The sequence below is a fragment of the Sebastes fasciatus genome, chromosome 9, assembly GCF_043250625.1.
Source record: "Sebastes fasciatus isolate fSebFas1 chromosome 9, fSebFas1.pri, whole genome shotgun sequence".
In the NCBI taxonomy this organism is placed as follows: domain Eukaryota; kingdom Metazoa; phylum Chordata; class Actinopteri; order Perciformes; family Sebastidae; genus Sebastes; species Sebastes fasciatus.
In genome coordinates, this window is record NC_133803.1 from 8,895,633 (window position 1) to 9,039,811 (window position 144,179).

At 41.3% G+C, this 144,179-nt stretch overlaps 3 protein-coding genes across 5 annotated transcripts; 2 read left to right on the plus strand and 1 right to left on the minus strand.

Annotated features, from left to right (window-relative positions):
* Window positions 1-11,469: 11,469 nt before the first annotated feature.
* Window positions 11,470-72,337, plus strand: LOC141773786 (zinc finger matrin-type protein 4). Of its 2 annotated transcripts, XM_074645837.1 has the most exons (7): window positions 11,470-12,114; window positions 29,603-29,719; window positions 33,606-33,698; window positions 43,025-43,202; window positions 46,539-46,796; window positions 56,192-56,288; window positions 69,738-72,337. In XM_074645837.1, exons 1-7 carry the CDS (start codon window positions 12,079-12,081, stop codon window positions 69,757-69,759), a joined length of 801 nt encoding a protein of 266 aa, XP_074501938.1. In that variant the 5' UTR covers window positions 11,470-12,078; the 3' UTR covers window positions 69,760-72,337. The 2 variants fall into 2 exon arrangements, with proteins under 2 accessions (XP_074501938.1, XP_074501939.1); XM_074645838.1 differs by lacking the exon at window positions 29,603-29,719 and having other exon boundaries at window positions 11,945-12,114.
* A 55,239-nt stretch (window positions 72,338-127,576) lies between these two features.
* On the minus strand, window positions 127,577-132,457 carry LOC141773792 (arginine vasopressin-induced protein 1-like). The gene is made up of 3 exons (XM_074645847.1): window positions 132,285-132,457; window positions 130,474-130,838; window positions 127,577-129,842 (listed from the first exon to the last, which is right to left on the minus strand). Exons 2-3 carry the CDS (start codon window positions 130,821-130,823, stop codon window positions 129,584-129,586), a joined length of 609 nt encoding a protein of 202 aa, XP_074501948.1. The 5' UTR covers window positions 130,824-130,838; window positions 132,285-132,457; the 3' UTR covers window positions 127,577-129,583.
* A 90-nt stretch (window positions 132,458-132,547) lies between these two features.
* marveld1 (MARVEL domain containing 1) lies at window positions 132,548-137,001 on the plus strand. Of its 2 annotated transcripts, XR_012595187.1 has the most exons (3): window positions 132,548-132,682; window positions 134,027-135,153; window positions 136,849-137,001. XR_012595187.1 is itself a non-coding variant. In XM_074645849.1 (2 exons), exon 2 carries the CDS (start codon window positions 134,532-134,534, stop codon window positions 135,039-135,041), a length of 510 nt encoding a protein of 169 aa, XP_074501950.1. In that variant the 5' UTR covers window positions 132,548-132,682; window positions 134,027-134,531; the 3' UTR covers window positions 135,042-137,001. The 2 variants fall into 2 exon arrangements, 1 of the variants encoding a protein (XP_074501950.1); XM_074645849.1 differs by having other exon boundaries at window positions 134,027-137,001.
* The last annotated feature ends 7,178 nt before the right edge of the window (window positions 137,002-144,179 follow it).

The window sequence follows — 144,179 nt, forward strand, 5'->3', positions numbered from 1 at the left end:
GGCCTTTCCCCTGGACGCCTTAAATCCACACTTAACTGAAAGACATCATTGAAGCATAACCAGATCTCTGCATCATCTGACATTTTTTCCCCAGGATGCTTAAATGTGTATCCACCTGAGAGACATAAATCACTGACACAAGACTTATTGAGCAAGGGCCAAACACAAAACACACATCAGAGAGAACCCACCTTGGCACAGCTGTCAATCACGTCTTGGCAAAAACACACCAGAACTGGAGGAGAAAACTGTAGGAAATGATGGATATTGAATTTGCGGAATAACAAACAGACATAGTAACAGACATAACACAAAGTAAATAAACACTACAGTTAGGTTAGCGTGGCCCTCGCAGGTAGTTCTGATTGATGGCTTTAACAAGTCACCACTTCCATTTCTCTCAGACTGTCTGTTTAAACACTTGTAGTGTTATCAGTGGGCAATTCCGGGGTCTGAAAAGTGATGTCAAAGCGTTAACTGGCCTTCTTTCTAAAAGCCAACAGGGGGCGACTCCTCTGGTTGCAAAAATAAGTCTGATTGTATAGAAGTCTATGAGAAAATGAGCCTACTTCTCACTTGATTTATTACCTCAGTAAACATTGTAAACATGAGTTTATGGTCTCAATTGCTAGTTTCAAGTCTTCAATGCAGCATGATGTTTATTTAGTAAATTATGGTCCCATTTAGTGAAAAATAAACCATAAATCAGGGTATGATTTAGGGCGTGGCTACCTTGTGCTACTTTGTGTACCTGTGTTTTCGTCTTACAACTTTCACAGTGTGTTTTCAGTTCATGAAAGTTAATTATAACCTTTTTGGTTGCCTGAAAATGTCTGATTCCGCATTTGGTTGTACTTAGCTCCAGCCTCTAGTGTCACTTCTGGATTCAAAGCACCAAGATGGAGACGGCCAAAAACCAAGATAGCAACAGTCAAAATGCAGAACTTGAGGCTTCAAAACGTCAGTCCACAAACCAATGGGTGACGTCACGGTGACTACATCCACTTCTTATATACATGTACAGTCTATGAGTATATATAACTTTCCAAATTGGCCATTTGGCTTAACTATAGGATCAAGGTAAGAAGTATCCACCGCATATCCCAATGTGCACAGCAGCAGGGTGGAGTACTCCTCTGAAGTGATATTGTCACATTTACAGTATGACTTTTTGAGGAGTGATGGGCGAAGAAAGACTGAGTGTTTGTAATTAAAATAGATTCTGAATTTCCCTGAATGGAACACATTTTTGTGTTAACACAGCAGTTCTTTTAGCACCTTCAATCGAGAGTTCATTTCAGTCTGCCTGTGTGTCTAACACATTTCTACATATTAAATCCCTTCAATTTTTCCTGATTTGACCCAGGCATCAGCGTAGGGGAAATAAGCATATGAAATGCTTTTACTTGGCCTACCCACAGACATATGTTCAGATGTGCAGCCAAATAATTTGTCCGTCACAAGCAAAGGGATTGGCAGCAAATTTGCTATTTCTTTGTGATGCTTTTCCTGGTAATGATCAATATTGGAGCACAGAGATTGATTTGTAGCCAATAGCACTTCATCTTCATCTTCAGAGTCTAAATGGACAAGGAGATGAGGCAAATAAATACATGTACTGTAAAGTCAGTCTTTCTATGCCTCCGCGCCCGCAACAACGTGGCCAGAGGTATTGTGTTTTCAGGTTTTCTGTCTGTCAGTCTGTCAGTCCTTCTCTCCCATTCTGGTGAACGCGGTTTCTCAGGAACACCTTGAGGGAATTTCTTCACATTTGGCACAAATGTCCACTCGGACTCATGGATGAACTGATTACATTTTGATGGTCAAAGGTCACTGTGACCTCACAACTTAAGAATTCATATGCTAATTGTGACAATTTCCCACAAATGTCTAATAAGATGAACTGATGAAGTGATGACATTACGGACAGACATGGATGCAAACTGCAACTTGACTAGTTGGCGGAAGCTTAAAACCACGAGGCGCTAATTCTAGTTTTCTTTTGAAGTTTGCTATAACTGATCTGAAAAGCCCCTGATCCAGATGAGCTGGCAGATGCACAAAATTCACCAAAATCAATAATTGTTCACAATTAACCCTTTGCTAAGTCCCACCCCCTAGAACGCTGGCCAATCATAGCGTAGCATCTGCCTGCTCCGAACAGGGTACAACAACTATATGGCTTTGCCCCATAGACTCTCATGCAATCGTTTCAGATTTTCTTCATTTTCAGGCAGAATACGAGCTGGTCATGGTTAAACGTTGTGCCTGGGGCATGTGTAATAGTGATACTCGTTTTCTGTCATGGTTTTAACGTTGTGTAATGGTGATAATCGTTACCTAGTGAGGTTGGAAGGAGATATACGTTTCTAAAACGTTACGTTTCTATATAAAAACCTGTGGAGCTAGCATTAGCAGAGTATGTTAGTACATCATTAACTAGCGTCAGCACTTCTTTGCTACACAAGCTACTGAAGGTATGCTTTTTTATTGACTTTTTCTACTGTATTGTTGTAATTTAGATTACAAAAGTTTCCCCCCTGATACACACACACACTCGGTCCCTGGGAGCCCTGGTGAGGGCCCCAGGTAGACCCTCAAACCACTGCTATAATCTCATCATCTACTGGACTAAGAGACTGCCGGAGAGGGGATGTTGAGCAAAGGTCAAAACCTCAACAAACACTCAGAAACTAAGAAACACACACACACACACCACACACGCACGCACGCACACATGAACACGTACACGGTTGTGACTACGCAGAGACCCTTCAGTCCCTGTAAATGTTTTTGTTCAGCTCCGACCACAAGACCATGAGTTCAGTCTCGTTAGCTGGAAAGCTGAGTCTCTTTTGTTTAGAAGAAAGAGAATAATGGCTTGTTGGAAAGGGTTACCCTGCTTCACTTTCATGCCGGTGGTTGTTACGGATTTCTGGGGATTTAGAATAAAGCCTTGTGAGGATCATGTCATTGTTCGGAGCGGCATGGATACACGGGGAATGGAAATTCACAGAACTTAGGTAGAGCTTGCAGTTCAACATGTTTGGAAATTATGATGGAGAGATTAATGTGTAAAGTCAACTGAAGGCATGCCTATTGTACCATGCAAAGACATTCAATGTGTGTGTGTGTGCGTGCATGCATATGGACATTTTTATAATCTGATGCTTGTGGGAAAATGTATAGCCTCAATGCTGCACTGCTTAAATATACCAAAGAGATCTAAATAAGATCCTCTGGAGCGAAGGGAAAATGTGGGAGTGAGAGTGGAAGGCTGGGATGTATGGAGGTAGAAAGAGGGGTTTATGGGATTAGGATGACCCCACCTCCCAATAAGAGCCTGAGAGGAGCTCAATCATATAAATTGTTGGCCAGGGAGCAAAGTACTATACGTGGCTGAGAATATTAGTTCATTCATTCAAAGCCTTTCGCTCCTTTGTGGAGCATAGGCCGTTGACCACAGTCCGCCAGAGTCTTTTGTCCTGGGCTTTCCTCTCCAGTTGTTTCCATGTCAGCCCGCTCTGTGTGATGTCCGTGTCAAGGTCCCTGCGCCAGGTGTTCTTGGGCCGGCCTCTGCTTCTTTTTTTTTTAAAAAAAAAAAAGAGAATATTAGTGACACACTGCAAAAGCATGCTCAGCAAGCAGCACGTAGAAGAACACAAACCACACAGAATGTAAATGCATGCATGTACTTCTGTAACGTGATTAGATTCCTCCAGACACACACACACACAAGCACAGGCAGATGCACAGTGAGTCAACACAAGTGTTTAAATTCCAGGGAGACATCTGTAATGAGGACTGAGTCATTTGGATCTAATTATGGGTAACCAAGTGGAAAAGTTGGGAGTAAATCAACTCAAAGTGATTTCAGTAAAGAAAACTCAATTCCAGAGTGTAAACTCAATTCGCCATAAATGTAATTAATGTCGGTTTAAATGGAGGCACTCAGCTGATTGTGCGTCATAAAACATTGCTGAGGTTTCGGCTTCACTCTCCCTGTCTCTCTCTCGCGCTCTCTCATTTGTCTTTCCTCTTCTCACAACCCAACGAGTATGGAGGGAAGGAGCAGTGCTCTAGTGCCATCTTGTGTCTTCTTCTGCATCCCACAACAGGCGAGAAAGACCTCAATTCTGTATATTGCTATATTGAACCATGCTGAATAACCTATTCAAAAATGTACAGAATTTTTTGGATAATGATGATAATTAGGTTAATCCAATATTAATATGCTGTAAGAACCCATCTATGCATAACACATATCTTACTTTGTGTTTCTGTGTTACTGAAATCCAAAGCTGTTTCCAACTTGGGGCAGTTACCTGCTGAAGTAAACACCATTATATGGAGGTCAGGACCCCTCCAAGGGGTTGTCATGAGATACATTTAAGGGGTTGCAAGATGATTCAAAGATTGTAAATAGGAAAAGACTTCTTTTTGCTACACAAAAATATGTTTCTTTTATCTTTTAGGGCATTTCACAGGCCATAGTCCATTTGGCAAGTCAGAATCAGAATTAAATTGATACTTTTGGAACGTTTTCTATTTTGTCTGGTTTGGTTTCACAGTGTAAAAGTTAAAGCGGACCAAATAAAAACAATTAATTTGCTGAGGAGCATGTATGAAGAAGCAAATTTATCTTTTTTGTCTCAAGAGCTGCCACTTCTACGCAGGGAATCGTGGACTTTGATATATTGCTGTCGAAGTTCTTTCACTCATCAACTGTGCGCACAAAATCCTTCTCCTACAGCTTACCTCGAATGACTTACGTCACTATTTTTGCGGACTTTATTTAGCATATTCGGCCCAGATGTCAAGCAAACATCGGACTTCCTCTCCCACTCATGTTAATCTGTCATTTACCTGCATCCATCTCAACAAATGCTTGCTCAGGCAGCCTACGTTTTGGTTCGCTTGGAAACGGTCCGAGACCACCTCTCACGAGCGGTCTTGGACCAGTTGTTTTGGTCCGCACCAGAGTACAAATACTACATTAACAACTGCCCAAACGAACCGCACCAGAATTTGATTAAAATGGACTAAATGTTGGCTTGTTAAAGTAAGTACCCTTAATCTTTTTTTCTTGTAAATTACTGGTTAGTTTCCCCTCTTCTGGCCTCTAAAAATATTCAAATAGAACAATCTGAGAGGAAGGTGTGACATATAACACAACTTGTAGAAATATGTAACCTGTAACAAGAGATTGCAAATAAACATAGCTTTCTTTAAGGGGGTCACAAGCTAATAGAGTTTGGGAACCACTGGTAAAAGGCCCACTGGTGGAAATTGCACTGTGCTCATTTCTCCTCTAGATGGCCATAGCTACCAACTGCAGACCAGAGGGTCGGAGAAAGGAGGACATTATCTGCAGCGCAGCGGGAGACATTATGTTCATGGTGGTCAACAACAGTCATCACTCTCCAAAAGCAGCATCCTATTGATTTTATCCTCATGAGGAAACAACAGCATTCAAATGGTTGCAACTGCAGATTTGTGCATGCTATTGTGTGAAGGGAAAGAAAAATGATTTAGAAAAAAAAGTAAAGAACATATACTTCATGTATCTGTGATAAATGTTGCCATGAAACGTGCAAAGTTTGAATTATAATCAAGTTATCAAGACATCAATTCACAACTCTCCAAATAAATTGTTCCTCACACATCAACCACATGACAGACTCTCATGCATATTCCAATCCTGCAAGTGTTATTAGTGTAAAAATACAGCTCCAGACATCTGATGACAAGTATCATGTTTGTACAGTGGGGCTGACATCGATCTGTCTGCCACCTCGCTGTGAATCACATTAAGCAGTTAGAGTTGTGAGAAAATGGAGAGGTTAAAAGCTAATGACTTGAGAAATGAATGAATTTAATACTGGTGGGGTTTGCATAAATTAAGCGACATGGTTGGTGGAATGAAATTTAGTTTAAGGAGAGCTGTTCATGAATAAAAATGGTCCATAATTTTACTTATGTAAGGCATAAGGCACATACATTTACTGCAATCTTTGCAATAAAAAAAAAGCAGGGCTTTTATGTTCAGGTTGCTATAATAAGCGGTGGATAATAAAGGAAGAAGACATGAATCACAAGGGTGAATTTGTGTTGGAGTTGACAGTGCAGGTATCAATTACTCTTCCGTCCTCACTCTTTCTTCTTCGTCTGGTGTTCAGGGTGGTGACAGGATCACATTAATTTTGATTTAGCTCCTTCTGTACGCTCTCAGTGTCAGCTGTACTATATATATATGGCTGTTTGTAAGTGATCTGAGCTGTAAGTGTAAGAGTTGCTGATGCTCCTGAAATCAAATCCTCTATCTCTGGTTTACCCCTCACCTGTTTCCAATAAACACTTTATTGGAGAGAACATGGACCCATATTTGTCTGTATCCTCTTGGTTCTATGTTCTCCTCATTCATTGCAGGCACTGCACTCCACACACACACACACACATTGTGTCTCAGCAGTCGGTGTCTATTTCTGTGTCTCTGACCATATCAGTTTTGTAAATACTTTTGGGACCACAATTCTTGGAGCTAGCCTTACTTCTTAGTTTTTTTAACAACTACAATGAGCAACCCAGCCCGCTTGGGCTTGCCACCAACTGGCAGTGCCAGCAGGCTGCCCCCGGACCTTGGAGCATTATCAAGTAGACCGGGCCAGTATCCCAGCCGCCAGAACCCAACAGATGCACCGCACTGAAGCCGACATCACAAAATCAGGGGACTAACATTTGAAATGTTCTCCCTCACACATAAACACATATCTAGTCACATCTAAATATAAACACTCCGCCAGCTAGGGAGGTAGTGGATGAGTGGAAAAAAAATCTGGTGTATCAATCTAATCTCCGCTGATTTCTTTTTGCCTTTGTAGTATTTGTTTCTGCATTGCTTTACTCTTCCACCAAAAGTTGAATTTGTAATGTAGTAGATGAGGGTCCTGCCAGTACTAAAGGATGCACCGATCCAACTTTTTTAGTACCGATAGCTATAGTGATACCTGGGCTTTGGGTATCGGCCTATACCGAGTACCGATTCGATACCAGTGATACTGTGTGGAAGTGACTGGGATAATTCTATTATGTGTGACATCAGGCTTGACTTAAATATTGCTTTCCTAACAAATAAATACATAGATATACATTAACTGAATTGTTATTAATTTTCAAAATAATAATAAACCGTACGCCCGCAACCAAAATAATCTTCAAAATGAACAGGAATTATAATTGAAATGTAAACCTTTTTAATGCAGCAACACATTTGTCAAAACTTAAACAGGAATTAAAAATTCCAGTATAAAAATGTATACATAGAATTGAATTGAATAGATCCGCTCCATTGTCACGGATACCCGATCCAGCTATTTGAGTCATTATCGGCCCAATATCCGATCGGGTATCAGTATCAGTGCATCCCTACCAGGACTGTACCAGTTTATATTTTATGCAAGAATGAGAGGCATTGCAGTATGCTTATTATTAATAATTCAGTATATACTAAAGATTTTTTTCTTGTCTGCAAATCATTGTGATCCAGATCCACCACACCAATTCTGCAGCATGGGAAATCTGGACAAATTAATTTATGAAAATCAATTATTAATTTACAAAAAAAAAATCAATGGTTAAGTAAGTGAATGAATGAATGAAATGTCAAAAGAGAATTAAATGTCATTGCACACAGTTTTGCTGTAGCTGTCATCCAGGAAGAGCCCCCATCATGTCTCTATCCAATATTTCAATACTGGCTAATATCAGCTCTGTCATCTGTCACTGTCAAATATCAACTTCTAAATCAAATTAGATTTTGTTTTTTCTCCTTTGTGTCTGTCTCTACGTCTCCCTCTCTCCTTAGAAAGACAGTTTCAAGACTATACTCAACAACATCCCACAACTGATCAATGCCATGCAGCGAGGGCACAACAGTGTGCTGTGCCAACCCTGTGAGATGTTCAGAGAGAATATATACAGACGTTAGACACATTTTGGTGCCATTCTTTTTTCACCTGAACACAACCTCTGTCCAAGCTCTGCTCTGTGCCTTCTCCGAAAGCTCTGTCATGCAACTCTAATAGTGGATTAGTTTGGGCTTGTAGATGCTGTAAAGCTCTGAGAATGAACATTGATCTTGCAGTTTAATGAGAAATAACATGGGAACCTTCCCTCTCTTTTGCTCTCCATCTCTTTTTAACAAACCAACACACACACTTTCTCTTCTTTACTCCAAAGCACCTGACAATCCCAAGAACTATAAATTCTCTTGTCCACGTCAGCTAGCATCAGCGTTAAAAGGTGATGCATTTTACTTGGGAAAATTACCCAAAGGCAAAAGTGAATGTTATGTTAGGAGGAACGACTTAACTGTCAAGGCAAAGGGGAAAAAAATAAAAAGTTAAACACACACTCACACAGGCACATCCTGCCCTCTTTCTCCAGACCAATGCTGGCACTATACGTCCTCGGGCCTGCCTTGGCTGGTGGTTTGATAAATTGGCCCTTTCATCTCGTCGATGTGCATTGTGTCAGTGGGTTCGTGTGCATTTGGATCTGTGAGTGCCTGCTTGTGTGCGCATGTGTGTGTGTGCGTGTCTGCCTGGGTACATTGTCTGAGCTGTGAAGTGTTTGGCTTCCTCACTGAGGGCTGCTGTCACAGCCTCTGAAAGCGTGTAATAGCCGCCCATTCTGCCGGAATGAATGCACATCCATACACTGGCGAGAAAATGTGGCATTTCAAAAAGACTTGGGATAATCGAACAGAAAAATTAGAAAAAGGGGCAGAGCAATGTCATTCTTTTCAGCTAAGCTCTAAATTTGGTGCATATGATTGCTTTGGGTGTGTGTTTGCGGACCACAGTGAATTGACGCCATTTTTGATAGATCAAGGGTGGTTATTGTTGGCTGTGCAAAGCTCCAAAAACAGGGAATCTGTGAGTTGGACTGTGATTCATGGCTGTGTAATGGTGTCTTGGTTTGATTGGGAGTTTGTTTATTCAAATTCCTTAGAAATACTTCCTCCTGGAATATGGGTTCATTTGCAATACTTTGGTTTTGCTGAGATAATGATTTGCAGAATCGGCCAGTTTTAAACCCGAGTGTGTTCTGTTTCAGTGGGTCTGCAGAATTAGACCTACAGCTAAACACCGCAATCATCCTCGTATTGTAGCTCGTCTGCTGACCACTCAGCCTCTTGCTTTCAGGTCCTCAGCATAATAATGTCTGCAGAAAAATGCAGTATGAAGAAGAGAAATTGAAGCCAATGGAAAGTGAACAACTGTGGAAATATTCACATAGCTTTGGTAGCATTTTGGCACTTGGCTTTTGGTATAGTACAATAAGGTGGGGCTGGGGCTCTTTTTAAAAATTTGATTTACTAATTGTTAAGTCTATAAAAAAATCCAGTAAATAGAAGGATATGGCCATCACAAGTTCCCAAAGTTTTGTCTGACTAACAGTGTTTCAGCACAACAAAGTCTCATCCCTTTCCAAGACTGCGGTAACGTGAGCCGCCGAGAACTACGGTGGCCTTCAGGAAACGTGCAACACTCTCTCTAGAGCCAGTGTTTGGTTTGTTTCTTAGTTTCAGGTGATTATACACTAATGAAAACACAGTTATGCATGTTATATTCCATTTATGCTAATAGATCCCCTGAAATGTTACACACTGTTCCTTTAACAATTAATTGTACCGTTGACAATTATTCATCTAAATCCCTGTAGGAGTATCACAGGAATCCCTGGCAACCTGTCCAGGACGCTTTGCTGTCTTCAGTCAAATGCATGCTGGGAAAACAGTGCAGAAAATCACAATACCTACACCACCCCATCCAAAAAGAAGCATGGCTGAGGAATGAGCCTATTCACAGAGGTTCTTAACCTATGTTTTAAAAAGCTTGCTGTAAAACGTAGCATAACTTACCACCCGTCCTAACAGGTTGAATTATGTATGTGGGCTGTATGCAATGTGACCAAAGAGTCATTTGCCTTCCTGGTCTGTTTGAATAGTTTATAGTGTATGACAAGAAAACCGCAAAGTTTATAGAGCTGAAAATAGTTTTGTGTAGCAGGAGTAAAGAATAACAACATATTTCTAAATTATTAAACCTTGTGCCACTCGTCAGAGGGGTGCATGGTCCTGACCCCAGGGTTGGAAGGTACCCCTAAGCACCCACATAATGCTGAGAAAACAGCACTGAAAATGCCTTCGTATTCCTTCTCATTATCCAATTTTGTCTGTAGGCCAGCAGATGTCATATTTTAAATTGGTTTTATTGTAGCATATATATATATATATATGTAGCATATATATATATATATATATAGTATTTAGGGCTGTCGATAATAACGCGTTAACACAAATTTGTTTTAACGCCACTATTTTCTTTAACACATTAACGTAATCGATCTTTCGGAGATTGTAGCGGACTCAAGTTTAAAGCTAGAGCAAAGACATTAGTATCATGTAAAACTAAAACCATGTTATACTAGCAGGAAGGAGGTTAAATAACGCTCAAAACTTGCGCTAAATTTTGGCAAGGAAAAACTGTCGTGGCTATTTTCAAAGGGGTCCCTTGACCTCTGACCTCCAGATATGCGAATGAAAATGGGTTCTCTGGGTACCCACGAGTCTCCCCTTTACAGACATGCCCACTTTATGATGATCACATGCAGTTTGGGGGCAAGTCATAGTCAAGTCAGCACACTGACACACTGACAGCTGTTGTTGCCTGTTGGGCTGCAGTTTGACATGTTATGATTGGAACATATTGTTTATGCTAAATGCAGTACCTGTGAGGGTTTCTGGACAATATTTGTCATTGTTTTGTGTTGTTTACTGATTTCCAATAATAAATATATACATACATTTGCATAAAACAAGCATATTTAGACACTCCAATGTTGATAAGAGTATTAAATACTTGACCAATCTCCCTTTATTTTTTTTATACTCTATTTTATCCCTTTTTTCAAGGCTGTTTTCATTTATGCAATCCACTGTTCGTAATTACAACAGTCTATAAGCCAACTTTTAAGTTGACAAATCTCTTAAGACAAATCTCCCTTTAAGGTACATTTTGAACAGATAGAAAAAAATGTGTGATTAATTTGCGATCAGTCATGATTAATCACAGACAATCATGCAATTAATCGTGATTATATATTTTAATCGATCGACAGCCCTGATAATATTATATTTGTGGACAATGCCATTTATATCAAAAGCTTTTTTTTTTTTTTATTAACCAAATACACATTTATGTACAATTGCATGTAATGAAATGCATCCATCTGAAGTGGGATATGACATGATGATTTCATGCTGAATTAGGGTATAGTAGCACCTGTATTTGGTCCTGACTACTATCATGCTATTGGAAACACCACATCAATATAACAGTAATTGTGAATTATGACAGAGAATGTTGGCGCTTCTTTCAGTCTGTTCATTTTTTTATGTAAGATGATATTGAAGTGGGTGCACTGTGCGGAACCTACTCACTCGACCAGTGCTCCCACTCACTCACCCAGCACTCAGTACACTATCACACACACACACACTGTGTACTGTGTGAGTGTGAGCCGAGAGCATTTTCTGTCTGTCTGTCTTTCATTCATCCCTCCTGGTGAAGGCTGCTGCTGCTGCTCTCTCACTCACTTTCTTCTTCTTCTTCTCTCCCTCCCTCCTCCTCCTCCCTCCCTCACGCTGGGATATCTTACTTTGTTTTGGTGTTCCCTCCGCGGTGCCTTTCGGTCGGAGGAGTAGTAGTGGATGATATCAACAGAGCTACGCTTCTTCTTCTTCTTCTCCTAATAGCTCCAGCGATACTACAGCACGGACCGGAGTCGCTAGAGGACACGCGCATCATCACGACAGCACGAGAGCAGCGCGAGGGAGTTTATTTTTGTATTATTTTATTTTGGTGCGATTTAAAAAAACAAGAAATAAAGAGATCTGTATTGAAGAGCAGCGTCACCACGGACGCTCCACCGCCACCGGACCAGACTCGCGTTAAGTTTGTACGGATTGTACGGCACAGGTGCGTTAACGGAGTAAACCCAGACATTAGGCGGATGGTTGTCGGAGAGGAGTCGCTGCCTCTGCGCAAGGTGAGTGATGGACTACTGGTGGGAGATACTGACAGGAGTGTTTGCTCAACAGATGAATTATTGACCTGTATTGACCTCCTTGCTTTGACGTCTGGATCATTCTTCTGTCTGTTTTTGGCACCTTAAATCACTCAATATCTCTCTATGGGGATTCCTGCTGGGATATAGTGAGTGTCTGTGGAGTTTGTAAAGCAACCTCTTGCAAACTTTGTTGTTTTTTTAATCTGTAGATAAATCTGAGGCATGATCTACATTTCCAAAAACGTACAGCATCTAACTTGCTGCATGATATAGTTTTTTCTATGGTGCTTATAATATCTTTCGTTTAATAGAACAATTTCTCATAAAAGGAGCATGTACAGTAGGTCAGTGGGTGTGTTTGTGGATTGTCTCAGGATGCTGACCATGAGGTGTTGGGACTAATGTAGTTTACGGCTGAAACTAATGATCAGTTCTGGTCAATAAAAATGTCAGAAAATAGTGACAAATGTCCATCACAGTATCCCAGAGTCCAAGTGTGAGATCCCCCCAAATGTGTTGTTTTGCAACAGTTCAAAAACCCCAAAGATATTCAGTTTCCAGAGACACAAAGCAAGAGAAAAGCAGCTCATCCTTTACATTAGAAAAAGATGAAACCAGAGAATGACTGGTGTTTCTGCATGATAAATGACTTAAATGATTAATCGATTATCAATATAGTTGCATAGATGAATCTTCTGGCGATGGACTATTCTAATGATTAATCTTATTTCATTTCAGCTCTAGTTTTGAATGCATTTAGAGCAAGTTGGCAGCCCACTCTAGTTTGAATTAGATGCAGGGATTTTCCTCATGATTCAGAAACTTTTCACAGCGGTGCAAATCCAAGCACTGGCACACCTTCAATAATGACTTTATGTAAAATATGAATATGAGACACATGTCAGATATATTATGGATTAGGTCTGATACTTGCTGCGTCTAGTTTCACTGGCTCCTATCCACCTATTGAGAGCGCGCTCATTGCAACTATTTGTCACTTTGGGAAGAATGCGTCAGTCTGGCACTGGGCATCTGTGGCAGGATGATACCAGCTTATGGCCTTTACACAGCACTCGCCTGTCTGTCACCAGGACTGACCCCACACATACATACACACACACACACACATACACATACACACAGTGCAGGCTATCTCCAAATATCAGTCATTCAGACACAATGAGGTGTCATGAAGTAATAATTCAATGTATTTGTAGAAAAAATGCCTCACTGCAGTCTATACTCTGCCTTTTTAATTCCACTGAGTTGCACTGGGTCTATTTCCACATGTAGCCTGACCGCCTGTGCTGAGCTGTGCTCTGTTTACATACAGTTATTGATCAGCATGCGCTGTCTTCTACTGTACATCAGGTCACTGCAGCAGACAGGAGCGGCAGAGTGTCTCAGAGGTTTCAACAGGAGAGAAATGCACCTTATACACCATATAGGAGCTGCAACTGATGATTGTTTTCATTATTGTGAATCCGCCAAGTAATTGATTAATGGTTTGGTCCATAAAATGTCAGACATTTGTGAAAAATGCCCAGAGCCCAATAACACATCTTCAAAATGTCAACAGTTCTAAATTAGAGCTGGAAGGATTAGTCGATTAATTGATTAGCAGCTAATATTGATAATTGGTTAATTAAAAGTAAATTCAAGAAAAAAAATGACAAATATATCCTAGTTCCATCCTCTCAATTTGCTTCTTTCTTTTGTCTTGTGTGATCATCAACATCTTTATCTTTGTTTTTTGGAGTGTAGTCGGACACAACAAGACATTTGAAGATGGCATCTTGGGCTTCAGGAAATTGTGATGGACATTTATCACAATTTTCTGACTTTATGTAGAACGAAAATAACTAATCGATTAACCAAGAAAATAATCGGCATATTGATTGATAATGAAAATAATCGTTGATTGCAGCCCTATTATAAACTCAAAAACATTCAGTTTATTATCTTGAAAGACAATGAAAAGCATGAAATAACATTTGGGAGGCTGAAACCAGAAATTTGTCTTCGACTTTAAAACTTTAAAAATTAATCAAAATTGTTGCTGACTGCATTTCTGTAGATCGACTGATTGTTTCGGCTCTACGCCATATTCCATTTAGTTACAACTGAGGAAGATGTTTTTGTGTGTTTCATTATGCGGCCCCCTTTTAAGTTTGGTAGAATATGCAGCAACAAAGTAAAGGTAATGATACTGATTGTAACAGCTCGTATTTATGTCACTCCTCATGTACTGCCCTGCGTGTAACTTCAGAGCTAATAAGTGAACATTTTAAGAGGAGCAAAAAATGACAAAAGAAAAAAAAAAGCTATGTTAATTAGCATGTTCACAATGTGGAACATATGCAGAGTAGCTGCTGCCAGCTCTGAGCCGTCTAGAAGTACAGGAGCCTATTTCATTCTCCCTCTTTCTGTCTCTCGTGAGGTGATGGACTGCATCTGGGGGGAGAATCTGATTAACCGACTGGCATAATTTACACAGTCCTGAAGAAATAAACGGAAAAGCCATGTTGTTCTTGCAAAGTGCCCGCTTGCCTTCTATACATACAAATAATGCACACACACATACAGAGTCCGAGAGCAATAACTGAGGCAGTGATGCTCCTGAAAAGTGGCGGCTGCTTCTTCATTTTTTAATAGGACATGGATTGATTGAACGGATACGGATGCGTATGTGTGTGTGTGTGCGCGTGTTTGTGTTCATAGGCGTGCAAGTGCTCTAGTTTCCTTAAGATTGATAGCGCATCATGAGTAGGTGTGTGTCTTTTATGTGTGTATGTTTTCCTCCAGGAGTGCTCCATAGCAACAGGCAGCATATCTTCTTCAAATATCTTTTTTCTCACACAAGTATGCTCTGACCTTTCTGCTGACTGAGTGCATGCGAGTCTTTGTATGGGTGCATCTGTGTTAATGTGTGTGCGTCCATGTACATCAGTGTGTGGGCCATTTGACCTTTCTTGGTGTACATTCATTAATAGCTGCATAATGGCTAATATGGAGCCGCCCGCTGTGCCTGTCTACACGATCAAGTTATTGAATCGGTCTGTCTCATAGCAGCATCAGTGCGGTGCCAACCTTTTCCGAAAAGGCTTTTTGTGCCTCTTTTCCCGCTCAAACAAAGCAGATATCGCCGCCATTGTGCAGTATTGATGATAATTTGGCATGCTTTGAACAAGTGGCAGTTTATCTTTCTTAGACTATTCCATGTATCCCACAGCGGGAACAAGAAAGACATCTTAAATATATATCTTGACACGTTTTGCCGTGTTATGTTAATATCAGTGTTAGCCTAATATAACTGGTTGCATATTTCATATCCGGGAAAGAGCAGACAGAGCTCTTTAGAAATCAATTTTCTTTTGCTCCATCACCATGTTCGGAAACTGGCCTGCTGCCAGATAGGGAGGGGATGAGGGAAGGAGAGGGGGGATATTGTGGGTACATTAGTGAATGAGGAGAGAAAAATATGCTTATCAGATGTGAAATTCCCGCTTTCCCATCTTTGAATTTGTCTAAATAAGTTATTCGCTTTCTCAAAACTTCATAGATATTCTCAAAAAACACACCAAGGAATAGATGCAAGAAGAAGCACAGTGCATGCACTTGATCATATGTCAAAGCTTCCTATTTATATAGGCTAGGGTCCTGCAAGGTCATGCCCTATTTAATCCATGCCAGTGTGTGTATGTGAGTGTGTGTCGCACAGCATGCGGTCCAAGCTCATACAGCAACAGCATATTCCTTTGTATGCATGAATGTGTGTGTGTGTGTGTGTGTGTTGGAGATGCACAGCATGCAGTCCAAGCTCATATCGATAGCATATTCCTTTCTGTGCATGTGTGTGTGTTTGACCATAATTTACACAGCACATGAGCACAGCGCAGTATGATGTTTATCTGTATGCTGTCTTTGTAGATGAGGGTACTGTTTGCATGTGGAGACTATATTATATATACTCGTATAACAAATAACTCACCGCTCTATCGTAGAATCTGTGTTGTATGTGTAAAGGCTGATGGTCTCTCGCTTTTCTTGGAAATGGTTCTGCAAGAGTAAAATAAACAAATGTTACCTTCTCATTTTTGCAATTCCCGTATCATACTCATATTTAGAAAACATATTGTATTCTGTGAATCAAATTGCAAAAGGAGGCAGACTTCATGTGACCGACACTGGCAGTTGTTTTGTAGGGTGGTGTGTGGGTGATACTACAGTAGTATTATTATTATTTTTCTCATTTGACCTTATTTGATTGCTTAAAGGAGCAGTGCGTAGGATCTGGCAGTATCTTGCGGTGAGGTTGAAACTGCAACCAACTAAAGGAGAGATACAGTGGCACGACGAGAAAATTCAAATGGCCCTCTCTAGAGCCAGTTGTTGTAGTAGCGTCCGTTATTTGGAGCAGAGCCAGTGGTTAGAGTGTGTGTGTGTGTGTGTGTGTGTGTGTGTACGAAGGAAGTGAGTGGTGAAGCAAGAGAGAGAGAGCAGCAGTGACGGGAGCGAGTAACGTTATTGACTCCGGCCCAAGCATAGAAAGTTCACAGTGTTTGGTTGGTCCGGTCTGGGCTACTGTAGAAACAACAGCAACATGGCAGACTCTGTGGAGAGGACCCGCTTCCATTCTAAGCTAACGAAAACACAACAATCATTATTTTCAGGTGATTATACACCAATAAAAACATACTTATTAATAGTATATTCCATTTCTGCTAATAGATCCCCCTAATTGTTAAACGCTGGTCCTTTAATCTAAAATAGCTCAAAGTTGGAGTTGCTTTTCTTTTCGTGTTGTTTTCAACATGGACTTTATTTCCTTTGTTTGATCACTTGATTGCCGTGATCAATGATCATTGATTGCCTCTCTGCTCTTGTAGCTCCAGTTTAGCTGGAGGCACTGTTCTCTAACAAACTCTCAAGGACCAAGCAAGCTCTAACAGTTGAACCCAAAAGCTAAAATCAATTCTTAGAGAACACAGCTACCTGCAAACTGAATAAGCAAAAATCTCTACAGTGTGAAAATTACAATCAATCCCGAGGATCGTGTAGTCAGCCCAGCGCGAAAACAACAGAACTTGTCCTTTAACACTATTGCACTTGCCTTACTTTACCCTGAACTTGACCTGTTTAATTATTCCAGCACAGTTGAACGGTAGGTCATGCAGGCGGCCATGCATACAACAGAAACCAAGGGTGTATTTGTGAGGTTTTATAAAAACACTGTTAAAGACACACGGATGCAGAGACACACACCTCTTACAAAAGGTGCATTTAATAGGCTGTTTTTAACCTTCGGCTTATTGTTGGGATGCCTGCAGGCATGACAACTTACATTCACTCAAGTTAACACACACACACACACACTGACAGACACTTAAACACATATAGGAGACCTGTGATTGACAGTTGATCCTACAAGGATATTCGTGTACACGTCCCCTCAGGACCAAAATACATTGTTAACTCTCAGCTGTTGCACTAAAACTATTTATACACCTGCTTTATAGTCCAACCGGCATCTTGCCGTAATATTCGTATTGGTCGAGCCTTTTGTGCAACAGAACTATGAGCTTATTTTACTAATTAGTAGGAGGGAAAGTGTCATATTGTTAATTAGCTGTTTGCAGTCATATCAGTTCAATAATGGAGACAAATAGAAAGAGAGTGAGAGAGGATTGAGATTTGGAGAGAGGAAAGTCATTACAAAGCATTGTTTGGCTTGTGTCACTTCAGTTGTTCCACTTATTGCAATTTTATGCCTGATTTGTTTTCCTATTTTGCTTTTCTATATCTTTTTATTTAGTTTATTAGTTGTATGTCTCACTGCAGCCCAGTCTCTTAGGTAATGAATGTCTTTGTGTTGAGGTGCACGTTGCCTCATGGGAAATCTGTTTGCTCCCTCCTCCATTTTGCTCTAACCTGCCCTACTGGTATAACACATATTGCAGGGCTGGACATTAAGCTTTTTCAGCCCTTCAAGCAAGTAGCTGAGATGTTTTACTTGCCCGATAGCCAAACTGACTTGTCCGAAATGGAAAATATAGGCCAATTGAAAAATAAAACTAAATCAACAGGGATATGGACGATTATTATAATTTATTATTATGAGTAGAAAACATATTTTTTATATGCCCTCCTCAAAGCCACCAGACTCCATGGACAGAAACAGTCATTTTAAATTAATTGTAAAACGCACATCATTCAAACTCGACAGAAACGCAACAAAACTCATCAAAACTATCTCGGTCAGTCTTTCCACTGTTCCAACGATCACCAACTCTGTCTGCTTTCTACAGAAGCTTGGCATTAGTAGTTTTAATTATGTATTATAAGCTATTTAGAGCTAGTGTTAGGAAGTTAAACAGGTCATAATTCCCTCTTTAATATATATATGTTATATTGCTGTGAAAACATCTCCTTCAAACAACTATATTTAACCAAGTTTCTCGCCAAAAACTAGATTTTACAAGATTATATTTCAACACATCATGATAGGGTTATAATTTACACTTGCCCATTTTACCATTTTTACTGAATAGGGCTTGATTATAATTCAACTCAATGCAATCGCTGTTAACGTTAGCTGTTAGCTCCGTTATTTAGTCAAGCAAGACTGTGCGTGCTGCCCAACGGCTGCAAACAGCTAACAGCTAACATTAACTAGCTCTGCTTCTGCCAATTTCAACACAGATTTGTTGTTCACAATGTAGCATTATCAAAGATCAGCGACTAGAAAGCATTAATGCCGATCTCCTGCTTGCATATTTTTCCGAATATCGGCCGAAGATCACATTTATTTTTCACTTGCCCGAACACAGAGTTTACTTGCCCCGGGCAAGCGTTAATGTCGAGCCCTGTATTGTACTTGGTTACTTACAGTATAAGATTGCTCAAGTGCGGGTTTTTGTTTGGGTTTAGGAAAACACACAAGAAAATATTGGATTATAATATTATCATTATGTGCTCTGCACTCTCTGCTTATCAAGGCAATGTGTGTATAACTGTGTGTGTGTATTATACTCAGACGACCACATGCTGCCAACAGTGAAAATCCTTGAAGTAAGTGCTTTTATGCTTAGCTTAATACCATTCTTAAAGACCCTCTTTTAATCGATCGCACCAATGCCTTGCTTTTGTTGAATCCTCCAACTTTGACATCAGTGCGGTCTCAGGTCCAATAAACTCGGTATTGAATCTGTGTGTTTAGTGCAAAAACACCAAGACGCTGTTTAGTCTATAATTGCTCTGCCGCTTTCAAGGGGAAAATATGGAGATGAGAACTGTGCCAGGAAAGTTAAACTAAACAGAATAAGAACATTTTGGACAGAATGTGCCAGAGTATAAAAACATTGCAATTAGTTGCTAATGGAACAGATAGACCCCAACAGTTTTGTTGCCATTCAGCATAGCACCCCCCATATGGTACAGTAACATAACAACCACCGTTCAAACTTCAGGCCGCCTTCGTCTCCCCCCATTAACTCAGTTACTGAACACACACACACTCAGATAGACACAGGGGGTGGAGATGTGCTCGGTTAAACTGGGAAAACTCAACTTTGCCCGGGATAATAGTCTTCATTCACCCTCTAATGAATCCATATTGTGGCCTTAAGCGGTAGATCTGCTATTAATACCATTAACAAGTAATGGCCCAGAGAGAGATTTTCAGAGATAAAAGCACCACAGTACCCGCAGGAATAAAAAGGTCTGATAAAAGCAGAGAGGTTACAAAGCCTATCAAATAAATAAATAAATGAGATGAATAGAGTTGACAAATAGACAGCTTGCTTCACAAACTGCCTTGCCCTGAGAGAGCACTAGTGGGGACCTCCTGTTCAATCTCATTTATCCACTGATGAACAAATGTTCTTTTCAACTGTAGAAACTCAACAAAGAGTCACGAAGAAATCTAACTTGTTTACTGTGCTATTCCACTGCAATATCTCCTATAAATGTGACTGAGACGGAACAAAAGAAGTGGTATTCAAGGACTTATTGCACTACTTATGCAATGTGTTGCATTGAGCTATCTGCTAACATCAGCATGCTGACATGCTCACAGTGACATTGCCACCATGCTGATCTTTAGCAAATATATGCTAATGCTTTCCACGTTCACCATCTTAGTTTAGCATGTTAACATTTGCTGATTAGCAGTAAGCACAAAATATAGCTGAGGCTGATATATATTGGAAATATTGGACAAATTGACATTTTTACCTGCTGATGGCACGAGAAAGGTCAGATGACCAGCAAAGTTATACAAATTCATCCTGGGAAGGGCGTGAATGTGAGTACCAATAATTCATAGCAATCCATCCAATCATTTTTGAGACATTTCACTCCAAAAAAAACCCAAACAAACATAAATTTGCACTTCATGGTAGCGTTGGAGTAAGTGTTATGGGATGACTAAAGTCTAAGAAGCACAAATGTCTGTACAAAATGTTGTTGAAGAAGATTAATTATACGCACTTCATGTACTGTAGGTGCGAGGCAATCAGAGCAGTGTCAGTAAAGAAAAAGGTAACGCCTGCACACCACTCCATGCCACAATATTTTTATTGACTACGTTTCGATCCTGCTTGGATCTTCGTCAGGTCAAAGTGTTTAGTGTGTTAAGTTTAGCCGTGATAGAGCTTGTTTGCATATTGGTGTGCTTTATGTATAAATATGGGTGCGGTTTCCACTTTTTCAAACACTTTGACCTGATGAAGGTCTAAGCAAGAACGAAATGTAGTCAATAAAAATATCGTGGCATGGAGTAGTGTGCAGGCGTGACCTTTTTCTGTACAAAATGTTGCGCCAATCCATCAAGTAGATGTTGAGATATTTCACAGCATAAGTGAAAGGGAAGCAAAAGTGAGAGTATTGTCGGACCCATCGCACATCCTCCACTCTGAGTATGAGCTCTTAAAATCTGGTAGAGGATACAGAGTCCTCAAATGCAAACTGAACCGTTTTAAAAACTAATTTGTGCCCATCTCGATCAAACTTTTAAATCTTAAATAATGTTTCTTGAGGCTGTAGGGTTGTGCACTAGCGTCATGGTGTTCTTATTCATGTTTTTTATCTCTTATTTATGCTGTTTTATATAGATCTTGTGCAATATGGGTAATGTGCAATATATGTTGTTTGTGGTTTACATTGTTATGTGTTTTTCTGTTTACATGTTGATTGATGTTTGCTTTTAATGTTTCTATTTATTGATGCTACTGTTGAGGCAGCTGATGATGTGCAGCACTGAGTCCAAGACAAATTTCCCCAAGGGGACAATAAAGTGTAGGCCTATCGTATTGTATCGTATCGTATCGTAAAACCTTGAACTGCTGGATCATCAAAGTCATTAGGATTCATAGCAGTGTTAGCATGTTTCCTAAACTAAAACAGTTAACATGAAAAAGTCAGGGGATCACTAAAGCTATTACAACTCATCCTGAGGGGTACATGAATGTCTGAACCAAATTTCAGAACAACCCATCCAACAGTTGTTGAGATATTTCAATCTTGACCAAAGCGGTGGACAGACTGGCGGTCGATATTGCCGTCAATAGAGGCACGCTGCTGGCTAAAAAGACTATGATTCCAACATGCATCCAACAACCCTTGGTTGTTTGATACTCTTCAATAGGCACATTTCAGTCGATGCCATATATGTTCTGTCCAGTCCTGGGGGTATTAACAAAAGCAAGAGTAATAATGCCTTTTCTTGTTTTTAGGCTGTATTTATTCAGTTTTGCAAGGGAGACTGTACACCCATCTAAAATATGATAAGGCTTATCTGCAAGTATCTCGAAGAGGAATTAGTGCCTCTAACTTCAAGTTGCATTGTAATTCATTCTAGTTGTAAGGTGCATAATACAGTAGCTTATCTACTTTTCTTTTGCAAGAGTAGATAAGTCGAGCCTACATCATTTCTCATGAATAATCCCTGCCCTCAAGGCCACATTTCCACCACTGGGAGAGAAAAGAGCTAGAAGAGATGGGGAAACGGAGACAGAAAGATGACGAGCACAGTGTGAATATCTGTGACTGTTTTTGAGTTTGTCAATATCAAGATGCTCCATAATAACTCAGACAAGTCCAAAATAGAATTTGGGGCACACCAAGCAGTGAGCAAAAGGGAGAGAAAGAGTCATAAAAACACAGACACACACCCACTGACACAGGGGGAGGAGTGTGTGACCTGACCTTGGCATTAAATGTGCTTTTTGTTTCTGTACCACACTCTGTCTCTTCCCAAGAATATCGTACCCTCTTGGTTTGACTGTGCTGAAGTGAACAATGGGGGAATACACAGGAACCCTAATCACATATTTGTCACTCATTTTGGATATTTAGCTTTTAGCTCTTAGTTGTATTTTCCACTGCGAGACTTGTGTGTTTGTACCCTGGCTGTATTTGAGTCTGTGTATGTTTGCAGTTTGCAGCTTTGAGCAAGAATAGTACAAAGCGAGCTCCTGCAGTGCAAACAGAATGAATGTGGATTTGGGTTCAGACTCGGGCTCCGGCTCCTTTGAAGATGTTATTCCCTCAGTCTAGTACCTTTGATTGCTACTGTACAAAGGGTAGGGTTGGAGCGACTGTGAGGGGGAAAGTGGGGGGGCAGACGAAGGGAAAAGTGTCTGAAAGATTACATTACCAAGAGTGAAACAGGGAAGGAACTGTAATGTGGAACATCAAAGTGTCACGGCAGAGTGCCTTTACAATATAGGGGTTCCATATTATTAACCCTGCAACCCTTTCTCTTGTTATACCCACTAGTGACTCATTAGACAGGTCATTGGCTCACAGACTGGTGTCAATATTTCATTGTCTGTATGCATAATTTGACAGTTAAATCAGAGCAGCACTTTCAAACGAGAAGGGAACTATTATATATAAAATGGGAGCACTGAAAGAGGGAGTGGGGAACAGAGTTTCTAGTTCACAGCCACTCTTCTGATGGGGCATAAATCGAAAGATCAAGGGAACTTAAAGGGTAACTTTGGTATTTTTCAACCCTATTTGCCCATGTTTGTTGTGTCTAAGTGACGAATGGGGACAACAATTTCTGAAATTGCTCCAGTATTGAGCAAGAATGCTGCAGACGGCAGCGGCTAAACGGGCTGCAATGTAATCATATCGGGCAATTCCACACCATCAATTTACGTCCACTAAAAGTGCTTGTTTTTGCCACTGACAGGCTCAGATTGTTATTATAAGAGTCTGACAACAATATGGAAAGGACCCGACAGAGAAATAAAACATTTTCCTTTACCTTTCGCTTGATCCGGTTTGTTTGTTATTGTTATTGTGTCCTTTGACTTGTTGCCAGAAGAGTGAGTGAGAGTTAGAGAGAGGAATGCCGGTGTTGTCAGTGGTTTTGTTGTGTTGGAGTACAGAAAGCGTACCTAAGTATTATCTAAAATATTTTCAATGTCATGGCTGGATATTCAGCGGATTTCGACAATGTGGATGCCATGCAAGATTTCAAAAAGAGACTTCTCCTTGAGCGAGTCTTGGTTAGACACAAACACACACAAACAGACCGGATCAAGTGAAAGGCAAAGAAAAAAGTGTTTATTTCTCTGTAAGGTTGTTTCCATATTAGACACTTATAATAACAATCTGAGCCTGTCAGTGGCAAAAACAAGCACTTTTAGTGGACGTACATTGACGGTGCGGAATTGCCCGATATGATTACATTGCAGCCCGTTCAGCAGCTGCAGTTCTTGTTCAATACTGGACCAATTTCAAAAATAGTTGTCCCCATTAGTCATTTAGACACAAAAACATGAGATAAAAGGGTCCAGGTTGAAAAATACCAAAGATAGCGTTAATAAGAAGCCCATCTGCCCCAACCACCTGCTGTTCTCTCTCTTTTTATCCCTCAGTCTCTAAGTGTGTGTCTCTCTCTAACTCTGTATGGTGTGGCACATTTTTTTGTCATTCACTAGTTCATCTCTTGTGTTCGTTATATCAGTATACCAGGGGCGTCAGCAGCTCAGTCCGTAGGGACTTGGCTTGGGCCCCGGACGGACAAGGTACATGGTGTGGACTGGAGACTGGAGAGGTGCCAGTTCACCTGGGCACTGCCGAGACGCCCTTGAGTAAGGCACCGAACCCCTAGCTGCTCGTGGCGCTATACTGCGGTATGTGTAAAACAAGAAAAAGAAAACAGCAGAATGAAAAAAATGAATTTCAAGGCGACAAATTAAGAACATTATTATTACCAATAAAGGTGTGTTTTCAGTTCATAACTGAGGATGTTAGGAGTAGAGTCTCTAAAGCTCCCCGTTGGTATAAAACATTACACTATATCACTGTCACTACAATAGGGCTCTCATTAACTGCAACGCTATCTAGTTGCAAGTAATGCTACAAACTAATTAATGTTCTAAGCCTATGCGACAGAGAACAGTCTAAGTGGTTGCATTTACTAGACAAGAACAGAAAGACACGTCCAATTCAATGCCAGCTTTTTAATGAACGATGGGCCAGAGGCTGAGATTTGAGGGGAAGGCTCAGAGTTCACATCCATGTTTAATACTTGATGTGGTCTTAAAGGAGAATCCCCTTAAGGTTCATTCTGTCTTCAGATGCCTCGGGCTTTCCTGCATTCATTAAGACTCATCTAGGTTTTGTAATTCTGTTTTTAATTGAGTTTTGTGCTTTTTTCATTTTTAATTTGAGCTGTAACTTTCATGTCTGTCCTCTGTCTATCAAAGTTCAGAAAAACAACAAACAAAATCTATTTTTTTTTAAGTATTTAACACTGGGGTTTGAATTCTATACAAATCTGCTTCATCAGGACTGTGTGGGTGTAGTTTCATTTGATTGACAATGGCCTGACAACCCACCAACTGTCATCAGATTGTGAATCACATATTGCAAAATCCTGCTTGGCGCAGTATGTACATTTTTCTAACTGAGCTCCCGCCGACATAACAGCAAAGACAAGCTGTGGCTAGTAACGTCCAATCATACTCATGAAGGTGTATAACACGGCCAATAATACCTGACACACCAACACCGCTCCCTCCGCAACCCCAACTCCATCCTTATACGCTAGCTATATTTTTGGTATTGTTGACTTACTAACATTCAATAATCATGTATGACTAGTTCTCCCAGCAAAATCACAGAATGTCAACATTATGAATGAAGCTTTGGACCGTATAGCCCTGGAAACCACCTGCTCGGATGATAGGCTATGACATGTTGCGGGTATGCAGACGTACTGGCGTGCCAGCTTTACCGGTCTGGGAAATCTCCCCGCGTTGACCTTCCAATGTTCTGTCGGCTTAGTATCCCGTAAAAAGTTTTCAACCTTGTGTCCACGCTGCCAGCTAGACACATGGCAGAGGCCTGATGCACGGCTGGGAGTCATTGAAACATGGTTTGAAAATACTCCATTCTGCTGATATCTAGAATATAACTACACATTGTTTTTATTTCAGATCTTTATTTGATAGTAGATAGATTAAATTTCACGTGCTCAATCAAATTCTTAACGACCGATTAATCGATCGACGATTAATCGTTATCATCCCGACACTGAATGCACAACATGCTCTTTTTTTTTGTGGAGGCAATCCCCGCCCTCGAAACAGCGCAGCGGAGCTCTTTGCTTGATGGAATTAGACGGGAAGACGCTTATTGTGACCAATCAAACTGTGATTTGCGTAGCTTGGTTCTCATGACTAGTAGTAGACGGTCAAACAATGGCGAATGTCAAGTATTTGTGATCATAAGCGGCAAAGCCCACTGATAATATATTTTGAAGGGAAGGGGTTGATAAACGTCATAAGAGTTCCCTCAAAGAGCAGAGCCTTTTCCGCCAAATCTAACTGTATAATCTTTGCTATAAATGCTCAATAAATTTGGTCATCATTGATGACATAGTTTCCAGTGACCTCTGTGTGCATCTGAGCGAAAAATAAAATGTTAATTATACTGTAACTCTAGAATGCTGAAATATAAAGAAGGAATCGTAAGATGAACTGAAGTATCGCAGATACTAAATATAACACATACCTATTTGTGGTTCATGCTGGTTTAGAAATTGCTCGTAAAGTTGCAATAATTAGAATCTCATAACATGCAGTAACAGCCCATTGAACAACTGCTCTGGTCTGATATGGTGGGAATGAAACCAGTTTTCCATTAAGACCTCTAAACCCTTGTAACATGAAGACATCACGTCCAGCGCACCAATTATAAACCTCCAGTCCCCCCTCCCTCTCTTTTTTCCTCTCTCCTTACCTCTTTCATTTCCCCCCACTATCTGTCCCTCCATCTTTTCGCTTCGTTAGGCCTGCCATGCTATTAATCTCACCAACAGATTGCCTCTATTAATTAGTCTACATCTTGCATGTAATAATCGGAGGTAATAGAGATATTAGGGAGATAAGGACATTTCTGCCGTCACATTCACTTTTAATTAGCCTGAAGATTAAAAGATAGGCTGGCTGACGTCCAGACAGACAGGGTCTTTTTCTTGCCACGAAAACTCTGGGAGGACACAAATTCTGCAGCAAATCCAATGTGTCAGTCTGCAAAACATATCTGTTCCATCGTGTCTCACAGGACACCGCACATAGTGACGGTAATAATGCGTCCATGCCTCTCTAGACAAAACAAGTTTCCAGCTTGTCATCAGTGACATTTTCAGAATGAATATTATCCCTCACAGACACGTATAACTCACTGAGCATACGTAAAGGTAATAATTCTAATTCAAATGTGTCTGCATTGCCATTTAATTTGTATGTACGTGGGTCGTACTGTACTGTAGGATCAACTAGATAATTGAGGAAGTGTCTATACAGCATGTCTGCGGTTAATTGGAAGGTCCAGGGTGCACTAAACAGACAGGGAGAACAGACAGGGGTAATTACCAGTAGTGTGTGTGCTCACATGTGTGTGTGTGTGTGTGTGCGTGGCTGTGCATTGGCTAAAAGGTAATTACACACTAGACTTGAAATAAATAATACCAATTACTGTCACAACTTTTCCCTGCTGACACATGGAGTAGATTTTATCTGATCTCATCACTAATGTTGCAATTCTCAGGATACCGTGTCGGATAAAAGACCCTATTCTTCTCAATGTTACTGGAGCTGACCTCTGCAGCATTCATGTATCGTGCTCTATAAAACACTTCGCCCCCGCAAGCACCCCTGTCCTGTCGCTTCCTCGGGGCGAGGGGCTCATCCAGTTTAATGGTTGATGTTCCTGGACCGTTCCCTCCAGACCCGTTACTCACCCTAACCCTGTCAGAGCACTGCCTACAGGGCACACATAATGAAGAGAATAGAAAATTGAACACAAGACCACAGAGCATCATTAAACCATTTTCTATTACGGTACTCAGTATAAAAGTGAAAGAAAACACTGCTGCCAGGTTGTTAAGAACCCAGAGCCACGGCTCCCAGTGGGATACTCAGGTCTCTATGGTTTTACTGGTTGGGCAATATTAGCGCCGACAAGGTTTTAAGACACCGTTTCTCACCGGGGGAATCTTGCTGGAGACCTTTTAACAATTTACTTCAGAGACTGGAGTCCTCACCGAAGTTGCTATTGGCTATACTGTACCGCTCTACGGCATGATTATTTCCTGCCACTGTTCAGAAATGTATGCAAAAGGGTGACAATGGTGGATAAGTATTTCTTAGCTTGCAAAATTGAACGTCAAAATTCTAATTTGGGTTGGCAAGACATGCTTTGTGATTGTTACTCACGAGAGCCCAGTGCACAAAAACTGTTGGAAAGTTGGGAGTGGAGCCGCAGAGCAGAGCTTTGGGAGGACTGTATGCTGACTCAGCGTGGAGTTGAAGAGATGAAAGTGTTTATCGCAGAAAAGCCAAGATATGACTTCTTTTTGAGTCCTCTTTGTTCTATTCACTTAAAGGCAGAGTCTGTGATCTTGAGAAACTATCTTGAGTAGACTAGATTTTTAAAAATGATCCAACCAAAAAAAACTAACCCAGTGTTGCCAACTCTTCTTCCATTGAAAGTAGCGAGCAGCACTAGCTCCAAAAGTCCCTAAGTCTAGCAAGAAAGTTGCCAAGTCGGCAGCACTGACAGCCTGTCGCTTCAGGCCTCACTCCAATGCCACTCCCCCAAAATTAACATAATGAACGTAAACAACGAACATGGCTATTGTTAGCACTCACAACTGTCACAGCTTGTGGAAGACTCCAGTGAAGGGCAATGAGTGCACGGGCAGGCAGACAGGTAGCCCGTCCAATCATTACATTCGGGCCAAATGAAATTATTGGACGCTTATTACAGTCCCATGTCAACCAAAGATACCAGATTATTTTCTTTTTTTTATTAGAGTATTTGATTTATTGATTGCTGTCAGGATGTAAAGAGAATTTCAACTAATATAACAAAAAATGTTTGTAAAATCTACCAAACCTTCCTTTAAATGCCAACACAATGATTACAATACCATCAATACATACGATGAGAGTGAATAAATACTGACAAAGACAACTCCTAATACTTCAACTGATACTCACCATTTCCAACTTAGAGCGCAAAGAAGCAACTGATAAAGATGGCTGGCAATATTTGGTCTTATAACCCGGCCGGAAAGCTAAAACCCAAGTTTCTAAAACTCTTGAAACAATGTTCCTTTGTTTAATTTGTATTACTGAAGGCAGAGGTGGAACGTGTCTAACATCCTGATTCACCACTGTTCAATTCACAGGGTAATATTGAAGTTGTGTTACTCCAATTTGTTTTTTATTGTAGTTAGTAGTTATATCACAGATTATTCTTTTATATACCAAATATATACACTGATAAATGTGATGCGTTTTTATAACTTAAACTCTCAACAAGGCATTATGTAGTTAAGATTAGGACCACCTTGACCAACTACAACATAAACGTGCTTATAACACATTTATGTATCAATAAAGCAACATAAAAGGGCCCATTCTTTACAATGAGTACAGTACATAGCCTATACTTTTGATAATTAAATATTACTTTATAATGGAATGTATTTACATTTTGTTTTTGAAACAATTTAGGTTTCACTGGTCTTTACATTATCAATAACCATAACTAAGGTCATCTTGTTTCTAACTCCATGTTGAGTGTTTCTTAATGAGTCAAAATATTTAAAAATATATATATATCTATATATATTTAAAAGTTTATTGAGAAGTTGAATGCAGAAACTCAAGCCAGAGCCTCGGGCCACTGTTTCTAAGGCTGTAGCCAAAATCACCCATGAGAGGATGTTCTGACAGAGAGGATCAACGTATATTTGAGCTGGACTGTCACGATGAATCTGTCATTCTGAAGGAAAACTATTTCTAAATTGAGACGAGATATACGCATGCTCATGCACACCTCTAACACGCACTGTAAGGTTCACTGACATTTTATCCCGTCCTGCATTTTAATCATATTCATATCTGCGTATGTTTGGGCGTGTGTGTTTGTGTAGTCCCAGATGAAGATGAAGTCTGCGGGCGTCGTGGATGGAGGCTTGTTCACAGAGAGCTATTGTAACATCTGCAATGCCCAGCTCATCTCCGAGTCCCAGCGCACCGCTCACTACGAGGTGAGTCCGTCTCCGCTCACACAGGAATGTTCGCACAAAACAAAAACAAAAATGTTGCTGCGATCACTGCGTTGACGAGCAGATTCCTGCACTGTACACACTTCATAAGGCATCAGCCTTATTTGTACCAATTTGTTCTAAGCAGTGCTCATCCATTATACATAGACTTAATGCAGCATGGTAATGCTAGTCAGTTGCACACAAACAAACAAACACACACACTTTTTTGTTTTAATGTAGTCTACCTCTCAGCAGACTCTCTAAGAGTAATTTAATGAATGGCCATTCAATAATCAGCCTTCTGCATTATTTAACCAGGATGTATTTGTGTGTGCATGTGTGTGAGCACATACGCGCGTGCGCTTGCGTGCATGCACTGCATTAAGGTTTTCCTTGATTACAAGACACAATTGGGATTAACAAGCATACTAATGAGGGCTAGACCCTTATCGGGAGAGAGTTAAGCAAGGACGACGACATTGTGCATTTGTCTGCACGCGAGTGTACCGACCACATTCAATTGAAAGTTATCTTTGTCTGCCTCTCGACACGAGTCTGACAGGAACACACAGCCTTGAGTTGTGCGGGGAAATGGGCGAGCTGAGTCAGTGCATTTCCTCAGTGTCGCCCTTTACAAAAAAAGTCTCTGTAGAGGTCAGTAGATCAAGAAGACAAAGCAAGAAATCATCTGAAGGCAGGGAGTTTTTGCGTGTTAGTTTCAAGGATTCAAGGATAGAAGGCAAGGAAAGGCACATTTCAAACACAGGGTAACTGTTTTACGTAAGACGCAGAGGCAACAACAACAACAACAGGAGTACTATCATGGGGGATGAATTATTGAGGAGTCCAGGGTTCAGGAGTTCTTCTCTACTTCAGACTATGACAGTAATGCACCTGAAGCTCTTCAATAACTGCCAAAAAAACAACAGAAGAATGGCTTGTGCACTTCAGCGCTTTAGTTACAACGAATAACAGTTAGTAATTCCAGCTAGCTAGCAACGACTATCCATAAACTGACTGACACATAGATGGACTACGAGTAAGACAAAAGTTTGAGTCTTGCTCATGTTGCTGCCTCACCTTTACACATCAATCCTCTCACCTTTAGATTATTCAATGGTCAAACTGTTCAGGGATCAGATAAAAACGCTGCATCAAACTCGTCATTTGAACCCCTGACCCCCATAGACAGTCAATGCACACCACTGTAACGAAATAGTGCAGTTCTTGGTGTTAAGGATGTGAATCTGTGTGTGAGTGAGATACATTCTGCATGTGCATTCTACACAAACACGCAATGATGACGCAACATTTCATGATGACATTTTTTTATTATTATTTGTCCTCTGCCCTGCATGTCTGACTCCTCCGACTTGATTTGACACTAAAAACCAAGGAAGATGAGACAGAGAGACATGCACAGTCCATTAGAGGAGGGTGTGCATCGAGGGTCACTGCAGGGTAACCATGGTGACACAAGGTCCCGCTTTTAGCCCATATCCCAGAGCCATCAACTCCATGACCATTTATTTATACACCTATAAACACAAGGATACACTCAGCCACACAAACACACACTCGCACAAGCACTGACAAAATGCATTAAAGTAGTCTGACAAGTGAGGAGGCATGTGAGGTAGCGAGAGAGACGGGGGGCGGGGGTTTCATGTCCCGAGGGCAGACGATCCAATCTAAGCGCTGGAGCAGCAAGTACAGTGTCTTGTCAGAGTCTCCCATTTGCTTTCTTTGTGTCCTGTTCGGCCATGATATACACTTTAACTTACAAGTACATTTTCTTCTACAAAGCTTAACTCCGCCAATCACATGATCCACATGATTGGTGGAAACAGTAAAGTGATTCCCTCACAGGGACTTCTAGTTCTGGGTAAAGCCATCTTAAGACATTCGACACATTTGATCCAAAGTTTAACATTTTTCACCCTTGATTAACCCCAATCTTGACTTGTATCCCTGCATTCTGCCGTACAATAATATGTATTTGATTGCATGTGTGGCAGTAAAGATACGGCGTAAACACTTGCTTCTGGAAAATTGCCCCAGCAGTGGAATTCATAGATAATAATAGTTGTTATATGGGAGAGTGAAGGTCACAGAGCTTGCCAATAAAAGGATAATGTATAGCGCAAGATAGCTGTGTCAACCTTGTACACAAACACAAAGAGCTGTCTAAAACACGTACACATACACTAATCTTTACCCGGCAGTATGGCCAGTGATTTTCAATGTTCTGCATTAAAGTGAAAGTTAGCAGCTTCAAGGACGGCTCACTGTCCTTTCATAGAAACACTACTTTACTGTATAGTTCTGCCCATTACAGATTACAGAGTTACAGAGGCAGACAAGAACACCCACAGACGGGTTGGTTGAAAATACAACAATAACAAATGACTCAGCAGCACGAACACACATCAACAGTTCAGATATGCACTTGAACCATCTTCTCACCCATAGCTTTGAATATGATGCAGACTCATTTCAGTCTATATATTAATATCTATAATTCTATTATATTCTATCATTGATTCCACAAAAATAGTTTTTTAGAGGCACTTGAATATCATGGTTTCAATTTTACTGTAATTTGTGTAGAGCTGAGTATTGGCAAGAATCTGGCAACACGATTTGTATCATGATACAGGGGTTATGATTAGGGCTGTCAAAGTTAACACATTAATGCAAATTTATTTTAACGCCACAAGTTTCTTTAACGCATTAACGCAATCAAGGTTGTAGCGGGCTCAGTTTTAAATCTACAGTGAAGCGACTGGCATCTATGAAACTAGAAAACCTAAGGAATCCGTTGGTACAAGCCATGTCATACTAGCTTGTTGCGAAGGAGGTTAAATAACGCTCCAATCATGCGCAAAATTTTGGCAAGGAAATACTGTCATGGCCATTTTCAAAGGGGTTTCTTGACCTCTGACCTCAAGATACTGTATGTGAATGAAAATGGGTCCTATGGGTACCCACGAGTCTCCCCTTTACAGACATGCCCACTACCATGTTGATAAGAGTATTAAATACCTGACAAATCTCCATTTAAAGTACATCTTGAACAGATTAAAAAATGTGTGATTAATTTGCAAATAATCGCAACTAATCATGGACAATTGTGCAATTAATCATGATTAAATATTTTAATCGATTGACAGCCCTAGTTACAATTCAATATATTGCGATATTTGCAATACTGTAAGCAAGGCGATATATATTGCGATTTTTTAAATCAAATTTTTGGAAAACTGTCATAGTATAAAGAATACACCGCCATATGCATAAAATCTGAGTAAAAAAAGTTAACTTTTTTATTCAATCAGAACATTAAGATCTGCATTTGCATGTATCACAGTCCCTGTAACATCCAACATCACAGCACTGCTTTGAGAAGGCTCATACACTGAGGAGGCAAATCTCTTTGCAAATAAAATAAAATATTGACTGAGTTCATCTTTGCATATAAACTATTAATTAAAAATCAATACAGTGTTTTTAAGAATCTATACAGTATCACAAAACATAATATTGCGATACTCAATATTTTCTTACATGCCTAAATTTGAGCCTTACAAATTATTGCCTCACTTCCTTTGGCACATGTAACTCCGAACCACTTCCGCTTTCCCAACATCTTACTAAGGGGTTCCCAGAAAGCTGAGGTTGGCACAGGCCATTAGTCAACAAGCCGGGGGCAAAATGTCTGCTAGCATCATCAGCTGAAACAGAGATAAAAGCTTGGAGGGAGTAGTCAAGGTGGAGTGACAGTTATTGATTTTTGTTTTTCCTACTTGGCTCTCTTGATAAAATAAAACTCAGTTCACTGCTGACACTCTTTCTCTCTCTCTCTCTCTTTCTGTCTTTCTCTCAGAGCAAGAAACATGCCAACAAGGTGCGCCTGTTCTACATGCTTCACCCTGAAGACGGAGGACCACCTTCCAAGAGACTGCGGCCAGATAACCCAGTATGCTCCCACTGAGTGTGTGTTTCTGTGTCTGTGTTGCATAACATATTGTTTGAGATTTTCTCACCTCAAATTTATATTTTCTAACTTAATTCAGACTTTCAAGCTTTTAAGATTCATTAATGAACTAAATGACTCACAGATGTACCTGTTTAGATAGTGTAATCGCAAACTGAAGTAACTGAAGACAACTATTTGCATGCTGAACTGTGTGGAGCATGTTTTCATGTATGTAGATGACCTTAGTTGACTTTCCTCAGTCTAATCCTTTCCTGGGCCTGGCCACATTCAGGCTTGTCCACTGCAGCCAAATGGGAATATTTGTTTGATCTGCTGGGCAGTTGTGGGCTATAATTCTCTCAAGAGAGGCTATGCCTTAGCTGTGGTGTTTCTGGCAAGATTTAGTGGAGGCAGACGCCACCAAGCAGCTCTATATCAGACTATTGCAGGCTATGGCTAGGGAGACCAGTGCTTTACCGATGTTTGTGTGTCTGTCTGTCTGTCTGCGGGTGTTGTAGGTGGGCCATTGTGTCTGTATATTTCTAGGGCCCTGTTCTGCATTTGTGGCGAATGCTGAGGCTGCATTTGCGTCCGAGGTGAATTGTTGGGCTTCGAACGTGAAGTGCAACGGCTATTTAGAGGGTCTTTGTGTGTGTTTATGAAAAAGGATTGTGAACGTAATAGACTATTGTGAAGGGGGAGCTTTACTATAGTACGTTGTGTGCCCCATTTATCCGGCAAGCCTACAAGTCCCACATGGCATAATACACATACACACACAGAATACATACAGTACACACTTTGAGGACACAGCTGGTGGAAAAATAAAGCTTATCAAACTAACTGACAAATCTAGCTGTGCCAGAGAGAGAGAGAGAGAGAGAGGAGGAGGAGAAAGGAGGGGAAGAGGTGGAGCGTCTCCAAAAACAGCATAGTGCCACAGCCAAGACCCTGAGCCGGAGAGCAGGGCCAATTATCTCTGTACGGCAATGACCCCTCTGTCCTCCACTGACAGGAAAAGAGGACATTCATAATAAAAACTAAGAAATTAAAAATGGTTGCAACTTGATGAATGAGCAATGCAAAGTTTAAAACCCTGAAAATTACTGTTTGCGGCTGCAAGAAAACATCTTCAAAGGGAAACAGATTAAAGTTATTTCAGATTCCAACTCTCAGTTAAATCCAGCAAGGCTAAAGCATAAAGACACATTCGGTTTATCTGTTTGAAATATCAGGAGCCATCTGTTTTGGTCACGTCATTGCAGACCAAAAACAAGCAAGCGGCAGAGTGTTGATCGATTGATGTTCTTTGCTCTGTTTTACTAATCGGAAATTCCTTGTGTCCATGGATGGGTTTTTTTTTCCTCAGAGTCGAGCTCGTCCACATTCCCAGGGCGTTGAATAGTGAGGCGATGTCACGGCCGTCCTTTGGTATGAAATGCTCCGGGCGTTCCATTAATTACAATGTAAACCAGCGGCAACAGTAAACGATTCAAGAAAGTGCGCCGGGAGTGTGGTGACGTAGTTTTAAGAGCGAAAAAGACACACACTGGGCGGGTGGGAGGGGGGTGAATAGGTCCAGCAAGCAAGGCTTTCATCCAGGAGACCGCTGTTTGTGTTCCGTGCGTCACGTTACAATCAGCTGTTCGTTCATGTCCCGTGTTCGCAACATTCAGTGTCATTTTCACCAAACAAACGTAGTAGTTTTAAGCCCAACTGTGTAGTTCTTTCCTGAACCTAGATGTAGTGGTTTTGACGCCTTATCCTAAAGTAACGCCAAGGGTAATACAGTGCTTTTGATGCTGAAAATAAAGCGACGCCAAGGGACGGCGGTATGTGATGAGCTGGTTATGACAACGTGTTGCACAGTCACATGTAGCGTGCGCCTCAGGGCTCCATTCTCTCACCATTTCCTTTATCCATATTTATCTAAACTCGCTTTACATAATCAGCCAGAACCGCTCTCGGAAGAGAACGCCATTACCCTTTTTTATCCACAGCAATGAGATCAGTCCTGAATAGTAAAACATTAAGGGCCAGGTTATGCTCAAAAAGAACTAGCTCGTATGACTCACATGGTGTGACAAGCCGGTCGTCAAAGAGAGGAGAGAGATAATTGCTTAAATGTTCGAATAACGCTAAATATTTAGACAGTCTCTCCTGGAAGGCATTTATAGAGTTGTCACTTTTGTACACATGAAAAATAGCTGTGTAAAGAATAAAAAAAGGAGAGCTTGAGAGAGAAGTTCAAACCTGTTTACTATCTCACCGCCGCACGCCTGGACAATGGCTGTGTGAAGTGGGTGTGAAAGTTGGATTGTCGGCGTCGGAAAGTTACAGAAATTGGCGGACACAGCCCTCCCTAACTCCCGACAACGGAGAGTTGTGGGGGAAAGTGGGTTTTTCGAAGCTGTTCAGAATCATTTCATACTCTAAAAGTCTTGAAATGGGCACGTATTATGTTTTTTACTCAACCAGTTTCTTAACACAAGCTAGATGTAAAAAAGGTGATGCACGTGCACCACACTGCAGACACACAGGCATGTCAAGGGCACATGGGTTTTACAAACACACTCACACGTACTGTACTGTAGAAATATACACACCTGCGCCTCCATCTGTCTCCCTAAGTGAATAAGACGTGACTCAGCCCCTCCTGGCTTTCACCTCATATGGGACACTGAATACACACCAACAGATCGTGTGCACGCACAAGTACACACTCGCGTCATCTGCCGTACTGTGAGCGCCACAGCTAGCAATTTGTTCATAACCTTTCACGCGGAGATGTGACATTGATTATCTGACAATGCTGGAAAAACTGATATAAGATGAACGCTTCTCCAGAGATGAAATTCTCGCCAAACTATTTGGAATAAACTTCTTTCATCTCTTTCATCTTATTTTTCTCCCAGGGGAAGTTTGGCAAATCTTTTTCTCTGCACTTCATCTTAGTGTTTTTGCCCCTCTGTTCCCGTACTGATGGACATGGTGCAGTCCAATGGGAACAGCAGAAAAGGATTTTTCCGCAGAGTGAATGAAATGCCAGCGTCTACCCAGTGTAAAAATGCCATGCCTTGAGGGTTGTGTTGTTTGTGTGTAGGTGAAAGTGTTTGTCATAGAACAAAGATAGAGAAAGTAGGTCGTAAAGGTGCTCCCAGATGAAAGGGGAGGGGACTTTATCCCTTTTTCTCCCCTATTCTCCAACCTTCTCTCTCTCTGGCAGTTTTCAACCTGCGCAAAGGGCAAGAGATAACAAAACGCTTCTTTTTTTTTCTCGCCTTTTATTCTCCTCTAATGCTATATTTGCACTGTCGGTCCTTTCAATTTACACTTTCAACGCTTCTTCAAACTCCAAAGGAGAGCGTCTGTTTCCCTGTGCTGCTCCATGTGTATATTTAGCAATGTTTCCCACAGCGCCTCGACACTGAGCAGGGGGAGAACTAAGGAGGAGCGGAGAGAAAGCAAAACAGAAGGAGAGGAAGATTAACACAGCTAATTAGGAGTCTATTGTTAGGTGCATGAGCAGGATGAAGCCACCCAAACACAAAATATTCTGCGATACAGGCTCACTGTCTGTGATAAACAGGCATACATGCAGCGTGTGCGCGCACAAACAGAAGCACACTCTCGACAATTAGGTCGCATGCAAATCAGTCACAACAGATGTGCGAGGTGCGACAGGTAGAGACAGCGAGGGGCAAAATACAGAGATGAATATTGAAATGAGTGAACGCAGGAATCTAGAAATCAAAAATGAAGAAACGGAAAGGTTGATGACTTCCAGCGGAGACAGACGATGGAGGAAAACAGTGAGTCAGAGATGCTGTTTATTGTTTTAAGTGGTTCAGTAGAGTGGCAGCTGTAATGAGCTGACAATTATTCATATGTCAGTCACCCACACATACTTGTTTAAAACTTTCCCCGCACTGTCACTAAATCCCTCGTGTAACATCTGCCATTGAGCGACGGGACTTGTGTTGCCGCCTTCTTTCAAGGAGATGCTTCTTTGTGTTTCAGTTCCATCTCTGTCGACTGATCCTTTTTACTTTACAGTGTGTTTTGACAGGTGAGACCACTGCAGGCTGCCACAGAGAATCATCTCAGCCTCATTGTCCTAAGTCAAAATCCACAAAAAAAAGCATTCAGTTGTGGGACATTGGCTCACTACGGTTGATTTTCCTCATCCTGGTACAAGAAGATTTGGGTAGAACAAGATCTCAGCAGCGCTGCCCATGGGAGGGAAGAAGTAGACGAAGTAGGCGATGGGGGGGAGTGGAGGGAAAGAACAATAGGATGAATAGTGGAGGAGACAAGAGGAAGAGCAGAAAGTACATATTAGAGAGGAGGTGGAACAGGACAAGGAGAGATGGTAATGAGGAAGCAGGGGAGATGTAGGTGAGAGAGATGGATGGAGTGAGGGGGAGGGGGACTTTCTTTCAGAGGACAGGAGAGGAGACCTGTCCTCATGGGCGCTAACTAGGGGTGGGAAAAAAATCGATTCACCTTTGTGTCGCAATTCTTTTTTTTTTACGATTTTGAAATAGATTTTTTTAATGCCGGAATCAAACTTCATTTGAGTCTATGCGGAGGGAAAAGGAAGTTACCGCTTTTATTGTTGCAGTCTGAGTAACGTGCCGTCATATCAGTTCCGTATCCATCAACCAAAACAAACCACAGCTGGCCGCAACGAGGAAGTACAAAGCAGCGGAGGGTCCGCGTGGATACGACTTGAACCCTCACATATTAAATCCAAAGTGGTAAACACTACACATACAGTGAAGTATGGAAACACTTTGCCAGGAAAAGCAGAGCTAAACATCACGGCTAAAGCTGCATGCTAACTCTGTCATGGACAGGAAACGTTATCCTATTGCGGTAGCGTGCGGTCAAGCCGGCCGTCACTCGCATCTCTGTGGTCAAATCGGCCGACGCTACAACTGTAGAGCACCCATGTACTGACATTTATGTTAAATGCATTTAAACGGAGCCGACCATGGATGTATAAAGAGAACGGAGCTGACGGGAGAGCTATCGACGGACTTGGCAAAGATAGTGGAAGTATACATTTGTGACTACGTTCGGTTTTTAAAATAAGGTGTTAACAAAAGGAACTGTATATACTGGACAAAATGCATATATGGAAGTAAGATTGATGGATTATAATCACCAGAAGTATAAATGACAAGAAAGACAATGACTGATATATTTGACTGCAGGACATTTCTGACAATGTACATGCTGAAAATCAAACATTTGAATGTATTAATTTAGATATTTTCCAAAGTAAAAGTCCCTAGAAGTGTATGATTCAACATTTTGTCATAGTCTAGTGTTAAAAAAGTTATCAATAATCACAATAAATTGTAATATCAAATCGCAATACATATGGAATTGGCACCCAAGTGTCGTGTATCGTCCCAGCCCTGGCGTTAACCATTTCTCCCATGCCATGAGACAATCATGAAATAAATATAGATAAGCTGTTTTTAGTACTTCATATACAAACACACTCACACCCAAACAAATGTGCCCATACTTTCTCTTCCTTTGGCAACATGAGACAATGCTTCACGCGCTAATAAAGCACAACGAAATGAATTTGTACCAACTGAGAAGGAGAAGTGAATTGAGTTGCTGGTGGAAATGGAGGAGGTGGGGTACGGGACAGTTCAGAGCAAGTCTTTAACATGATCACAGCGGGGACAGACACGGGGGAGGAGAAGAGGCGAGGCGGTGGAGGAGGAGGAGGAGAGGGGGTGGCGAGGGCCTGCCAATACAGATAAATATTTCATCCCACAACACAGAGAGAGTCACTGAGACTGGTGCCCAGAGGGGGAGGGAGGATGCAGGGAGGGAGAGAGAGAGAGAGAAAAAGGCTGAGTGAAGGCGAGGCAAAAAGACAAAAAGCTAGAGAAGAAGAGAGCGAGAGAGAAAAAAAATAGAGAGAAGAAAAGAGAAAGAGAGAGATGGGACAGCTGAGGGACAAAGCTATGCCTCGGAGGTAAAGGTGTCCTTAACTCTCACATCCACTGTCCGTGATGCTAACCAGGGCTGACACGAGACACACACACACACACACACACATTCACACACAGCCCACACCCACACACTTAGATATGGTGTCCCAGACACTTTTCTATTATTGTCCTCTATCTCGCCGAGACTGAGGTTTCTCTCCGTCGACTCGACTTGACACCTGGACTAGAGAGAGCGCTGGTGTGAAAAGAAAGAAAGAAACAAACACATAGAGAGAGAGAGTTCAGAAGAGGCAGACAGACTTAAAGAGAAATAAAGCCTGGATGAACAGACAGTGAGAGGGTGGAGGTTCAATATGAGCAGCGAGATGAAATAAGAAAGTGTAGAACTTAAAAGATTGCACTGAAAGCGTGAAATATTGCTTCACTTTGAAGACATACAGGACTTTTTTATTTATTTTTTTACTTTAAGCCGTCCCTGTTTTAATTCACATATTTAAGTGTGTGGGCTGCCGAACATCACACCCATATGTGATTGTTTACAACAAGATCTCATTCCAACACCATGGATATTAATATGCTGCTCCTCTGGCAAGGCTGCCCACAAGATTTTGGAGCCTGGCTGCATGGATTTACTTCAGTTCAGCCGCGAGAGCATTAGTGAGGTCAGGGGCTGATGTTGGATGATACAGTAAGGTCTGGCTCACAGTCTGACCTGATGCATCCCAAAGGTGTTGTTGGATGGGGTTGAGGTCAGGTCTTTGTGCAAGTTCTTTCTATACAAACTGAGAAAAGCATGTCTTTCTAAAAAGCTTGCTTTATGCATGGAACCAGGAAAGAGCCTTCCTCAAACTGTTGCTACAAAGTTGAAAAACACACAACTATGTATTATTGTATGCTGTTTTTATTGTATAGCATTTTGATTTCCTTTAACTGGAACTACAAGGAGATTGGCCCAAACCATGAAAAACACCAACACACACTTATAGTGTCTATATGACCCCCTTTACATCTTGCATTACAAGGCATATCGTATCCAGATTGTATCTGTACAGTATATGATTTAACATGCTGACATTTACACTTGGTGTTAATATGTCTCCCCAGTGTCCACATTGATATTCAATGATTTCCTCACATCTGTCCTATGGTTTGGCTGCCTGGTCCCAGACCAACCAGTCTCTAGTAAAATCCATAGTGTGTCTTTACAACAGGGCTCTGAAAATCTTGGACAAAAAGTAAAATAAGGAACCATCATTGACGCATTTTGAGTAAATACAAGATGTTAAGTTTTACGAACTTTATTGATTTCCATTATGTAAAGCTTGTGTTTAAATGTTTGAATGGACTTGCTCCTCTACCTTTCTGTAAATACATCATGAGACTACAGAGCTGTAGCAGATCCACCAGAGCAGCTTCAAGTGGCAATTGTGAAGTTCCATTCTGCAAAACAGCTTTTGCTCAGACAGCTTTTTCTGTGAAAGGAGCGAAGTCTTGGGAACTCGTAACCTGATCACTTGAAATTTGCTGCAAACTTTACCACTTTTAAGAGAGCAACCAAATCCTGTTTAATTCAGCGACAAACCTGTACTCGTGTCTAATTTTGAAATGTGCGCTTTATTGTATTTATTTATTTTTCCTGTTCTCAGTTCTGTTTCAATCTCTTATTTTCACAAAAAGCCCTTCTGGGGACAGGTGTTGCAAATTAGCATCCGCTATAAGCACTATGATAATTGCATCAGATAGACGTTTTTAAGTTGTCTATGTACATTGCATATGTCCCTATCAAATAAACCATGAAATGAAATGAAACGATTGAGATCCGATTGAGATCCGATTGAGATCCGATTGAGATCCGATTGAGATCCGATCGCTCTGTCTGAAAGGGCTGAGAGGAAGGCTGCATTACGCACAGGACTGCTGCTGGGCTCTGCCAGAGAGGTGGTGCGTAATGTGCGAACACATTAGCCTCAAAACGGCACTGGGGAAGAGGGCCAGTATGTCTACACTCGCACACAGAGAGGAGGAGACGAAGAGGAGACGCTGAGCACAGACAAAGCGATGATCTCTATGGTCACGGCGGTGCAGTGACTGGATGAGTGCACTGCAGGTTGAGCCCGGCGGAAGCTTTGAATATTCGCTGTTGATTACTACCGAAGCTCCAGAGCCCAAAAAATGGCGATCGGGACAACACTAGCATTACGCACTTTCGTCCACATAATTATTGTATGTGGATTGAAAACGCAACTGCATTTACGCTGGTGTTCAATGTGGTCACAATGTGTCCCTGAACACCTCCGGAGGTGGTTTGGCCGCTTGGATCACAATCAGTCCTCAATGCATTTTGGGTGCATTTACACCTGAACTTTCATGTGGTTAAGCACTATCCGATCACCCAAAACACATTTTAATGCCAGGTGTAAAGAGGGTCTCACTCTTCAAGCAGATCTTTGATATTCCCTTGCTCCGTTTCGTTCAACGCAGTTTTTGTTAGTAGTTTTGTGTTGTAGTTTTTCACATTCAAGAGCTTCTGTAGGGTTATTTCTCAGATTCTCTGAGTTATTAAACATGTGTGCCTGTTAAGGACAAGGTTTTTTTAGGCAAGTGCCATGATTCCATCAATCATTACTGGTAATTTCGGATGATTTAAAAAAAAATGACTGGATTGGTGTCATTATTCCTGACATGCAGCCTACAGTATATTTTAGTTTTTCCTTGAGTTTAGTTAGTGTTTCTATAACGATGGGCAAAAACAAACAAAGAGAATCTAGAGAGAAGGAGGAATATTGCTTGAATTCGTGTGTGTGTGTGTGCGTGTGTGTGTTCTTGCGTATTTGCATGGGTATTTGTGTTTGTACATTTGTGTCAATCAGGCGGTTGGTCTTTTTGTTTGTGTTCCCTCCCTCCCACGGGGAGCAACTCCCCCTCATCATTAGTAATGAACCAGCAGCGGTGAAAGGGCCAAGCCACAGTCTCAGCCCAGAGAGACAGATGAATATTTGATCAGCCTTCTCTTTGCTTTTGCGCGTGTGTGTGTGTGTGTGTGTGTGTGTGTGTGTGTGTGTGTGTGTGTGTGTGTGTGTTTGTGCGTGTGTGTGTGTGTGAGAAACAGACAAAGCCCACGAGGTCAGTGCAGAGTGTACAACTTTCCATTTCTCATCTTCTCTCCTTTTCTCACCTTCACCTCTCTCTGCCTCTCTTTTCACATCATGCCTTTCTCCCCCACCACTCTCTTTTCCTTTTCACCTCCCTCACCCTTTCCTCACCCGTGGTCCATTTTTGTCTCATAACACCTCTCTCCCTCTCCACCACTCTCGTTTACCATCTCCCCCTCCTCTCCTCCTGCAGGACTGTGCAGAGACGGAGGTGGACAGGAACAAGTGCTGTACCTTGTGTAATATGTTCTTCACCTCCGCCATTGTGGCCCAGTCGCACTACCAGGGCAAAACCCATGCCAAGAGAGTCCGCCTGGTGCTGGGGGAGCCGCCCAGCATACCCACAGCCATGACCAGCCCTACAAACACAGGTATCTCTCACCTCCTACCTGTCTCGCTCATAGCAACAGGATCAAACTCACTCTAACAGTACTACATCTAGAGCTGCAATGCTTTCATCTTGATCACAGCAGGTATACAGCAGCAAAAGAACTTGAAGGAGTGACTGAGTGCCAGTTGAGTTTTGGGAAAACAAAGAGAATAGACTATCAGTGCCAGTTAGTCTTTGTCTGTCTGTCTTCAAGTCAAACATGAAAGTGAAACTTGACACATCTAATCTTTAAAACATCCAAATATAAACTGGTGCTTTGCTGATCGATCAAGCCTTTCAGTCCTAGCTGATCAATACCTCTATTGGATTCCAATCATGGTGTTTGCACACAGCGCCTGTCCTCCCTCAAGACCCAAGGCAAATAACTTGGTCGGAAAACACACCCTCACCTCTGCTCGCACATGTCCGTGTAATCCAGACATCTAGTATTTACAACATGTGTCGCTGGACTGCGAATCGTTTTTAGTTCAAAGCGTATATTTTTATCGGAAGTGGATTCGGAAAGCGTTAGTCATGCTTCAGTCAAAACGTCTAGCCTGGATATCAGAGGGAAACGTCTGCTAACATGCCAGACGCCAAACAAGTAAAACTTTGAAGGTGAAGCGCACAGGCAGCCTTTCATTTATAAAGGTCTTACAATTAGTAAAAAAACACATCCCCTTTACAAATCGAGGCATCCGCAAATTAATATTTTTGCTCATGATTGTTTAAGATTAGCTTTTTTTTTTTTTTTTTTAAGTGTCAGCGCTTGTGAGTCGTCTCCAGGGGAGCTTTACATAATGTGATTCAAATTGGATTCAAAGTGAAAATTCACACAGCTATATGCACGCAATCGCTACAAAATGTGAGTGTTATAATCTAGCCCCTGAGTGACTTTTGCTAAACTTTGGCCTACTTTTTGGGAAAAGTGTCACTTCTGCGCAGCCGTTGCCGTGGAGTTTCCGTGGGTTTTTGTGACAGTGGAACCTGGAGGAAAAGAAACAAGAGAACGAGAGCAAGAAAAGAGAGGAAGAGTGACCTGGGAGAGATGAAGAGGATTTCAGGAGAGATTAAAGTCAAAAGGAGCCTTCATGATCGCTCTGAGATGAGCGCTCCTACACGAGACGCACAGCCAAGTTGACAGGCTTGTGCGCACAGAAACGCACACATGCAAGATGACTGATGCATGCAGATTCATACTAGATATTCAAATACATCTAAGGACACATGGATGCTAACATACATACAGAAACACACTCAAACACAAACCAGAGTGAGGAGCGAGAAAGCAAGGGCCATGTGTGTTGGAGAAGCCCTTGAGAGGTGGAGAGCAGAGACTGTACCTGTGTTCCCCCTCCTTTCACACATCACACCACACACTCCAAACCACCTCCTCCTCCTCCTCCTCCTCCTCCTCCTCCTCCTCCTCCTCCTCCTGTACACACACACACACACACACACTATCACGCACACTCTCTGTGCCCCACTCCATGAAAAACACTTACTTCTGCTCCAGTGTGCAGAGATCACAGTCATGGGAAACGAAAGGGTGGGAAAACATGGAGGGATGGAGAGGGAAAATACACCCGAGGATCTCTCTCCCTGTTGCTGCCGCTCAGCACGTGTGCTGTACCACAGAGCTGTCACAGCTCAGGAGCTTCACTCATGCACGGGCACACACAAGCACACAGGAAGGCTGCACCAGAGAATTTAGGACGGCCTCGTCTTTGAGATTAATAGCAGAAAAACGACAGTAAAAGAGTTACAGGGTTGTAAGCGAGATGATGGTGCGGCGGCGAACACAAGCGAAGGGAATGTGAGTGGGTGTGGTTGGTGAGATGAGCGGAGACACAGCCATAGATACAGTAACTATGTGAACAGAGCCCGAAGACACATCAAGGTATGAGCAACCAATCAGCGTGCAGGGCTAGAGTCAAGTCAACACAGGCGCCGCACACACAAAAAAAAATTATACATAAGCTAACACACCTCACACTCACTGACCTCGCAGGTCAACACTTCACGCATACTCTTCATTTGTTAGCAGTGAGCTGATGGTTGTTGTGAAAGAAGTGGTATGACTCATTCGGGCTTAAAAGCATGTGTGAGCGGGCTTTTATCCATGATATAAAATGTTGAAACATGCTGTATTGTGGCTGTGTAGTCACAGTCGCTAGAACTCTAGAGTCATTGACACATTGTACATGGCGAATCGGCACATTTGGACGAGCCATCTGGCATTATGAGCTTTCTCACACAATTTGGCTGTGGACCTAACACCCCCTCACTGTGATCAAATAAACAGTTTGAGCAGGGATGATGTCTTTGGTACACGTACTGTACCTTATACACACACAAGCTGCCTATTCTGGAGCTTCATTCATGCACACACACACACACACACACACACACACACACATACATACAAGCCTTCACACATTTGCTCAAGCGTGGATTATACATTCAATCCGCCACCCAAACACCCACATGCACACACAGACGCACGTATGCAGCCGCACGCACATACGCAGTCTTCGCTGCGTGAGCCACAACCGCGTCCTGTGGACAAGTCAGTGCCTGTTGGCTATTAATGGGCAATCACCATGGTAACCAGTGTCGTGTCACGAGTAGCAGGTCACCTGGAAGTCTGCCTTTTTTTTTTCATCCCCCAACAGGGAGGAGAGAAGAGAAGAGAAGAGAGGAGAAGAGAAGAGAGGAGAGGAGAAGAGAAGAGAAGAGAAGAGAGGAGAGGAGAGGAGAGGAGAGGAGAGGAGAGGAGAGGAGAGGAGAGGAGAGGAGAGGAGAGGAGAGGAGAGGAGAGGAGAGGAGAGGAGAGGAGAGGAGAGGAGAGGAGAGGAGAGGATGTAGGAGCGGAGAGGAGAGGAGGATGTAGGTTAAAACAAAAAGATGAAGCTGTAAGATTCAGACGTTCAGTAGAAAGCCCTTGCAGACTGGTCCCTGGGGTGCTGATGGCTCCCTCCCGACCGCCGTCTATGTTCCACAGATGTGGCCCGAAGCAATCTATTGCTCTTTGCTTTCAGTCTCAATCAGTGCGATCTAAACCTAGAGCTTTCAAATGTACGATGTGTGTTTCATCTGTGTCTGTGAGAAAGACAGTGTGTGCATCTGTGCGAATTTGAATGCATTAACATTATCATGTTAATGTAATGTCATGACACTAGTTTCCATTTATGTCATTTTCGCCTTAAAACTCCATCTGCTTTTGATTTTATGTTAATATGATTCCCAAATCTCTTCCTTCTTTCCCCACCCCATCCTCCCTCTGCAATCCCTCACCCCCTGTCTCTACTTCCTATCTGTTCAATTCTTACCCCAGATTCCTCCCCTTCCACCCCGCTGCCCACAGACCCCGCCGCGTGCCCCCCTCCTCCCCCTGACCTGGCTTGGCCTTTGGCGGTGGTCGGCGGGAACGGCGGAAGAGAGGCTGGGAAGTACTGCTGCCTGTGCGGAGCCTGGTTCAACAACCCGCTGATGGCCCAGCAGCATTACGAGGGCAAGAAACACCGCAGGAACGCAGCCAGAGCACGCCTCCTGGAGCAGCTAGCGGGCAGTCTGGATGCCACGGAGAGCACAGGTCAGCCACTTGGCTCCGCGCCCGACACAAGCGACAAGTGAAGGGCAGCATGGGGTGTTACGACTTTGTACGATGAAAGACGATAAGGGGGAGATCACATTCAAGATCTGTGGCAGTGAGGGTGGACTTCTGAAATGTTCCTATGCCTTTCAATGTGGTGTACATTTCACAGATATTATACTGAGGTAAACCACACCAGTTATTCACGGGTAAAATTAGCACCATCACCCCGTTAATGTAACGATCGGCTCAATCACAGTCACCAGACATTTGGATAAAAACAAGGGCTCTATGTGACCTACTGCCTTTCTCCTGTGTCCTTGAACCAAATGTGTTTCCATTAAATCAGTCCAGAGCTTCTCTCTTGGATCAACCCCCTCTACTGTCCCATTGTAGTAAAGGCTTTATGACCCACAGATGGCTGGAATACCTTCTTTAAATTTAGATGCAGAATTGTAAAGTTTTATAGTTTTGTGGGAGGGTCGTCATAATGTGAACTTTCCTGAATTAAAGAGGGACTCCAGTTTTATATGTCAAAGTCTGTCTGTGTGGAAACAGTTGTATAATGTTATTTGTGGCTCTGAAGGAGCTTTAACGACATTATCCAGATATATTGGCTTGGGTTTGGAGGCTATAGATTTTTATTAGAAAGCCTACGTAACAAACTGGGGCATGTAGTTTGAAACACATGGACGATTAACAGGTGTGGATCCAACGAGAAGACGCTATTGAGTTGCATTATTGTACCTGTAGGAAACAGCATTTCTGGGGCTTGACCCTTATTAGGGACACTAAGGACTATAAATCAGCATATCTCGGCGTCTGCTGAATCAACTCTGAACATTGATTTATTAGTCCCTAATAGGGCTGGGTATTGTTTAAAAAATGACGATGCCAGTGCCAATACCAGTACCCTTAAAGTGATACCGATACCAATAGAGTACTTCATTCGATTCCCATCATGTAAATGGAAGCTGCGTGTGTCACACTGGCTGGCTAATAATGCCGTCACCCAACCCACAGTTGCAGGACAACCTTAATGGCCACCCTCCAGTGCCCCCCCTTCATGTTAAGTGTTAGCTCTGTCAGCGCTCTTGAGCAATGTTAGCTGCTAGCTGTCGGCTCAGAGATATCCGTGTTCAGAGCCAAGTGCTGGCAAGCAATTCGGGCTGTATGACCCATACAGCTGCTGTAATAGTGGGCCAATCAAATGTCGCAATAAACGGAAGGAGATTGCTTTGCTTTGCTTGCAGCCAATGCTTGGCTGCAAGCAAAGCAGTCATCTTTTTCTAGATCCGGGCACAAAAAGGATCAATGGCAGGTATCGTTTGACTGGAGAAGTTTCAATACTACTCGGTACTGGGTTGTTTCGGTTGACACCTCAAAGGTATTGAGTACCGGCACCCAGCACTAATCCCCAACTTAATGGAAATATAATACTCAATCATTAAAGTACTCTTTGAAAGACATTAACTGTGTAAATAATCTTAAGGGTTGGACCCTAAGCAGATCAAATTAAAGAGCTCATCCATCATCACAAGCTAATAGCTGTCTCTCCCTAATTACCGGTGTATCTCAGCCCAACTGAAACGTTGACACATCATCTGTTTGCCACAGTCTACCCTTTCCATGTCGGTTGTCTGGGTTCACAGCCCGCCTCATATTACAGAACAGCTTTCACACTTCGTAGTACTAGCATTGCCATGTGTTAGACTGTCAAAAAAAAGTAATGGGACCTCTGTTGGCATGCTGTATATACTGCATACTTGGGAGAAAATACGCTACACAGTGCAGACGCTCAGGCAGCTAAATAACAACACACTGATATTTCCGCTGAAGTTTGAACATGAGTCCCACATAGCATGTTACAATCAGGAACTTAAGTAAACCGAAATTATTTCTTAAAGTACATTATTAATTGGTAAAACTGAGAACAAGTTACAGTTATCATAGCAAGTCCTGGGTTTTAATTACTATTTTATGTCTTCCTCTCCCCCTTTATTCCTCCCCTCTCCCACACAAACACTTCCACGCACAAATGTAGCAGCAAGAGGCCACTGATTCACATGCTCACACACACATTTATGCCAGAAGGGTATTCTAATGAAATTATTAATAGTCTTTGGCGCAGAAAGTGCTTTTTCCTTTTCTGGTTCCTATGAGTGAGATCGTCTAACATCATCCCACTGCGACACGCAGCCCAACATGCAGCATTAGTGCCACACTACACCTCCGCTGCACACGCATTCAAATTTGACGCACTCGTACCGCACGCATAGAGAATTCAAGTCCTCCGTGAGCTGAAGCCACGCCGTTCACTTTGTGCTCCAGGTGCCATGACACAAACCATCATCTCAAGAAGCCAATCATATTAAAAGCATGAGTCATGTTGCCGCCTACACTGGCTTAGAGGCTTTAAGTGGTGTCATGTTGGATATCGTTCTCCATCCACACACTGTGACCCACATCCCACAACCTCAGCTGTTTTTTTGGAGGTTTTGACTCCAAATCTCAGCATATACGTAACTACAGACGACATTTACAATTGTAACTATATAGCAGACATAAAAGTCAGACTTTCCTTTTGTTTGATCAAAGATACTTGCACTCAGCGATGCTCTACTGCAAAATCTATTACCCGTCTTCTTTTCAAGGGCAATGAACTGGTTTAAGATTTCTGATTGAGCTCGCCGCTGACGTGATCTATTATATGTGCCATCAATCAAGTGTTTGTTCTGGTGCCTTGAGTCTGAAACACTTTGCTCATCGCAATACGGCTCTGTTGTCAGCAGTCGTTTGTTCTTCTTCAGCAAGACACAATTCCATTGGTGAAAGATTCTCACATCTGATTGGCTTTTGTCACCACTTCAGGTGTGAAGTCACAGGTGTGCCAGGTGTAATCTCAGAGGGAGGGTCGAAGGCGAGGTGGCAGCTGAGCTAAGAGAGAGAGGAGGGGGGGAGGAATGAGGAATTCTGTCTCAGCCAAGTTTCATCTCTGTCCTTTCGTCCTCCTTTTCCCGTTGTGGAACCGTTTTCTCTTTACACTCTGTTTATTCTTTTCCTACCCCCTTCGTGCTGCTGTACTCTGTCTTGTGTCCGTGCCTGTTGTTTCTGTGGTGGTTTTGTGTGTAAATGTGTGTGTGTGTACACCACTAGGGGCTCCGATCTCTCGTCATGTCTCATCTGTCATCCTCATTAGCTCCCCACGAGGCACAGGTGAATTATTTACACACCAATATTTCCTCTCTCTTTCTCTCTCCGAACTATGGCTGGAGAGCCTGCCTCGCTGTATTGTCTGGTTGTGTCCTATTGATGATACTGACCTTTACTTGTACTTGCATATTCTCTCTTTGTCTCTCCCCCTATTTGCTGCCCCCCGCTTTCACACTCTCACGACCGATACATTTCACAAAATCCCCATGACATTTATATCAACACCGTTTCTTACTCTTGGATTTTTTCTGGTGTAATTGCGCGGACAGGGCACAGGGGAGGCTGTCGTTATTTTCCACGGTTAGGTGCCAGACAAAACCCTTGGAGATGGATTACGTAGGTGGACGAGGGACTTGCGGTGGGGGTGGCTACTGACGTGGGATGGAGCCTGGCTGACACGGCTGTGTTTTTACATAAATCACGACAGGGGTAGAAACCCCTCAAGACAGATGCGGCGCATTGTCTCCGCTCTCTGGAGACTCAGTAGATAATTAGAAGCAGTGAGATAAGCGTCTAGGACTGGAGTGTGTGTGTGTGTGTGTGTGTGTGTGTGTGTGTGTGTGTGTGTGTGTGTGTGTGTGTGTGTGTTTGCGTATGTGTGTATGCGTGAGGGCCCGAGAGAGGGTAAAGTACCAAAGCAGAGAAAATTGTGTGTAATTGATGACTGTGCCTGAGTTGGGAGACAGAGTTGACCTCCACTCCCATGAGACAACACTCGCCGTGACACAGTCGCACAAGCAAATCAAGCTTATATACATGCACACATAAACAAGATATACTGTAGGCATTGTAGATCCTACATCTGAACTAGGTCTGGGTATCGAAGCTCAACAGTTTTTGAGTATCAACCGAAATGTGTCATTAACATCAAGTATTGAAAAGTGTCAAGTATTGAAAATTGGCATTTCATTCTTAGGCTTGTTTACTTATTCTTTGATCAGATATTTCCTGATTGACGTTAAAAATTCCTAACTTTAGACAAAGGTCTTATTTAAAGCTGCACTAACCAATATCTTTATGTCAACGATGGTTCAAATGACTACTAGCGAGAAGGGTGACTTGTAGTGAAAAAACTACAGAGAATTATCACCCGACTGCGGTTCCTCTACGCTCTACGGAGCATTTTAGCGTTAACTTAGTAACTTCAGTGTTTTGATTGACTCTCACAGCTCTCATCAGTGTTGTTTTCAGATGCACCTGTTTTCAACAAAAAAGCTCTGCTGAACACACTGAATTTTGACGTCACGGCCCTATGGGAACGCCCACCTGGAGGGAAAAACAAAGCTGCACTCCACCGTCCGCTAATGACAGCTCAGCTTTTACAACACTGTTAGACCAATTATGAAATAGTTGTTGTTCAATTTGATTCACGAACTGAAGAGAGGACAAGCCTGGGTTGTGCAGAATGAAAACCCAGAGGGGAGGAATGTGGATTTGTGCAATTAAGTTAGATATGCTGCCGTCCTTGGCGAGAAGCATACTAGCGGACTACACTGACTGAAACTGAACGCCCATGCAACCAATGACTACGGCCAAGCTAACTGTCTCTCCCATTTCAATGGTCAAACCAGCTCATTTCATTTACATCATTTTCCAGATATTGCTTCGCGAACTACATTACTACGTCTGCTCTGCCTGTGTTTGTCTCCAACTTTAGCGGCGGCTGGTTTAACCACGGTGATGCGAGTGACAGCTAGCTTGACTGCAGTAACCAAAATTAATTTATTGTCTTTGGCCTCTCAAACAAAAGCATGAGTGACCCATCCAAATCAAAAGAACTGATAACTGTAATGTTACACTTTCATCTTGGCAGCAGTATAAGGGATGGAGTCTCCACAAGATATAACGTTATGTAGCTAAACATCGCCAACGTACAGCTCCGGTACTAGCTAGCTACACTAGCTAACGCTGTTTGGTTATCGACTCCTTGATTATAACAGAATATAGTAACTTTCATCACTGCTCATTTTAGAAAGGCCGCCGCAAGAAAACGTCTTCTTTATTTAGATTATCAAACAGACAATGGATCATAGCTAGCACGCTAGCAAGCGAGCAAGAATTCATTTTCCCAGGATCGTGTCCAGTGGCAGACAGAATTGCATAGTGAAAGCGAAGCTTATAGGAAACTAATCTAAACGCACATTACATAAACAAAGAACAGGTTTTCTTGCGGCGGCCTCTCTAAAATGAGCAGTGGTGAAAGTTATGACATTCTGCTATGATCAAGGATTTGGAGGTGAAAAGTTGTCTACTTCCACTTAAATGAGCAGGTACTGTATACAAGTCACACATGCCTACAACTTAAGGTTTTTATATATATATATATATCTTTGTTTTTCCTCATTTGAGAGGTGCTCTAAACACTCGTGGGTTGTAAAAAAGATTTGACAGGCTTTTGCGGTAGCTCTATGGAGTTCCCAGTATTGGCTGCAAAGTTGGAACAGTGTTTTGCCTTCCAGGCTCTGCACCAGTCACGTGACTGAAACCTATGAATTGGCAGACAGACAGCAACAAGCTGCTGAACAAATTGGAGCATTTAACAGCTGAAGAATTCAATATTTCCCTCAGGAGTTGGTGGAGAGCGAATATTGGACATACACTTATCACCATCATCATCATCATCAGTTACATTGTGTGAACTACATGTGTAAATAAGCAACTGTTTTCAAACCATATCATCTTTCATACTGTATTTCTATCAATCTCAATTATTTACTTGCTTTCACAATGATGACATAAGCAGTATGGCATTTAGTTCAATGAAAAAGGGTTAAAGCATGTTTATATTTCCCAAACTAAGGTATTGAAAAGTTTTATTGGACGGTTTTGATATCAGTCCCAAAACTCAGGTATCCGATTGGTACTGATCAACACATCAAGCATGTTGAAACAATACCCAGCCTCAATACATTCTATAGTCTACTTTGAGGAATGATTAATTGGTTAAGATGAGACAGTGGACAAACAACACAAACAAACTAATGAGCTTTGGCGTCAACCTGAAAAATGTAGAAGAATCCAGTCATTATATTTTGTGTATGATCATTTTTTTGTCTAAAACTGATAGTCTTTCCAATTACTGTCACGTTCTCTGCAAAACTAATTAGTCTCTCTATAGGTCCTTCAAAGTTTGTTGCTTGGTAAAATTCCACTTGGATTCAATCCTACTCTCACCCGAAGCTCAACCCCTCTGTGCTATGGTATTTGTGATATATTCCAGTGAGACGTACTGTCAAGCCTCTGCTTTGCAGGCTGTTGGTTTTGATTGCATCTCAATGGGCCTCTTTTTGGATCCAGTTCCTTTTTAATCTTGCAAAGCGCATGGTAAACTAATGGTGTACCACAGCACAAAGGCTCCAAGGAGCTCTGAAAACTATTATGCCTGCCTCCTCTGTGAATAAAACTACAGAGGAATACCATACAGTGAGATTCTCATCTGCAGTCCCGGCCCCATAGGAAGGGGAAGATAGAGGAAACTCTACCTTGAAATGATCCATATGTGACCTGATGTTAAGCAGTGGTTGTACAGTGTGTAAGGCTAATTTACTCCCTCTGCATCTTAAAACCATCCGACTGTTTAACCAACAATGTTCACGCAACACTACATTTTACCATCGTCAGCGCTGACCACGACCTATAAACCCTTGAGAGTCACAAACAAAAGGCTGCAGTTAGAGCTTGGCAGCGTCCTAATGGAAAGAGCCATGAACATCAAGCGGGGTCATTAATGTTGCTTGAGCTGAGACTTAGTTACACATATATCAGACTCTGAAGCTGCATGAAGATGTTACATTTCTTTGCAACAAGGCTCTTGAAAAGAAAAACATTTCCCCAATTTTCTGTGCGCATAATGCAGCTCATTACTTTTTTGACAAGCATTTAGGCGTCTCTATACCAAAAGTGCCAGCAATGCCAGAGGACTCTGTGCATTAAACGACAGTCACCAAACTGCTCCACACCCACCGCCTCAGCTCATCTCACCCCCTCTTTTCTCTCTCCCTGGCATATCTTCTTGTGTAATTAACAAGGCTTAGAGCACCATCACAAATACTGCTCATGCCCCCCAAAAAAAACACATCCACAACCCAGTGCTGCATGCTGTCAGTTGCATCGCACACACACTTTCCCTGCATGTAATTAACATGGATTAGGGCACAGTGTTTTTTTATGCCGGGACTGCTTTATTAACCAAAAGCACAGTGACACACACACATGGCCACATGCACAGACACTGTGCATGTGGCCATGTGTGTGTGTGTGTTTATGTTCAAAAGACTGGCACACGCGCACATTATCTGGCACAGACACAAACTGCAGCATATTGTACATCAGAGCTACTCGGCCAGGCAGTGGGGAGGTGACATCAATCAGGCTAAAAGCAGGGAAGCTGCCTTTGTGTGCGCGCACACACACTTAATCGTGTATACAAGAAAAGACCTCTTTGTGTAATCCTTGCAGCGGTATAGAATTACGAGGAAGAAAAAGGGGAAGGAGACCGAGTGAGAGAATTATCATTTATTTCTTTTGCTAAATTATCTCGTTTCCAATTAATAGCCTTTTCATTAAGAGAGAACAGAAGTAATGACATTTTGGCAGAAGAGGATGTACTATCTTATTTTTTTCCTCTCTTTTACGCATCCAGACCTGCTACTAATAGATACAAAATATCAACATTTAAGCCAAGACAACGCTTACTCCAGGCAACTAATTCAGTCGTGGCTTTTTTGTAAATGTTTGTCCTAATTCCCCCCCCCTCCTCCCCCGAAACAGACAGAGCAACTTGGACAACAGGGAGTAGATATGCCACATTATGCAGCTCCAGCCCAGTCTAAATGACCTGCCGCCACTCCTAACTATTTCACAACTTCATCTCCCAACATGCTTCACCAATTACCGCCGCAGAAGGTCAGAAAGGTGATGGAATACACAGACAACTCATAAATCTCAAGGACAGTAATGACAGCAGAGAAAAGGGCACCCACAAACAAGCGAGCACACCCAATTTCAGCCACCACACCCAGAATTACACAATCATCGTCAAAAAATGAAAAAAAAGAAAACAAGGAGGGGAGGAAGCGTGGACAGGCGGGGGGGAAAGGGCTTCGAGCAATTAGTTTTTGACTGTTTTGTCACACAACCCTGAAGTATCAAGGTTGTTCATCTCCGATGTCAGATCTGCAGTGATGGCTCTGCAGTGTGCAAAATGAGAGAAAACAAAAAAAAAATAGCACTTCATTGCATCTCTGACAGAGAAGAATACGCAGCCAATTATGTCCTGTTGCTGATTGGCCTATGCTCGTCAACACAGAGCATTTCCTCCCGCTTCCTCTGCCCTCCTCGTGAAAGAAAGACGATTTGTGCTGCCATGCCGTAGTTACCACATGTGTAAGAGGATGTTTTTTGGGGGTGGGTGGGTACACAGGTCATGTTTTCTCCTGTGGTCATTAAAGCCCAGCGTACATTTTACATCACTGCCGCTGTGTGACAACTCATTATCCTTACCACGTCTCCGTTTCCTCCTTTTTATTCACATCTTATTCTTCTCCAGAAATGTTCCTCTTTTCACTCGTTCCGTCTACCTAACCCTCCGCCTGCCCCTCCTCATCTCTCTTCACCCCACTCTGCTCCGTCAGTATCCCCATCCTCATCCATCTATTTTTGGGTGTTCATCTCGACCACCTGCAAACCCTCTAATTAGTTCACATCTGTGTCTGAGCCGCACCATCTCAATGATGCATTCACCGATACACAGAGCTACACATGTACACAACCCTAATGCACTGTTCTTTTCTTAACCCATAGTGTCCTAATTCGTCTCACCCTGTTGAAGTTCAAGTTTCAAAAGGCACCTTCACACACACACACGAACACACATGAGCACTAAAAAAGGAGCAGATGATCTAAGGATCTAAAAATGTAACTGGCTTTCTGCTAATGATCAGTCTGATCAAATCTTCCTCCAGATGCACTCTAATTAGGAAAATTACCCCGCGCTGTGGAGTGTAAAAATAAGACCGTCTAAATAAGACTTGTCAGTTCAAATTTAAATTGTTGCTCATGTTGGTCTCACTGCTACTGCTGCCGATGATCCAGATGATGATGATGACCGGATTTTTTTGAGTCACACTTATTGAAAGTGCCCTTACAGTAACCGCTGTATCTGTGTGGTTGTGTCTCTCCAGGGCTGCGCAGTAGTTACTCTTGCAGTGTCTGCAGTGTGGTCCTCAACTCCATCGAGCAGTACCATGCGCACCTCCAGGGCTCCAAGCACCAGACCAAGTGAGTACAACGTAACGCTTGACTGGCTTCCCATCCAAAGTGCTAAGAAAGTGAGACTTTCCAGAACAGACTATCCGACAATCACGTCCACTCTGTGCAGCGGTCGGCCAGGTGTGTGGAGGTGTGAGAGTAGGCAGGTTTGAACTTCACTCTCAAGGTCTTTCATTTTTCACACCACTTTTCATTGCCCTGAGACTAAAAAGACACAAGCACTCTCAGTGAGAGAGATAAGGGAGGCAGTGTGGCGGAGGAGGCTATGACGACAAGGCTTTTCACCTGCAAGTTCGGCCATTTGAAACACGCAAAACCACTTTTAGAACTGAACACATATTCCTTTTCCTGTCCTGCCCTATAGAGTGTTCCAGGGATGACGTATTATTTGTAGGCCAACCAGGAAGTTAGCATCGCCCTGGTTCCCTCAACAAAAAGCCAATGATGATACTTACACATTTTGACACATAAAGGCTTCAAAATTCACGAGTGGGATATTTACTGATGTGGAACTAAATGTTAAAATCTCTAAAGCTTAAAAAACCCATTCAAAAAAATACATTGACTTCCAGAAAGGGGGAACCGGAAGTGCTAAAATGCTAACTCATTTCCGGGTTTTAGGACTCATACCTGTAGCACTCTATAGAGGTGATGCATATGATGTCACACTATGGTCACTGTCTGCCAGTGTGCATTCACATGAAAAAATAACGCAATGGTAAAAATCTGTCCTGCAATCAACTGTACAAACAGGTTGAGTAAGAATAAAGGTCTTTGCACACATGTTTTATATGCGTTTTTTAAATCCGTCATCCGATAAAAATCGTTATGCACAGAAACCTTGCACACTCAGTCTGATGCGTTTTATTATTTCCTCTGTTGCGAAAATTCGCAATACGAGACAAAACTGAATTAATTATGTGGGTGCAATGGATAGCGCTAGTCCCAAATGGGGCTAATGAATGAATGACAATAGCAAGAAGCTATCGTAGAGAACATCACTACTGTCTAATCTTTGGTACAGCCTTTGTTTTGCAACTATTCCCGATTCCAAGCTGTTCTGTTCTTCAATCACCTGCCACAATCTATCTTTAAATCCTGCATCTCTGTATTCTTTTATTTCTTTATTGTAAAGTGCTTTGTACTGGGAGACAAAGTGAATTAACTTATCCGATGCCAACTTGGATGACAACGTTTGCTCGGACGGTGATTCTGAGTGGTCAAACAACCCTCTTTTGCCTTCAGGGGGATGCGAAAAAATGCAGAAAATCGAACCTTTCGGGGAAACTTAAATGACGGACGAAAGTCTCAGAGTTGGTGTTTTAACGTGATTGACACAATGTGAGGTCGTATTTATTTTTAAATGTGCCACAATTTCAGACAAAAAAATACGGATTTGGTGTTTAAAGGAATTAAGAATACGTTTTGTACAAACTGTCGAGGGCTAAAGACACAATGCATGGTTGGCATGGTTTGTCATTAATCATTATTGATCCAGATGTATCCAAACATTAGACTATTTTAAACATGTAGGTTTCTTTCAGACAAGAAGATCATAGCCTCGGGATTTCTACTGCATTTTTTGGTGGACAACAACACAGGGAAACAACTGATAGGACTGCCAGTTCCACTGGGCAGCATTAGATATTGCTTGTATTACAGTGTCGGATGCGGGGGGGTACATTTGAAATATCTGATGAGTGAAATGGCACAGCTGACATCCACTGAATGAAATTCATTTTTAATACACATATAAGCATGTGGAGCGCACTGAGGCAGCATAATGGAAACAGGGTTATTTATTATAAAGAATGGCGGTCGCACAATGAGATTTGGACGTTTTTCATTACCGATTTTAAAGAAATGTTATCACAGCCAATGTGAGGGAAATTATATTCAGCAGCATGGAAGACAGTGTGATATGGAACAGTTACATTTCATGCATTTACCATGAGATAGCTGTGAGCGTGGTTATAGGCGGTGTTGTGGCGTGTGTGCATCCCTTTGTATTAAAAGCAATGTAATGGAAATTAAGTGTGTTATGAATGGAGTATTTCTTAGATAAAAGGTTGCTTCAGGATAAAAGTTTGTTGTTGCGGCTGTTTCTTCTTTTCCTTTTGTCTTTTTTTTTTTTCAGAGAGAGAGTCAAAGCACTTCAGCTGAATTGTCTGTATTTATCCGCCCTGGAGCATAACTCGTCTGGGCTGCACATACCAAACTTCTGCAAACAAGTTAACTGTTAGAGAGTGGTGGGTGTAGTGAGAATAACAACGGCAATAACAAAGATGAGAAAGGCAAAGGCAGAGAGGGAAGGATGGCAAGACGAGAACAGAAAGTTTCTAAATCCAAATGCTGGTCACTGGAAGGAGCAGAAGATTTATATTATTTAGATAGGAATCAGCTACATAGACTATACAATACAGTGTGTGCAATACACTGATCAGCCATAACATTATGACCATTGAGAGGTGAGGTGAATAACGTGGATTATCTCGTTACAATGGCACCTGGCAGTGGGGTGGAATATATATATTAGGCAGCAAGTGAACATTTTGTCCTTGAAGTTGATGTGTTGGAAGCAGAAAAAAAGGACAAGCGTAAGGATGTGAGTGACTTTGACAAGGGCCAAATTGTGCTGGCTAGATGACTGGGTCAGAGCATCTCCAGAACTGCAGCTCTTGTGGGATGTTCCCGGTCTGCAGTGGTCAGTACCTACCAAAAGTGGTCCAAGGAAGGAAAACCGGTGACCGGCGACAGGGTCAGACCCAATAAGGCTCATTGATGCACGTGGGGAGTGAAGGCTGGCCCGTGTTGTCCGATCCAATAGAAGAGCTACTGGAGCTCAAATTGCTGAAAAAGTTAATGCTGGTTCCGATAGAAAGGTGTCAGAACACACAGTGCATCGCAGTTTGTTGCGTATGGGGCTGCGTAGCCGCAGACCGGTCAGGGTGCCCATGCTGACCCGTGTCCACCGCCAAAAAGCACCTACAATGGGCACGTGAGCATCAGAACTGGACCACGGAGCAATGGAATGTATCCTGGTCTGATGAATCACGTTTTCTTTTACATCAAGTGGATGGCAACGAGTTCGAGGTGTTGACTTGGCCTCCAAATTCTCCAGATCTCAATCCAATTGAGCATCTGTAAGATGTGCTGGACAAACAAGTCCAATCCATGGAGGCCCCACTTCGCAACTTACAGGACTTAAAGGATCTGCTACTGACGGCTTGGTGCCAGATACCACAGCAGACCTTCAGAGGTCGAGTGGAGTCCATGCCTCGACGGGTCAGGGCTGTTTTGGCGCCAAAAGGGGGACCTACTCAATATTAGGCAGGTGGTCATAATGTTATGGCTGATCGGTGTAAATGGACAATAGCTATAATTGTCACATTTTTCTCCTGTCCGATGGGCCTGACAAAGCGTCCGTAATTTACGCTCTGGGAATGAGAACGGACTGGCAGTGCTCCATTTAAAATGGTTTGTTTAAGGACACAATTCTTGATATAATGGTCAACCTCATCTGAACTGAAAAACTAAATTTGTGTAAATGAATGACGCTAAAGCTAGAGGTGAAGTATAGAGGTAAAATTGTGTCAAACTGGGCTGAAAACAGCACAACCTAAGACATTCAAGGGAAAGTTTAACCCGAAGCCCAACAGTTAAACTTATTTTTCTCATACCCAGAATGCTATCTGTCAATTCAGAGAGCTTCAGTGTGATTTGCTGAGGTGCAGAGATAGCAGCTCACATCGGTACAACAGAACGTAACTGGAATTTGGTTTATGGACGTCAAAGCATCAGAAGGTACATTAAACATTTTCAAACAGAATTGAAAGATTACTTGATGTACTGCACAGAAGCTCATGTGGTTTTTCTTTCTTAGCAGAGATAGACATTTGTCAGGTGTAGTTTGGTAGAAAGTTCTCAGCAAAACTTCAAGACAAGGTTTGGAAATGTCCATAAATAACTGCATTATCATATTCGCAAAGAGATGTTGTTGAGTAGCAGGAAAGTATGTTTTGTGTTTTTAGATGAGACTAAAGGTTACAGAATTTATGTTTGCAGAAGGCATCATCAACTACCACATGCCACTAAGCCAGATACTGAACGCCTAATACAGCTCTTCACTCACTCTAAGTCAGCCTGGATATGAGCGTCAGCTAAACTCCTAAAAGCGTGATTGTTGAGATGTATAATCTCTCTGCACAGAGGCTGTAAATCAAGGAAAAGATGGTGCTTCATAACTCTCTCCTTCTGTCAGTTTTACTGCCGTAAAGCGGAAAAGAGGGCGAAGCGAGAGTAAGCAAGACTGATAGACACAGGGGAGACAGCATGCACCACAGATGCAGAGAGACAGAAAGACACATCATGTTTTGAGACAGGGGCAAAACAAATAAAAAAACATAGAGATGGAAAAAGCAGGAAAAAGTAAAACTAAAATGCTGCTGAGAGAAAATATCCTTAAATTGAAGTGAAAAGTGGAGCCAGAGAGATAAGGAGCAGATTTGGAGTGTAAATTGAGGTGAACCCAGTGTTGCTGACAGCTGCAGGGCTCTGCTGCTTAGGATGGAGAGGACGGATTGACAGGACATTGACGGATAGAGGGCAGTGAGAGACAGACAGAGAGAGGTACCAGGGAGATTTACAGGGGTATTGCTGATAGGTCACTGGATAGAAGGGGAGAACGTACCTCATCCACCTTTATCAGACAGGCTTACAGGAAGTGGAGGAAGTTTGGTGGAGACGTGTGCACAGCTGTTCAGTCATAATACTGACGTTTTGGCACACAATGAGAGTTTGGTGACATCTTAAAGGAAAAGGAGTTTCGGTAAGGTAAGGAAAGGGACCTCATGATGCGTCTGTAGTCAAAGATAGATTATCAAATGGTAAGAGAGGAGAGCAGGATTGTGAGACATAAGGCAAGTTTGGAAAGAACATAACAGCCCCAGCTCAGTGTCCTTAAAGTGGAAACAGCGTTTCCTAGTGGCTTTATTGTTGGCGCCGCTGTCGCAAAGACAACGAGATCGCTTTCCGTATTCCTCAGAGCCCAGCAACTATCAACAACACAAGAAACAATGCATTTTGTTTTCCACAGTTACTTTGGTTGTTCCACCATCTGCCATTTCTGCTACTGGGAATAGTGACTGAACTTACATTGATACTCTGGGGGTAACTGGGGATAGCTAGCGATAGCTACCTGGGAAAACAAAAGCTCCATCCTCTTCCTGTTTTGGTTGCGCAATTGTTGTCGTACCTCCTTTGTGCCGTAAATCAAGCCTTTATTTTCCCAAGAGATCGTACACGGTAGCACACAGAATTGCATAGTGGAAGCAAAGAACATATGTTGATAAAAAGTGAAATCCAATTGGTCGCTCCATTGCAACGTCAGCGCCCAGCAGCAGTACTCCGCTTCTGGCATTTTGGACTGAATGCGACTATCGGACACCAGTAAAACGTCCGCCTACAAAGTGCCGTACAAAAGTAAAACAAAATGATTTCTATTCTATTGTCATAATTTTAATGTCTCTACTGAAATGGCCTGTGTTGAACAATAAAAATATTATAAATATGCATACTATTATAACTATTTACTTACTTACGTATCTATTTACTAAACTTTTTTGCCCGGCCGCTTCCCAGACGAGCATAAAGTGAGCGATGGACATAAATGGAAGTTAGAAAAATCCAGCTCACAGATTTTGAGAGCAATCTCAATCTATTTCATGTCAGGGATCTCCAAAATCTAGATGTTCAATAGACCACAGGCCGTGGATGTATAAGAGGTTGTGCCTGTGTGTTAGTGAATAGCCTACAACTACATTAAATTCTGTTTATGTCATGCTACTAGCACTACTAGCTACTGGCCGATAGCCGGTTGTTTGGGAACAAAGATATTAATACATCCACCACGGTACATTCCATGGGTGTATCATAAGATAATAAAAATGATGAATTACAGCCAATATATCCATTATAACAGCCGCATACAGCTAGCAGGAAGCTGGCAGAACTTCAGTATTGTGGGTCTGATACACGTTCATTATGCCGAGGAAAATAACTCTGGATTCAGCTATTAGTTCATTTCACAACCTTTAGGACATAACGATTTAAATGAGGGCTGTTTAAGTGTTCATACTGGGAAGTTGATTTACATTAAAAAAAAAACATCCTACTTTTATGCAGTATATTATTAATGTAACATCACTTAACATGTGACAATTGGGGCTGAATCATTTCATGATATTAGACTCATATCTCACGTGTAGTTGTATATTGTGTTTATATGTAGTTTAATAGCAGAATAGCAATTTTGTATGACCAATTATATTTAGGAGTTAGGACTCTCGATTTTTAATGTCATGGATTGTGTTAAGTTCCCTTAAGCAGCTTCTGCAAGATTGCACACTTACAGACGGTGTGCGTAAAGTGTGAAAAAGTCCATGAGAGAGCTCTCAAAGCACGAGAGATTGTACAGTGCAACAGCCCTCGCAGACTTATTTTGCAAACGCGTGCTGAATTCTGCTAAGTCCGTAAGGGTGAACACTGACACTGGAAATAAGTCTTGCCAGCTCTGTTGCACTGCGGGATCGATCCTCTGGGAAAAATAGAACAAGAACAAAGGTTCCAGCTCATCGACCTCACTTCCTCTCCCTTCACCCAGTCAGTCAGGTGAAACACAATACGGGAAATGTGTGTTAGAAACCACTTCAGGCTAAGTCTGTCTCTCTCACTCACACACACACACACACACACACACACACACATACCCTAACCATCCCTACATCAATGTGCATTACATCTACGCAGTAGTAGCAGGATATGGTAGCAGATATTGCCCCTTTCACACTGTAGGTAAGTGTCATTTTTCTGCTGATATGAGAGTGTAAATACTCTCATGCACGCACACATGCATGATCACTCTGGCTGCAGCATAAACATAAGACTAGAAATCCTCTAAGGCATTGCAAGTTTGGAAATAAGAGGACATGAGGGCCCTTGACTGAGGCGTGTGTGCATTAGTGTGAACAAGCTGTCTGATTATGGAGTGTTGTGCCGCTACGTGTATATGTGTGTGTGCATGTAGAAACGTGTGTGTGAGTACTTATGGAAAAGAGGCTATTGAGATTGTTCCGTTCATATCTCTGGGTTGTTTACAGGGTGGACAAGGCTTTGCCAAAGTGACGCAAGCTCTTCCACCCTAACTTTGACTGAGTGTGTGTACGTGTGTGTGTGTATTTTTGTGGGTCGAGTGTGTGTGTTCTTTCACACTCAGGATGAGCTTTGGCTTGTGTAAGGAGCTTTCCGGAAGAGACGAAAGCACGGCTGACAGCGGCAGGGGGATTAGCTCTCACCGAAGAAACATCCATGAAAACTGTGTATGTGTATCTACGTCTGTTTATGCGTATATGTGTATGTGAGATGTTTGGCATTAGGAATGTCACAAGAGGGACCAAGTGCGCACATCCAGGCAAAGATACTCAGGTGCAAGACACAAATACGTAACCGCAGGGCAGAAAAAGAGAAATAAATATTCATTTGGAGCCTAACAGTGCTCAGACCTCCTCTGTGCCCTGGCATTAGGAATGTGTCATCATAAAATAACAACAGATATTCTCTGTTCTTTAAACAGCTGGATGCATCTATCTGCCAGCTCTTCTTATCTGTACCATGCATCTGCTTCACACACAGTCAGCTGCAGGTCTTTTTGAAAGGCTGCAGACTGTCACACAGTTGCTACAGACTGGCTGTTGTAATTGGACCTGTACAGGATGATGACAGTAGAGATATAACTAGATCAACTTGGCAGAACATTTTCACAGTTTACGGTGTGTTGCAATTAAGCCAATGCACTTAGCTGGCCAGCAGACAGGCACACAAGTGGGCAGCGGACAGAACTGAACCAGATAGATGAATATTAAATCCTCAATCCCCATGTTGGTTCTTGACTCAAGTACCACTAGTAAAAACTAATGGCTAGTTTAAAAAAGTGGCAATTAAAGTATGAACATAAGGCCGTCAGCAGAGAGGAGCTGAATTGGTTTTTACAACCTTAAGAAATCTAGTAAATTATCTGATGATGGCAAGCTGTTCCCAGCGGTGACTGTATGCCTGCGCTCATAAAGGAGGTTATTTTTAATCAAGTTTTAAAAGTATAAATGTATAGGCCTTATACTGACTCAAATAGCTGGATCGGATATCGTTGACAATGGGGCTGATCCATTCAATTCAGCTCTATGTTTATATACTATATAAATTATAGACCTGAATTGTAATTCCTTTTCATTTTTTAAGATTTTTTTACCAAGTTGCTGGTGTATGATTTATTATTCGAATGATAAATAATCAGTAAATGTACATATAAGTATTTATCTGTCACATTTAGTTTGAGCAAATTAGGAAAGAGATGTTTAAGTCAAGTCTGACGTTGCTTTAAACATAAAGGAATGATCCCAGTCACTTTCACACAGTGAGCCAAACAGCTCATTAATTAAACACTGGTATCGGATCAGTACTTGGTATCAGCCGATACCCAAAGCCCAGATATCGCTAACGGTATCGGGACTGAAACAGTTGGATCGGTGCATCCCTAATGTGTGCTGCAATTACTGTTTGTATCTACTAGGGGCGTCACGATTTGATTTGACTTTTGATTTGAAGGTCACGATTCGATTTTCAATTTAAACATGCCATTGTTAGACTTTAAAAAGAGAACTTAACTCCCTTTCTATTTAGAAAGTGTTTCAAAAATTAGACTACAACAGTCTACAATATAAAAGCCGCATCTTTTCAAAATCAGTATCTGTGTGACCCACCTCAGTACATAATCATTACAAAAACAAAACAGAAATCCTTCTGCAGTGCATCAGAGTGTGCTGAAATCTACAAAAATGCGGTTTTGTTGTCATTTACTGTCACGCTTGTTTCTCTCCTCTCTTTCCTCTCTCTGTCCTCTGATCGCTGTTTGTCGCCTATGGGTGTCACCGAGCATATAGGCGGAGCTCGAGTCCACAGAGCTGGGAGACGAGACGGCACACAGCAGTCCGCTGGCTTGTCGCTTCGCTACCAATATCAGCTGCTCTGATTCAAAAATGTTGAGCAGAAAAAAACGTGCATGTAGGCTGAAACTCAACTGTGGTGTTCTTCTGTCGGGAGATGTAGTGACTTGATGTTATACCAAGTAAGAGTAGAAGAGCTGTGAGTAAGGAAAAGTAACTAACCAACTAAAGTCCGCCAGCCGCTAGGCTAATTCATGCAATGTAAAACGCCATAGGCATGCAGGAAGTGCCCTGAGTATTGTAGCGATTTTTTCCTTAAAATGTATACAAGTAGGCGGAGGCGGAGAGAAAGAAAAACACTGATCCTGCTTTTAATTTTGATGGCCGAAATCGAAAGCTAATTTCGATCGATATCTGATTTAGAATCGTGACACCCCTAGTACCTACTGTACCAACATTAATGCCAATCATATCTGCTTATTAGCATGCTGATCTATCAGTCAGGTTCTATTATATAGATCCTTCTCTGCCTTGTTAAACATTGTTCCTATTAATAGTATCCAGTAGTCTGAGCAGGAACAAGTGCTGTTTGAGAGCTCCTAGTCACAGTACAGAATATCCTCAAGGCTATGGTGGCTTTACATAATGATTACCAGCCTGAAAAGTTTTTGTCCAAGTATACATGCATTAAAAATATATTTTTAAAAACAGAACAAAACAAAACAGGGAACTAATTAACTCCTTGGGAGTCCAGAAGAGAAAACAAAGCAACCATGTAATGCACAGTTTACTTGATGGGAACTGTCAGCAGGGATGTATCTCTGACCAATGACGCTGCGTGGCTTCAACTACCCGTATAATGTTATTCATGCTCACATTGCTCTCTGGGATTGTATGGCCTTTGCTCTCTGGTTGCTTTTTGCGTTACACAATTTCCGACCTCTGGCCTGCCTTTGTGTGCGTTTATGTGCATAGCGTGTGCTTGTGTATGAGTGTGTGTTTGATGTTGATGCTGATGTTAAGGCAGGCCCCGAGGGTACGACGCTGAGGTCGGGGACAATCCATTTAGCCTACTCACCCTGGTAATTATTCAGCATCAGTATCACAGAAGACACATACACACAAACTACAAAACAAACTAATGCACATTTAAGAGGGAAAGGCACAGAGAGAGAGACAGAGAGAGAGAGAGAGAGAGAGAGAGAGAGAGAGAGAGAGAGAGAGAGAGAGAGAGAGAGAGAGAGAGGGCGGCAGATTACAGTGCTTAGTGTAAAGCATCTCTGAATGCAAATGGTTGTTATCGACCTGCTAATAGAGCAGGTTTGCTGCGTGTATGCGTGTGTGTCGTGGTAGAGTATGCGTGTGTGCGTCCTCTCCCTGCTTGAGGCAAGGTGAAAGGTTAATTCAGGACTGTCGCCGGTCAGCTCTCCTCTCGCATGCCTCCTCTGTCACACCTGAACACACACACACACACACACACACACACACACACACATACATGCCTGCCTTCGGCTCTCCTCATCTGCCCCAAAGGCACTTGTCGTCGTGTTGCCTCACACCTTCCAACCAGAACTCACATAAACACAGTTTTTTGTTTACACACAGTCCTGAGCATCACTGTCTGTGATGTTAATAAGGTGAGGGCGGTGAGAGGGGGGGAATCATGCCTGAATCATGACTCACAGCTCCGCTCCCTTAGCAACTGTCGGACTCCGTTTACCTGGCGCACACACACACACACACACGCAGCGTGCCAAGGTGACCTTCACAGCCTCACAAACACTTCCCTTGGAAACATAGGCACATGCACTCTCTCTGCCCTCTCTCTCACACGTCCTCGTATATATCACACGTCCCACATGTGTGGCCCTGGGACAGATTATTGGATTAATTTATTAACACTCTCAGACCATAACCCGTCTTTCACCCCCACCTCTTACCTACGCTTCTACCTCCCTGCATTGCACTGTCCTTGGCTCCGTCACCTTTCCTGGCCTCCTCCTACTATTCCTCCCCTTGTACCTCCTTGCTCAGACGCTCACTGCATCCAAATTGTACAATCCACATACTAATAATAGTGTCATATGAAGATATGTATGAAAAGCACTATATGTGCAAAATACAAGAAAATACCGTGTATGTAGCCGACGCTCACTACACAGTCAAAACAGTCCAATGATTCTTTGTACCATGTTGTTCCCATAGAAACAGCCAAATCAGAGGCATTTTCAAAACAATATGACAGATAACAGTGGGAGGAGTGGCAGCTGGAATCTGTTAGCTCAAATTTATTATTATTGAACAACTTTGTGACAAACGTATAGAGCTGAATCTAAATCTAACACATTTATTTTTCTGGCATTATTAACGCTCCCTGCTGCTTCCACAAAAGTTCTGAGACAATCAGTTAATTCATTGATTTGTCTATAAATTACTCATCAATCTATTAATCTACTTAGTCATAAAGCAAAAATGCCTGACATCTGTTGGTTCAAGCTCGTAAAAATGTCAAGACTTTCTGCATTTCTCTGTTTTATATCATTGTAAATTGAATATCTTCGACTGTTTGACCTTGGGCTGTAGGAATCGGAGGTCCAAACATAAATCTGAGCAGTCCCAAGATGATTAAAGGGATAAAAAAGTTATAAGTAAATGTTTTTTTATCTGTGTGCTTTTCTTACTTTCGAAATGATTTTCTTTTTTTCTTGTGAGTATTGGATATTTTCACCTCTTTACCTTTCTAAAAAAAAACTTCATATGAAACAAGCTGATAAGGGAAAATCAGTATTTGGCAGAAACTATTATTCAATGAATCCATTAGTTAAATCCACAGAAAATTAATCAACTATTTTGATAATTGATGAATCCTTACAAGTCAGAAAAAAAAATGCCAATCATTCTCTGGTTGCAGCTTCTCAAATATGACAATTTGCTGCGCTCCTCCGTTTTATATCATTGTACACTGAAAATGATTGTTTTTTAGACTGTCGGTCGCACTGTTGGCTCTCCCTCCATCGTTGACCCCTCTTTCTGCCCCCATACTGTTTTTCCTCTCCTCCTCTCCTCTTGTTGTCCTACCTGTCCCCTCCCAGAGAACAATACAGGCTACTAGAGTCACGCCATCCCACCCCTCACAGAGCCCAAAGTGCTAGATGAGTCCTGACAGAGCAGACAGGGTGGAGAGGCCACTGTTTTAACAGCCATTACCGGGATAGGTGCTGACAGCTAGGGTGCCTGTGCATCCCTCCCTCTTTCTCTCCCCGTCTCAGCGTTGGAAGTGTGTGTGTGTGGGGCAACGCTACAAATAGGACACAACGGAGGAGTGGCATTTTAACAAGGACTGTGATGAAAATGGCAGAATTTGTTGTGCTGCTTGGGGGACGACTTTTCATCTCAGGATCAGACTGATGGCCACAAATGGAGACAAACATCTTATTCTCACTTTATGTGTGTCTGATTTTGTTTGTATATCTCTGAACAAACGCAACACCAGACAGCGCTAAGCTCATACTGAGGAGAAAACATTTCAAAACTGCATCCCGAAACAAAGTTAAAAAAGCTTCTCAATCTAACAAGAGGAACAATTATACAAAAAGCTGCCAAGATGAAAAAGGTATTGTTTTACATGCGCATTATTGTGAGGTTAGGATTTATGTTGTAACAATCAGGCAATAGAATAAATGAGTCCATGCTTGATATTGTTGTTTCAGTTCTACTTTGCAGATGAGCTTTACTGCCTTTAAATCCCCCTGTCCTATGGGGAAGGGGGGGGTCCAAATAGATTTCACTAAAAAAATGCTTACTCAATTAGGTGGGTGTTGCTTGGCATGAGCTTCAATCCAACTTATCTCTCTGCTTTAATTAAATGTGCCGTGTTTGCCTCTAGAGTTGCTTTGTTTCACGGTGATAAAGCTACAGAATGCAGCCACAGCGCCTGTCATCATGAAAAACAATCAGCAGCCGAAGATAAAGGCCAAATCCACAGTAATTATTGCACCTTAAACACAAGGGTTTATGCTCATATCTTTCTCCTTTGTTTTAATTTGGGGAACAGCCAGATAGAAGGCGTAATAGACGGCTGTAATTATGAGAAGATTGTGAAACAGGATTATTGGTTAATGCTTCACATACATTGCAGCGGAGCCGTCATTCCCGGCGAGAGGAAATCCTTTTTCGGGTGCAGCAGAGGAAATAAAGCGAAAGCTGGGTTGCAGTGCGACATAGACTGCACATTTATCTTGATGCATTAGCAATGAGGAAGTTGTTTATTCTGTTATATTGAGAATGGCATGAGACATGAGATTTACAGGTAAATTAGATTACTTCCCAAGGACGGAGCATGGCAGAAACACAATATCTTTCCCCCAGAGGGCTGTGTGGTTAAAGAGCCCTGTCTTGTTGGATCTGTTTGTGTCAGAGGCAAAACAAGACTAACAAATGATTTCCTGTGTTTTGTTTTCAGCCTGAAGCAACATCAGCAGTAAGCCACGGAGACAGGGCCACTCTGGAGAGAAGAAGCGACGAGGACAGAGATTATTGGAATAAACAACTTCAGAAAAAAGGACTTGTGTCAGAAACCGAAGAGTATGAGAAAGTAGTGCAGAGTAACTTCAGTGTGCGTGCGTCTATGTGTGTGTGTGTGTGTGAGAGCGTGTGTGTGTGTGAGTGCGTGCGTGTGTATGGGCGTCGTCATGGCATCCATGCACGCATCTGCAGTACGCATGTGTGGGTCATTGTGAGTGTGTTTATTTCTATCTTTGATCTAAAAATATATCTCTGAGATTTATTCAGCACCTAAGTGTTAAGTGATATGAGTTCTCGACACCAACAGCCGTCAGAAGAAGCGGCTGCATATTGCCATATAACTCCTGTGTGAACCACAATCCTAAAATTGAACTGATGTCAGTGCGTTGCCCAGAGTGGTAATAATCATTACAATGATAGTCATAGAGCAGCAGTAATAATAACTCTGTAACTAGCCGTCCCCCAAGTGCTCCGACAGTGATCCAGATCTCCTGTTTCTACATACATTTCATACAAAGCGATGGTGGCACATGCATGGATCACTTTCAGACCACTTGAGTCTTACTCAGGCCCAGACCTTTAAATCCAAGGGACAAGAAACCATCCCAACGACCTCAGCCATTACAGATTGCATGAATTTCCATAACTTTAGAAGGTATTTTTGGTTTGAATCTTGTGTTGTCTAGTGGATTGGTGTCCCTTTATTTCAACTGATGGATGTGTCATTTTGATAAAACCCATATTTTTATGTATTCCATATAATCAAAACGTTGAGATGTGGCATTGTTACAGTACAGAAGGCAGTGGAGAAAAAGCAGCACAAAGACTTTTTAAACTGCTCTGAGGTGAGGGTCAACTTTGTGAATCATCTACTGTTGAAAACATTCCCACAGCACTGAATACTGATGTCAGATGCAGTCCGGAGGTGACAGAAATTATCTTCTCTGTTGAGATGGAGGATATGTAGATAATATTTTTTTAATTTATGGACAGAGAAAAAAAACTTCACTCCCAATCCATGTAGCAGCCGATGTACAATACAACCGGGATGTAATTCAACGCATGCAAAATGTAAAATGTTGCATTCACTTGCCTTTTTGAAACCTATTGCTTGCGCGTTTTGGCAGTAGCGCTGCTTTCTAGTGATAGCATCGTAATGCATTACTGCACATGCTTGCACCTGAGCAAAGAGGTCACCTTTTAATGCTGAACTGGCTTCTTTTCTAAATCTAATTTACTCATCAAAAAATGAAAACCTTTTGATACCTAGAAAATTAGTCACCGCTGTATAACACCCTTCATCTGTGCGTCTTTAGAACGTCTGTAAAGTGAGATTCAACGATGGTTTGTAGCATCATAAGGCAACACGCTCCACTTTCCTGCGCTGGCACTGAGCAGCATTTCTCTCTAAGCTGAGGAAAGGACTGAAGAACACAGCAGTCAATGCTAAGCTATCAGCTGTTTTTTTTCCCTCTGTAAACACATTAAAATGTTGTTTTTTTTGTGCTTTGTTCATTTCACGGTGACGAGCGGTAACAACGAGTGACCTGATTAAAAAATTCTTTTTCCCTCTGCAGACATATGGATGAGTAATGGTTTTATGCAATCACAGTGTAATATTAACAACCATACAATGAGGGTTTGAAGTTACAAGCAGTTTGTGTAAATAAGCAGTAGCTGCAGGTGAAGTTTGTGTTTTAAGAAGTACAAGAGTTTTTGTATTCACAGTGTTTATCTGCACTGAGCTACAGGGCGATAAGGGAAATGTGTTTCTTATGGATATTATTGAAAAATACAAATATGCTGGCACTGAAATGAGAATAAAATGTCTTTTGGTGGGTCGTGTTTTTGAATGGAAAACTTTCAGTGAAAATAAGCTCATCCCGAGTCGAGGAGTCGGTGATGATGGACCAAAATCCAGCGTATGGAAGATAGTGAGTGATCATGGAGGGATTTTGATAACCGCCGTTTTCATGAAGACAACCGCAATCACCACAAAGACCGCCCCCCTCAGAGAAACATCTATATGTGACTGTTTGCCAGTGGATTCATAAAAAACAGCCAAAAATGATGATGCAGGACTACAAACTGTTGGATTTTAACATTAGGTCTAAATCTACCAACCCCTCTGTTGTTGGTAATGCCATAAGAAAAACACAGAACAAGAAGTCATTTGGCGTTTTCGATGTGCACCATGACTGTTTTGATGACTATTTACACTGACTCCTTTCTCTCCAGCACTGGTGTGTTCACAATGGCAGCGGCGTCTGTGTGTGCCGATAACACGGTCTGTGCAGGAGATGACTGTGCCATGAGTCACATAGTTTACCAGATGTTACATAATATATGACAGAGATGTATCTATGAGTAGGATTTTTGTGATATGATGCTTCCGGGTGTGTCTGTGTATGTGAAGCTGTCAACTGCACTGTCAGTGGGAGGCTCGCTGTGAGCTGTGTACCATGAGCACATTTGTAAACACACCTGATGATGAATACAATGAAGATGACAACTATATCTATTTTCTCTTGCAAAATCCAGACCTGTGTTTTTTTTTCTTTTTCTGTGTGTGTTTGCATCACCATGTAGGGGGTGTGAAATGTTGCTTTTACTGGCAGCGATCATCTGTTACCACACATGCACAACCTCGAGCTCTGCAGTATCAACTACACAATAATATTTAGATTATTAATGTTGTTAATTAATCTCCTTTTACTTTTAGTGTCTCTATCACTACGTCTCGTCATTCTCGTTCCAAAACCTTCTTCTTTTTCTGTATAACTATCACGCAGCACCTCAGGCAAAAGGTACATCAATAAGAGATATGAGATGTGGAATATGAGATACAGAAATCCAATGATTTCAATGAATATTTGTAGAAGAGTAATAACATGGGCCAACAGTGTGGACAACCCCAGGCTGAAAAATCTGACTGGCTGGTGGCAAAGAACTCAAAGATATGTTATGAATCAGAGATGGCAGCATTGAACGCAATCTCCTCCGACTGAATTTTAAAATATCCTGCTAATTGGTGAATAAATCCCACTTAATATTAAAAACAGTCAGAAAGCAGGATCGCTATGGAGAAAAAAAAGTATGAAAGATACAACAGAATTAAACAAGATTGATGACGAACCGCGAGGAGCAGAACCCAGTGCTAACAGGAAAGATGGTAGAAGGCAGAAATGCAACGAAAACGCAAAGGTGACCATGAAGAGGATCCTACAGGAGAGTCTAAGACTACCGAAAAGAGAACAACCGCCAGCTGGACGATATTAAAGACGAGCTCAACGAGACAAACCAGAGAATCAGGGGAAGCAGAAGACTGCAAACAGTGGTTTCCAGTGGTGAGGAATAGGCTAAAGGTTCAAACTCAGCATGAGGTCGTCGATCAAGAAGGAAGATCAAGCAGAGAGAATATCAGAATAGGTGAAAACAATACGAGCCTCGCTGACGGCTGGTAGTAAGACAAGATGCATCAGGATCAGTCTGAATCAGCTCAGCAGGAGACAGAGATTGATCGATCACGTCATACATTTGCTTCGCAGTAATTAATCAGAGCGGCACAAACTTAGGAAAAATGAAAACCTTCTAAAGTCTTGCAAGTCAGGAGAGGTAAAGAGAACAAATTTCCTGGTGGAAACCCTTAATTAAAGGGGGACATTTTAACTGTCAATGCTTTCTGGTGGACAAACTGTGTTATGGTGACACTGTTTCCAAATTACCTCAAACAGTTTTGGAATTTAAATAACAATTTCTTACATGCCGGTACCAATATATCTGTAACAAGTTAAAATCGGCTGATAATATTGACCATGCCGATGCGTCATTCATGCTCTAACGTATAACGATCTGATGTTTCTTTATGGGACCGGCTGCAGACACTCCCAACCACCTTCATAAACCTACAGTGTTGATTCAAAACTCATATAGACTCATCAGGAGCTTGTTCTTGTTCCTGTTATAACACTAGATTGTCTTATACACATAACATACTTTCACCATGGTGACAACTCATCATTAACTCATACAGAAAAGTAGAAAAGCACATGAAACGTGACAAGCATTAGAGGTGTGATCTGAACTGCGTGTGTGTGTGTCTGTCACTTGTGGTGGAAGATCTAAAAAAAAAAAGGCAGAAATCAAGCCATTTGTTCTGATCAAGCAATTAGCTGCAAAGCTTAGTTTCCTCAACAAAGTTTCCATAGTAACAATATCCTTTTCTGCTGGATGAGGAAAGAGAAGCGGAAAGTTTGAGGTACGCTAAGAGCACCATCGCAGAAAAAAACAAACACACATGCCTTCTTTAAGATCTAGTTGAAATAAATGAGTATAATAACCGACCGACTTTCATTATGAGTGCAGTTACACTGAGCTGCAAAATGTCTCCATAATGGAGCAAAATGTTCATCATCTTTCTTGTAATTTCCTTGAATGGAAACTAAACTTGTTGTTTACAAAGAGCAGAACAGTAAAATGCATGAAAAAAACAAGTGCAAGCGAGAGAGAGAGAGAAGAGAGAGAAGAGACGGCAGCAGGAGGGAGAGGAAATCAGTGCGAATGGGAGCTGCTGTGCGCTCTTAATGGCCCACTGTAGTCAACAGGAGATGAAGTAAATAAAACATTAAAGCTGGTATTATGTCTTTTCCACTGCGCCATCCAACCGCTGTGTATCATAAGTCAGTGTGTGTGAGAATACTAGGCCACCACTCCACTTAGCTCACAGTAGGGCATGTTATCTCTGCTCATCCATATTCATGACCGTATCACTGTAACCCTGGGATGCGTTTTCTGCAAAGGTAACCTCTCTGCTGCACGGTAGGTGCAGCTCACAGCTCGGCTTCTTGAACTCCTTCATTTGATTCGACGTTAGCGTGGATCAGCCTCACTTTGGGGTTTGGTGCTGAATTAGCGGTGTTAATTGATTGTGTTCCACACCACATGAAGGAGTATCAGTGAGTCACATTAATGGTAGCCAGAGAACCAATAGATTGGATGTTACAGTTTCCTCTCTGTGACCCCCGCACAACTGCATCATTATGAGAAGCATTTGTTGAAAATGTCAAGATGGAGATATGGCTTAAGTTGACATTTTAAAAGGACAAAAAGGGACACAGGGGTCGCACAAAGCCAAATATCTTCAGGAAAGACAGCAGAGTGACGATTTCATTACTGCACGGCACTGTCTCTTTTATGAGTGTGAGGCAAATGGTAAACACCGAGTCACCCCTCCTGACAACTGCTAAATAAACAAACAAGAATTGCTTTCCGGGGAGAACGACGCTGGCTGCTAACATTTCTGAACTTCTCTTTGATTTAATTGTACTTTCGTTTAATAGAGTAATAACAATCCCCGCCTGATGGAAAAGGTTACCCTGATGATGTCGGTGTAGAGAGACTAATATTAATTCATAAAAAATCTCTTTCAATAATCACGAAGACCAGACAACGAGCACAGGACAACCTTTCTTTTGGTCTCTGAATACACATAAGAGTCATTTAGCCATGCACATTTGAATAAACCCTTCCATAAATCAAAGACAACAAGGCTTATAGTTTAGGCGTCTCCCACGTCAAACCGTCACATGTTGTGTCTGCACGCCCCTAACTGGCTGTAGCCGTTGTCAGCGGTGATGTGACCCTAAACAGCCCAGTAGCAACAGATTTCCACTCCGCCGCTCTGCTCCACGCAGCAGGCTGCTCATTGTCAGAGCCCGTCAGAGCTTCCCCGTCAAAAATCATTGTCGCCATCACAATGTTCAGCCCCACAGCCCCGGCTGGCATTTTAGACAGTGGATCACAGGCTGGCGGGTGACACAAGCAGCCAGACACATAAGCGGCACGCAGCACCGAATGCATCTAGCATCGACACCAAGGTACTTTGGTGTTGTGCTAATTCTTGAGGACTGAGATGGGATGTTAGAGCAGCAATCTAACATCTCTGCAGAGGTACCTGACCTGTCCGGCTTGATTTATTCATGCAGGGCTACAGGCTGACCTTAGACCTGCTGGCACACATTAACTGTTCTTTTAAAAGGTCAAGGCAGCTGAACCAGGTGAGAATAAAATGTACAGTTCTGGATCACTGTTGTCACAGATTAGACCATATTAAACTGAATATTTGGTACTATTAATGGGTTGAGCTTGAGCAAATTGTCTGATCCTACACACAGCCTCCTTTTAAAGCTCCTGGTGGTTTAGAAATAAATGGGTTGTAGGTATAATTGTTTGTATCAATTATTTGAAATTCTCATAATAAAGTCATAGCTTAAGGTTAAGCTGGTTATTTCCATCATAAGACATTCAAAAAGTAATTTCCCTGCAATAAAAAATAATAATTTAGTCAGGAAATAAATGAAATTCATTTTGTTCATACTTTTTCTGAAAGACGTTGTTGCCAGTGCCAATTATTGCAATAAAACAAGAATACACAGCGATGCTAGTGGCTCTGTAAAGCTGCACTACAGTGGCTATTTGAGCTAAATGCTAACACCGCATGCTAACATGTTCACAATGATAACGTTAACATGCTGATGTTTAGCTGATGTAATGTTTACCATGTTCACCATCTTAGTTCAGCGTGTTAGCCTGCTAACATCTGCTAATTAGCACACAACACAAAGTACAGCTGGGATGGGAATGGGAATCCGTTTTGCAGGTATTTAGTCATGAGGCCAGTATTGGATAAATGAAAATGTTGGCCTGATGGTGGAGCTACATGAAAAGTTGAGGGATCACCAAAGTGATTCTAATTCATCCTGATGGGGGCATGAATGTGAGCACCAAATTTCATGACAGGGAAAAGTCAGGGGATCACTAAAGTCATTAGGATTCATCCTCTGTGGACCATAAATATTTGTATACAATTTCAATCCATCCAAAAGTCATTAAGATACTTCAGTCTGCAGCAAAGTGGTGGACCGACAGACAAACATTGCCATCCCTGGTAGGGGTGCACGATATATATCGGGTGATAAATTATCAGCCGATAATACGAAGCCATATTGCTTTCATTGACTTAACAAGCGCAGCATCTACACACTCCGATACAGTAGGTTGCGGTATGTATGCACCTTTATATTTGGTTTGCAATCCACCAATTAACGCAGACGAGAGAGCCAAACATGTCGTCGCCGGTGTGGATGTTTTTCACAGTTTCAGAGGAAGACATAAAGACATAAACTAGAGGTTATGAACTTCTTTTTAAAATACAAAAATGTGAAATTATCAGTTATCTTTTCAGTATCAGCCATAAGAAGCAGGTAAGAATCGGTTATCGTATCGTCTGAAAAAAATCCCTATCATGCATCCCTAATCCCTAGAAGAGACATGCCGCTAGCATGACTAAAGATGGTTTCAAAGCAGTAACTACTAGTCACGGTATGACAGTTTTAAAATATATCTTGCCCTAAATTAAAAGCTTAAAACAGTTAAAACTACATTTATCTAAAACTCAACCTATTATTACCTACCTATCCTATTTTCCCATGTAAGGAAAACAAGATTCAAGACTCAGCAGTGGATCAAATGGTTTGAGTGACTCATACAACAATTTTTCAGTCCAGCTGTGTTCAAGGTCAACTGAAACAATAAAGCTCAGTAAAATAGCAATACTAATGTCAAATACTGTGTTAACATGAATGTCCCTGTTGTAAATTGATGTCCTATCTGCTTTTATGGCCAAGGACAATAGTTACATAATAATGGAATTATGTCTTCATGAGTAACCCTGGCAGATTACTCCAGTATTTTTAACCTTGTTTTAAGCTAAAGACAACAAGGCTGTAGCTCCAGTCAAGCAGAGACATTGTTATGGCTTCTGCTATAATCCAAATCTGTCTCTTGCTGTTTTTGAAATGAGGAAGCTTTGCCAAGTGCCAAACACTCCTCCAGTAAAAAGCTTTTTGCTGTTCATGCTCCACGGCTGGCCAGAGAAGCTGTAATTAAAACTCTGATCCGACTGTTTCAGCCCCTGACTGCACCAGCGCACATTAAGAGGGAGTGTGTGAACGTGAACGTGAGTGCAAATACAGGTGTTTATTGCACATTTATGTATATATGTAAATTTGTGTGTTCGTATGTATATTTGTGTCTGTGTTAAGATTCATGTGAGTGTTTTGGCAGATATCTTTTCCGATGAGCGTGCACCCTAAAAAATTCATTACAAGATGCACGCTCAGTCTAAAAATCTATTGCACCATCTGGAGACAAATCCATCTTTGCTCAAAGGAAAAGTCATTCAGTTTAAATAAAATAAAACATTTGATACAGAAAAAAAGTTAGATTTACTGTCTAAAACTATTTACATTGAAACAAAAAGGGATGGAGTGTAAGCATGTTACAGGGACGTCCCACAACACCTACACTCTTCCAAACTAGACTACGTTTAAACTGGGCCAGTGAGGCAGCATTTGGCCTAATAGCGTATGTATCTGGGCCTCGACTCAGGAGGGGGACAGGCGGTGTAATAAGTCTGTCTGTCAGCTGACGGCTACATCTGACGGTTTCCCCCCTGTGACTGCTGTCATCTCAGCATCCTGTTCCCTGCCTGCAGAGCGCACCCCAAACCAGGAATCTAAATCTGTAACCACCATGCAGACATACACACAGATACATACACAGACAGCCCGTCTGCAGCTGAAATTAGGTTGTCAAATGCTAACAAGCAGCTAGTCGGGTGCTTTGCCTCCCTGTTAACCAAATCCAATCAATAACCACAATTGCTGGAGCCAAATGTATCTTTGAATAACAGGAAAATCTAACTTGTCTCATAAAATACAAAGTCAACATTTAAGAGTTTTTGTGATTTCACTTTTTCCCTATTGAGGAGAGAACTATGTTTGTGGCACTTTTTGCTTTGACTGACAGGTGCTTGTTTATTCACTGCTCTTCAGCTCCATTTAGTTTGCTCATCGTTGCCTAAATATAGCTTTCTGTCTTCATATTTCTGACAGGATGGCAGCAAGACTGTGTATCAAATCCAGATTATACTATTCAGTACATAATAATCTTTATACGGTAGTTTAATATTTCAGCAGTTAGTATGGGGGTTAAATTAATGCATCTTAAAGACGTGCATCAACAGACTGCGACTTTGTAAATGTAATGTGAATTAGATTTATAGTCAAGCAAACGATTTTCCAAAGACATCATGCTTGAGTCTGATTTTTCCTGATCTTTCTGGAGCTGAGCTGAGCACTAAGTGCACTTTGTCTTAATCTTTTAGCTGTAAGCAGCAGCTCCATTTCCAGTCTTAATTGCGTCGTGGGAGAATCGTGTCAATCAACACCACTCTCAAGAGTCAGTCACAATTGAGTATGCATACTGACAGCTTTAAGTACACTTAATTTTGTCAGTTTTCAAGTGTTAACAGACTAAATAACAGAAAGACATTGAGGAAGAAGCAGGTCGTACCATGAAATTGGGACAAAGATCCAACATCAAAACATCCCTCTAGAAACATATGGGTGATGTCAAATAGGGGTGGGAATCACAGAGCATTTCACGATACAATACCATCACGTCAACTCTATCATAACGATGGTATCACGATACAGTGATTCTGTGATACTCGATACATTGCAAGACAATCATCTACAGTACATCACAATATCTGTGTAACTGAAGAAAAAAATACCCCTAAAAAGGTAAAAAGCAGGAATCATGTATTTATTCACTGCATTGTGGTGTCCGGTCACAGAATGTGAGAACTGAGGTGAAACAATTTACAACAAAAGTGCATAGAGTCTTAGCTTAGTGTCTCTTTAACCCACATACACACTTACAGACACACACTGACTTCAACTTGTCCATGTCCACGTGTGCCATCACTCTGATATAAAATAACGCCAGACTGCCAGAAAGCAGAACAGTTCTGGGGTTAAAATGCTTAAATGAAGGATACAAACATGCCCCACTAAAATCTTTCTAATCTAAACTGATAACTCCTTCATACGGTTTTCAATGTAAATATTTGAAATAGTGTGTAGAGAAATAAATATCTACACTATCAAATAAGAACAATGTGTGTGGCTGCATCTTAAATCTGCTTTGTTACGGGCGTCCTGGCAGCTCACTTACCACAAAGGCTGAGTCCTACGGGGTTTGAGTCCGGCCCAGGGTCCTTAGCTGCATCTCATCCCCTCTCTCTGCTGGGCCTCTCTAGTCTCTCTCTATCAAAATAAAGCAGAAATGCCAAAAGAATTATCTTTTTAAAAAAAAATTTAAAAATGGTGTGGTGTGGTGTGGTGTGGTGTGGTGTGGTGTGGTGTGGTGTGATGCCCGAAGACAAACCAGATGTTTTTATACACACAAATACATTTTGATCAAGTAATAAAAGGCGGGGTCAGAGGTCGGTTTGTGTCAGATGTTGAATAGAGGAAGTGGTGAGTGGTTGCCATGCAGAGTTAGAAATGAGCCTGAATAGCGGTAGATCTAATGAGAGCAATACCTAGGAGCACCCCTATCGCTCGCTTAAAGCCGGAAGATCGGCATCAATAAATATACGACAGACTAAATTATTATACCCACTAGTAAGTAATGTTGAAATAATGGTTTGAGAGCACCGCGAGTGATTCTCATCGGCCGTTTAAAGGGCCGAAAGACCGTCACTATGATAAAAAAAACAATGTGAGGCTGCATTTGCTCATTAAATGTTAGTAATGTGCCGTTTATGGGACCTAGAGTCAGACTCTCCTCGACCCACGAGGTTCTGGATTTGAAGCAGCCACTCGGCATCCGTGCTAAAGATGCTAACATAGCTAACTAGTTTCTTTCCAGCCGTTCCAACACAGCCGTTTAGAATGCCTGCACGTTTTAACAAATATATCGATATTTGACACTAGTGTATTGATAACGTATCGCAAAAGGAAGTAATACAATATATTCCTATAACAATATTTTGTCCCACCCCAAATGTCAAAGATGCTACTTCCATGCTTTACTATACTCGTGCAAATTATACACATGCTACATCTACCTCTGGGGCGTCTGTAGCTGAGTGGGTTCAGTGGTCGTCCTCTAACCCCAAGGTTGGCGTTGAGCGTTGGCGTCCTTGAGCGAGACGCTGAACTCCAGGCTGCTCCCCAGGCACTTCACAGCAGCCCACTGCTCCTAAGGAAGGTTAAAGGCAGAGGACAAATTTCATGTATGAAGCCTGTATGTATATGATGAATCTAATAAAGTAGAAGTTTTACTAATGGAGATTACATCAGTGCACACCTGTCTGGGTGTGGTGACTCTGCTGCAAAACGTGTAAGATGTCAGACAAAAACTGATTCTTGGGCAGAAACACCAAGAAACCCACAGTTTCAATTAAGAGTTTCAGCTAAGCAGAAAATTACCTTACATTCGTGAACACGACCAAATTAAAGGTGTGCACAGTAACAGAACAATGCACCAGGTTTTGTAATGGGTCAGCATTATTTGTGTGGGAGAGAAAGAGAGAGAGAAAGGGATCGTCAGGCAGAGAGAGAGAGAAGCCCTAGCTGTATTGGAATAACACTTCTCAGACTTCTCACCAACAAATACAGTGCCGTCAGTAAGTAGCAGGACAGTGACACATTTTCTGTTGTGTGTGGCTTTTGTACTCCAGCGTATTACATTTGAAGTTAAAGGAAATCTTTGAGGTAAAGTGCTGACATTCAGCAACTGTGTTGTGCAAACGGTGCTGACATCCTTACTGGGTGAACGGTGTCAAAATTGAAGCCATTTTTGTACCTATTCTGTTCATTTCAATGCTATTGTAGCAGGACAATAATCCTACATACAACCAAAGCAACAAAGGAGTTTTTATGACTGAACTGTGGAATATTCATGATTGACACTGAAGATCAAACTGAAAAAACAGACCCTGAAAAAAGCAAGAAGTAAAGAGTGATACACTACAGTCCAGGAAGAGCGTCACAAAGTAAGATATCAGATGTCAATATATTTTGGTGGTCTAAAACTGGAGAACTGTGTATTACAAAGACTACACAACTCATCTAAAGTCAATGTTATCTGTACTTTAACCTTAGACTTACAGTTGTGTCATTCTAAATCAAATTTGCTGGAGTACAGACTAGAAATATATCACAACAAAAATGTGTCACTGTCCCTATTGCTCACAGACTGCACTGTAACTCAGGGTGCAACAAATAATTGTCATAATCGACAAAAATCAATGACTAAAATAGTTGGCAATGAATTTAATTAGCGATTAATTGATGATGGCAGTAACAACGCTGAGTTAAGTGAAGTGCGTAAGCTCGATGGTAACACCGATCACGACTAAAAACCTCCAACGTGTGGGAGAATTTCCTTCTTAACATCCAATCCACACTCACGTCCACGTCTTTGCGCGATTTAAACAGCTGTCTGCGTTTGGGAGTCTCAGCCGTCTCTCCGCACCAGCTCCATCGTTAGTCAACACATGCCCTTAAACAACCTCCAGTTAAATGTAAAAGCTGATAGCTAAATAAGAGCCGTTGTGCAATTCATAATCCGATTGATTATTCGACTATGAAAATAGTCGTTGCAGCCCACAACTGTAACTGAGCAGCAACAATGAAACCATTCTCTGGAGTGTTCATCACAAATGTAAAATACATCATTACACTGACTCAATTTGAAGCCCTTTACTATAGGCTTCATGTGTTTAAGGCCTTAAAAGTTGCATGAAATGAATAATTTAACACTGAAATGGGTGAACTCTATATGTGATATACAACCCTCTCCTCTTTAAAGCCGTATATTAATGGGTCTTGGCCTCAATCAGCCACTGTTGTAAAAGCGAACCGAATGAGACGGAGTATAATGCAGAGCCATTAGAACACTTAAACGCACTTAGCCTTCATTAGAGGAGGAAAAAAGTGGGAAGTGACTACATGGCAAGCAGACTCATCTTTTGTGCTGGTAAATGTAAAAGGCCGGGGAGTTAACTGGGCCGAGCTCCTCCATGAGGAGAAGATATATAATCTTTTAGGTCACAAACCAGAGGGCGGCTGTCATCACAATCACTGTGGGATGAAAAACACTGCAAGGGTTTCAATAGACTGCTAATAGATCTCAGATCCCAAGGGTGGTTGATGTCATTCCCAAAATCTGCGGCCCGGTTTGACGTCCGTGCGAAGGCAGTTGACAGTTCGCACATGTGAATCACAAGCGCCGCTTCTTGCGTGTCGACACAACAAACCAAAACAAGGATGTTGATTCTGTTTGTGGACTAATCCAAAAAGAAAATGGCACGATTAAGCACGACCGCCTGTAAAAAGTTTGCAGAAGAATTCAAAACAGTGACAACTGATATGAATGAAAACCTTAAGAATGGTAAACATATTATTTATGCACTGGCATTCACGCTCCTGTCATCAGATAGTGTGCACACACACACACTCCATGACAGGTGCCATCTTTCTGAGCCATAAGATCCTTAGAGATTAAATGTGACCACGTCAGCTTACAGGCATTATGGCTACCTCACTGTTTAAAGCTGTAACAAGGTCGCCCTCACCTTGAACAACAGCTGCAGTAACATCAAAGTTGAACTGAATCTCATGTGCAGACTGATTTTAAAAGTCTTGTAAGACAATAGATTTATTAATTGCAATTTCTTACCAATCATTTATGCCACTACAATTGTAATACAGCTCATCAGTGACAGCGTGTTTATGTGATTACATCTTCTTTCCAAAACGCAAAGGACTAATTGCAAGCATCTTTTGCCAATCAGGCCTTTCATTTAAAGATAACTGTTTGCCAACAAGCAGTAAACAGATGCATTCATCTGCAAAGTAAATGAGAGGCTCGTTACTCCGGCTTTGCGAATGCGTCTCCGTCTGAAAATTTGCATTAAACAAACACAGCCTCCTACCAACTTCTCGGTAACAGCTTACTTAAGATTCTGTGCACAGAATTGTGAGAAATTGCATCACAACTATGTGACAGGTGACAGAGCGGCAGAGAGTCACAAAGGCAGATGGATGGACGGGGACAGCGGAGGCACTGTTACTGATTGGACCGCTTACCCTGTGGGTACAAATAGCAGCAGAGAGAGAGCGAACGTGAGAAGGGAAAGGAAAGTATGTTTTCGCATTACGGCTTTGGCCAAACACAGGTTTCCTATTAGATGACAGATGACACGCTTCACACCCTGCACACTGCAGATATCACTCAGCACTGCCTTTACCTCCTCCTCCCTCCCTTCTCCCTCACCTCTCCATCTGGCTACTGCCTCATCCCAATTTTACCCCCTGCCCGCCGCCGTATACATTCATACATTGTCTATTTCTCTATCAGTCTTCCTTTCCAGCGCCGAAGCTCTAGCCAGGTATGTTAATGAAGATAATCGGATTGTCGCCTGCGGGGAAGCAGCACAACTTTCACAAAGTTCCCAGTTAATTTTACCTTAATTCAATCAGCAGTTGTCTGTCTTCCTCCATTTTGTGTGTGTGTGTGCGCATGGAGGGACACAGGGGGGTGTGTGTCTTTTGTGTTTGTGTCTATGCGTTTGGACGAGTCTTTTCCTCCCTGAGCTGCATTACCAGCAGTTTGGCAGAAAATCATCCATAATCATATTTGCCACTCTCCCTCTTCGTCTGCCGCGAGCACAAATGTGGGACAGAATTAGCAGCGAGTTTCCTTCCCAGTAATCTGGCGCCTGTGATCAACTCTCCTGACAAAGACGGCGGCTTAAGTGTTGACAAAGACCGCTCTTAAGGGTTGTGTAAAGTGCAGATAAAGACACTCTGAAACTGACACAGGAGCTTATTGGCACAGAATCGCCACTCAAGACATTTGAAATCTCTAAAGTGATGACCTTGTCTCGGCTTGTCGCCGTGGCCGCTCGGTAATGACATGAACCAGGTGTCAGAGGTTAGTGGCCAGACGGCGGCGGCAGCGCTAGCAACCCCCATGCAATGCTACAAGGGAACCCCCTGAGGATCATGCGGCCCAGAAAAAAGGGCGTTACATATTTCACTCACTCACAAGTCACCAACACATCCACACCGCATACCATCGTCTCACCATGGTCCTTCACCCTGTGGCCTTGGTTCCAACTGTGTGTGTGTGTGTGTGTGTGTGTGTGTGTGTGTGTGTGTGTGTGTGTGTGTGTGTGTGTGTGTGTGTGTGCGGGGGAGGAGGCATGACTGAGGTAGTTCACTATGTGCCACAGATTTTATAAGCAGTGGCAGGTCCCTCCATATTTATTCTCCCCTGACAGTGACCTTGCTGCGCTGTCTCCACACTGTCTCCGTACTGTCTCCACCCCCTAAGTCTGAATGCCAGTGCTGTCAATCAAACGGCTTCCTCACTCACCCCCCCAGCGCTACCTTAGGGGCTATTCTAATGAGGTGCATGTCGGCATTATGGGACAAAAGGCTGCCGGTGAGACTGTTTCATACAAGGGCAGTCATTACCATGTGTGTGTGGAAATAAAATAGAGACACTGATAGCAACTTTGGTCCTGCTGTTCGGTACATAAGCACAAAAAAAAAAATCTTTTTTTTCTCTAGTAGTGCGATACAGCACATAATAAGAGGACTGGATATTTTTCAATACAATCCCTGATACAGAAAAAATGCTTTTTGCAATCAATACTTTATCATTTTAAGAAATAGGAACATGTTTTTCTGCAAAACCTTTAGTCTAGGGCTGTGAAAGTTAACGTGATAATAACACCTTAACGCAAATTTGTTTTAACGCTGCTAATTTCTTTAACCAATTAACGCAATCGATCTTTCGGAGGATGTAGAGGACTCAGTTTTAAAGCTAGAGTGATGATACTGGTATCATATGAAACTACAAAAACCTTGTCGGGAAGGAAGTTAAATAACGCTCCAATCTTGCGCTAAATTTTGGCAAGATAAAAAGGTCATGGCCGTTTTGAAAAAGGTCCCTTGACCTGAAAATGGGTTCTATGGGTACCCATGAGTCTCCCCTTTACAGACATGCCCACTTTATGATAATCACATGCAGTTTGGGGCAAGTCATAGTCAAGTCAGCACACTGACACACTGACTGCTGTTGTTGCCTGTTGGGCTGCAGTTTGCCATGTTATGATTTGAGTATATTTTTTATGCTAAACGCAGTACCTTTGTCATTGTTTTGTGTTGAATTGATTTTCAATAATTAATATTTACATACATTTGCATAAAGCAAGCATATTTCTCTCTTAAAAGGTACATTTTGAACTGAAAAAAGTGATTATTTGCGATCAACCATGGACAGTTGTGCGATTAATCGATTAAATATTTTAATCGATTGACAGCCCTACTTTTTTCATTTAACAAAAGGAGTCCAAATTGTTCTATCTAAACACAAACAGCTGTTCAAGAACTACGCCTGAATAAAAGAAGGTATAAAATTGGAAACATTTTGATTTAAATCAGGAACTATCTGCTCTTTGACCCAGTTCAGCCATCCATCGATATCCAGCCCTGCACACTGAAGGTAAACATTTACCTCATCTGCCCATTTTTAATTATCCAAAGTTCAATTTGTTGTCACTTTGTCTCCTCTAAGACTCAATTTCCGCTGCCAAACACTGTTTGAGGAGACTTGGCATGAGTGTGTGTTTGTGGATCTGCAGCAACAAACGGTGAGAAAGTAGTGCCAGCTGTTTGCAGTCCAGGCATACAGAGGAACAAGCTTCCCGGGAATTAGTGGCGGTCACACTGGTATTCTCAAACACACACACACACACACACACTCACACCTTCCCCTCACAGCAAACTCTGAGACAGACGATCAAAGAGGATTTACTGTTGCAGTGTCAAACCTGCTTCCCATTTATCTCTTTTTTTCTGATCTTTCCACTTACACACATGGCTCTCGTGCATGCTCACACACATACACCATAAACTGCGTCTTAAAAGGTGGTCGATCAAACATTTAATTTTCCTCCAGTGCTGACAAAGGCCTCTCACCAGCGAACAGAGACAAGACGCTTTTATCGACTGGCGTCCAGAGGGCCCCGGCAGCTATTATAGCAGCAATGAGTGACTGGACCAGTCAATAGACTTTCTATTAGTGGACTGCTCAGTGCTCCCTCAGCCCCACGCCAGCACACACACAGTGAGAGTGAGAGAGCAGGGAGGAGAGACTTGGGAGCTCTATGAAGGTCGGGGAAGGAGCAGCAAACCCCCTGAGGGGAAATGTGCTGTGTGGGAGCGAGTGTGTGTGAGAGAGAGGACCAGGAGCAGATCAATAAGAGGAATAAATAGTCGCTGACACCAAGCTCACATATCAAGAGACATGGAAACGAGCAACTCCTAGATACACGGGCAAGTCCTTCCTCATCACACATGCACGCAAAAACAAACAGATTACTCTCTTATTGACACATTAGTAAAGGATGAATTCTATCCACCCACAAAGTCATGTTTACGCTGCAGTCCGACACAGTAACACATGACCTTAGCTCTTATATATAGTAAGCAGCGTGTGAATGTAATGGCAAGGCTTCAGTGACCTTGGTCCTGCCTTGCCCGAGGCAAATTTAGACTGATCTAGATGAGTTGTGAGGTGCTCACGCTGCTTCGCTCTAACAGAGGGAGTAATAGCCAAGGCTAACACCCTCATTCATCTCTGAGCATCTCACATAATCCCACCTAGCATTAATGATGCTACACGGCTTAAACAGACAAAGATTAATCTGTCAGAACAGAAGAGAGAGAGAGAGAGTCAAACAGAAAAACAGCAAGGACTAGGAGCTCTCCAGACTTTGACTCAAGCTCCGTTTAGTGGACTTTCAGTCCATGTTGAGGTACGTTGGCTACCGCAAAACAAGCGTCTAACTTCACATAAAAATCCGGAGATTCTGACTTTCACCTCAATTCATTTCAGATAAGATAATATAAAACTTTATTTATCCCAAGGGAAATTGCTGGGAAATGTCAAAGTCAGTAAACTCATGTGGAACAGGTCATCATGTGAATCATTCATAAAAAATCTATCAGCAGCCATCGTCGTTGTTGAAAATCTACAATAACTCTTATGCAGCTGTTGCAAGTGAAGTTGGTGAGAAAAGGAGCAGGAATATGTATGAGTGATGGATACTATTGTACCTTACCACAATAAACCTCCAGTATATGTTAGCTGGTTGGCATCAAATGTGGCTGAACTAGCAAATAATACCACATTTGGATGTAAATATTAATGTAAATGTCCCATGAATTTAATGAGTAATTTTTGGTTATTGTTTTATTCTTGTTTTTTATTTGTTCTTTTTTAACAAAATCTTTCTCTGGCTTGTGTTGTTTGTTAACTAGTGGTGCAATCCCGATTGACACTGTATTTGGGATGATGCTGAACTTAACTTGAGAATATAATATATATGATACATACAAAAATATATGTATTTATTAACAAAGCAATTGCTAATTAATAGTTATGTGTCAATTAGTACACGAGTCAGTCATGTAACTCATTATCTAATATACTATTTCTTTATTTACCTTGTTTTTATTTAGAGTTGACATTTAGCAGTTAGTTCAAGGTCTGTTCCTCACTAGTTCCTTACTAAGGAGTTTATGTACCTTGTTATGGAAGTTTGCATACTAATACAGAAAGTTATGGATAATTGAGTCACAAAAGCAAATAAATATAAATAAAGATTAAAAAAAATTAAAAAATATGCAACTCAATTGACCACTTTGTTCATTTTTGGGATATGAACATTACGGCTGGCTATCACTGCATTACCTCACAATTTGATTTTGATTCAGGGCTCTACGATTTGATTATTTATGTGTCATAAACAGCAGACATTTTGGCTTGTCAAAGTAGGAAAAGCCCAGGCGTTACTGATAACATTAACGATGGCTCTGATCTATTCTGTGAGCCGTAACAGTGTGACAGTGAGCCAGCATGCACAACACCACAACCCTGAAACTAAAGCAGCTGAATCATTTCAAACACATCAGATTGAAACTAAAAACTTGGCAGTTTTCATGTGGGCAAAGATAAAACTTTTAAGGTTTGACAGTGTAGCAGATTAAATGTGCATGCTCCATTGTGCTTTTCTATCCAAACAAATCAATTAATAACACGTATTAAAAAGAAATGCTTCAGCAAAAATGACAGAATGACAGAAAAGTCCAGGGTCGAACCACACAAATGGAGGAGGCAAAGTAGCCAAGGTCTTTAATGAATAGATGAGAAAAATGTGTGCACACTAAGAAAGCCTTGGCTCAAAAGCGTGCTTCTGAATCAAAACATTGAGACTGAAAATAAATAGCTAAACAATGTATTAGAAAGGCATAGTAACTCATGACTTAAACTGGCAAAGGCTAGTGATACAAAAGAGATGTGAGCGCAGCACAGATAGGCTGAATCGTTGTGAAGCTGCCGTCTCTCTAAAGCCTCCTGATCTTTCAGTGTTCAAGACAGATGACCAAAGTCCGACCAACGCTTTCAGTCTGTAGATGTAAAATGTCAAGCTGGGATTAAAATCCAAAGAAACAGACTGTTGCATTTCAGACGCGATCTCTGTTCCTTCTGTGCCTCTCTGATGTGGTGCCTGTCTGTGTGCAGAGCAATGACCACAATGTGTCACTAACAGCTATTTGACAAAAAGCACATTTCTTACTATTTTCTTATTCTTAGAAACTGCTCTTTACTATGCAGCGTGCAGTATTCACTCTAGGGGCTGCAAATGGGAGCAACACAACAACCTTGTTCTTGATGTAATTACAATGAATATGCATTTACTTTCAGACTCCATGTATGTTCCTTTTGCACATAATCGGATGGGGCAGCACCGCAGCTGAGCACAAGGACAAACTAAACAGGAGCAAAATTAGGAAAGACGTAGAGGAGAAAGCTTTCACTTTCATTTGAATAAGTTGTGACAGTCACCCAGAGCTCAGATGCTGTGTACGTACAGCTGCACGCAGGACTTACACTAAAAGAATAGCAGTAATCGGTCTATCCTTCAGTGGGAATTAAAACTCCACTGAAGTTCAACGCTTAATAGTGCTTTGATCCGATACATTCAAGTGTCCTAAACTAATGATATAATAGAGTAAAGATCTGAAATGATTAGATTTGTTTTAGTTACAAAATATGAGATGTTTGACAGAAAATGTATGCACATTTTTTCCCATTTGGGAAAAGGGTGAAATGAAACCTGAGAAAGTAGAAAAACATGGATGGCACATCTTGCAAGTGACCTACTGTAGATTTCTAAAGGGATATTTTTAGGTTTTTGCTTGTCAAAGTCTTCTTTTGGTCAGGATCTTGAGGCTTTTAGTGGAGCAGTATCAGAAGGCCACTCTGCATTATCTTCTTCATGTAGACATGTTTGGTGCCTCTGAGATAGAACTACCAGTTCAGGGGTTAAATCTGTTTTTGTTTGTTTGTCTTATACATTCAAAGTTAAGTTTCAACAGAACTGTTAGGTGGATAGATAATTAGAGAATAAGATTTGCATTTTTCATGTTCATTTCTTTTTGAACTGCTCACCAAATCTCTTTGTGTAATGTACATGGGAGCCTGGATTAACTCTGGTCTCTGGGGTAAATACAGCAGTGGTAATCTGCTGAGGTGTTTGGTACCGTCTGTGTATTCAGCTAAGCACAATAGAGCCAGTTGGACTGCCAAGCTCAGAGATTTAGAGGGAGAAAGCTACATGGGAAATGAGAAGACAGCTGGATATCATGCCACCTGACACTGGAAAAGAGTTTCTGTGGGAGGGGGAAGGATGAAGATAACTGATGAATACAACTTTGTCTTCAAGGTTTTGTTCATTCAAGTGGCATTACTCCAACACTGACTGGTGTTATTGCAGAAAACACACACACTGCTGCAAAACGCACAATCAAATGGTGATGCCAGGTACACAATACAACACTAGCATAAGTGGTGTGATTTTCAAGACATAAGACATTAGCATTCAGACGGAATTCACACACCCATTCACGAGAACAAGTCACACCGTTTGAAACACTTGCAAACACAATGCAGCTATAGAAAGGGAGAATTATTGTTTTGTTGTGTGTATATTTACCAGCATGCTACGGAGGAAGAGTGTCCAAACCCTTTCTCTTTTTGTCTCACACACAAAAACACTTTCATTCCACTGTCTCTTACTTTGAGTGCAAATTCCTGCAGGCAAAGACATTAGCAGCAACCTTCTGACGGCTTAATCATGCGTCACAAAAATGTGACGGCCGAAATTAGAGGGACAATTCAGGAACACTGACTTCACAGGACTTTTCAACGTGTTGGTTCCTTATGCTTCATTAACACAGGCACCTTACCACACACACATTACACCGACACTTTCACCCCTCACTTACTCGTTGTGTGTGTGTGCAGTATGTGTCTTGTCATTTCAAGGGCGTTGAGCACAGTCCTCTCACCTTTAGGTGGTTTAGATCATTTAGGTATAAGGTTAGAGTTCATTTTAGACAATGAGCATTAAGGTTGGCTTGTTATGTAGCGGGTTATTAACATCTCTGGGATTTCTGACCAGTGTGCCATCGCAGACTTAGGTGCCTTCAAACTGAAAATTTAAATAAAGAACTCTGAATATACGTAAGGAAATTATGATAATTTGGATTTCTTAGTAGCCGAATGGGTAACGACAAGTTCCAGATGTCATCTCATAGCAAACCTCATCACTTTTTACTGGATGCCAGGTAGCACAAGTCTTTCTGCAAGTTTTTGCAAAGTCATCATTTCAATTGCAAAGTCAGCTCGAATAAGGCAGAGCAGGACAGTTTGAAAATCAAATTCAGTAATCTAAATATGGACCATTTCCGGTTGTGTGGAAAATAATAGAAAGCCAGACAGTACCATGCACTATACTCCTGGTGTTTAACAGGTCCTCATAGCTTAACAATGATATAGGTCATTTGTGCATTCCAAAAACACATGAGCTGTTTCTGATACGCTGGCCTGTGGCCATGGTAAGATTTAAACAACTAGAACACTTAGTTAAGGTAAAGAACGGATCAGCATCATGTTTCAGGGAAGCCAATGTTGACAGACCCACACACACACAAAGTTACACGTTGTGCTGATTAGTGCTGTCATTTTTTTCTTCTCCCAAAACTACCATTTTAAACTATTTTCAAAACTGACTTGATATAGAAAGCATCTATTCTTTAAAGCAATTATCTTATACACCCTGTATAATATGTATAGTGAGGGCTGGACATATCCCAGAATGCAGCTGGGTGACTCAGTATGGAGCAGACACTTTCACTTTCAGATCGTAGCGTCCTTCGTCCGACTATGTATTGATAACGTGGCGCTGCTGCTCGAAAATGAACTAAATGGGTTTCATTTCTGTAAAAATGAAACCCATTTTTTTTTTACAGAAAGGAAATCAGTGTATGCCCGAACACCGTGTAACACCGGTAATACCGATTACTGCGGCAAGCCTTGTGTGTGCGCAGTAGTGCGGCAGCGGCACCGTCCCGGCAATGAAACAGGGGAGAAGGAGAGCGACAGACAGAAACACATGAGAGCCTGCTGCGCTGCACCGCAAAGCAATGGTATTCGGGACAGCCCTCGACTACTCATGTCTAGTGTGTCATGAGCATTGTGATCAGTATTGTACAAACACGTTGACAACGGGACAGTATGAAAATATAAACAACGGCCCAAACCTGAGGGGTGTCATGGAAATTGATGTGGTTGATGACAGTCTACACAGAAATACAAAGACACGGGAAGGTGCATACAGTATTTAAAGCTATGAGCGTATTACCAGAGAGCCCTTTCCTGAGCTCAGCAGCAACCGCAGCACTACCAACAACACTGACAGCGGTTGACGGTCCTGCTCTTAGAGGCAGAGTGCACCATCACTAATCATAAATACCACCTCAGCAGCTCAGCAGCTCTCTCATTATGGGACACTAACGGCTGTTGTGCCCTGCTCAGGGAAGGTTGGGGATAATTGTTGTGGGTGTGGGGGTAATCCTTGTGCTTTTGAAACAATTTCCAAAAACCCAGATTGGCTTGGCAAAGATAGGGAGACACTGTGAGCAGCAGGGATTGTGTACGAGTCTGTAAGTAAAGGCGCGAAAGAGAGGAGAGGGAAGGAAAAGAGAGCAGGGAGGGATGGAAGAGGGATGAAGCACGGGCTGGAGAAAAAAGAAAGCGAGAATCGTAGATAGAGAGGTGGAATAATGGGAGGATGAGGCATCAGCCAGATGGAGGGGAGAAAGAAGAAAGAAAGATATGAGCAGGAAGAGAGAGCATGTGCCATACATGCACGTGCCAGTGCATGTGAAGTGTGTGCATCTGTGCTCGCTCGCTCGCTCTAGTGTGTGTGTGTGTGAGTGTGTGCTTGTGCACCAGACTGAGTAAGCCTCCCTTTATTTGCTGTAAGGATTAAGAGGACAGCTCCAACACATGCACATTCTCGGGCTTAACGCGGTGCCAGACTCTGAGGCACACTCACAACAGCGGGTGTGTGAAAAAACTGTGCGCACACACAGGCACACGGCTGCAGAAATGATGAGCACATTCAACAACTCTTGTTGAAGGCTCCACCACAGGATCAGAAGTGGAGACAAAGACAGTTTAATACACGGAGTGGGACGCTTTGAGGGCCAAGACATGCTGTTGACACTTCAAGAGGGTTGTGAAGTGATTAGCATTGGTGTCCTGGGGACATTTCATATCTTTAATTTTGAAATTGGGGGCTGTTGAGCAAAAGTTTCTTCCATCATCTGATTCTGTGTCTCCCTGAGGCGAAGCTGTGTGCTCCTGCATGAGGAAGCTTAACCCAGCATGGTCACACAGGTCAAACACTATCATACCAATTCCCTGGGTTTGAGTAGCTGCTAATCTCAGCTGCCTCGGGACTGGATTATCCAATTAAAAAACCCTGACCCCTGCAATGACCCACTCTGCACCAAGCACAGAAGCACATACGACTGCCACCATGAGAGATAAAAGGACCAGGATTGGATTATTTCAGAGGGGGGACAGGTTCTGTATTGTATCTGAAACAGGTATTGGAAAGATTTTCAGCAATTACTTTCTGCATCATGTTGGAGAGAAAAATGGGTGAAATTGCATCTAAATTTGGGCTATTGAAAGGATTATTTTCTTTCTCATTCAATCTAATTTTTTGGCTTCACTTGAAAAGGTACGCTCACTGGTTGAATTATAGTGCCAATTGCACCCCCAAGTCCTCAAATTTCCAATTTTAACACACTTAAGTTTCAAAAAACGTTGAACATTTAGAGCTGAAACGATTAGACGAGTTACTATAATCAACAAAAAATTAATCTGCTGCTATTTAGATGATTGCTTATAGTCTAATCAAAAATTCAGTGGTTCCAGCTTCTTCAATGTGAACATCTGTGCTAGTTTCTTAATTTTTTTATGATATTAAATTGAATATCTTTGAGTTTTGGATTGTTAGTCGGCCAAATCAAGACATTTGAATAAATTAACATATTGGTTATGAAAAGTCGTGATGGGCCTTTTTCATTATTTCCTGACATTTTATAGATTAAATAATAATTGATTAATCAAGAGAATAATAAGCAGATTAATCGATAAAAAAACAATCAGTTGATGCTTAGGCTTGCCACAGACGTTGGTGTTACCGGTGTTACACAGTGGCATATCAGCGTTATCAATAGTTATATGTCAATATATAGTCAGACGACGGTCGTTACAAACTGAAAGTGAAAGTGTACAGAGTCTCAGCACAGAGAAGCAGGAGTCAGATTTCACACACTGGACGAGAGAGAGTTGACAGACAAGAAGATGGTGGAGGATTTGGTGTCAAAGCGAAAAGCAAAAGCTCTTATTTGGCAATATGTTGGATTTAAACTCAATGCTATAAGAGAACCATAACGTTAATGAGGCAATCGCCGTGTAGAGGATGGAGCCGCCACAGCCGGTATGCAGCCCCAAGTGGAAACCTGGGTGCCTAGCAGCGAAGCTCAACCAAAGAGGCCAGACACACAGTCATCCAACGTTAAAAATCAAAGTAAGCGCTGTACAGATATTGAGCACCATCTTTTCTTGTAAAATATCTGGTGTAATCGGTAACGTGTTGTCACAAGCACTGTTGTCAACCGGTGGGAAAATGTCCTCACCTTGGCATTCCTATTGTAGCCTTAAATTTGCATATTGAAAAAGATATGTGCTGAATTTAGACTTTGAGTTTAAGCTCTCATCTTAGTGCTGATAAGTTAATCACCACAAGAATTTTGATAATTATTTATCAAGAAAAAATGTCAACATTGCTGGATCAAGTTGTTAAAATATGAATGATTTGCTGTTTTTCTTTCTTTAAACAAGGAATTTGAAGAGTGTGGACTTTGGGAAATTGTGACGGGCATCTTTCAACTTTTCATGGCCTGAACTTAACTTAGACTAATCGTCATGCAGTTGCAGCCTCACTTGTTATTCCGAAGCCATGAGGGAAGATGTTTTATTGAGCTTTCACCGCCAGATTTGATTTGTGATGTTATCAGTGTGCAGCTTTACAGATTACGGAAAGAATAACAAAGAGAATAATCATCATTAACAACATGCAGGCTGATTTTGTGGATGTCACATCTGAGTCTTGAACGTTAAATGTAAAAGCCATACACTCCCCTGTTAATAACTTGTGAAGACAAGCTGCTGCAAAAGTGGTTACAGATGGAAGTGTCAAGTCTCTGTTAAAGTCTGTCCTTGGATAAAATACTAAAAAAAGTATGCAGTGACACCAACTAATAAAGAATTCTAATACGTACCATCTAATCAATGTCTTCCAGGCTGCAAATGAAAATCTTCAAATATTTAGAAACTTGTGTTATCGGTTACTTTATTAGTTCAACTCATTTATTTGCACAATTTAAAATTCCATCTCGTCTTGTTCATTATTTCCTTTTGCCTAAGTAGACAGCGTCAGTCAACTGTGCCCTCGCTGATTTGATCAGAGGAAATTGTTTTCATTTTCATAATCAGAAACCAATTTCAGAGGCTTCCAACAGATTCACGGCAAGGCTGCTGCATAACTTCACTGTGCACTGATGTTTGTTTACTGCGCTCACTTCACAGCGCGAGAGATTTGCCAGTCAGACACACACACATCATCTTCACATAAACACAAACTCATGTCTGTGACCTATATATGAGTAAATTGGCAATGCGGCAACTCTTTCACCTCAGAATCCAAACAGACTGAGCCCTTATTCTACCTCATGTTTGCAAAGTCATTCCTGATATTAGCTATTACCAACAGATTCCGTTTCATTCAGAAATACACGAGAGTAAAAGAGTCGAACTTCCTTCACTGTCGCCACTATGGCACAATGCTTCTTCTGCAAGGCATTGTTGCACCATGTCAAAAAAATAATCAGTCTTGCATCATCTAAATGGACATAGAGGTGTACCGGTTTTCAGAAATGTTCTTCAGCTGCCACCGGGCCTGACCCAAAACACTAGTCTACCAAACAAATTAGGAATAATTGTGTGTATTTATATAAAATATGTGCAAAATGCTGGTACGGTGGCGTAAAGTCATGTTAGAATCTGGTTCTTATCTCCATTGTACTCCTTGCACATGCAAATATCAACGCCCACATGTTGAACACTCAGCCCACGTATTCAAATACAAATTAGAAGGCAGAAGGTAAAGTGCAAACCTCCGCCAACGCTGAACAGTACACAGCATCCCATAATAATTCATGCGTGTGCACTGTTTGACTTTCTGACAAAACAACACTGGACTGAAACGCCCCTTGGCAGCAGACTAGAAATTCTATGATGTCAAACTTTTTTCCCAAGCACACAAACGAAGCATAATAATAGTGTGAAAACATGTAAAAGCAGAAAATGTACGCGTCACATTTTGTGAGCACTAATAGAAACTCGACTGAGGAAAAAAGGTATGCACACACTCTGCCAAGGACTTGGGCCCGTTCACTGTGTGAGAGGGAGCGAGTTAAATGTGCGCATGAGTGCTCGTATGTGATGCAAGCAGGGTGTAACCAGAGCTGAGAAAGTTTCCTTTAACTCAGAGTGTCATGCTGGCTTCTTGTCCCACACCTTCTTGCATCAAAGACGAGCCAAGAAGAACAGACGCATGAGAGGACGGGGATGAGGGCCAAGCTGAGGGAAAAAAAAGAAAAACAGATGCAACGCTTTTTCTATGACGGATAGCTTAACCTCCTTCTGTGACTACTGCCAATTTTAGAAACACGCGGTACAAATACAGGTTTGCTTTATCCTCAAGGTCAAGGTAACAGCAGCTTGATAATAGATTTGAAAATAAAGATTTTCCTTGCTAGTTTTTGAAGAGCAGCACAAGCACAATATACAAAGGTGAGAAAAACCCTTTTATATTAGAAACACAAAGACAATCTGTGACTACAGAGCAGGCCAAAAAAATTGTACACTTTCTTTCTCAAGGTTCTCCTGTGCCTTTGATTTTGCGCTTTTATAATAGATAGTATTGTAGTGAAAAAAATTGCTTTCAACCTCTGGTCACAACTGGAGGATTCCTTCCAGCGCCACCAAACCTCCCAGACTTTCACTGAAGGTCACGCCGCTCTGAATGAATTCCAGCCACCTCACAAAGCCCCCAAATAAAAGACACAAGTTATGGTTTCTCTATTTTTTGGGTCAGTGCTTTTATGAGCGCAGGTTTTTGGCCCGGAGAGAAAGAGAGGCAGTTGGTGGACGGAGAACAAAGGAGCAGGAGAACAAATGAATAGAGGAGCTGAATAATTTAATTTGGAGAGCAGAAATGTCATCTCAATTAGACCGTGAGATGAACTCAGCACCTCGCACGCACCACCGTACGCGCACGCTGAATGGTAGGTTTGTGGGAAATAGAGGTGACCTGAGTTGGTAGGGATAGATGGAAACATAAAGAGAGAAAGAGACAGAGGGAGCCATCTGCCTCTTGCATTAGTGCATTAGTAGCTGCAGACTCGCTCCAAGAGAGCAGTGCTTGAAGAGAAAACAAAACCTCACACACTCATCACTCTCAACTGAGCCCCTTGTCCAAGACACACACACTACTAGTGCATGCATGTATACAGACACACACTCACATTGAGAGACCTATGAAAGCATGTCCTGCCCTCCAGTAATAAGCCTCTATTTGACAGCTCGGAAACCACATTTACACCATCGCTCTCCATCCCTCCCCGGCTTGCAGATCTCGGTGCAGTATATTTTAGGCAGAGGGATGAGAGAAGCAGCGGAGGATGAATCCTCTGATTAATGCAACTCTCATCCCTACTCTAATCCCTGATTCAAGCACCTGTCAAAACAGGAGATTTCACTTGCACTTGTGAAAACCTTCACTTAAATCACACGCACACACAGGAGGCGCATGAGGGTCACGGCATACTTGCTTAACCAATATACAGGGTTGCACACTAAAAGACGTATAGGTCCAAGATTAAAGGCTTTGTACAGAGAAGGAGATAACACGGATTCACATCTTGGGGCCACAGAGTTCAAAATCAGCTGACCCTTCTAACCTGTGGCATCACTGGTACTTATTTACAACCTGTGGTGCATTCTTGCTTCACGAATAGGTATTGACGCCTTTATTTCCACTAGTCCACGTCCTCATTAACTAACCCCAGGAGGCTGTGTGTGTGTGCAGAATCCTGTGTAAGCATGGGGCAAATCCCAGGCTCTGGGGCAGATTAGTGGCAAGTTACGCTGGCACCTTGGTGGAAAGGCACAGTAAATCTGAGGCATTCACAACCTAGCAGGCACATGGTCTATATCAGCATCGACCTAGCACAAGATTTAGTGAGTGAGTCAAGGCCTGGCATCACAACAAGCAATAGTGACAGGGACTGGGCGGGCGGTATGACAATATATATCATCAAAACAATATTAAAAAGATCTATCGTTTGTATTGTTCTACATCATTTCTATCATGATGTCGAAAAAAACAGCAGCCGAACTGCGTTACGGACATCTTTACGTCATTTGGACGACACGTTACATTCTCATCGTAACGTTATCATGATGTGTTCAAATGTAGTCTTGTAAAATGTAGTTGTTTGAAGGAGATGTTTTCACAGCAATATAAAATAGACATTAGAGAGGGAATTATGACCTGTTTAACTTCCTAACAAAAACCAGCATGCAAACAATAATAAAGAAGTGGATGTTGAAGTACCTGGGATTTATTGTTTTACTTTTGTTTTTTACCATGGTTTTGAATTGGTATCGAGAATCATGGAATTTCACCGGTATTGGTATCAACTACTACATTTCTGGTATCGTGACATCCCTAGTGTAATCCTATTGGAACTGCCAAAACGCTCAGAATGTATGGGCGTGGTGAAAAACTTGGGTTGCACCTAAATTATGTACTGGTGCACCTAAATGAAAAAGTTAGGTGCACCAGTGCAATGTAAAAAGTTAGTCTAGAGCCCTGCTTATGTAGGTACAGTATCTCTGTTGAACGACATACAATGGTTACCAGATAGATAAAATAATCTACGGAAAAGCCCTGCATAACCCCAAATAACACAGATAATTATGCACACGTGGTGCATGGTGCAGTTTTGATTGGTATGAATGTTTGACGTATCACGCTACATGTCCATTACATGTACTGTACATTGCAATGACACCTAATGTAAACAAAGCACAAAAAGCTACTCGCTAACCTTCGCTATTATAACCAATGATATAATAATTAGTGAAGTTATGGAGGCTTTACATGCAGTTTATTCATACGTGTATATGTATACATTATTATGGGACTTAACATCTCCTACATGTCCTGTAAAATCCCTTTATCAGCTGTTTTTGATTCATATTACATTTGCGGCTTGGCCTGTATTCATTTATTTCTTGAAACTGTTCATTTTGGACTGAAGTTCTTAATAAAATGAGAAAATACTCAGTACTTTTCATTTGTCAAGTAATTAATTCACACAGGAGTAGACAAAAATAGGCTTTACCATGTGGCTTATAGATTATTTATTTATTAAATTACCAGAAAATGTGCTATATCATGATATATATATATCGTTATATGAAATTAGCAATATCGGAATAGAAGATTCTGGCCTTATCGCCCAGCCTTACTACAATGCTTTGTTACCCTCCCCCATAAATCCTCCCATTTGATAGAGATCAAGGGAAGAATGCAGGATAGGAAAGCCCACATAAAGGAGGTTAATGAGATGAGAAACATGCAGTGCATTTACATACAGTTAAGCAACCTGGTTATTGTCAGCTTTCTGCTGTTACCTGATTTTATTAAATGTTATTTAAATGAAAAACCCAGTTTCAGGTTTACTGAGTTATCTGGATAACTTTCTGAATAAAACCCAAAGCCCCACACATCTGGAGCATGAAGTGACTCATTTCAGCGTGTCAGCCTGACACGCATATCATCCCAGAGCCCTGTTTTGCAAACAAAGTGTTGGATTGACAGACAGATATCGCCCTCCCGAGAGCCATAACATTGATAAAAAGCAGAGCTGTAGATATTCATTTTTAACACTTATTGTTAGAGATGGTTGCCGCAAGAAAATAAAAGCCAATAGACAATAGTAAATCGTGTTGCAATTCTTGTTAGGCAACTCAGCAGAGATGTGAGAAGAAAACTCATTTATTATTTGTAAAAACCCAGAAGTGATATTCATTTTGCATGCTAGGGGTAATAAACAGAACGGTCTCATTACACAAAACATTGAAATCAAGGTTATGAGTCTGCCAAACTGCGATATTATACAGAATCTCAAAGAAACAAATGACAAAGTAGAATTTCCCAAACTTATGTTCTCTGTGTTGTTTTTTCCAGATTATGAGCTATAGCGGATGTCATACCATGTGTGAGGTGTTGCTCAGGGAGGGGGATGGAGAAGAGAGAGGGGGTTGATTTCATGACTAAAACAAGCCCCCAGGCCTCTCCAGATGCCTCATCTGAATAAATGAGTCCTTTTAATCAATAAGTCATCCACCCTCTGTGAAGAGTACTGAGGCTACACAATCATCCAAGATAAATACACATCACATCCATATACACGCTTGAATATAAAACACATTCATACTCGTGAGAGAGAGAAACGGAGAATGCCAAAAACAAAGACAACTGTTTTTATCATGTCAAAATCCTCCAAGATAAAGCACGCTTCTATTCATAATGATGGATAAGGAGGGATTTTATCACTGGGAATCATTTTCTTCTTCTTTTAATTAAGCCTTGTGTGTGTATACCATTTCACATTGGCGGAGCTTGTAATGCGTCGTCTTTGTTATGGAGCATCTTTGACCAAGGCTATGCCAAAAAATCACTCCCTCGTTCACTCATTCACTACCCCCATACAGTATATAGTAGACATTACGCAACAGCAATTTCAGTATAGCTTCAGTCTTCATCCTAAACTGACTTAGCCACAATCAGCCTCAAAAAGTGAAAACATTAGTGTGGGTGCATGGCCTTTAATAGTCAAGTTAGCCTATGGACTGACAAGAAATAGCAATAAAAATCATAAAATGGAGAAATCAGACTTGTGTTTATTGTTTTTTGCATTGATGAATTAACAGAGCACCTTTCTGCTCTATTAATTGTGGTGTAAACACAAAAGCCATTTTGCTTATTAATAAGGTAGCTGTCAAGTTGTCAGAACAGAAATGTTTACTGCACATATTACTGTATTAATCTCTGTATATAAAATATAAATATATCTGTATGAAGACATGAATGATGAATGAATAATCATCAAATCATTTTTTAATATAAGATGACTATAGTCAACATGTTTAACAGTATTTGAGTTACTATGTTTAAATTCACTACATGTTGAAATACAGTCACTGAATACTGTTGAGCTAGATTTTTAAATATAAAACACTTTTTAACCAAGACGCCTTTTCAACTGCACTTCCAGAAATCATTATTACTAAGGGTTGCAAAAGGGAAATTTTCCAAGGAAAGCTACTCAGGAATTTTGGAAATTTTACCCAGTTTCAATATAAAGAGTGAGCTCCTCTTCACCTCATGAGAGAGCAGTTGCTAAAGAAGTCTTCTCAATCCTTTCAGCACATCACTGATGTAGCATGCCGAAGGCAGGGTTTCCGCCAGTGTATTGCAAGCCCGCCGACCCGCTGTCCCTAAAATGACTCCCCGCCTGGCCTAACTCAGCGTGAACATACTCAGAGTTGATTGAAGTATCCCTGTCTGATCAGCTGTTCTGAAACCCAAAAATCATTACCCATCCCAAGTGTCTCAATAAACCAGTGTGACAGCATGCACATTACCACGACCCTGAAATTGAAGCAGCTAAATTCAGCCATCATTAATTTTGATTATTTACACCTGTGCTTTTCCTATTGTGACATGTCAAAATGTCTTCTGACAGGATTTCCAGACTAAAACAGCAAAATAAACCAGGCCAAGGTGTAAACATGTCTTTCAAAAGACATAGAAGTAATCCAACTCTGTACTAAATATAGTTGTGGCTGGTTGTTTATTGATATGTCACTTTAAGTTCTAATAAGAAAACCTGGTTGTTTACATGACAGTAATAATAGAAGCATTTGTGTTACTCACATTATAAGCAAATCATTAAAATGCATGTAAATACACCGATATGCAATATTATTGGAATCAGAATTGACCTTTACTATATAACTTATATTTATTACAAATAAAAAAAATACTATGACGACAAAAAAACATGTCTAAGAATTGCCCTTTACTATCTGACTGATATCTGTTATCACAATTGTTTTTTAAATCACAAAGATTTAAAGGGACTATTTGTAACTTTCAGAAATGCTTCTTAACAGCGACACCTGTGGCCGTGAAATCAACGAAAGTCAGCGTCGGGCTCGCGCCTGCTCGCTCTAAATATACCTGAACGAGCATCGCTCAAAACAGTGAGGCGACACACGTCAGCTAAAAGCACAATATCACTCTATATTTCAGCTGCTTGGCAGTAATGTTAGCTGACCAGACGAAGGTCTCTCCATGAACATGATTTAGATCTGGTCCTAGTGTTGGCTTTTCCTGCCTAAGTGCAGGCTGAAGCAGCGGGGCTCTGCAGCATGTCTCCTCTGCTCTCTCCGCCCGCAGCCGGAGAGAGCAGAGGAGACACCGGCACCCGGTCGGTAACGAGAGGGTAACGTAACTCTCTGAAGAGCTCCGTCACTTCACAAGACACGGGAAACCTCTGTTGGTCTGGAGGAACTGCAGAATTTATTTCTGCATAAACGTCCCCTGTGCATTCACTAGATATTCTCAGAGCTAAACTAACTCTTCTGCAGTGTGGAGTGAGCGCGCGTTCACGTCTAGAGGTGGAGCGAGACAGCGAGGACGCGCGCGCATTCTGAGTGAAGGAGAGCATGCAGCGGAGACGAGGCTCCAGCCACACGCGAGCGCGCATATGCGAACACTCATGTGTGACGACCCGCTACATTTATGCGCGTACAAAGTTACAAATAGTCCCTTTAAGAAAAAAACATGATTTGCACTTTCATTTGATTATCATGTTCAGCAACTTGAAAAAAAAAAAACAGTCTCTGTGTGGACAATAATATTCCCTTCTTAGTGTTTGAAAGCTTTTTTCAGGTGTTAAGTGTCTCTGAAACTGAACACAACTAATCCACTGGCTGAACCTCTTGAAAAGCACTTATACTTCTCCATGTAGCATCACCCCATAGTGCAGCAGCTCCATGACTTCAAAGCTATTTAGCATTTCATTCACCTTCAGTTTGTCAGCTGGGATGGTGCCAAGTCTTTTTTACCCGCTGCCATAGAGATATCGCCAACAGTGCTGAAGTGACAGCCGCCGGAGAAACAATGGAAAGAGATGAAGAGAGGGGGAGGAGGAGGAGGAGGAGGAGAGAGATGGTAAAAGACAGACAGTTTTGAAAGAGGGTTAAGGGATAAGATGAGCACCTCCTGTTCAAATAGCCAATAGGTGCAAGGAGAGTCCATCTGTCCCGAATGAGGGCGTGGACGCCATGGAAATTTGGATGGAGGCTTGTGACGAAATGACAACAGTTCTCTTCTCCATCCTCATCTCTCTGCCTCTCTCTATCAAAGAAAGCTCTCTATAGTCATGAATATTTAATTTCATACTTCTGAAAAAGAGAAGTGTGCCGTTTGTACTTCTACTGCTCTGCATACTAACGAGAAGCTCTTCCCTTTTTGGGGGGAAAAAAATCCTCTTGTGAAGTAAATCGATGTGATGAGGAGGAGGAATGAAGATGAGGGATGGAGTAAGGGAGAGAAGGCAGGGGGAGCCTCATCAGTGAAATCAAATTTGCGCTCTGTTCCACTGATTGAACAATTTTGCAGAATTAATCTCACTCTATTGTGAAGGTAGCCCTGAGTGAAGGCCTTCCCTGCCTAAATCTCCAAGGCTTTGAACAGTCTGCTAGGCTTCGATTGAGGTCGTGCCCTGTCTGTATCGTGCACAAGGACAGCGAGCTATCTCTTTTTGTTACCGGACAGCCATTTTAGCCATTAACTTAAAATTCAGAGTTTTTACTTTAAAAAGTAATGAAAAAACTGCCAGCCCAAACTTAGGGCTGTCAAAGTTAACGCAATAATAACATGTTAATGCAAAGTTGTTTTAAGGCCACTAATTTCTTTAACGCATTAACGCATTAACGCAATCGATCTTCCGGAGCTTGTACCAAGCTCAATTTTCAAGATAGAGTGAAGATACTGGCATCATATGAATCTAAAAAACATAAATCCGTTGGTACCAACCATGTCATACTAGCTTATCGCGAAAGAGTATAAATAACTTACGCCAAACTTACGCTAAATTTTGGCGAGGAAAAAATGTCAAGGCCATTTTCAAAGGGGTCCTTTGACCTCTGACCTCAAGATATGTGAATGAAAATGGGTTCTATGGGTACCCACGGGTTGAGACAATATTTGTCATCGTTTTGTGTTGTTGATTGATTTCCAATAATAAATATATACATACATTTGCATAAAGCAAGCATATTTGCACACTCCCATGTTGATAAGAGTATTAAATACTTGACAAATCTCCTGTTGCGGTACATTTTGAATAGATAAAAAATTTGTGATTATTCGTGATTAATCATGGACAATCATGGATCAATCATGGATCAATCGTGATTAAATATCTTAAGCGATTGACAGCCCTAGTAAAGAGGATTGTGGCTTTAATATAGTGTAGATCCTGCCTCACATCCATGCCTTACACACTTACAACTCAGGACAACCTTGATTGGTTACAAGTTACAACCTACTTCACTAGGTCAAAGTCATACCTTCACATAAGGCAAAACTGAATAGGCCAGATGTGCAAATCATTCATGTAGGAGATTACTGATGGGATTTTACATCTAGCTTTGTCCCTACTTTCTCCACTGCTATTCGGTCTCGCATTGACCATCTTTCCATTATTCACTCTATCATTTAAGCCTTTTTTCCCCCTCTAAATTATGTCCTTTTTTATTTTACTTTCAGTCTTTTCATCTCTAGGATGTGCCTCTTTTCCCTGTACACTTTTCTTGCAAAGCGCTCATCTTATTTCAGAGGTATTAAGATAAATAAGGTATTCATAAAACATCCAAGGACATCCCCGTGTGAGTGTGTGAGTGAGTGTGTGTGTGTGTGTGTGTGTGTGTGTGTGTGTGTGTGTGTGTGTGTGTGTGTGTGTGTGTCCAAGGAGAAGAGCAGCATGGTGCTGCTGAGGCCTAAATCTGTCTCGAACTCTTAATTAAACCCTGGGCTCCAGTGGCCCTAACTTATTAAAGACCCACAGTATGTAACACCCACACACACACATATACAGAGCCAGGCTGATGTACTCACACATCTCCTTTAAGCTCACAACATCCCACCTTTAAGCTACCAATGCATTAATGCATCTCAATATTTCACCTTCCGCTGCTGCTTAGTGACCCACTTTTAGAGAAATAAATTATTTCCTGGATTCTTTTAGTTCAGAAGTACTGAAGGAGATTCTGCAGGAACGGCTACTGAGTGGAGTTTACCGTTTTAATGGAATTTGTGCTTTATAATTATGCGCAGCTAGGAAAGTGGCAGAGAAGTTCAAAGTAAGAGAACGCAAAGTATGCAACAAACTTAGCTTGTAGAAAATTGTAAAATGTGATTAAGGTGAAAAGGGGAAAGGTTTGTCATCATCGTTAAATGATAAAAATGTCTACGTTGGCTTCTAATACGAGGCACAGAGACACCAGGCTATCAAAGGTAAAAGCTTATACAGCCATCCACAACGCTTACTTCACACGTGAATACCACCCTACTTCCTGCTTTGAAACTAAATGTTGACATTTAGGTAAATCACTACTGCAGGAACACTTACGTATATGACCACAACTCATAGGAGACAGTTTTATTCTCTTTACTGTATGTGCCCACAGGAGACGCACATAAAGGATGTACGGTCAAACACTGTACATTAAATTAATTTTCCCTCTGGTGTAACACAGGCACCGCATGTCAAAATATCAACATCCTTACATCATCAATTCCCACCAGCAAAGCATCCATATTCATTCAAATATTATTGATTGCATCCAACAATCAAAACACTGATTCCCACATGATTTATTCTCAGTGTGCTTCCTGACTGTCAGCTGCAGTCATTAACAACAAAGTCTGGAAATAGGAACAGAAAATGACTTGCACATACTCACTGCTTGTATTATTAAAATGACAAATCACAATCTTTTATAGCACACTGTTCACACAGAACCTTCCTACATATATTGATAATCAGTTAAATTCAAATTAGCTCTCACATTAACACTCAAATCGGCCCTCTAAATACTCAACAAGATGAAGGTCTATATGCAATCTCATAACGCCATCCCTGAGAAAGATAATGCAATGAAGATAATGCAATAAAATAAAATCACTGAGAGTGCCCGCACACCTTAAATATCCATATTTTGCCCTTGAAACAAAAATAAGTAGCCTATAAGTTAACCATGTAGGTTTCATCCATTCACATTTTCAGCTTCTGAAAAGTCTGGTTTCACACACAACTATAGATTTTGAAGAAATTATAAAGTCCCAATGTTATATGCCTGCATATGTGTTTTTATGTGCTTATGTGTGGTGAAGCATGTGTACCGAGCATGTGTGTATGGGTGTATATATATATATATATATGTATATGTTTGTGTATGCATTGTGTACAGTTAAACACATTTATGCATTTGTTTTATCACCTTGTTCTACCATTTTACCACTTTATTATTATTGATATGTTCTGTGATGTTCTGTTTTAACAGCTACCTACCATATTTTTTACTTTATTTATCTGATTTTATTGTCTTGTGAAGCACTTTGTAACATCTGTTTTGAAAAGTGCAATTTAAATAAATGTATTATTGTTATTATTATCATTATAATACACACACACACAAACTCCAGCTGCTCTAATGTCAACTTCATCTCTGAAATGTCCATCTCTCAGATTTATATATATAAGAGATGAGGTTGTCATTAACCACAGATCAAAAACACAAAGCTAACACACACATGTAAACTCCTAAACCACCTGCTGTTTGCCAACAAAAAAACACACACATCAGATGCGTGGTGGGTTGGCACAAACAAACACATGCTTTAATACAGGATTTAATTAGTAAACTGAATTCAGCTGCAGTGGACCATAAAAGGAAACTTCATGTATATGCACACCAGTGAATCAGTCACCATACATCTGTTGGTGACAACTCTGTCAAACCTGAATTACACTGATATACAGACAACCAATTAGCAAAGCATTTATCACAGAGACAAGACGACTTTTGCACAGCTCATAAAAACAACAAACCACATTGACACACTGTGACAGAGGGAGCAGTCTTACCTGAAACAAGGTGTTGTGTTCATTTTCTTGCTAGCATGTTTCCACCAACTTGTGTGTTCCAATTCACGTACTTCCTGAAGTACACTTCAATGTAGTGCACTTTGTGCTCTCTGTACTAACTTGAGTAGTGCGTACATTTCAACGGGGTAGGGTCGTCTCAAATCGAATACTCTGCGGCGCACTGACCGGAAATGACGATCGCAACATTTGACCGCGGCTCACTACCCGCCAAAATATCTTCTGAAAAAAAATGAAAGCAGAGTGGAAATTACGTTTCCAACGTCGTCGCCTACGCCTACGATGTGTCCTCCTGTTGGCTGAAAATGCACCGGTATGTTTACGTATTGTTTTATTCTGTTCTCTACGTCTGTTTGAATAGTGGCGTGGCTCCGCCCCTTCCGCTACGTGGCCAAGACGTCGACAGTTGAGTGTGGAAAGTGTCTCAACGATCTGACCGTTTTGAGTACAACATCCGGGTACTTTGAGTGCACTGCATTTTGCCGTACTTCCCAGTGTGAACGCACTTATGCACTCAAAGTAGTAAGTACAGAAGTACGCGGATTGGAACACTGGACTTGGTTAGCCCGCCAACGGAAGTCAACGTGAACAACTCTGAGGTCATTACTCTGTGTGTGCAGCAGCGCCACCCTCTGGTGGGCAGAGTAGAAGCAGATACAGGTGTTATGGTGAAGTCTGTTACCCCGTCAAATAGTGTTTCCCCGCTCTTAAAATGGTGGTTTGGGTTGGTTCCTTTAATGGTGCCTTCAAATGAAACTCGTGAGCTTGTGTTATGGGAAGTCGTGTACACGATATGCTTGGCGTTCCTGTAGTTAAGTCGTGAGAACACTGCTGCTAAGCAACGGCAATATTAACGTTACTGTCGGCGTCTAGAAGCCACAGAGGGTAACAAGTTAGCAAGCTAGCAAGTGGGTAACATAATGCAGGAAATACAAAGCCATAATGACAGAGAGAAAGATGAGGCCGTTGGGAATATCAACATTTTCCTCAGACATATTATAAAATTATGAAAAATTACAATATACGACTAAAATATATTCACTTATTAGGCTATGTACCAAAAAATGTACTTCCATGGCCTACGCCTTTTCGTTGACTTAACGGCCACAGGTGTCGCTGTTAACAAGCCTTTCTAATTCTTACAAACAGTCCCTTTAAGGTAGGGGGAAACACATATCCACGGGGAAACAGTATTCAACATAACACCTGTAACTTCTTCTTCTCTCGGTTTACTGGCAGTTCGCAAACAACTTTAAGGTGCATACCGCCACCTACTGTACAAGGGTGTGTAACATCATGCCATTTTACAAACCAACAGATATCTTGTCATGTCCCAGTAGGAAAAACACAGGTGTAAATAATCAAATTAATGATGGCGGATTTCGATTTAGCTGCTTTGGCTAAATAACTCGCTGTAGGCACTGGAATAGAACAGAGACATCGTTTAATGTAATGTGGAACATCTGTGCTTTTCCTACTATGTCTGTCAAAATGTCTGCTGTGAAACAAGCATATAAAGAGGGCTTTGAACCTGGTTTGAACAGACATAGCATGCACCGTGTGCTTTATTATCTGCCAATGTTTATTCTGTGATGTGCAGCAGCTTGTGAGTCTGTGAGTTATGCATTAGTCACTCCTATTTTATTTATAACATAGCACCTGTGTAGACTTTTTTTCACAGCAGACATCTTGACTATCTATGTAGCACAGGTGTAATTAGTGACATAAATGATGGCCGGGGCTTTTACTCAGGCACTTAAATGTAATGTATTCATGTCATAGTAGCCGAACATCTGTGCTTTTCCTGCTATGACAAGTGAAAATGTCTGCTATGAAAAAAGTCTATAGTAAAAAGAAACAAACATTCAAAATGATCAGTATTACACAAGTTTAACTGTAAAGTTTATCAGTTAAAAATATCATAATGCAATATGGTGTTTTAAAGCCCCCATTCACTGCATCTTCCACTCAGCCAGTACATTAATGCCAATACATTTCTGGGAGATTATAAAGTCATGCAAAAGGCATGTCAATACACATCAGTGCTTACAGAAATCACACTCATTTTATCCACGAAGTGCTTCTCTAGTTAAAAATTGCCTTTCAAAATAAACGTTGCCCCTTAATATTGACCCTCCGTTGACTGCCCTGTCATTTGGATAGATGGAGGTCACCACGGGTGGCTGTTTTGTAGCTACTAAATAGAAGCAAACTGATTTGCATAAGACAGTTTTCAGATATCTTACAGTTTTCGTTTGCTGTCTTTATTCATTGACAATGCAGAATAATAATAAGTACAAACATGTCAGCTGGTGCCTTCCTCTACAAGCAGGCTGAATAATTTGTACAGTCCTACCTCGTTAAATTGGTAAACAGAATCAGGTGCAAACGTTTGAAATGATAAACATGCATGGCACATTTCAAAGGAAAGGGTGTGTCAGTCTTAAAGTTTAGACAATCTGCATCAGATGTTAAAAGAAAATAATATTAATGTTAACTGCGGGAGTGAAAAGTAAAGAAAATTTGAATTTAAATGTAATTTGTAACCCCTCATGGGCGCATCAATAATAACCTCAGCTCTTTTAAAAAAAAAAAAAGCTAAACTCCAATCTCCATTCCGAGAATAACATCAACACATTTTAGTATTCATTAAACTTCTGACAGATTTGCCGGCTCTCTGTTGAATTCCACTTTCTCAATTTAAAATCATAGTCGCCAGAGAGAGAGCTCGGCGGCAGCAGGAGGGAGAACAGAGGAGTGTCAGAGGAGACGAGACAAGGGATGGGTCCACGGGGGAAATTGACAGACCGAAAGATGAATCATCTTTGCACCGAGAATGAATTGGTCATTTAGCTCCATGTGTGTGTTGAGTGAGGAGGTTGTTTGTGTCTTTATGTATGTGTGTGTGTGTGTGTGTGTGTGTGTGTGTGTGTGTGTGTGTGTGTGTGTGTGTGTGTGTGTGTCATGCCAGCGCTGGAGGAGACAGCAGCATTTGCCCTGTGACGAGGCCATGCAGATTGGTGTGAAGTGAGAAGCCAGTTCAGATCTGCGTAGCAGCACTGTGCATGTCACATTGGATCTGATGGCACTGAGTTAAAGGGGAAACAGCGGGGCCGTCACATTTAATAGCCCCTCTGTTCTGCTGATGACGATGGAGGGACGAGTCCAGCAGAACACACACTCTGTCCACCAGGACAAGCCAGAGGTGTATGAACCTCTGGTGCTGCTGCACACAAGGTGAAAGAGACCAAAGTCATACTAAATAAAACTGTTAAGGTTAAGTAATGGACTGAGGGACGCTTTGAGGTGTTTGTACTTTGCTTGAGTATTTCCATTTGACTTTGTATTTCTACTACACTTCATTTAACTGACAGCTAGTTTCTAATTACTTTAGAGATCAAGATATTATATACAAAACTATGATCAGCCTCTAAAATACGATGAACAGCTTAAAGTAGTTCACTCCTCAACCAAGTGCAAAAGTATAATGTTGCTTATATGCATCTGTAATAATAATACTAGGGATGTCAAAGTTAACACGATAATAAGGCATTAACGCAACTTGTGATTTTTAGGTTGTAGTGGGCTCAGTTTTAAAGCTAGAGTGAAGATACTGGTATCATATGAAAATCTAAAGAATTCATTGATACCAACCATGTCATTCTAGCTTGTTGCAAAGGCTAAATAATGCTCCAAACTTGCGCTAAATGTTTGCGAGTAAAAACTGGCATGGCCATTTTCAAAGGGGTCCCTTGACCTCTGACCTCAAGATACAGTATGTAAATGAAAATGGGTTCTATGGGTACCCACGAGTCTCCCCTTTACAGACATGCCCACTTTATGATAATCACATGCAGTTTGGGGCAAATCATGGGCAAGTCAGCACACTGACACACTGACAGCTGTTGTTGCCTGTTGGGCTGCAGTTTGCCATGTTATGATTTGGCATATTCTTTATACTGAATGCAGTACTTGTGAGGGTTTCTGGACAATATTTGTCATTGTTTTGTGTTGTTAATTAATTTCCAATAATATATATATACATACATTTGCATGAAGCAGCAAATTTGTCCACTCCCATGTTGATAAGAGTATTAAATACTTAGACAAATCTCCTTTTTAAGGTATATTTTATAACAGATAAAAAATGTGTGATTCATTTGAGATTAATCGTGATTAACTATGGACAATCATGCCATTAAACGTGATTAGATATTTTAATCGATTGACAGCTCTAAATAATACAATAATGTAATAAACATAAAAACACTCTAAACAGGGCCATTCTTTATAATGAGCACTTTTGATGCTTTAGGCACATTTTCCTGTTAATATTTTTGTACTGTCACATACAGATTGCCTCGAGACATCTAAGAATATTCTTGTGTCTGATGTGTTCTTCCACAAAAAAAGTTCAATAAACTACTTAGAAATTAAAACTCCTTCTCCCTCTTTCCGGAATTAATGAATATGCAACTATTTTCTTTTCATTTCAGGTTAACATCAATCAGTTGAGAGATAAATGTACATCTCCAGTATGGCTTATAGCAGTCAAAAGTGCAAGGCTGGGAAATCATGATGCAATTATGTGAAAGCTCACAGCTGTCAATCATACCTCTGACAGTGAGAGAAAAGAGATTGAGTTGGAGTTAGAGAGAGATAGAGAGACAGAAAGATGCAGAGAATCTGATCAAAGAGGCATAATAGAAGAGGATAGAGGGCAGAGGAGGGCATCAGTTGTTGTGCTGACTATTCAGATATGAACAGTGGAAAGAAACAGAATGTGAGGGTCTGAAATGAGGCAATGGGCCCTGCTGTAAGGCAATCACATGCTGGTGATAAGAAACCACTGGCTCTGCTCTGCTGGTGTCACTGGTCAGGACGAACTGACAGATGCATCATCCATAAACTTTGTTTTATGAATGTCCTTCACGACTTAACTGTTGGTATCTAGTGTCCTCTCCTTTGCTGCAATGCTCTCTATGATTAAAACATATAAACAAAGTGGTGGATAAATGGCGCCAGCTCCAGCCAGAGAGCTAATGAGGGAAAAAAAAGTTCAGTATTCATGTTTGCTTGAAGACCCGTGGTGACGCGTGGCCCTCGTCCATCATTTGATGACATCGCGGCCACTACCCAGATGGGGGGGGACACTTTGATTTCCTGCTCTGCTCAAAAAAACTCCCAGAAACCCCGGAGATTTAATTAATCTTCATTTCCCTCCCGCTGGTTTGTGCCGTGTCCCCGTCTCTCTCTGCAGCATCACCTCTCTCCATCTCCGAAATGAAACCTCATGTGGAAAAGCTTCCTGCTGAGCGAGGTTGACACGCTGTGTGCATGTTTGCGTAAAAAAGAACCAGCCCGCGTGCATGCATGAGCAAACTGGTGGATTTACATCGCCGACGTTGTGAACACGAGCCGTGAGTGTGAAGCAGTCATTTAAAACCAGAATTACAATCTTGGATCCGATTCAAAAACATGAGGACTTTGTGTGCTCTGAAGAGGAGAGACGCTATACCTGGGAGGAAGTTATTAGTCCTTGCTAACATAAATAGCACCTGTCATCTGAGCGTAAGGGTTTAGTCACAACATCAATATGCATGTAGGTCTCAGTGGCTCAATGCTTCCCACCACATTAACTATGAGGACAAACACAAAGCAAGAGAACAAGATGAGCAAATCACACCAATTCCTCCACAACTCCTGACCTTTCACCTGTGCTTTCCTAACCATATACTGAAATAACCTCAACATGTGATTTACATCATCTGGCTTCTCCCCTGCATCCATCTCTCCATCCACTCGGCCTGTCGTTGCCGTCTCCAGCGTGGATCCAGACTGAATAATTGAACAGTGAACAGAAGATTCATGAAAAGACTGGCTGCCAGAGCGCTCCGGGGGGCCGATGCTCAACACAAATCTCCAGAAACTGTGAGAGAAAGCAACAAACTCATCCATATTTACTGTCTCATCACATCGCTGTGTGCTCAGGGAGGGAGAGAGGCTGTGTGCTTTGGTGTGTGAAGGTACAGGTGATCCAAATTATAATACTGTATACAGTATAAGGCTGTGGTGCTGAAGTGGTGTTTCAAATGGCTGCTAGCAGTGCGAAACTGCCTTTAAAGGTCCGTAAGTTTGGAAATCATCAAAGTAGGCAACACAAGAACATCATGCATAGTGAATGTGTGCATCAGAGAGACAGAAGGAGGTGATGACAGAAACAATGACAACAGAGCAGTTAAGAGACGATACACTAAATGACTGTAGTCCAAAAGGATCCTTTGTGGCGTGCAATATGTTGTGTATACATCCATCCATTATCTGTAACCGCTTACCTTATTCAGGGTCGCGGGGGGGGCGGGGGGCTGGCTTGAGCCGATCCCATCTGACACTGGGCAAAGCCGGGGTACACCGTGGACATGTCCTCAGACTATCACATGGCTGACACAGAGAGACAGACAACCATTCACACTCACATTCACACCTACGGGCAATTTAGAGTCAACAAGTCCAAGTCCAAGACTGTGGGAGGAAGCCGGAGAACACGCAGAGAACATGCAAACTCAAAACAGAAGGGCCCCAAGGATTCCCAGATTCCAACCTGAGGCGAAAAAAAACATACAATATGGAAAATCTGGATGACGATATTATAGATTTATTGCAAACATACAGTAAATGAAGAATATGGATCCAGAAGGAAGTCAAGTAACGTACACGCAACACATTCTCAACCCAACTCATCACATACTGTCAGACCCCTCGGCTTCACTTTTTGGTCGCAGTAAACACGTGCTTAATGTTGTGAAATCAACAAAAACACTAGGTTTAGGCAACAAAGCAACTATAGTTAGGTTTAGGAATAAAGCAACATAGTTGGGCTTAAAATTACTACATTTTTACAGTGAAAATGTGACTTGAACACAAGACACGAACTAACAGCTCATTGTAAAGTGAAACGTGATGCGCGGGACACAAACAGTGGCCTTGTGATCGTTGAAGAGAAAGAAAGGGGGGGAAACAGAAAGAAGGGGCAGCATGTAGTGATAGAGAGCAAATATCGTGCCACCCATTTGCTGATATATTTGTTCTCCTCCTTCAACCCGTCTCTCTCCTCCCTTCTGTTTATACCCGACGATCAAAGTTCGGCCCCCCGAGTCTAATCCACAGCCACACACACAGCGTGAAAAAACAGATCAACGCACTGAGCTTCGGCACGTTTCTTCTGAAGATTCACAGGGTTTAATGAAGCACAGTCAGAACCATAAATCATTCACACACATGCACATACCCTAATGTGTAGTACAGCTGTATCTTTCAGTATAATTAGAGCAGATCTGGTGTGAAATGTCACGGTGATGGAAAGGTGTCATGACAGAAATCTAAGAGAGAGACATATGGACAGAGAGAGAGAAGTGGAAGCGGTGGATATCATTTGATATCTTCGTATAAAGTCACTCAGACAGAGTTACTATATATATATATATATATAACATACATGCATATATTTCTCAGTTTGTGACATTGTAAATCATCCTTAAAAGGTCACACTTGTGTGTTTCTATGCAGAAACATAACAGTTTAACAGAGTTGGAAAAAGTGGCATCATACGAACAAATTTCTTTCAGCTCGAATTGAATTAAAGCACACACCATCACAAAATACTCACATGCGCAGCACACATACACACTCATTATGTGTATGAGAATTCATTCATTGTTTGTAAATTACATTAGATAATGGTGCAGATTAATGCAGTAAGATAAATGTAATATATTTATTTTTTGTGTAATTTTATTATTTTTACTATGCATATATAGGAGTCATTTAATTTATTATTACTATTATTATTATTATTATTATTATTATTACTATTATTATTATTATTATTATTATTGTAATTATTATTATCATCATAATCATCATTTTACATATATTCTATTTTTATTTATATTTATAATATTATTTGTATTATCCGTATATAGGAGTCATTTAATTTGTTGATCATAATGTGACAATGTTTATATAAAAATTCAATAAGATATTCATTTTTAAAAGAAATACAAATAACAGAATCAGGTACAGGTTTGGATCCAGATGGCTGGAAATCAAAGTTATAAGTATCAATGGGAATCTGGCAAAGTGTGGGTGGAAATGGGCGAGTAAATATACTGCCAGGCTGATTAGGGAAATGGGAAGCAGGTGAGTATGTGGATGATGATGGTCAGGTGATGGAAAAGGCCGGAGAGGGGTTACTGCAGGGCAGAAGGGAGTGGCTGGATGGATCTGAAATGATGATGATGAGGACTGGGACAGGTGAGAAAGTCTGAGGGCATCTGGTGGATGGATGGAGAATGGCAATGCAGGGGGCTCTGAGTGGTAGTAAGTATAAAATGTAAACTTGAGAAAACATACTAGCAAAAGAAAGAGACCAAGCTTATACATCCAGGATCACTGTATGAAAAAACAATATTGTTATAATATCCGCTTTTATATAATTATATAAAGCATCCAGTTTAAAATCCATTTAAATGAACACACTGTGAACATGATGGCTGGTGAGGGGTTGAGCTCATCACTGTGGGGGTGCACCTGACAAAAAGGTTTGGGAACCACTGCTTTAAATTATTTATTCATAGAGCCATAGAGACATTTCCCATTATGCAAGTCTTTCATCCGCTCATTCTGTTTAAAATCCCGTTATATTATTGTTAATTCTGTTTCAGGCAAAGAGAACGAAGTCCTCTCACTTCACTCCATTTTCTTTTTTTGTGAAGCTATTTGTGAAAATCAACAATCATGAAGTCTTAAGTAAACTTGCTATGAACTAATCAATGCAAAGTGTCATTTCTGTAATTGTGTTCTGCTCATCAGCCGCCTACTTGTTACTGCCTGAAAGAGGCCATCAGTCGCACGCCATTGTGTTTCACAGGGCAATTCAAAAACATTCAATAACCGTCACAAAAGCTTCTCTTTGTGGGTTTGACAGACTGAATTGAACGTGATTGGATTTTTCAATGCCTCTCTGCAATAGGGGGGGAAACTGATTACGTTTCAGAAGCAAAAGAAATTCTAGTGCTGTTTGGAGTGAGGCGGGAACGCAGTTATTGCTTGAGTTGGTCTGAGCACAATAAAGAGGCATTTTCACAATAAACGCTGCAAACCTCTTCGGGGCTAAAGTGAATAGAGATGTGAGAAGCTGACAACTGCTTATGGAGAAAATCGGCTAACCTTGAAATCACTGTGAGATGACAGCCACCCCCCCCCCCCACCACCACCACCCCTTCACTCCTCATCTCACACTATACATCTCCTGCTAATGTCCTATAGGGCCTATATTATATCTGAGTCTAATTATTGATTGATGCAGAGCTAAGAGCTACAGAAAAATAAAGTAATAGTCATAATTAATGCAAGGATCCATTAGAGCCATCTTAAAGTGTCATAACTAAGACATCTAATGGATGCATTAAATCAGTCCCACCAGATGTGATGCATGTTGAACTAGGACCTGACCTACTCTCTGAAATGATGCTCACACTCCTGCGGATATAAATCCTGATAAAAAACAAAAAAAACAACAGCAGACTTTCTAACAAGGCGGCCCAGTTCAGCTCCATACCGTGTCTGTCAGTCATTTATCACACTGGCCACTTTTTCAGACCACTCACAACCAGTTATATGTACATGTGACATTCTGCCAACCTAGGCCATTTACTGCTGTTTAAAAGCCATTTTTGGCACCAACCACCCACTTGTCTTCTACACCTCAAATAACTTCTCTTTCTCAAAGTGACAACGCCCACAGGGGACTGCGTTCAGACATATTTGCGTTTGCAGCATTTGAATTAGTCCCTTTGAAGCCAGTAATGTGAATGCAAAGTGATGGGGAAGGAGACGTCTGCAAAGGTGCATGGTTTCATCTGCCGCACACGTGTCCTCACATCAGATTGGGGAGGGTTAGAGGGCTTCAGGGGTCTTTTTCCATTAAGGATCTCATTCGTTTTAGCCCGCCGTCACGTCCTCCCTGCGAGCTACAGACCGACTTCAAAGCTGTTTGGTGGAAACAGTCTTAACTGGTTTCTATTCTTGGGCCTCCATCCTTTAAAGTGCTGTCTTAGCATTTCATATAAAACACACTCACATATTTGCTCTGCTTTGTTCTGATTTCTGAAATGAGTTGAAAGTATGTACGTGACAGGATGTTCATTATTATATAGCTACCTACATGTGTTGGATCTACTTCTTGGGAGGCTGTATTTGGGCACATGGTGGTTTGAGCTAAATGCTAACATTGGCATGCTGACATGCTCACAATGACCATGGTAACCATGCTGATGTTAGCGTGTCAGCATGTTAACATTCGATAATTAGCACAAAACACAAAGTACAGCTGAGGCTGATGGGAACGGCATTGGTTAGTAAGATTTAGTCATAAATTGAAGTGTTGGACAAATTGAAAATTTGGCTCTACATGAAAAGTCAGGGGATCACCAAAGTTATTACAATTCATCCTGAGGAGAACATTAGTGGGTGTACTAATAATGGTATCGCATCCAATAATTACTGAAACATTTCACATTTACCCTCTAAAATAACATGTCAAATTACTACTTTATCATATTATGACTTTATTCTGACAATATTTTGACTTAATCTCATAATATTATGACATTTTTCTTGTAAAGTTGTGACTTTACTCTCATAATATAATGATTTTGTTCTCATAATATTACGACTTTTTTTCTTGTAACAATATGATTTTATTCTTGTAAATTATGACTTTTGAAATACTTACTTCTTGAAATAGTAAGAATTTATTCTCAAAATCTCTGATTCCCCCCCCCTCAATGTTGCCCTAATACTCTGTTGTAAATGTGAACCTTGTGGTGGTGCTAGAGGAAAATTCACTTTGGGATCACCAAAGTCATTTAGGATTCATCATGCACTAGCCTATAAGTAAATGTTTGTACCACATTTAATGGCAATTCATCCAAAGGTTGTTTAGATATTTCACTGAAAGACAAAAATGTCAACCTGCTGGTGACATCAGGGGAAAGATTGGGGGATCACCAGTCAGTAGGCTTCATCCTTTGAATGACCATGAATGCCCGTGCAAACTTTCATGGCAATTCATTCAGTAGTTGTTGAAATATTTGGACTAAAGTGGTGGACACTGGCTAAAAACTACAAATGTGTTTATACTGTACATCTACTATGTGTTATACACTTTATTATTCCCCACAACAGCACAGCATAGACAGACTGAGGAGTGGCCATAATAAATAAATAAAAACCTGACACCAACCCCTCCCTTTATTTACTTGTCTTCTCATAATTGTATTTATTTATTTATTTATTTTATTTTATATTGTTCCAGATTTGCCTGTGTGTTCATTTTGTCCGTGTAAATATGCTCTTTCAGTGGCACATCTAAAAGCTATAGCTCTGGGGTATAATACAGAGGGATTATGAGATGACAATAATGATCTCTCTTTAATGTTTGTCCTTGTCTCATGTACTTGTGACTTTGATGTTTAGACCAGGATGGGGATATTTAAAGTGTGGGCTGGACATAATACATATCTGATGTATTGGTCCCATGCTCTGTCTGTTGGTATATAGAACTACTTTAGTGGGAGAAGAGGGATAACTGAAAAAATAAATTCTCTGAGGACCTGCCTTTTATGTAGGCTACTCTATTCTTTTCCCATAAAAACATATTGAAAAAAAGAAGGAGTTGAAGCTATGAAAATGAGCCACCCCACTTTATCACTTGCATCTGCCAGTAAGCACTTTCAGATTCCACTATTCAGCACCACTTTTCCCTCCGAAAAAGACCTAAATCATCGCACCCGTCGAACCACTGCAGAGCTGCTTTTGTACTCACAAGACTTCATGTTTATGTTTGGGTGAATTTGTGTCACTTTGTGGGCTGCATGCAAGCATCCGCATACTGTATGTGTGTCACAAAGTGTCCCCATCCCCGAGGTTTTGTAGCTGCGACAGACTCTGTGAAATTCAAAAAGGTCACTGAACAAACTGCTGTCCTGTGTTGTGCTGTGCTCTGCCACATGTCTCTAACAGGTATCATCCTCCTCCACGGGAGAAAACAAAGCTTGAGGAACGCTGAACTCTCTTATATAGCATAAGGGCGTCAGCTGCGCAACTTTAAATCTGTGCGCCCATGCATGTTACTGCATGCGTGCAAGCAAAAGCACGGCGCCTGCATGCCCGCTTTCTTCATTAACTCAAGGTTGCTCTGTGTATACTGTGTCACTGGCTCTGAGGTCTGTTTCGGACTGAATTATTCAGATGTGCTTTCCCTCCTTAGTTCCAACCCAGTGGTACATGTTAATGTGAAATTAGTCCCACTTTACCCCGCTGATCTTTATGTGCACATGCTGTTATTGCACATCACAATAAACCAGCCAGATCTCTGAATAAATCAATGTTGTATCATGTCAAGTTGTGTGAGTTGATGGGACGTGAGCGAAGTTTTCTCCTGATGTCGTTTAAAATAATTTGTGCTAATTGTGCCGGCGATGCTGCATCGACAACGTTTGTTCACCCGCAGTAAAGTGTTTTAACTGTTCACTACTTCATGGTTGAAATTACCACAAAAACAAACACCGTGAAATGTAGTGTGCATAAAACTAAAATAATACAGGGGTTTTACACTCTGCCCTGCTATTTTACTATAACCAACTCTCCTATGTTTAATAAAAATGAAAAGTACAGTATGCACACTGATAAACAGACTGTTTTCTGTCTCCTTTTAAATCTAGCTTGAGCTAAGGGTGGTGAAGCTCAGGCACTGTGTGATTGAAGGTTTGTTCTGCCATTAGCCAGCTTGAGCACGCAATCCCAACCATAAATCATATATATTGAAACCCTCCCGTTTTTTGTGCTCCCATTATACAGTATATTTGTAAGAGAGGGATGTAATTTCAGTCATTTATACCAATAGCTTAGCTGTTCTTTCATCCTACTTACTCCATTTAATGATATATATAATGATTGATATAATAATTACCAGTACAACTTGTGCTACTACGGGTGTGCTATACATTTTCGATTGTCTTTGCATTGTGATAATGAAGCTCCAATCTCAAAGGAGGACAAGCCGGAGAGGCTGATCAGATCATAAGCAAGAAAAAGTGGCTTGGTCTTCCCAGGTGTACTTTTCCCAGGTGGCTCAGCAGCATAGGGCTCTATATGGCAAATGAGTCCTAGAGCTACCCATCTTCAGTCTCACAGAGGAGTACAAAAGTGCACCAAAGTAAGACTGGAGATGATGCAAACTGAGTCACGTGATCCACCGAGGCCACAGGCAGAAAATGGACCCTCATCAGAAGCAAAACAGCAGCCAAAGGTGGTGCTAAAACACCAGGACATCATGGGCCACGTGCAGCAAGGGAGGGGTGGCCTAGGCCTTGGGAAGAAAATTATGTCCTGGAAAGAGCTGTGGGAATATGGAGACATTCAGAGGAAACTTCACCGTCAAGGCTGCCTATGATGTCTTGCCATCTCCAAAGAATCTCAGCCAGTGGTATGGAAAAGACCCAACGTGCTCCCTCTGCCCTACACCAGCAACACTAAAACACATCCTAGTGGGCCTCACTCAAGGCAGACACACCTGGCGGCACAGGCTTAGGCAGGGCACATGCATGATTGAAAGATGGTGGGAGATTTAGGCCTGAGGCTCTGCTTCCTAGCTGCGATTGCGTCAACCAACCTCAGACCATGTGCTATGGTCGGCCTCACTCATCTTGTTTACATCATCGAGCTTGCCCCGAGAGGATGCAAGAGTGCAAGAAACTGAGGTACGCTGAAGCTTGCAGCTGACACTCAACAAAGTGGCCGGAAGGCAAAGGTCGGTCCAGTTGGGGTAGACTTCAGAGCGTTCATAGCCGCATCCACATCAAGGCTACTCCGGGAGACAGGAGTTCGAGGCAAGTAGCAGTCAAATATCTCTCCAGAGCTGCTGAAAAGGTCTGTCAGTGGCTCTGGATGAAGTGAAAGGACTCCACCTGGGCTCCCAAGTGAGCAGCGGCATCTATGGGGTGAGCCTGGGACGCCGGTAATCACTGCTGAACCCTCTGGAGGTGTCGTGTCAGCGAAACATCAAGGAAAGAGGACGCCCACTTGATAACCCAGATGCCTAAGGTGTGCAGCTTCACTTGTACAGATCTTCCTCTTATTATTCTATGATCTAAAAATAACCGACTAGCACTGTAACAAAAGGAACAATTGCATCTCTGATGTAGGTTCAGAAAAAGTACAAAGAGCAAAGGAGCGACACAACCACTTGACACGTGACCCTACCTATTAAGGTACAAGGAGGCAGCTTTTAAAACCCCCTTTCCTCCCCTGCCTCCGCGAATGGCTCAGGCTGCCGGCATGGGCAATGCAACGTAATATGATGTGATGTGAAGTTGGCTCTACGTGTTTCTCCAAAGCCCAGAAGGCAGCAAAGCATGATGGAAAGGTCTCAGATGTGGAAAGCAGTTTGACCTTGTGCATATATACATATTGAGGGCACCGGGGTCGAAGTCGATATCAACTTTCATTTCACAACCAACACTACAATTTCAGCTTAAAGTCTTGTTTTCATAGATTCAAGGAAATTATCTTTCTTCCACATCAATAAAGCAGTTTCCATTTCTAAAGAGTTTTTGTTCTCGTAGTCCCTTTAAATTGAGTAAACTGAAAAGGTGCTGGCCCCGGCTCAGCAGGACACTCTTGTTGAATCGTGTTTGATGTTGTGCGTTCACCTCAAAGGGAAGGGGAGGCAGGGAGGCAGCGCCATGCCGGTGTTTAGAGACTGCAGAAGCAAGCGAGAGCCCGAGTTGTACAGTAGTGAGAATAAGAACAAAGGCACACAATGACACAGAGGAAGGAATAACAATGAGTGCCGCGCTGCAGTGTTGTGTGATTCTAGTGTAGCCCAGGAGTTGTGTGTGTGTGCGTGTGTGTGTGTGTGTGTGTGTGTGTGTGTGTGCGGGTTTGGGATTATTATCAGAGCAGGAGGAGCATGCACTGTATATATCATTTCACTAATTACTGCTCCGTGCTCCAATTACAATGCAGCAGGGACGCATTCAACTCTCAGATCCTTCCTTATGTAAAATCTCCATACGGCTCCTGTTGTCAGTCATACACATGCACAGACAAAAAAAAGCTTGTTTCTTCTTCTCCCCGTTTTTCTTTTGAAAATCCGATCTGCTCCCCATGCTCTCCATACAGCTGTCACTCCTGTCTTTCTTCATCTTTTGTCAGCTTTACCTCAACTCACCCTTTTCTCAAATTTCTGGAAAGCAGTAGCAAAAAAAAAAATGAGATTTGAAATCTGAGAATAAGTTTCTGTTAAAAGGACATAAAAACATACATCATAAAAAGTTATTGACTCTCAGAATGACAGTTATTTGGCTGATTTAGGGGACAGGCTGCTGGATAAATTTAATATAGGATCACCACAAAAAAGAGGATTTAATCAAGATGCCAGGCAGATGCAAAGTTGATGGTCCACTGCAGACAAACTATAATCTGGGCAGCCAGCCTTAATTTATTCTGAAGAAGTTGTGCTGACCAGAGAAATGAGGCTACAGACATTTGTCATAACAAACACCATGAAAGATCCTAATGGAAATGCATATATTTCACTGAAAAAAAGCCTGTATAAGTCACTTTATGTCGCTGTATCAATAGGTGTGAACAGGAAAAGGGCAGAGAAGAACCTGTAAATACTTTGTTTAGTTTACTATTTGGCCCACAATGGCAATTTCTAACCACAAAGGACTGGACTGGACACTGAGTGCCAGATATACATGCACAGAAATCTTCCCAATCCAATTTTTCATTAACCTCATAATTTTGAAAGCATAATGGCATTCATTTATATGCACATAACTTAGAAAAAGTGCTAAGATGTGCATGTGGCCTAAAAGGCGTCAATGTACCACAAAGGAATCTCAGTTTGCCACCCTGCTGCTGTTGTGCACAGAACTATAATAGCTACAAGTACCGAAGTCAGCAGGATTAGACTCTCTCTGCAACTCTGGTATGATTTAACCTAGATTTAGATGCTCTGTTATTATCTCCATTCAGTGTGTCTCAAAGGAAAGTTTTCATTTAATTCAACATCTAACCAATAAAGCAATTATTACCAAGCACCAACATATCTGAAGATGACGATTCTCTGAGGTGTTAGTCCACTACTACTACTTCATCAGGATGAATTAAAGAACATCAAGCTGAACACCCAGGAGCCTGGTTCAAGGGGTGTTTTCACTCATCTAAGACCTGTTTGGGTATTCAGATTCCAGATTAGAAATTAGCTGTAATTTCTCATTTTACAGCTAAACAGTACACTACAAGATGTTTCTGAAAACATTTGAGGCGAGAAATAGGCATTACAGTAACAGAATATTGATTCATATTGGATCAGCGCTGCCTAGTTTGACCGTTTGCCTCTGTTGGTATTAACAGGTTTTTTCAGCCTGTAAACAGAGCCACGAGGAGGTGCAGAAGTCTCTCAGAACACTTGAATTACAATATGCTGAAAGGTTATTGAATTGTAGCCCAATGATGCTAAAAATATTCTGCCTACTGCCACTTTAAGAAAAAGTACAGAAGTATTAGGAGCAAAATGTACTTAAAGTATCAAAAGTAAAAGCAGAGAAATTGCTCCTGTGACTGACTGATATATTATTAGACTGATTTGATTGTTAGTGCTGATGCAACAATGTGTAAGCAGTATTTTACTATTATAGTTTATAGCAGGTCGAGCTGTAGCTAATTTATCTACTTCATATACAGTTGGGGAGTTTAGTCCAGTGGTTGTGATATGATTAATGGGATAGGAAAGAATAAAACGTTCTGCTAGTTCTCTTTTTTTATATAAACTTTGTGTTTTTTTGTGAAATACTTCATCATTAGACCTCTTTGGGCCTCAAACAATTATTTAAAGGAAACCAACTGAGAAGTGAAGAGGGGCTCTTTGGTGGAACTGCTAACAACTCACACATCCAAAATGTAACAAGGGACCTTGAGTACCCACTGCTTTTTAGTAAAAAGTAATCTTTAACAATGTACTGTAAGCTTATCATATGTTTGTTTCATGTGAAATCCTAATTTAATAACCATAGCTGCCAAATACATGTAGAGAAGTAAGAAATATCCCACTGAAATGCAGTGAAGTAGAATCAAGTAGCACAAGTACCTTGAGTTTCCAACACTGACCATGAAGTGAAGAATGAGCTGAGCCACAATGCAAACTACTATTTTAGCTGCAGCTATATTACTGCTGGATCATCATTCCACATCTATAGTCATAAGATTTATGGAGTGAATGAAAAGTTAAGATAACCTATATAGGCACTAAAATGAGGTTTTCTGTGCAATGAGCTTATTTTACACAACAAGGTGAGAAACTCAGCGCTTTGAGGATTACCTCAGAGCCAATCTGCTGCTTTCTCTGCACCGAGGGAGTCCGCTGAGGTTTCAGCACCTTTGTAAAGCCGCCCTACAGTTTGCCATTGCACCAGGCTGGCACTACTGAGCAGATCCAGGACACACAGAAAAGGACTTTATTTCCCAGATGGCTTGTGAATCGCTTTGCATCATCCAGTAGGAGATGGAGGAGACTGATGGGGAGAACACCTGGTGGATGCAGGGTAATCCTAGTTCAAATATCCAACTCCACATGTCACCTAGAAGATTAAGGCCTTCCTGTGTGTCCTGATATACTCAGTCGTAAAGACTTGAAACTTGACTTGGACTTGCGAAAAATTTACTTTGCTTTTTAGTTCATGAAAGTATTCTTTGTATAATTTAATTTATAGTAGCCAATGATATATGTATTACATTAAGAGACTTGCGCCTTTTGCTATTTGACTTGATGTTTTGTGATGATATTTTAAAAATGATTAAAATGTGTTGTTCTCACATGCCTTTATGGTGAATGGATAATCTAAAAACTTGATGAATTGAAGTAAATTCATATCAAAACATCCTTTTCCAAACTCTCACACACTTTAATAGACTAATCTATCAAAAAGTAAGCACAACTACAAGCCAAGTATTCTTTTCTGTAGGCCTATAAGGCAAGAATACTTTTCTTAAGTATATCTTGATGAAAAGATTAAGTAAGTAAGCCTATAAGCCAAATAGAGTTTTCTGTATACTTGTCAGTATAAACCAAGTATACTTAGACTTTTCTATATACTTGTCACTATAAGACAAGTATACTTAGACTTTTAGGTATACTTGTCAGTATGAGCCAAATATACTTAAGTATACTTTTGTTAAGTATATCTCTGATAAGTACATAAAAAGTAAACTGAAAGTATACTCTCTTATTTTAAGTTCAAAAGAAGTATATAAATAGCACACTTGAATAAACTTAATTTTGGTAAGGGTACTTCCTCATTTCTCTTCTTGCTCACCTGACAGGGCCATAGAAACTAGATGAAAGGGTGGATAAAGTAACATTTATATTTCATGTACAGGTCAGCCTTGTTAAAATAAAGAAAAACAGCTTCTAACACTGAAGTGGACAGACAACAGGTCCATTCAGTTTAATATATTGTTCTGTTATGATGTGACGCTGCCAGTGGGATTGGACATTTGCAATGGGGATAAAAACGTTAAAACCTTTCTAGACATCACCACGTATTCAGGTGATTTGGTAAACCTGGCAGAAGTTAAACATGACAAGCAAAGGAATGAGTCTGCCCTTTTAGCTCACAATATCGTAATCTGAATTTTACAGCTCACTGTGGGAAAGTCTGTGCTGTGCATGACAAGAATGAATCTTCCCTGACTCAGTGGAGTGGTCTGCTTTCCCAAAACAAAACCTTTTGTGCCATCTAGTGACCACAAGCCAAGTTACACAATGTCATCATTACCAGACATGACCACTGGAAGGCAGCATTTGTTTCTGATGCAGCTCTACCAGCTGCTACTAAGAAGTCCTCCCTTTTGTCTTAGAGCATCTTTGTGTGAAAAGCAGCTGGAAATGAATCAGAAGAGGAAATGTGTAATGCTCCTCTATTCATCAAAAAACGCTAATGAGGTGCCCTTGAGCAGGGCACTAAACATCCAACTGGTCTCAGTGGAGCTGCTCAGTGGTTAACGCTGTGGTGACTGTGGTAACTGTGGTGCACGCTGCAGGTCCGGGGTGTGAATGTGTGTTAATTGTTTGCACAAGATGTAGAACAACAGTGAAAATGAGCATCCAAAACAACAGACTGACTTCTATTATAAAAATATATGTTGATAAAAAACCTGCACATCCATTTTAAAGGACCAATATGTGATATATTTACTGTAATAAAAATCATTACACGACCATGATATGTCATCAGAGATTAAGGAAACATGCTAAATTGAAATACTGGCTTCTCTGACAACAATGCTAGAGTCAGTATGTTCTCCTTTGAAATTTCCATTTCGGTGCGGGACATGTGTTTTTGTTTTTGTCTAGAAGGTAACTCTCAAAGCGGACGGGCGACGGCTCCAATGTTTTGAATTTGGACTGCTGGTACCCATTTTAAACGCTAGTGGACAGTCCTGTTCCTTTAAGCCATCATATGCTGAAACATTTTCATAACTTTCTAAAAAAAAAATATTGATTTAAAATGGTCACTGTGTTATAACTATTAGAGTTGCAACAATTAAGCAATGAATCGATTAGTTGTCAACTATTAAATTGATCGACAACTATTTTGATAATATATTGATCAGTTTGAGTAATTTTTTGAGAAAGAAAAGTAGAAACTCTGATTCCAGCTTCCTAAATGTGAATATTTTCTGGTTTCTTTACTCCTCTATGTCAGTAAACTGAATATCTTTGAGTTGTGGACAAAACAAGACATTTGAGGACTTCATCTTGGGCTTTGGGAAACAATTATCAACATTTTTCACCATTTTCTGAGAATTGTTAGTTGCAGCTTTACTAACTATATAAACAACAAGACAACCAATACAAAGACGTACTTCTTTATTTGCATACATCTAAAAATGACACAAACGGTTTTATCAAAAAGCTTCATCAAGCTTCCAGCATTCTGATAAGGTTGGTGACATACAGTCTTTTCACAGGCAAAGTGGGTTTTCACACTGTGACCATGAACATTTTAATAACATTACTTTTTCAAGTTTCCCTGGACAACGAGGGATCATTTATTATTATATTTGGTCTCCAGTCCGAGTCGACCGCCTGACACTTCACTTTCAATACAAACTAGTGACTGGCAGAGTTTACGCTTACATGTTGAATCCTTAAGTTTGAGTCAACATCTCTAAATGTGCAGTATATGGACATGCATTTCTACATCTCATGACACCTAACATTGCTCCCATTGCACTCGTACCCGTTGATAGTGTCGTGTAGCATACCGCACACATAACCAGGGACATACAGCAGTGGGTAGAACGGGTGATCACAATTACTAACTTATTCACTTTCTGATTTTCACCACTAAACTACAAAACTACTTAAAAGTCCCATCACTGTTCATAATTCAGTATGCACGGTTAGTGTGAGAGGTGGGATGAATTAAGGAAAACACATAAGGCAGTTGTTGAGAGGTAACCAGAATATAAAGTTGTGAGATAGCATGGCTGAGGTCGAAAAGCCAAAAAATTACATCTTAATGTCTTTTCCTAACCACTTTTCCTTGACCTTGATGGAAAATGTCATGAGGTCAAGAAAAAGTGTGAAGGAGAATTCATAAGGACTTAGGAAAAGACAACCGTGGTGTTAAGAGAATCCGACTGCACTGACACTATAGGATCGGTAATGATGATACGACGGCGGCGGTTGGTAGTGACGTGGTTCTGCCGTGGTGAAACTACAATGTTCTGAAGATGGACTACAAAAGGTGTTAGAAAATCTCTTTCAGTGACAGGCTGCTTCACCCGCAGGGTGTGAAAGAAAGAAACAGCAGGTCCTTCTGCTGCTAGAACACTTTACATCAACATATAATAAGGGATTATCTGACCTATCGTGGACGACCGGTGAAAAATATCACTTCATCATCAAGGTTGGCATTGAAATAAAAAAGCAATAACCTATAGGCTACCACTAAAATGTTCATATAATAAATAATGAGTTATTTTTTGAGTTATTGAGAAGGTGTAGAACCATTAAACGTATACTTCTTCTTATTCCTTTTCAGACATAATATTTATTAATGTTGATCATTTGTTTATTGACAGTTTGCTATATGTATACTGTTCATTTTATTTGTTATTCTTGTTTTGATTTTTTACTTATTTGTTACTTGTTTGACATAAATAGAAATAAAGTGAAACTAAATGGTAGTCACTGCCTACTCATATTTATCAACATGAATCCCAATTAGTATCTGACTGTATGAAAATAATATGCAAGACAGGCATATCATTTGTTTTCATGAACGGCCGAATGGTGCATCGCTTTAAAAGTTGCAGCCTCAAGGAATTGCGTGGCGGCATTATCTCCTTTTCTTTGGTCAAGTGTATCCTATGCTAAAGGAGATAAGAAAGGAAGCATTGAAGCACCTTTCTTTAGCATTTAGAGGATACAACCAGCGCTTATCATGGCTGCTACTTAGATACTTCCGGGGTCATTTCACTCAGTTAGGAAAACTTCTAAAGCAAAAAAGACTTTCCGACCGCAGCCCAGGAGCCAGTCACAGGTGTGTGCTGCCTTCATTAGTCAGGTGGAGATGTGTCTGCAACAGTGCAGTGTCAGTATACTGCCATCTGATCAATACCAATAAAACAGCCAGACATTATGGTATTATGAGAAACTATTCCATTCTTTCAACCTGCAATACAGTTTCACTTGTAACTGTAGCTTTCCCCAGTCAATTCAACCTTTTAGCTCCAGTCTGTGAACACATCAGAAGAGTATTCAGGAGAGACGAGCAGGCTGTGCAGACTGAGGTGCTGGTCGACTCTCAACACGTACAGACGAACGGTCAGTTTTGCGTCTCAGAGGTTTTTGTCAGTGGAGTATTCTGTGGAGGTATCTCTCTGGGTTGTTCCCTCCTCCTCTCCTCAGTCCTGAGCTGGTCCTCACTGGTCTCTCAGAAGTCCCCGCAGGGCCCTGGCTCTCAGCTAGCACCACTGTGGCCCCTGTAGCTCTTCCTGTCGTCCCTATGGAGGTGCGTCGTCGTGGCTCTGGACTGGTGTGTCCTCCTGCCTCAGAATCACTCTCCTCCACGGGATCCTTCACCTGGCTGCTCGGCGAGTTCTCCCCGATCCTAAACCAGATAAATAGTGTTGTTGAAAACAATACGGTGCCAAGTAAGTTTAAAGGTCCCATTTTGTAAAAAGTGAGATTTTCAGGTCTTTTACATTATAAAGCAGATTTTAGTGCTATATAAATACTGTTAAACTATCAAAACTCTCAATATACGGAGAAATACACACAGCTCGTATTCAGAAATTGTGCGTTTGAAACAAGCCGTTATGATTTCTGTCCATTTGTGATGTCACAAATATACAATATTTAGACCATTACACGGTTTTAAACGTACACATTCTAAATGTGTCCTAGTTTATTTCCTGTTGCAGTGTGTGTAAATAACATCAGCTGACAGGAAGTAAACATGGACCCAAACTGTTGCCTAGCAACGCAATTCTGTTGGAATTCCGTTGAAATGCACTAAAACAGAGCGTTTCAGACAGAGGGTAAATACAGGTATATTCAGGCAGACAGTATGAGGAAAATAAAGTTATTTTTGAACATTACAGCATGTAAACATGTTCTAGTAGAAACATAAAATACAAGTATGAACCTGAAAATGAGCATGATATGGGACCTTTAAAAGTTACTATTATTAATGATGTGAATGTATATGAAATCGTATCAGGTCAGCGTTTTTTTTCTACCTGAGGTGATTGAAGGCTCGTAGCCAGTGTGAGCCCAGCACCTCTCTCCCGTTGGCCCTCAGACCTCTCCGGTGACTTCGGGCCCTCAGTCCTATCAGTGCCTGAGCCAGATCAGCCTCATCCCCGTGGCCCCAAACCAACTGGGCCCTCTGCTCCGCATCCTGATCCCCCGCCGCCCTGAATAGTCTTTGGAGCTGCCACAGATTCACGTCGCTGAAAATGTTCGCCGAGCCAGCCTTCCTGCTCCTCCTCTCAGCCAGCCGCCACAGCGAGGAAGGGCCCGCCACCATGGAGGAAGGAGGGGAGGCGGGTCCGGGATCCATCCGGAGAGACACGGGAAAAGGTGGCATACACTGGCTCTGCCTCTGTGGAGGGGTCAGTGAGAGTTTCAACTCATTAGGATGTGTTTGCAAAGTGAAAGATGCTTAAATAAAACAACATATAAGCACAGACTGCGTCACAACACCTATATATATACATACAGCTGCCACAACTGAAACCAGTCAGCTGAGAGTCTTCTGCTCTGATTCTTTAATCCTGCTTTAGGAAGGGAGTGACGGGCGGTGCTGTAAAGCCCATTAGACTGCAGATGGCTACTTTATCTGTCTTTACTCACATATGGCTTCACGTGGGACACTAACAGAGGAGGTATTAGCTGAGTGACCAACCGCATGCCTGCATGTGTCAGCTTTCTTTCAGCTTGACAAAATAATCTTAAGTAAAAGGTCCACTTACTCAAACTCTCTCCAGAGCTTTCAACAGCAGAATATGGAGTTTACGCAGGTTGATGACGACCAGGAGTTGACATCATTTTGTCAAACTTACTATTTACTAAGTCAGGAGTGAAGTTTCACATTCTCTTTTAGTTAAGGTTCATTCTCCAGGTTTCAAATCTCTTACTTTCCTCATTACATATTTACTATTTAGTCCTGTATATTTCATGTTTCTCCAATATAGCCTAGGTCTACCCAGGAATAGAAAGGAAAACAATACACTAACAACTGCTGGGTGTATTTGTATAAGTATATATTTATGGGTGTGATAGGGGGTAATGTGTGTATGTAAGCAGAAAAGGTATATATCATTTATTTTACTTTACTCTGTAGTTGTATTGGATGGATGTATTGTTTTTAATGTAGCCTATGTGATGGTACTGGGTAGTTATCTGTGACTTGTATTGCTATCTTTGTCTTCCTGGAAAGAGGACCACAATCGAAATAAAGTTATCCTTTAACTTTCTTGTATCATCCTCGACATTTTTAATGAATATTTGTCACAGTGTATGAACTGTTTTTATAAATAAACAGATCATTCACTGTATATATATATATATATATTGATTTGTCAAATGAATCAAATAACTCCAGAACTAAACCTATACTAAACAGTAAGTGGGTTATTTGAGGACACGCTTGTTATTTTCCCCATATATTATCATCATTATAGGATGCAGCTGTACACTAACTAAACTAACACACATCCACAGACCTATTTATTTTAAGTAGCCTTGGTTAACATTAACTAAACATTTGCCTAACTAAACATTTGCATAACAAACGCACTGGTGTACACAGATTTCTTGCAAAACTAAGAATATGAATAGTCTCTGAAAAAAGGAAGTATGAAATCACCTTTAAAATATATATATATATTAAATAGGCCTATTCATACTACAATATCAAATAGGATGCAGTGACTGAACAACTTAGTGTACTGTATGTATGCTGTGTTTCAGACGGCTGCTGTGGGTAAAAGGCAGTAAACAGGAATCCCATGAGAGTCATGTGAAAACAGAAAGGACTTGTGCTTACCCTGTGATTAAATGGGATATTCTGTGCGCTTTGCTCCTACGACATGTCCCTCTGCTCCGCTGCTCCTCTCCAATGAAAGCTTCCACAATGGCTGAACTGCAGAGGGACAGCCTGTTTGTGTCCAGCTTCACCTGCAACCAATTTCTGTCCTTGAGCTGACCGTCACTCATAAATCAATGTCATCATACGACCAATGAGGGCGTAGAGGTCCTCTGGTCCCTCCTACCGGGGCTGGGAAGCAGCTTTATTTCAACCAATCAGGTTGATGTGGGTGAGAATGGGAGGTGAGACAGGCTCCTCCTCATGGCCACGTAGGGCTGTGTGCTCAAACCCATTGACGTCAATGAGCCAGGCTGGCACGAGCACCGTTTGTCAATAATGCGGGAGGGAAGTAACATGTGAGCATCCTGCACAGAAACACGCACAAACAGGATGACGAGGGCTCCTAAACATCACTCTGTCTGCGTTATGTTAGCCTACACTTACAGTATCTTAACAGAAATATGATGTTATGTTATATTTTGTTATGTTATGTTATGTTATGTTATATTTTATTATATTATATTGTGTTATGTTATATTATATTTTATTATATTATAATATGTTAAGTTGTGTTGTGTTATATTTCCAGTGGAATAAGAAAACTGTTATGTTATGTTCTGTTGTGTTGCTATGTTTTGTTATGTTATGTTATGTTATATTTTTATTATATTATATTATGTTATGTTATGTTATGTTATGTTATGTTATGTTATGTTTTATTATACTATGTTGTGTTATGTTATATTATATTTATTATATTATAATATGTTATGTTATGTTGTGTTATATTTCCAGTGGAATAAGAAAACCGTTGTTATGTTATGTTATGTTATGTTTTGCTATGTTTTGTTATGTTATGTTGTTTTGTTATGTTTTGTTATGTTATGTTATGTTATGTTATGTTATGTTATGTTATTTAATGTTATGTTATGTTTTGTTATGTCATGTCATGTCATGTCATATTATGTTTTGTTATGTTATGTTATGTTGTTTTGTTATGTTATGTTATGTTATGTTATGTTATGTTATGTTATGTTATTTAATGTTATGTTTTGTTATGTCATGTCATGTCATGTCATATTATGTTTTGTTATGTTATGTTGTTATGTTTTGTTATGTTATGTTATGTTATGTTATGTTATTTAATGTTATGTTATGTTTTGTTATGTCATGTCATGTCATGTCATATTATGTTTTGTTATGTTATGTTGTTTTGTTATGTTATGTTATGATATGTTGTGTTGTTTTGCTATGTTATGTTATGTTATGTTATGTTATGTTATGTTATGTTTTGTTATGTTATGTTTTGTTATGTCATGTTATGTTATGTTATGTTATGTTATGTTATGTTATGTTATGTTTTGTTATGTTATGTTATGTTATGTTATGTTATGCTATCTTATGTTGTGTTATATATATTTCCAATGGAATAAGAAAAATAGCCTATTATATTGTGTTACGTTATGTTACATTAAGTTATGTTTTGTTATGTTATATAAGAAAATATTATATTGGGCCTATATTATATTGTAGGCTATTATAGAATATTATTTATTATTATTATTATTATTATTAATAAACAAAAAGATTGACTACATGTTGAATCATGGAAGCCTAAGAATGATTCCGCTTATGTTTTGCTGAAATCTCTGTCTTGCTGCCTCTGGCTGCACCTATTAACATACTTCTCCTTCGTAAAGCCTGTAGGCTATCCTCTCTTCTATCGGAACAGACAGGAGGAGGAAGGTCCCGCAGCCTCAGGGGGGAACTACTCCACCATGGGGGGATATCCGTGAGCAGATGAGCGGACATGGATGAATCCAGCAGCAGTGAGTCCAGCAGAGGAGGAGCAGTGAGCAGGCTTTGAATTACAGGCCTGCCCCCTCTCTCCATCACCCAGCCCCCCCAACACAGACACTACATTCACCAGAGGAAACGGAAAAGACGAAACATACAAGAACGCTTTTTCATTTTCAAAACCCCGGGGCTGTGGAAAGAACACAGAGTTCCTTTCTTTTAAAACCTAAACTTCTCCACTTGTTGGCTTCATCGTCAGACCAAAAACACCCGGCCTTCCTTCCTGTTATTCCCACTTTTTATTTTGCACATCTTTTCCTCCAGCTGTTTGCAGCTGGCAGAAAAGCACCCGCCCTGTTCGGGTTAAGAGGGACCGAGAGTGACCGGAGGAGGAGAAGATAGAAGAAGATGCCTCCACAACAACCTCCACAATCTCAGATGAAGAAGAATATCCTCAAGTTCCTCCAGAGTTTCCTGGGAATCATCCGGATCCTGCAGATCGTGTTTGGAGCCGGCCTGTGGGTCACCATCGCCGCCAACAAATACGAGGGCTCCATCCACTTCGTCCTGTTCGTGGCGGTGCTCTTCTGGCTCCTCACCCTCGGCCTCTTCTTCATCACCCTGCTGGACAAGCAGGACCTGGTCCCGCTGCTCGGAGGAGACCGCTGGTCGGACACCAACCTGGCTCACGACGTGGCCGCCACGGTGCTCTACCTGCCGGCTATAGGAGTCATGATCTACAAGACGGACCGACACGCCTACTGCAACCTGGAGCTGTACACGCACCTCTGTCTGTACAAGGTCTACCTGACGGCTGCTGTGTTCGCCTGCCTGTGCTGCCTGGCTTACCTCCTGAGCCTTATTTATGGGGCATGCAGGAAGTGTCGAGGAGAACAGACCCTACCTGTTGCCATCTGATGACTGGATACAGGGAGAGGGGTATATATGGGTCTTTCAGGGGGGCATCCACAGCAAGATGAGGAATAGTTCACTTCACTGTAATTTAACTCAACAGCTACTCTAATCACAGGTTTGTCTCTATTGTCTCCCCACACACCAAAACCTTCCACTTTGGTGGTAGTGGAGCGGATAGTGGAAAAAGCATGCAAATAGTGATACAAGCACCAAATTTGGCATGATGATTCCAGAGGGGACACTGAGCAAATATGAACGATTGGCAACTTGAAAATCCAAGATGACCATGGCCATTTGTCACGATGGCCGCCAATGGTTTCTCTCATAAAAATGCATCTACTTGGTCGATTTGAGTGATCTTGGTTGTCAAATTACATGTTTTCTAGTATGCTGGATCTAATTTTGATAGTTTTAAAAAAATTAACTGCACTATGGTGGCCATTTTGTGTCTGTTTAGTGTCTGTTTCCTCATGAGAGCATGGGGGGTCACAGCATCCAGGGACTTCCTATTGTTGCTGATGGCTTTGTCTCCTTGTGTCGCAATGACCGTGCAGTATATTTCAGCTTCACACACATTTTCTCGGCGGGACAGTGAAACAGCTGGGTCTTGATGCTTGATTCCCTTGCCGCCATATTGCAGTTAAAAATTATAAAAACTATCAAAATTAGATCCAGCATGCTAGAAAACAGATAATTTGACACCAAGATCACTCAAATCGACCAACTGGATGGATTTCTGTGAGAGAAATCATTATCAGCAGGTCAATTTGGCGGCCATCTTTAAAAATGGCCGCCATCTTGGATTTTCAATTGGCCAATCGTTTATATTTGCTTAGTGACCCCTCGGTAATCATCATGCCAAATTTGGTGCTTGTATCACTATTTGCACGATTTGACTGAAAAATGTATGTTATCCGCTCCACTATGGTTGGTGAGGCAGAATCCTTCAAAATCACTCTATCAAGGGTTAAAAACACCCAAGCAGCTCCTGGCACAGAGGCCTGTATATCCTCCTGAGACCCATCCCATTGACATGTGTCCTCTGTAGTGGACATTTTGTCCACATGCCTACCTTTTACTCTTTTGACCTACTCTATCAACCCCTGGTGTATTGTAAAGAGGACATCATGGGCTTTCCAGTGATATGGCATGTGGTTTTTTTAATCAAGTTGAATGTATTCTTGGTTTAATATCACTCTACGGCCATAATCTTAGTCTTTTCACACTGAAATAGTCCTGTGGTCCACTACAGTGGACATGCTGTAAAATCAAAAATAAAGTTTAAAAAGCCTAAATTGCAAGATTTTCTTTCAACCCTAAATAGGAAGGAAATCACACAAAAAAGTAATTGGGAGACTCTTTTTTTACTCGGTTCCCAGGAGGATATAGCTACCCAGGATGGGAGTCTGATGAGGTCTGAAGCATTGTACCCCTTTATCAAGGCACAGGTGACATGTGTTTGTCTCCTAGTTGTAGTCAAAGGCCATGCCTCCACCTCTTAAGTTTGTTTTCCAGCGATTTAATGTAATTTCCCCTCATAAAGAATCATTACAATATCCCTGTAGGTGCTTATTATAGTGGGGGTAGCAGTATATTCAGTGTTTACAATACAATGGCCGTAACATATACTTGTAGATTTGTGTTGGTACTGTCCATAAAACCTCTCACAAGGGATTCTTCCCAATACCTTTTTTTTTAAAGTATATATTTTTTATGTGTTTACGTGTTTTTGTACGACAGCAAACTAATACTGAAGGACTAAAACACTTTGTGGATCTCCTTTTGACCAGCTCTGTTTTGTTGCAAACAGGTCTATCAGTGCCTTCTGTCAGAATGCTGTATACTCAACAAGGTTGTGACAACAACAACAACGACCCAACAATATGGATGTGATTGGTGCTATACAATGTGTATGCTAAGTGTTCATTATGCAAAGCCAAAGAATAAAGAGCAGTAAGTGAGAGCCGGTGATATGTGTCTTTGGTTATGATCATGTATACGTAGAAGCGTTTCGACAAACCGCTAGAAGAAAACCGTAAAGTGCTTTGTTATTTTGAGTTCTATTTAGAGAGAGGCTTTTTCCAAATGCAACACAGATTTAGAGGGACTTGTGACGGAAGCCCTCAGGAACTTCCTGTTGCGAGATAAAAGCCTGGCCAATCAGCAGGGATCATTTATACCCTGCTGTACCACTTGACCACATGAAAGACATAGATCCTTTCGGCTTATCTAGCAGACGGTGAGAGAGTCACTCACACATGCACACTGACAATGTGCTGTATGACAGGGAGACTGTGTGTGTTGCATGAGAGTTATCCTACTTTTGGAAACAGTGTGTGTGTGTGTGTGTGTGTGTGTGTGTGTGTGTGTGTGTGTGTGTGTGTGTGTGTGTGTGTAATAATCTGGGAAGAGGCTTGTTCTTACCGGAACAGTCTGTTGGGGTTCTGGAGGTGTGGGCTGACGTTCAGCCAATGAAAATGAAGCCAAGCAGCGGAAGATGATTCAATGTCTCGTCTATTCCAGTCGCCGTGCAGCTCTTGAAAACATGCTGCAGATTTAACTGCGCCAAAAGCCACGCTGTGACAACCCTTGCCTTTATACAGGCAGCATTACTACGTGCGAACATGTTGTGTAGTCCTCTGACAAATTTGTGTTTATACTTTACACACTTGTTGTTGCTGGTGTGGGGCGTGTGTATGGTGAAAAAGGCTGCAGATTACTCACACGTAAACACACACTTTTCCTATTTCACTTCTCTCTTGTACGCTTCCAGCTGAATGCGATGAGTTGTTGGACGGGAGCATTAGAGATCAAATGGTGCACTGTAACAGCTCCAGATTCACAATCAAGGATCAAAACAAAGGCAACATAAATGCAGAGATTAGAATACAAAAGCAGCAGATTTACAGAATACAATAATGAACGAAAAAGAGGTGCTTTTGTTGCTTGCAGAGAATATCTGCTGTAACCTGATTCACACACGTATCGTTGACTTATTTAGTGAACCCCAAAAAGTGAGCATATAAAGACAGAGACAGATCAAACTGCAAGCAGGGAAACTGTTAAATTCTTTGTTTAAAGGCAGGGTTGGTACAGATTTTAGAAACATTTTTTGTTATAATAGTTAGAATTTTCAGTACATCCCGACAGCAATCAATAAATCAAATGCTCTGACACAAAAAAGAAGAAAAAAAAAGGTACCTGTGGCTGTCGCAGGACTGTAATAAACTAATCATTTAATTCGGCCTGAATGTGATGATTGGGTACTCTCCAGAGTCTTCCACAAGCTGCTAGTTTGACAGCTGTGGTACTAACTGCCGGTCTCGTTCATTATGATATGTTTATGCACGTAATGATCATTTTGAGGGAGTGGCCTTGGAGGGAGGTCTGAAGCGACGGACTGTCAGTGTCGCAGACTTGGCGACTTTCTTGCTAGATTTAGGGACATTTGGAGCTAGTGCTGCTATTTAATTGGAAAAGAGTTGGCAACACTGGACTCGGTTTTACGGCTGGATCATTTTTAAAAATGTAATGTGCTCTTGCTAGTTTCTCAAGATCGGCCACCCTGCCTTTAATTAGTATTTAATTTGGGTGTTTTATTCAGTTTATACTTCCATGTACAGCATATCCTCCTCTGGGTCACCGGCCTATTTTATACAATGACGACAAGAACAATACAGTGTGTTTGTGTCGAGTGCAAGGTGACATCTGTGGCCAGAGTTACAGGAGTGGAAGGGTTAATGTTACCCAGCTGCAGGATATAAATCTAGCACTTCTAAAGGAGGAAAGGAGTCCCCCCCACCCAGCCACCCACCCACCCTCTCCCTCTCTGAGATTTCCACAGAAGTGTTGTCCTGTCCACGTGTCGGCGCCTGTGGAAACACACTGCTGTATACAACCAAATGGAGACAGTACACAACAGCCCATTGTGCTGCATAAACAAAGCACTAAATCCAGGGATTCAGTTTGATATTTGAAAGTAACCATGGTGAATCATTTAAGTTCTGGATGACTCAAAACTATAGCGTATGCTGACAATTAAAGGCCAGAACAAGGATTCTCATTTACCCTGAACGTCTCTTTGAGCCTACCACATTAACAGGCTCTTTATTATTACGCAGCCCGCAGTTTATAGATGTCACGTCAGTTCAGATTTCTCAGTTTTGTGTATGAGAATTTAATCCTCAAGCATGACGTCCATGTCCAAACAAGAAACCCATTTAATCACAGGTAAAAGCAGGAATTTGGATGTTACCTCCTGACACTATTACAAGGGTGTGGGCACCACAAGAGTGAGGTTGTTAAGTAAAGAAAACCCAGACAACTGCGTATAACGACGTATAGAGCCAGGCGCTTCTCTGGAGTGCCAACTGTGTGCTATTTCTTTTGGCAACTCAACCAAGGAGACATTTCCTGTACGCAGTCTCCCACCCGTCTGCAAGCAACCAGCCGTCCAATAGTCATCATCATAACCCCTCCAAATGGCTCCTCTGGCCCTCCCTGAAAGCACAGCATCATACACACTGCTGCCATGGACTGATGTCAATTCACTGAGAATCTGATACACAGTTTTCTGCTAGAAAATCTAACAGTGAGTTCTGAAGTCCAAACGGATAACAATGACATGACTGTGAGTCATGGTTATGATTAAATCCCTGGCGAGGTTATCACTGAGAAATGATAGGAATGTCTTTTATCGCTCTCAGTAAAAGTTCGGACAATTTGTAACACGTATTTTTCTTGCTTCTTGCCTCTCAACATAGTGGTGCACAGAACACAATGTGGGCTGCAGAAAAGCATCAATGGAGCTTTTACCAGGCCAGATGATTGCTATCAATAGGATTCAATTAAGGTCTTGTTGCTAAAATAAAATGTACAAATCTTCTAATTATACACCACTTTGTTGCTTCAAGATTTATCATTGTTTTTAGAAAAATGTATTCAATTATGTCATAAACAATGTACACACGCGACTTAGTCAAATCAAGGTGGTGCCTTCCAGAGTTATAGGCTTTCTTTTGTACAAGACTTCCTCTTTCTGTTGCCCACCAAAGCTCAGCAATGAAACACTTTCTGGAGAAACACAAGGGTAGGTACAGAACCCGCTTGATTTGACTAAGCTGAAGCATAATATTAGCTTCAGCTGAATTTCAGAAAGCATTTTTACACACAAGGACTGATTCAGATTCAGATTCAGATTCAGACAACTTTATTTATCCCAGAAGGGCAATTCAGTTTTACAAACTACCCAGACCATACACAAACTCACAGACACACAGACAGCAGCCGTCACCAGTATGTCAGAGACAATAGATAAGGGCATAAATAAATAAATAAATAAATAAATAAATGTATATATATATATATATATATATAGATAGATAAATATATAAATAAATAGATAAGTCCTCATGTGCAGTCCATGGGCAGAGATGCACACTGGCACCTTGTGTGACCCCGTGCATACCGACTCACACTAGGACCAGACGAAGGATAAAAATTCACATAGTAATAAAGTAAATAAGTAAATCACATTATAACATTTTTATACATTGCACTTACATTACTACATTCAATGAATGTATAGGCTTACCAGCCATGTGAAGAAAAACAGACATTGGTGTAAACCGACTATGTGGTTTTTAAGGCATTTATTCAAAAAGGATACAATCAACATTTAGCGGCCTGATTTTGTACCAAATCTCTTATATTGAAATAACTTTTGGGAGGAATCTCTTCACAGCCAGTATGTACAGGAGGAACCTTTACAGCAATCAAAAATTCATTGTGCACATGATTGGAAAAAATGTGAACCTATCCTTTGAACATTTTGGGATTTTGTGTATGCTCAGCATTATTCAGGAGGAAATTACATTTAAAAAATACCTACACTTTAAAACTAAAACCCACACTTTCTCACAGACCAGAGCCTGGTGTTACACAGTTTACCTTAATTCTGGGTGGGTAATCCCAGTGGAAATGCTCTATCCAACCTGACCGTGTCTGCCTCTTTTTCTCCCAGCTGACAGTCCTCGTCTGCATGTACGCACATGAAACATGAAAGCGCAGACACATGCACACAGCAGCGCCCTGTTAACCACACTTTCATCAGATACTGCTGAGATGCACATTCCTCTGCTGAGGAGAGGGAAAGATGGGAAAACAGATGGAGACTGACTGACAGAACAAGTGAATGAGTAGGAAAAAAGCAGGAAGTGATGTGCAAAAAAAGCCTTACGTAAAGATCCAAGCAGGAATCTGATTGACATTTCCTGTCTGTGTAAGGCATGAATGGCCACACTGTTCCAGACCGTGTAGTTTGCCTCTGACACTCTCCAGTCTGTAGTTTCCTAACGTGGTGACTTGGATTACAGATTCCACATCTGTTACAGCAGCTTTTGCCCACACAATACTTCTGAATGGGCACAGTGTTCATGTGCTGCGTGAGGGCAACGGCAGCCAATGGTGGGAAATGATGATAGCTATTTATAGAGCCTTGAAAATACCACCGCTTCCTTCATTCTGCCAATCCTCTGCCAAGATGTTGAGTGTTTTACAGAGTGAGTGAGTCTGAGAACGATAGAGAGAAAGGGAGGTAGTCTGACATTGACTGATTCTTGGGCACTGATTCATTAGCAACACCTCCGTCATTCATCACCTGTAATTTTGACCTCACTATAAATCATGTTAAAGAGAGAGTCAGAAGTGAAATCCAAGGTGAGACGCCAACAGAAAGGAAAACCCATAACGGACATTGCATCTTTAGAGCGGTGTAAGCGGACACACACTGGGAAGTAAAACAAACATTCCTTCCAAAAGTGGATCATGGAGTTCCTGATAATAGCTCTCTTGGCTCACAACTGTTTCCCAGCACCACTTTTCCCACAGATTTCACACTCAGAAGCCAAAATTCTCTCTGTCACACAGCAGCAGCGAGGAACAAACAAGTCAATTTAAAAACATATTTTCTCTTCTAATTAAAACCATATCCCCTCAATTTATTCTGGTCAGAAAATTAGCAAATACATGTATTGCATGTCTAAGACCCTGAGATTGGAAAAACATGTGCATTATTTAATATATTGATATTCTTACACTGCATTGTCAGGATTAGTCGTAAGAGTTTGGTAGCAACAGCAAAATGAAGTCAAAACCAGAATTACTTCCTCGCGGTTGTATCCCTCCGCCAACCAGTTGTTGGAGTTTACATGCATGTCTGTCCAAAATGTCATAGCTTCATCATTTTATCCTTATAGACATTTTTGTGAAATTGTCATAATAAGTGCATGAATTCTGGAGATATGGCCAAAAAAGGTGTTTTGTGAGGTTACAGTGACCTTGACCTTTGACCACCAAAATCTAATCAGTTAATCCTTGAGTCCAAGTGGATGTTGGACGTTCCTGAGATATCGCGTTCACGAGAATGGACATACAGATGTACCTACGGATGGACAGAGGTGGTCGCCTGTGCGGATGCATAATAACAATATCCAATGTCCTGAGGAAGAATTGTAAGAAAAAACATGATATCTAAAGGTGATTAGAAAATCCCATCATATTTAAAGTCTATAGCTCATTATTACTCAACTGTCCAGACATAAATGTAACATTTCACTGTGATCTAATCATTCCTGGCTGCTCAACAATAATTTAATTTATCCACTAGGAGGTGTAAAAGGGCTTCACAGAACATGAATTTGACTATTTCCAATTTGGTCAATTGATTAGAGTTTATTTATCTCATTTGCCCCCTAAACACATCCGCTCACAGTAGACATGTAATTCCATGTATTCTTTACTATCCTTCATGAGCCTGTAGAAAAGACAGGAATGCCAGTGGTTTTAACATGATAATAAATAACATAATGAATATAATATACTAATGCATACTGATGCATCTTAATCATAATTTGCTGTATACAGAAGACAATAATAATCTCCTCTATCACCTGGCCTGCATGAAACAGATCAGCTGTTCAACCACAGCTGACACTGGGCATCTTTTAGACAACAAACAGCAGAAATCAACCAGCAGAATTACTTCGAATATAATATACAGGCCAAAACAATCTGTGTTAGCCACAGCATATGAGAATTACTATAAGGCCATTATGTCAGATGAAGACAGTGGCACAAATAATAAGTTAGTATTAAATAAATCTATGCAGCAGTTCACATTGGTATGCACAGACCCATATACTGCACAGTGCTGCTATATGCCACGTAATAAAAGAGCTACTGTGCAATAGCTTGAACAACATTTGGCAATGTGTCAATATAAGTTAGATAATGAATCTCAGACTTGGTGAGAAGCCAAACACTCAAGTGATTTAATATCAGCTTGCAACATCTGAATGACTGGAGTTCAATACGAGGTCAACCGAGACATTGTTTTGTAATTAATTTTACTTTAAGGGGCTCTGACATGGTTGAGTTGCAGTGTGGTTTTCCTTATTCAGCAATCTTTGTCAATTAGCTGACTCATCTCAGTCTTGTTTAAGCATGGAGGTTATAAAGTCCTGTCGAAAGCTCCAGATAAAGCCAGCGAGTGGAGACTTGAGTTGGTTTAGTTTTGTCAAACCACTCTTTCCACGGTCAAGAATGAATGCTAGTGCTTGACAATAAAAACATTTCAGTTCTTTAAGTTAAATCTAAGTTAAACTAAACCCATATAACTGCTTTAACCTCTCTTGGATTTCCCTGTGTTTATTATTCTATTTGTTGAGTTGTCTTTTCACAAACGCATGTGACTACTGTCGCATGCACATCATAAGGGATTGCATATGAGGTGAAGAATTCATCTTTTCACATTCGGGGAGAGGAAAATGGAGCTGTGTTTGGTCAGGGGGAAAAACACAATAACATGTTGACATCAAACAGTCAGCGGTTAACTATCATGAGATGGTTGTGGACAGAGGTTGGGGACAAAATGTGCAAATATACTGCACATGCAGAATTACAAATCTTTGTGTTACAAACTGAGGTTTTGTTTGCCAATATGCAATGCAAATGCAGTATTCAATTCTCCAATAAAAGCTTCTCCACAAAGGGCCAAAATGCTCAGGGCTTGCTGATATCTGCTCATGAACCTTTCCCTGCTCAAACCTGGATCCTTAGTGCTCTGTAATATTTCAGTTATTA

What these genes read in the sequence shown, in the direction of transcription:
- marveld1 (XM_074645849.1), top strand. Translation starts at nt 134,532, where the DNA reads ATGCCTCCACAACAACCTCCACAATCTCAGATGAAGAAGAATATCCTC.
- LOC141773792 (XM_074645847.1), bottom strand. Translation starts at nt 130,823, where the DNA reads ATGCCACCTTTTCCCGTGTCTCTCCGGATGGATCCCGGACCCGCCTCC. An exon ending in CGAGCCTTCAATCACCTCAG is followed by an intron (nt 129,843 to 130,473) that starts GTAGAAAAAAAA and finishes TATCTGGTTTAG; the next exon opens with GATCGGGGAGAACTCGCCGA.
- LOC141773786 (XM_074645837.1), top strand. Translation starts at nt 12,079, where the DNA reads ATGGTTGTCGGAGAGGAGTCGCTGCCTCTGCGCAAG. An exon ending in AGCGCACCGCTCACTACGAG is followed by an intron (nt 29,720 to 33,605) that starts GTGAGTCCGTCT and finishes TCTTTCTCTCAG; the next exon opens with AGCAAGAAACATGCCAACAA. An exon ending in GACCAGCCCTACAAACACAG is followed by an intron (nt 43,203 to 46,538) that starts GTATCTCTCACC and finishes TTCTTACCCCAG; the next exon opens with ATTCCTCCCCTTCCACCCCG.